The sequence below is a fragment of the Silene latifolia genome, chromosome 1 (genome assembly GCF_048544455.1).
Source record: "Silene latifolia isolate original U9 population chromosome 1, ASM4854445v1, whole genome shotgun sequence".
Classification (NCBI taxonomy): Eukaryota; Viridiplantae; Streptophyta; class Magnoliopsida; order Caryophyllales; family Caryophyllaceae; genus Silene; species Silene latifolia.
Genome location: NC_133526.1, coordinates 2,257,507 through 2,401,685, shown reverse-complemented (window position 1 = coordinate 2,401,685; position 144,179 = coordinate 2,257,507). Strand labels below are relative to the sequence as shown.

The window sequence follows — 144,179 nt, the reverse complement described above, 5'->3', positions numbered from 1 at the left end:
AATCGGCTAGCCGCATAAGTCGTTGACTTCTTTGTGGATATCTTTGACCTTGCTCAATATGTTGACTTGGTCAGCGGTGCAGAATATGCCCCATCAATTTGCCCCCAGCGTAGTCTATGCCGTGGTATGGGCTCCGATGTCTGTTTGAGCGTATATTCTGCACAAGTAATTTGTAAAAAATTTCCTGCATCGGCTTCTTCTGCGGCGGCTTCTTTTACCTCGGCCTGGTCTTTCTTAGGCCGTACCATATCCCCCCTCCACATGGATGCGTAAAGGGCATCCGATGTGGAAAAGAAAGTGACGCTGGCCGAGACCAGGGTTGAGAGTGCCGGTTGTTTTTGATTGCCCCCTGCCGGCGCTTTCTAGCTTGGTTGATTATGTGGCCGGCGGAGAGCAGATGCTTGGGAATTTGTTGAAGAAGGTGAATAGGCAAGGAGATATGAATAGGTGTGTTGAAGACGCTTGGTCACTGTTGCATTGATTGACGTCTAACTGTTGCAACGATTGACATCCCGTGGTTGCATGTCCGACACGTGTCTGCACGCTGATTGGTTGACGCTTCATGGGCCTGTTCTCGATTGGTCCTTCTTCATGGGCTTTTCCCTATAAATAGGGCAGTTATCCCGTGAAATTGGCCACCAATTTCATTCTCTAAAATTTTCCTCTAAACTTTCAAGGGTTTTCTTCGTCTTCGATTTTTCAGAATTGTTATTCCGGCGAGTGTTTTCTTTAAGGTAAACAAATAAACTTCCTTCTCTTTATTTTGTTAAGTAACTATTGCTATCATGTCTTCTGTCGACGCTGGGGCTAGTACTTCTGCACCGGGGGGTGCTAGGTCTCCTTCTCCTGAAGTTGATCCTCGAGTTTTGGAGGAATGGGATGACTCCGATGAGGTTGATGACGATTTTGGTGATGATGCTGAAAAGGCTTGCCCTAATGAGAGAGAGGCGTGTTATGGATCACGGCGACGCTTGTAAGGTCAGTCTTGACTGTGCTTGGACCCATAAGCTTGCCCGTTGTTCCGGCGAGAGATTATTCGAGGACCATTTCTTCTTTGGCGAGGGGTACGAGATCGTTATTCCTAGGGAGGGTCAGGCGGTCTGTTGTCCTCCACCGGGTCATACTGGTGTATACATGCGGCATTTGGAGTACGGGCTCCGGTTTCCGCTAAATGAGTACGTTATGGCTATCATTAGAGCCATGAACGTTGCCGTTGCCCAACTTCCCCCGTTGGCCATGAGGACCATAGTCGGTTTTGTTTGGCTGTGTCTCTTCAAGGGAGAGGCCCCGACAGTGAATTTATTCCGCTGGCTTCATTACCTCCGGCCATCAGTACCTAACCGTGTCGGATGGTACAGTGTGCAAACGGAGCATGGTTATGCTTCTGTTGACAAACTTACCTCCTGCAAGGACTGGAGGGATCGGTGGGTTTACGTTAAGGTGCCGGATGACTATCCGCTACCTCTCTCCTTCCAGCACCCGGTTAATTTGCGGTGCGAGACTAAGGCGGAGCGTGATAAGTGGGTTTCATACAAGAAGCTCAAGATGGATGCCAGCTGTGTATACCTTAACGCGGATGAGAAGCTGCCGATGAGGCTCTTTGAGACGGATGAGAGTGGGGTGTCGAGAAGATGGATTCCCCCGACGCAGATCATTCTTCAGGATGAGCCGCTTTGCTATGTCGGTCTCATACCTGCCCTAGCGCGGGGTGAGTGGGGTCGGTGCGAGGCCCATCATCGCTCTCAATGTTATTGTTCTTCGAACTTTGATTTATTTCTTCCATCTAACTCCTTCTTTGTTTCCTTTGCAGACCACTTTGGGCCGGACCTGTCTGAGAATATCCTCCGGAGAATGGGGCTGCACAAAGATAAGACTGTGTCTCAATTGCATCCCAAGGCTCTAACCCATGACCGCAGGACGTCGCCGAATGAGCTTATGGACCAAAGAACGGAGACGCTTGAATGCGGTGGAAGCCCGTGCGAGGGTCATCAGTCAAGTGCCGCGCCGTACGCGAAGAACAAAGTCTTCGGCGATGGTGGCGCCGACACCAGTTCCACCCCCCATCCCCCCTGTTCAGAAGGAGACGGTGGAGATCGTTTACATCTCTAATGGGGATGATTCTGACGAGGAGGAGGGGTCTCCCCTTGTTCGTAAGAGAAAACAGACGACCTTTACCGCGCGTTGCTTCTGGCTGGCGACGAGGAGGTGGGCCCTTCGGCCAAGAAGGCCAAGCACGGTACTGATCTATCCGGTGGCTCAGATTTAGCCGGTTCATCAGGCGCTGCCGATGACAGGCTCTTCGGCATGTCGATGTATGTTGATACTGATGCTTTCTTTTAATTTTGTAGATCAACCGCTGTCAGTCACCGCTCCTGTTGAGCAGCAAGTGGAAGAGAAACCCGCGCAGGCGGATGATCATGACGTCGTCATTGGGTCTTCATCCCAGAAGGTTTCCCTTTCCCGACCGCAGACTAGTGATCGAAATGTCACTGTTGACCCTTCATCCCAGAAGGTTTCCCCCTCCCGGCTCGTGGCGCGAGGTGCGAGGTTGGTCGAGGAGCTGGCGAGGTGGAACGAGCTGGCCGGTGCTCGCATTATAGAGCAAGAGAAGGCCGTGGCTCAGTCCGCTCTTGAGCTTGATGTCACTAAGAAGGTGGCCGCGAAGGCGAGGCTGGATCTCCTCAATGAGCGAGAGGCTTAGGGGAGGCCGAGAAGGCGCTCTTGGGCCGAGAGAAAGCTCGGGGAGGACGCGAAAAGGAGGTCCTCACGAGAGAGCCAAGGCTGAGGGCTGCGGCCGAAGCCGCAAAGTTGCTGGAGAAGTGTGACCTTGTTCAGAGGCATGCCGACCTTTATCTCCAGCAGAGGAATGAATTTAGGAGCAAATTTCAGATCCAGGGGAAGGTGATCCGGAGCAAGGAGGCCATCATCAGGCAAAAGGAGGACGACATTGAGATGCTCCAAACCAAAATGCTCCCTGACCCGTGTTCGAATTCCGGATCCGGCCAAGCGGTACCGCCAGGGAAGCAATTGAGGAGCTTTTTCCTCTTGAAGGTTCCTTTCCGTGGGACAAATACGACAAGCTGTTCGACGATAAGCTCGAGGCTAAGGAGAAAGCCGTGGAGGAGAGGGTCAAGGAGGCGGCGAGAGTGAAGATAGAGCAAAAAACGGCCGAGGAGGCGGCAGCTATCGCTGAGAAGGCCAAGGCGGCCAAGGCGGAAGCCGATTGGGCAAGGGCAGTTGAGGCTGCCGAGGCTAAGGTCGGGCCGCGAGGCCGAGGTCGCCGAGGGAACACCGGGTTGCCCCTTGAAGAAGGTCTTTGCTACCGCTGGCGATGGCAGCAGCAACGGCAGACATAGGGAGATAATATCCGTAGCCTTTTGTCTTTTGGTTTGTCCTTGTAATTACTTGTAATTCGTTGAACATTTTTTTTTTTTAATAAGAGCTCGTTTCTTCTGCCTCTGGCCTGGCCGAGGTTTTTACCTTACCTCTTTTTCTTGCGCTAGTGTTTGCCTCAACTGTACTTTTAGCACCTCTGTCTTCGTCTGGGTTGTCTCCTTACGTTATTAATTGAGTGTCTCTTTTGTTTCCGCCTCGGCTTGGCCGAGGCAGTCTAGAGCGCGTATCTCAATCGTGTTAACGCTTCTAAGGCATTTTGATTGCTTTGCGAGTATCGACTGCGATGGGCGTGGCTGCCGCTCTTGTCGGTGTGACAGTGTGAGCCGGCATCTGCTTCTTCATGAGACTGCCGTGGCGTCTACCACTTGGAGTGACTGCGACGGCGTCAAACCTCTTGGGGTGATGGCCGTGGCGTCTACTACTTGGGGTGACTGCGACGACGGCGCTGTTTCTTCATGAGATCGCCGTGGCGTCTACCACTTGGAGTGACTGCGACGGCGTCCAACCTCTTGGGGTGACTGCCGTGGCGTCTACTACTTGGGGTGACTGCGACGGCGCTGTTTCTTCGTGAGGCGCCGCTCTTGTCGGTATGACAGTGTGAGCCGACATCAAGCATCGACAAAGGCGCCGCTCTTGTCGACATGACGGTGTGAGTCGGCGTCACGCTTCCTAGTGACTATGGGAAGAGTGAACATTTTGATGGAAGACTTGGATGATTTTTATTTAGGTAAAAACATGCGTCGGGGTGCCCACAGTTGTTTTGGACACCTCCGCCGCTACATAGGTTATTCCGAGATTACCGGCGTCTAATGGCCTGTCGATGGCACGACGTCCTAGTCACCGCTAGTTACATCCATGAGGTCGCCCTCTGTTGTAAGGATAGACCTTTCCCTTTCTCCGATTTCTTTGCCACTTTGAGGGATTGCATGTTGCATCCTCTGGCGGCTATCTGGACGTTGACCACCTCGTCATTCTCGTCTTTGGAGACGAGCTTATGCGCTTCCCTCCGGTCCGAGACATACATCAGTGTTAGGGCCCGGATGGACATCACTGCGTCGGCCTCGCCCAGGGTGACCCGGCCTATGAGAACGTTGTAGGCGGACGAGCCGTCGATGACTACGAACTCAGCTAGGACGTTTTTAGCCGCATTCTTTTCGCCGAACGTCACCGGAGTCGATTGATCCCGGTGGTACCAAGCCGGCCCCCGGAGAAGTCGTATAGTGGGTTGGTGCGGGGCTCAAGTCCTTGACTTTCGGTGCCGAGGCCGAGGAAGCACTCCCCGAACATGATGTTCGTGTACGCGCCGTGTCAATCAGGCACCTCTTGACCAGGTGGTTGGATATGTCCAAATTGACTACAAGTGGGTCATTTGTGAGGAGCGATGACTCCTTCGTAGTCCTTCCTTCCGATGGTTATATCGGGGATGTTGGAAGCGGGGATGTTGTGTTGGGCACAAAGTTGATGGCCTGATATAGCTCGTTCAGGTGCCGTTTGTGCCCATGAGCGGACCCTCCGTTCTCGTTGCCCCCGATGACAACATGGATCACTCCTATCCGTTCGAAGACGGATTTCTTACCTGAGCTGTCGGCGTCAGTCTTTTGGCCTTTGGCAACGTACTTGCCGAGGCTCCCCTTCCGGATCAGCTCTTCAATGGCATTCTTTAGATGCCGGCAGTCGTTGGTTAAATGGCCGGTGTGGCCGTGGTACTCACAGTACTGGCTCGTGTCACCGTCACTTTTTGGCTTGGGGGGTCTTTCCCACTTCGGCCCTCGCTTTTGCTCGGGCAAAGACCTCGGCGGCGATACGACGAGTGGGGTCTTATCACTATACCGCCTCTGGTGGTACGTTCCCGAACTCCACCCGGCGCCCGTCGAGTCCTGTCTCCTGGCAGGTTTGTCCGACCGTGACCTATTATTCTCACGGCGTCTTTCATCGGACCGTGACCCGTTGTTGTCACGGCGTCTCTCATCCGGGTTGTCCTCCCGGTGACTCTTCTTTTCTGAGTGCTCGGCCTCGCTGGGGCCTACCCAGGTCTTGTGATAGTCCTCTACCTTGATGGCCTGGTCGGCCATTTTTCTAGCGGCGTCCAAGTTCAGGCCTCCGCACTTGATGAGCTCATTTTTCAAGTCTCCCCTTGGGAGGCCCTTCATCAGCGCGAAGGCCGCCAATTCGGGATTAATTTCTCGAATCTGCTGGACCTTTCCGTCGAACCTCTTCACGTAGCTTCGTAGAGACTCGCCCCCCTCCTGTTTGATAGTTAGGAGGTCCGATGTCTCCACGGCCCTTCTCTTGTTGCAAGAGTACTGGGCTAGAAAGGCGTCTCTTAGGTCGGCGTAATAGTATACCGAGCCGTCGGGAAGCCCCTTGTACCAACTTTGAGCCATCCCATGCAAAGTTGTCGGGAAGACTCGGCACCAGACCTCATCGGGCTGTTCCCATACCGACATGTAAGACTCGAAAGCCTCAGCGTGGTCGGCTGGGTCACTGTCTCCCTTGTATGATAGAGGTGGCAACTTGAGCTTAGTTGGCACCTGGACGTCTAGGACGAGGCGTTGAGGGGGGCTGTCTCGACCGCGATCGAACGACGCGCGGCGATCGGCTCCTCGCATTCCTAATCCGGCTCCTTTCCTCGTAGCGGGAAGGACTTCTTCTCCGACTCGGACTCCTTCTCCAACTCTGCTGAGTCGGACTCCTCTGGTTCCTCCGGGGTAAGCCTCGTTCGTGTTGCGGGGACGCTGTCCTCCCATGAGTGCGGGAAGGACTTAGGTCTACCACGCCCACTTTGGGCTCCCCCGGCGACTTGGCTGGGTCAGCTTCTCTGTAACACCCCCGTACACCAGAACGCCTTACCAAGGACCATTCCAGTATATGACGGTGTCACCATCTCGGTTTCCCGAGGAGGTAGATCAAATTAGACAATACAAGAACAATATTATATCATTAGAGAATCATTTACAATACCATTCTATTCAAGTTCCCTAGAAACACGGTTCAATTACAACACTTGTGATTCTACATCTCTAGACCAGTGGCGTGATGACTCGATCCCTCCAATCCCCGGCGGTAATCAACAATACCTGCTAAGCCAACCGCTCACCATCCCCGAATGGATCACCGCAGACACCATAAAACAACACGGGGTCGATCGACTAACCAAATAAAAGATAAGACAATAAAGTAAATAGCTGATCATTCACTATCCCAACTCACCACCTCGTACACACACCGACTACACACGAAGTGCGTAGTCCTGCCAGATCACCCATCGCAACAGGTAATCCTCGCCGCCAGTGGGTGACCGCAGCCCATCCCCACCTAGTCCAGCTCCTCAACGAGCGACTAACAGTCCCTGTCCCTTAATGTGCACATCCCCTCCCGTGGCGGGTTCCACGGAGGGCGAACTAGGGTGTGGAGCCACTCCCGCAAGTGACTCCACCACAATCTCAATCACAACACCGCAGCTGTCACATGACAGCGTCATCGTTACCACAACCACTATACTCCGATGATCGGCGGATAGCCATGGACCACAATACAATCATAAATTCAATTCAATTGTGAGGACCGAGTAGGAGACCCTACCTCATAACAAAGCATGAAAGACTTCCATCTATAGCCACGCACAACTCCATTAAGCACCCTAACAATGGTAACCATATCCTATTACACAACTATACTCAAATAATCATACAAAAGGACACAAGGCAGCAACTTACCTAACCTTGCACATCGGTGACGACATAGACAACCACCATTCACGATCTCCTTGCTCCGCGAGTCCCGACGTTCCCATGGTAGGGGTTAGGCTAACTCCTTAGAGGTATGAGGCTATGGAGTGATTGAGTAGGGTGATGGTCTAGGGTTAGAGAAAGAGAAACTGCCGAGGAAATGAGAAAAAATAGAAATGAATCTCGCGAACTCGCATTTATAATAACGCGTCGACAGCAGTCATACTCGGTCGAGTATAAGAACACTCGGCCGAGTAGACTCCACTCGGTCGAGTATTGGTTATACTCGGCCGAGTGGCCTCCGCTAGGTCGAGTAACTAACCTATACATCTCCTATTATTACCAGTCTGATCCTACGCTATTCATCCCTGCGGTCTGCTTGGTCAATAAGTCGGTCAACAACGTTCCTAAAGATCCTGGGTGTTACAATCTTCCCCCCTTAAAAGAACTTCGTCCCCGAAGTTCAGCCCGCACGACACTCCCTGCAATATTACATACCGTGACCTTAACCATCTTCACAAAGGTACACAAATTCACAATGTCCATACATTACCATCAGCTAACTTACTCGACAACAATCATCTATCACAGCTACCTTTCTAAACAGTAATTCATTCTCAAAACAGTATTCACCCTATACCTACACAAGTATGCAATTGCAACACTTTACACAATGTAGGAAAACCATACATACTTGTAACTACCACGTTCCATACGTTTATATTAAATGTTCAAATGCAAAGCAATACACCATTGTAAAATACATAAGTACACAATCACCACATTCCGAACACGTATACCAATTATCATCAATTGCAACGAATCTTCATTTTACTTGACCCCCTTTGCGCCATAAAATTATCATATTGATTGAATACAACATAGATGCGGCTTAAAGCAAACATAATTGTAATCCAATAATCCCGAATGTGAGCACACCTAACATACGTATGATTCCCAATATCTATTATAAAATTAACTACTTACACAGGAATAAGACATCTTTCATAAATAAAATGCTTGTCATAAAAACTGAGTTAAGCCTTCCCTGTATAGTATAATCTTTATGCTTCAAGGAAACATGACATATTCCGAATGTTGACTACATACATGTGAATCCCAAAATCATAGGTATAGCTAACACATACTTTACATAATTAAATACTTAATTCCGCGACATTACTCTTCCCCTCTTAAAGGAACTTCGTCCCCGAAGTTCACCACTAAACACTTCCCCAACCACACGCAAAAATGTACTACATGACGGTGACATTACTCATAAACTCGTGGAGCCCCAACTCGTTTGGCAACATTACCCTCTTGTGACTTACAAGGACCCAATGCTTCAGCAACCAACATGTATACTCTTGTAGCGACAATTAATCATATTAAATAATTGAGAAAGAGCATGTCTATGCACAGAAACAATTATCGTTGCAGTCGAACATATACATACATGCAAACTTTACAGTGACTACGTGATACGAGTCAAGTGTTACCTTCATATACTTTAATGTCTAGGGTATCCCACTCCTAAACACACTAAGATCCCCCTAACCTGGGTAATACAACAAAACATTCATAAATTTATAGCCTATATCAACAATCACGAATCCATGAGACATTCATAACACATATGTGCGGCATATTATCGTATAAAATAGGAAGACAAGGTATTAAAATATCTTTCATCTATTATTACATAACTTATAGTTCTCTGGTTAAGCAATATTCGGCCGAATATAAGTGGGCACTCGGCCGAGTAAAATCCACTCGGTCGAGTATATGTTCACACTCGGCCGAGTGAGCTTTACTCGGTCGAGTGGTGTCTATGCTCGGTCGAATCTTCATATCCAGAGAGCCCTTAAAGGCATTACTTAGAGCATTTACCGTCAACCTGCATCACACTCATTACAGTAATATAAAACACATCTAAATCCCAACATACACATCATTTAACATGTCTCCGCACGATAATTAAGTAGCTAACGGCCTTATGGCCAAATACAGTCATCCAACGAGAAGTACCAAATTTCGAAAGCAACATCCAAAGAAGAGGCAATAAATCCGACACCACAAAACAAATCCATCACCACTAAATAAATCTAACATCCAAGAAATCAACTAAATAAGAGTAACATCCAAGATCAGCAATGAGGACCCTCCTCCATGTCATCACCACCACCAGCGCCAGAAGTACCTGCACCTGAACTCCCTGCACCTGGAAAACCTGCTGCTGCCGAGTAGTCCCCTCCCAGCTGACTGCCGGAGTTGGCTCCCCACGGTCCCGCGAGGTAGCCAAACTCGGTCTCCTCTGGAGGTCTCCAGAAACTCGGGTCCACCCCGTAACTGTGGAACACTCCCGTATCCACTCCTGGTCCTCTCCACCATACAGGCTGTGCCAAATCAGTCCCGATGCCCTGACTAAGGGTCATCTCGTGAAGGTTACGGAGCACCAAAGTAGAAGAGATCCGCTCGGCCCACCATGAGGCCGCATCCTAGGGTCATGCACCGTAGGGTACGCGGCGAATACCGATAAGGATGGTAAGGGTAGGAGTCGGGGGGCGAGTAAGAGGGCTCGGACACAACCGGGTCTACCCTAGGCCGCCTAACGCCACGACGCTCCCTAGGTGGGGGAGGTGCCTGCGCCGTCCCTCGTGCACGGTGACGGGCTCGGGTAAGTCCAGGAGAATCCGAGGGTCAATCAAGATAAGACGGGGCTCGGGTCTAGGGATGCCACAAGGCTCCCACTCGGCCAAATGATCAACAACAGGGAGATGAGCTGGGTCCGGAAGCACCATCCACATAGTCCCTCTCACCCTCCAAGCATACGACCCATCATCCATCTTCCTCAACCATCGGTTCTGACGCCAATACTGGGCGTCCATGGTAGGTACAACCTCAACATACTCATTCCCCTCAGGAGGTGGGGCCTCAAAGTCGGCCGTCGGCCTGAGCTAGGCGGGTCACTATGGCCCCGCAAGCAATAAATCGGGTCTCGATCGTGCCATGCGCTCCATACTAGAGCACACTATACCAGGGGCACCTTTGTAGTAAAACGGTTTCGGCGGTGGAGGTTAAGGTAGGACACAAGAAGCATGACCTCGTGAGAGTTGAGTTTACTCACGTCTGTCTCGAGTAAAGTAGACAGTCAACATCCTTAGAAACATACGAAGGGAAACGTGCTGAATATCATTAATCAACATGGCACTGACGGTAGGGGCGGGTCTGCCAGTCAAATAAGGTAGGTACTGAGGTGCGCCACTGTTCTTGGCCACGTCACTAAGGTAGTCATCCTCCTCAGCCTCTAAACCTAAATGGTCAGCCAACTCATCCAGGGTAAGCTCATGATCCTTATTCATGAGACGAAAAGAGACGGTCTTTCCCTTCTTATCATACACAAAAGAACTCAAAAACTCTAGGGTCAAGTGTGGGTATGATTTCTTTCTCAAGTGATACAACCCCTCCATGCCCAAAATTTTGAAAATGTGAACTATGTCCTCCTTAATTCCCAAAACCTCAAGGATACCAGGGTTGACACAACGGGTGGGGCGAAAAGGACGACGCATAAGAGCCACGAAAGCCTTACGGTGATCAAAGTTAGCGAAAATTACTGATGGATGAGCCGCCACCGGCGGTACAACCGGTCCACTGCTACCTTGCCCAACCTCGAGTTGGACCTCCGCGCGAGGTCTCTTGTTGGGTAAACCTCTAGTTTTCACCATACTGCAAGAAAAACATTTTTAACAAAGGATTGACACTTGAAAGTTCTTAACACAAAAGACGGACTGTTCTACTTGTATATCGATTTTGGAATAAGCTTTGGAAGATAAACTATCAGAAATCACCATGTATTTTACAATTCACCTAGTTTTAAGTTTTCAAATTGCTTCAAATCAGGAAATACTCATCAACAATTAAGAAGAATTTCGTTTTGCTAACCCTAGAATTCAGAAAGTGAATTTTACCTCATGAAATCAATCAACCAAAGATGTACACAAGTTCTATATGTGTTCACATTCGAAAATCAAATAGTTTAGGACAAGATTCAGATTGTTTTTAACAAGAATTCGAAATATAGCATGTTGATACACAAAGTCTTTGAAAACAATAAGGAATTTGAGTTTGGGTCTTACCTTAAACTGATTTTGGCAACTAAGGACAAGTGTGGCACCAAGATTTCACCCAAAAACTTGAGAAAGGATGAGTATGGAGTTTTAGAGAGAAGGAAAGATGAAGATGGGAGGCGGAAATAAGAAAGAAAGGCTCGAGAATAGGGTTTTTATATAACCCGAAATTGGCTTGCTACAGCGACACTCGGTCGAGTGTTGGGAATAATCGGCCGAGTGTTCACTACTCGGTCGAGTATTTAGTATACTCGGCCGAGTGTTCATGACTCGGTCGAGTACCGTTCTTACTCGGTCGAGTTTTAGAGACCAGAATCGATTATTATTCTACCAAAATGGGCACTCGGCTATGTAACTTGACACTCGGCCGAGTTTGGTCTACTCGGTCGAGTACTCGCATCTACTCGATCTAATTTTCAAATAAATAAGGAGTCGTAACTTTTTACTGTTCCTGCAAAATCAAATAACATCGTTCGGAGTTCCGGGATTCCGGCTCGTCACAATTAAAGCTGATTCCTACCACGTAAACACACACACCGCACGTATATCTGTACATTCATCTCCAAACAATCATCACTTCCACTTTATCCCTCACTATACCAAGAAACTATTTTACTGTACCCATAAGGCACATGTCACAATCTAATTACGATAATTACCAAGTTTAGTTCTATATCACATCATTTCTACTTCCGCTAACCACCAGACACACACCTTATTCACATTTGCAATCCAATAATTTCACACCTAACACATTCCAAATAAAACAAATTGATTAAGTGTCACTGATCACACATTGCAACAATTCCATATTCACTTCCACTTTTCTACACATCTAACTAACTTATATCGCTCTATTAATAAATACGCACACAATAGATACACACAGCACACAACACTTAGCAATCCACGACTCACACTAGCTACCCTTTTCCCGTGTCTGGTTTAAGTCCGATGGGGCCATGATTTTGAAATGAGGGCGCCTACTCACCCAAAATCTAGCATCGGCTGGGGCTCCCAACGTACATACACCAGGTTCATTTTAATTGACAGCCTATGTTCTTTAATTTCGTTAGTTTAGGTTCCAAAATCGTCGGCTCTGATACCACTTTGTAACACCCCCGTACACCAGAACGCCTTACCAAGGACCATTCCAGTATATGACGGTGTCACCATCTCGGTTTCCCGAGGAGGTAGATCAAATTAGACAATACAAGAACAATATTATATCATTAGAGAATCTGTTACAATACCATTCTATTCAAGTTCCCTAGAACACAGTTCAATTACAACACTTGTGATTCTACATCTCTAGACCAGTAGCGTGATGACTCGATCCCTCCAATCCCAAAGAGCGGTAATCAACAATACCGTTAAGCCAAATCGCTCACCATCCCCGAATGGATCACCGCATGAGATACCACAAAACAACACGGGTCGATCGACTAACCAAATAAAAGATAAGACAATAAAGTAAATAGCTGATCATTCACTATCCCAACTCACCACCTCGTACACACACCGACTACACACGAAGTGCGTAGTCTGCCATCACCCATCGCAACAGGTAATCCCGCCGGTGGGTGACCGCAGCCCATCCCCACCTAGTCCGGCTCCTCAACGAGCGACTAACGATCCCCGTCCCTTAATGTGCACATCCCCTCCCGTGGCGGGTTCCACGGAGGGCGAACTAGGGTGTGGAGCCACTCCCGCAAGTGACTCCACCACAATCTCAATCACAACACCTTGTTTGTCACATGACAGCGTCATCGTTACCACAACCACTATACTCCGATGATCGGCGGATAGCCATGGACCACAATACAATCATAAATTCAATTCAATTAACAGTAGACTGAGTAGGGAGACCCTACCTCATAACAAAGCATGAAAGACTTCCATCTATAGCCACGCACAACTCCATTAAGCACCCTAACAATGGTAACCATATCCTATTACACAACTATACTCAAATAATCATACAAAAGGACACAAGGCAGCAACTTACCTAACCTTGCACATCGGTGACGACATAGACAACCACCATTCACGATCTCCTTGCTCCGCGAGTCCCGACGTTCCCATGGTAGGGGTTAGGCTAACTCCTTAGAGGTATGAGGCTATGGAGTGATTGAGTAGGGTGATGGTCTAGGGTTAGAGAAAGAGAAACTGCCGAGGAAATGAGAAAAAATAGAAATGAATCTCGCGAACTCGCATTTATAATAACGCGTCGACAGCAGTCATACTCGGTCGAGTATAAGAACACTCGGCCGAGTAGACTCCACTCGGTCGAGTATTGGTGATACTCGGCCGAGTGGCCTCCGCTAGGTCGAGTAACTAACCTATACATCTCCTATTATTACCAGTCTGATCCTACGCTATCCATCCCTGCGGTCTGCTTGGTCAATAAGTCGGTCAACAACGTTCCTAAAGATCCTGGGTGTTACATTCTCCCAGTGCTTCGTTCAAATTTCTCGGAGTTACGTTTCGGGCCCTGGTCTCCTGGGCGTTTTCCGCCGCTCTTGTCGGCGTGACAGTGTGAGCAGGCGTATTACTAATTAGGTCCAGGACCATTTTCGGTTTCGCTATGTCAACCACATGTCCCATGATGGTGACCTGGTTGGTCTGGCGTGGCGTGTCCGGCATTATCGGCATCCCGAACTCCGGTTGGATTACTCCGCCGGTGGAGGGCCGCACGACTCGCATTGTTGAAAGTGTCATCGTGGAAGAACGCGGTTTTCGTCGGTCACGCTGCGTCTTGTTGTTTTGACATCTTCTTAGCTTTTTGGGTGGGTTTTTGTTGTTTTTTTTTTTTGTTTGGGAATGAATGTGACTAGCTTCTAGTGTCTATCCCCACAGACGGCGCCAATTGTTCCGGGTGTAATTCCAGAGCATGTATAATTACCACCCGTGGCTTGTTTGAATGATGTCTTTTGGATTCTCCTTTGGTCTTAATCGTTCCTCTCGGCCTCTCCTGCAACAATGAACGAACTGAGGGCTTGGCTTTGAGCCAAGCGTACCCACTCCGACGCCCAAGTCAGTAAACTTAAATGTATAAGTTGTGTGCTAGTTGGCTAGGAATATATATTGTAGAGAGATAAGGAAGATGTTACTGGATGAATAGTGTAATTAGGTTTAGTTGTGTATTTCGGATCCTTTCCTCAATGAAGGTTGAGGAGTATTTATAGGCTTTCACCTTTTGTCACGTAGTGGCCAAGTGGCCAAGTGGCTGGTGGAAAGATCGATCTACCCCTCGGCCGAGGGACCTATGGCGAGGCCGGCGGGCCCCGTTGACTCACCGCCGAGGGGTCTTGGATGTGAGTACGCGGGTATGTGTCCCTTGGCAGTTGCCATGCCGAGACCAGCCGACACAGCCGATGGGCTGAATCGGCTAGGCTGCATAAGTCGTTGACTTGCTGTGGATATCTTTGACCTTGCTCAATATGTTGACTTGGTCAGCGGTGCAGAATATGCCCCATCACATTTGTTGTCCAAAAATCTGTGCTCTGTATGTGGCTACACCACTAAGTACAATATCGTTATATCGGGGGTGGAGGAATTCCAACCTCCACTATACCTCCTTCTGAACCTCTAAGCTAAGACATATTTCCCAAATCTCGTGTTTTTCAAGTGATAACCAAACTACATAACTTTACGTTGAAACGATCAAAGTTATAAGAGAGTCCAAATAACATGGCCATGCATGAGTCATGACCATGGATATGTAATGTCAGCAAAACGAGTCATTAATTTAATCGGAAGACGACGCACACCGTTGTTCACTGTCGTTGAATGCATGCTTCCTTGGAATAAATTTGATTTTGACTAAAGACTTCATACTTTTTTTAATGCAGAAGATGGGATATGAAATTTTTTAATTTTCAAAATGTTTCTACGTATAAGAAAAGTAATTTGAATTGAATTGAAGGAAAAATTATAATTTGAATGGAGTCATTTTCTAATTTTTTGGTTAATGAGTGTTCATTAGCAAGTTAATTAGGAAATAGGTGTTAGTTTCAAACTATTTTGGTTTATAGTGTCCACGTCATCACTTTTTATTTTTATTTCAATTTTTATGCAAAACACTAAGAAACCTAGCGGCTTTATAAAATGACATCGTCCAAATATTTGTATCTGTTTTATTAAAAAAAAAATTAAAGGCAATGCGGCTGAGAACTTCAGCGGCTTATCCAAACAATTTCCAACAAAGTACACTATAAAATGACAGTACTGGTATGGTAAGCCGTTAAGATTCCTAACGGTTATGCCTTTTATATAAAAAAAACTAAGTGAAGCCGCTAGGTTTCTTAGCGGTTTCATATAAAAATTGGAAAAAAAATAAAAAGTGACGATGTGGACACTATGGACCCAAATAGTTTCAAATGAACGCTACTTACCTAATTATTTTGCTAACTAATGCTAATTAACCAAAAAAATCGTCATTTTCTCTTTTCCATATTTGTCTGATTGAAATTTGTCAGATTAAGTATTATTAGCAAGGGCTCAGTGTGTTAATTGTATAATTTATTATCGTCGTTACAAACAAATTACGAGACGGATAGTATGACTTGATATAATGTAATAAACATGTTTGAAATTTGATTAGGGCATTAATGAAAAGAATTAACCAGTACGGAGTATATTGCTAAATGAGTGGATTACAATTTTTATCCCTAATTTTTTAGCTACCACTTTTACTATTAAAATGATATTGTCCCAATTCTTCTTAATTAAAGAGGTAAAGTACTTTTTTTTTTTTGGGTATAGACAAGTTTAGGTTCAATAGTAGCCTTACGTACTCAGTCATCAGAAGCCATGGTAAACCACCGACCACTTGGAGGACATAAAGTGGTTTTTACAGTTGCCTAACAACATGATTATATTTTAACCCAAGAGTAATTTGTAATCGTACCCCTAATTCCAAGGTCAGTTCGCAAAAGTTGATACAATGACCTAATAATAGCTTCAAGCCTTAAAATCTAAAATATCTACATTTGTAATATTTGATACGAGGATAAAGTTTACTTTTACCAATCGTGAAACAATGTTCTATACTCATACATCATAAATATAACAGATCTTAATGTTGTTTAACAAGGATCGAGTCCGATCAATTCAAGTATATTTGTAAAATTAAATACAGTCATGTTATATAGATGATACCAGTACATACACGAGTAGTACTATATAAAAATACTATCTCGGTCTCACTCATTTACGGAATATTTATTTTAAGGGATTTCGAAAAAAAGGAAAAAAAGTACAGGGACGAAATTACATTGTTTCAAATTTCGATCACTGAGTAATAAAAGAATGTAAGGTTGTACGAAGTAATAAGGTAGCTCATGAATCGACTTATATAATTTCAACGGTCAACCATATCAACTCCTTAGTAACCATAGTACTCTTCAACACCGCAGCCCCAACCTCAACTATTTTACTAGCATACTGCGGCAACACCTCGCCGAGAACCGGGGACAGAATATCCTCGGTAACCTCACCGTACTGGACTATTATCTTCTGACCGGTCCCCTGTGAAAACCGGAGGCGGCCAACGGGTGCATCACATTGTCTTTCCTTACAATGAACCGGTGACGTACTCACAACCGGGGCCCACGCGTACATTGACGCCCCACATACGACTGCATGGTCCATTAATATTCTGAAGGGCAATGCCTTAAGAATGTCTTGACTCAGCTCAGGGTTTTGTTTCGTTGCGATGACAGCCACAACGCTGATGCCGAGTGGCTCCCAGCTTAGACGGACCTTCTGTCCGTCCGTGATATGCACGCGCCGAGAAATGTCGGTCGGAGCGGTCCGGCCTTCGATGTAAGTAAGGTGACTTCCAATGTTCCATGGGAAGTAATGGAATGACCATGCTGTTAGGATGTTTAGATACCTTAGGAATGCCTTGACGGCTTGGACCGCTTCGCCTCGATTGGCTGCGTTGGGCAAGTGTTCGCCCAACGCAGATGCAAAGCCACCCATTTCTGGGAAGCCAGCGTAGCGGAGGAAGTTGCTGGTAGCATAGTCGAAGCGTCCGACTAGGGCACAACATTGGTCTAGGGAGAATTGGTCGTCTTCGAATGTTCGAAAGAGGGCGTGCCATGTCATTGAGAGGTCACGGATCAAACTGTTGGCGAAATCCCATGTGGTGTAGTATTGGTTCATTGTTCCAATTTTTAGGGACCCGGTTCGGAGCTGGCGGATTCCCTCTGGCTCAGTCCCCTGGACCGCGTCAGTCACAGTGATTATGGCCTTGATTAGGTCCATGAGGCTGGTGTATGTGACGGGTGTTTCTGGGGCAGTTAGGGTTTTGACGGCCATTGCTTAATGTTATGGATTATAAGAAAAATGAGATAACGTTACTAGCTGGTTATCTGGTATTATTGTGATTGATTCGAGTAGATATATGAACAAATTAACGAAAATGTGTAATGTGTTGGATTGTTATTGATTATGAGATGTAGTATTGAAGAAAGAAAGAAATGAAGAATTAAGTTAAGAACTCAAGTAATTAATTAAGGAATAAATTGTGTTGTTGGTGATTGATATATTTGTGGAGGATTTTGATGTGTTTATATAGGCAACAAGTACGTTGTAAGTAGTACGTTAGGAACTGTTGAATGTCAATTACATGCAGCCTGAAATGTTAGACTGAAAGAGTACGTGCCTTTAATTCTATAATAATTTGATTGAATTGATTGATTGATTTTTCAATTTTCATGCATCTTAGGGTTTTTTTTTTCTAAATTGGACGCTATATTTTTCCAAAATATTCAAAAGATAAGTATAAGTTGTAAAGTATTGACTTATCATACCATATAAAATAAAATAATTTGCTATATAGGTTGTGCGTCATTTTTAGTGACGTAGAAAAATCATTATTCTTTAAAAAAAAAATAAGAAGATTTTTATAAGTCATGATGAGGGGTGATACTCAGACCTCGGTATGTTAATCATTTACGAGACCAGGTCATTTAAAGCGGTTGGTGATACTGTAGGTCGGCACTCCACCAAAAATCTTACCTATGGTAAAGGAAATTATTGTACATGAAATGTAATCCAAACTTTGTTTCTGAAAATTATGAATTATTGACTCGGCTGCATGTGTCGAGTTTCTTTTGAAAACTTCATTTTAGTTGTACTTGATAGACATACTGACTTATGTATGTTTCAATTGTTGTTTACGGAGTTTTAATTTAAGTACTTCTTTCGAATCTCACCTAAACAAAAGTACTCTATTTGAGGCGTCACCAGCACGGGATTTTGGGGACATCTTGGATGGGATGGAGGGGAGAGTACTTGGGTGGATGAATGCTATACTGGGGTGCGAGTACAGGGAGGAGGAAGTGACGGATGCTCTCAATCAAATTCACCCACTCAAAGCTCCGGGGCCAGACGGGATGAACTGATTGTTTTATCAGACGTATTGGCATATTGTGGGCCCGATGGTGACAAACACGGTTCTGGGGGTACTTCGTGGTGACCCAATGCCGGCAGGTATGAATCACACACATATTGTGCTTATTCCAAAGAAAAAGGCTCCGGACAAAATTTGAGACTTCCGCCCAATTAGCCTATGCAATGTGGTTTACAAACTGGTCTCAAAAGTGCTAGCAAACCGGGTAAAGCCCTTCCTTAATGATATTGTGTCTGAGAACCAAAGTGCCTTTACTTCGGGGCGCCTTATTTCGGATAATGTCTTGATCGCTTTTGAATTATTCCATCATATGAAAAATTTAAGACATGGGGAGGGATTCATGGCAATCAAGTTCGACATGGCCAAAGCTTATGACAGAGTGGAATGGGATTTTTTGGAGGCGGTGCTACGAGGTATGGGGTTCGATAGGGGATGGGTGGATAGAGTGATGAACTGATGATGTGTGTCTCTTCTGTTTCGTCTGCTGTTATGATTAATGGTAACGCAAAAGAAGTGTTTCGGCCGGAAAGAGGGCTAAGACAAGGTGACCCGCTCTCACCTTATCTTTTCATACTTTGTGCCGAGGTACTGTCAAATCAAATGAGGCGAGCAGTAATGAGTAACTCCCTTCACGGTATTCGTATTGCTCCACATGGCTCGACTATTTCTCATCTTTTATTCGCCGACGATAGTATCTTTTTCCTCAAAGCTAGTGAAGAGGAAGCTGGGAGGGTGTGCATGATCCTTCGAAAATATGAGGAAGCATCAGGCCAGTCGGTAAATTTGGAGAAAACGACCGTCTCATTCAGTCGAAATGTGAAGGAGGGGAGCAGAAATAGCATTGCGGACCGTCTAGGAGTGGAGATAGTCGAAGAACAGGAGAAGTACTTGGGCCTTCCTACGGTTGTGGGTCGATCAAAAAAACCAATTTCGAACATTATTAGAGACAAACTCAATAAAAGATTGCAAGGTTGGCGAGGGAAGACATTGTCTAGGGCTGGTAGGGAAGTTCTGATAAAGGCAGTTGTCAATTCTCTTCCTACCTACGTAATGAGTATTTTTAAACTTCCGGCGAACTTTTGTGATGAGCTACGATCGATAGTGTCTCGTTTTTGGTGGGGCCATGAGGAAGGCAAGAGGAGAATTTCGTGGGTGGCCTGGAAACGGCTATGTAGACCGAAGGATATGGGTGGGTTGGGGTTCAGAGATTTCCTTAAGATGAACCAATCTCTTCTAGGGAAACAAACTTGGAGGCTGCTTATTACGTCACAAAATTGCCTTTGGGCAAGGCTGATGCAGAGTAAATACTATCAGGGGAAATCGTTTTTGGACGCGGATTTGGCTGGCAACCCCCGTTATACTTGGCGCGGGATAATAGGGGCGAGGGAGGTGCTTTTGAAGAGGCTGAGGAGACGAATTGATGATGGGCGTGACACTTTTGTCTAGCGTGATGCATGGATCCCAGGCACACAGTCGGGAAAAGTGGTATCACCGTGTGTGGGTGGCAATACGATGATGAGAGTGGCTGATTTGATGACGGCGGATGGACGGGCTTGGAATGAACTGCAGCTTAATATGGTTTTGATGCCTTTTGAACAGGAGCGGGTTCGCAATATCAGGCTAAGCAACACGCCGCAAGCTGATAGTTGGTATTGGTGTTGCGAGCGTGATGGAAACTATAGTGTGAAATCTGCCTACAGGTTGCTGGATGGGATTGATTTGAGTCTAGAGGAAACGTCAAACTGGGCTCGCGAGAAATGGATTTGGAACAAATTGTGGAAGACGCGGGTGTGGCCTCGGATTAAACTCTTCTTTTGGCAAATGTGCAACAATGCGTTAGCAACAAAGGTAAATGTGTCAATCCGAGTCAATAGTGAAGATGTTATGTGTCCGTTGTGTCGTTGTCAAGTCGAGTCATGTATGCATTTGTTTCGGGACTGTGTGGTCGCTGGACAGGTCTGGGAAGGTCTTAATATGGAGCTGGATGAAGATGGGGAGGGCATGGGGCAGCATGGTGAGGTAAGGGAATGGGTGGAAGGGTGGTGGAGGGGGATGGATGAAGCGGACTATGAGAGGATGATGGTGGCTTGTTGGGCATTATGGGAAGCACGTAATAGGGTGGTTTTTGAAGGAGGAGGTGTTGAGGTGGAGAGGGTGATCAAAAGGGTAAGGGATGTTGAGGCGGAGATAAACAGCGGGTATGAGGAGAGCAGAAAGGAGGTTGAGGAGGGAGGAAATAGGCGAAGGCAAGGGGTGGATGAGGGATGGCGTGCTCCAAGCGCAGGATGGGTTAAACTAAATGTTGATGCGGGGGTGAAGGAAGGTATTGGTGTGGGTAGTGGAGCGGTGTGTAGGGACGAGAGGGGGAGGGTGTTATGGGGCTTAGCAAGGCAGCGGAAAGAGGTGTGGGAACCAAGGGTGGCAGAGACGGTGGCTGTGCTTGATGGAATAGAGGAAGCGGTAAAGGCAGGACATGCAAAGTTGGTGGTAGAAAGTGACTGCTCGCAGCTGATTGAAGCTCTTACGGCGCACAAGACGGGACGAAGCCATTTCTTTTTAGCTTTAGATGATATTCGTACTTTATGTTCTTCGTTTTCTTCTATTAGTTGGTCGTATACAAGTAGAAAAAAACAATAAGGTAGCACATGCTCTTGCGCATGTTTTACCAAGTGTAGTAGGCAACTCCGTCTGGCATGGTACGCTGCCTGAGGCAGTGAATCGGTTTCTTGATTAAGATATAACTAGTATTGGTGCCCGGCTTCGCCCGGGCTACCTCTACTTACCATTAATTTTTTTTTTTCCATAAAATAAAATTTTCTATGACATATCCCAAAATTACGATGAAATAAATGTTGAGACAAATTCACTACTCCCGCTATTAATATTTTACTCTTATTAATGAAACAATAGTAATAATATTTCACTACTTACCCGTAATCATTGTTACTTTCACTACCCGTCGTAATTATTGTTACTATCACTACTGTCGCATTAATATTGATAATTTCACTACTCCTGCCGTAATTATTGTTACTTTCACTATTGTCGCATTAATATTGATTATTTCACTACTCCTGTTGTTGTGTCTACCACTTTCGCTAATCTCGCTGATAATATTGTTACTTTTACTATTCAAATGAGTGATTACTATCATATAACTATATTCAATGTTACTACAATTATATTTATATAAATATATTACATATATGCATTAAATCAAATCGAAAGAAATATGCAATATTATATATTATGGAATCTAACTTGAATTATTTATAACCTACTATATTATATTTTTTTATGTTAAATAATTAACATCTCTATACATTTAATAAACTATAAAGTTTAATAAAATTGCATAGATTTTAAATTTAATATATAATTTTATGATGATAATAATTAATACCATAAGTGTGCATGTTTATACTGATTAGTTATTTTATTTTAAGAAAATTGACCATCTTCTAGTATTCTATAAATATTTAGGAAAATTACCAAACATCTTCTTTCTTTTACTCTCCTTGAAATTGACCATCTTAATTAATTATTTTATTTTAAGAAAATTAACCATCTTAATTAATTAGTTTATTTTAAGGAAATTGACTATGTTTGAGTCTCTTACAAATGTTTAAGAAAATTACCAAACTTCTATATAATTTAATTTTAACCCAAACTATATAATATTTGCATTGAGATCCCTTAATCGGGTCTATCACACGGTGCTAGTGATTTAAAACTATATAGTATGATTAATTTGTATAACTTTATTTAATTAAATTGAAGTCCCTTGGTTTCTGGTGCCCGGCTTCGCTCGGGCTACCTCAACTTACCATTAAATTTTTTTTTCATTAAATAAAATTACCTAAGTTGCATAACCCATAAATTTATCATTAATATATTTTTCTATGACATATTCTAAAATCACGATGAAATAAATTTTGAGACAAATTCACTACTCCCGCTATTAATATTTTACTCTTATTAATGAAATAATAGTAATAACATTTCATTACTTGCCCGTAATCATTGTTATTTTCACTACTTCCGCCGTAATTATTGTTACTGTGACTACTGCCGCATTAGTTATGATAATTTCACTACTCCCGCCGTAATTATTGTTACTTTCACTATTGCCGCATTAATATTGATTATTTCACTACTCCTGTTGCTGTTCCTACCACTTTCACTAATCACATCTAATAAACTATAAAGTTTAATCAAATTGGATAGATTTTAAATTTAATATATAATTTTATGATGATAATAATTAATACCATAAGTGTGTATGTTTATACTAATTAATTATTTTATTTTAAGGAAATTTACCGTCTTCTAGTCTTCTATAAATATTTAGGAAATTACCAAGCATCTTCTTTCTTTTAGTCTCTTTGAAATTGACCATCTTAATTAATTATTTATTTTAAGGAAATTGACTATCTTAATTAATTATTTTATTTTAAGGAGATTAACCATGTTTTAGTCTCATACAAATGTTTAGGAAAATTACCAAGCTTCTATATAATTTAATTTTGACCAAAACTATAGAATATTTGCATTGAGATCCCTTAATCGGGTCCATCACACGGTGCTAGTGATTTAAAACTATATAGTATAATTAATTTGTATAACTTTCTTTAATTACATTGAAGTCCCTTGGTTTCTGGATTTAATATATAGTATTGATATTACCCAGTTGGGTTTCAAAAAAAAAAAAAAGTAATTTTAATTTTAAGTGCTGGATGTTTCGTTTATTATGGGGTGGTAATAATGGTACAAAATTTTCAAATCTGGCAAATTTAATACCATAAAACATATGTTGTCCAAAAACCTGTGTTCTTTATGTGGCAATGCCACTGAGTACAATATCAAATGTTGGACTGAACGCCATCTATTACAACTGACCAAGTTTGTTAGGCCTATTTCACTCGATTGTCCGGAATAAAGACCGAATCAAACCGCTTAATTTTGTCGGACCCAGTCCATAATTCCGTCCATGGTCCATCAATTTATTTTAACTAGTTTAGCTCCGTGTAATGTATGCACGATATATATAGAGTTTTACTTTTTTTAGTGTATTATATTTATGATATTTAAATTAACTAATCTTTTTTTTTTTTTTTACATTTCTCATCGTTATATTTTGATTTGAAAAATCAAAGTCAAAATCGTATTAATCATGAAATGAGTATTTCAATGAAAGTTTTCCCTATTACCGAGAGATTAATGGTGTTATTTTATAAAATTTTAAGGCTAATATATTTTTAGCCGCAACTTTTTATCATAGAAAATCAATGAATTTTTTTCATATGATTTTTTAAACAAAAAAAAAAGAATTCTTATTTATATCATAAAAAGATTGGAGATAATTTTGTGTAGAATATAAAATACTAAATGACATAAATATATAAATATGAAATATTATGTGTATTATAGCCCACCATACTTATATATAGAATATGCTAAAAATAACTAAATTTTATTTTAAGAAATATTTTTAGGCGGGAAAATTTGGAGTTTCGCCTATTCATTTAGTAAATAGGGGATTCGTCCTTTGGTGCGATTCTTAACAAAACCAATATTAAAGGACCATGGATCGAATCATGGTCAAATCTTGTTCGAATTATAATAAACTTTATAATAACACCTAAATTATACTCGTATCATGTACTGAGTATTCAACACATTTGCATAATAAGAAACTAAATTTAATCACATTAATATATTCAATTTGCTTCGGATTGAACCAATGCAACTACAGTCTAATTTTCCGTCTTTTTTTTCCATAGTTTAGTTCGGTCCGATCTAGGGCCAATAAACACCCCTAAGATGTTTCAATTGGTCTCTCTTGTGACGGGTTACCATTTGTGACGGATATTTTGTGAGATAAAATGGTAACAAAATGGGTTAGTGGAGAAAGGGGGCCACATGAATAGTGTTGCAGAGAGAGAAAAAGTGGGTACATTGTGAGGTAAAATGGTATCCGTTTTCAGCTTGTGACGGATATATCATGTCTTCAATGAGAATTTGTGAGGATGTTTTTCGTCATTTAGTCAAAGCACTTAAGTCAACTTTTCAACCAAGAAATAAAAGGTATTTGAATAATATTAATGACCCTATAAACATATACTCCGTATGAATAATAATAATTGTAGTATTGCCTTGACTGATTGACTTTTCGCCTCCAAACTGAGATAATTTGGCATACTTGATACGACTTTATGCATTTTTAATAATAATTGAAGAGATCACAAGTATTTTTTTTATTTTTTTATTTTGAGAATAGATAATAAGAATATTACATGCTAGGGTTCAATGTGTTAATTACTTTACCAAGATTTGCCAAGATTGTGGTCAAAATATCAATATATTTTTCCTTTGAATGATACTCCCTCTATTCCGGTCATTTGTTGTTCTATTCCATTTCGGGCTGCTCAGTCAATTGTTGTTCTTTCTATTTTAAGAATGAACTTGATGAATAATTTGATTATTGACACTCAAATTGTTCCACTTGTCATTTAATAATTGGCTTCTTCCTCTTTTGTTGGTCTTTATGCCAAAACCAAAGGATAATAATTTACCGAGACGGACAGAGTAGTATTTTATACTACCTTCGCCCCGGTCAATTTTTGTCCTTTGGTTTTGGCACAAAGACCAAGGAAAGAAGAGTGGGTCAATTCTAAATGACAAGTTGACCAAATTGAGTGTGAATGATGATCAAATTGTTCATCAAGTTAATTCTTAAAATAGGAAGACCAACAATTGAATAAAACACCCAAAAATAGAATAGACAATAAATGAACGGGAATCCAGGACAGAAAAAATATTTTGTAAATTTATTATAATCGTTTCAAACAAATTACGAGACGGATAATAATATGACTTGATATATGTAATAAACATGTTTGAAATTTGATTAGGGCATTAATGAAAAGAATTAACTAGTATTGCCAAACGAGTATATTACAATTATTATCCCTAATTTTTTAGCTACTATTTTCACTATTAAAATGATATTGTCCCAACTCTTCTTAATTAAAGGGGTAAAGTACTTTTTTTTTTAGTATATAAAAATTTAGGTTTAAGGGTGTCCCTTACCCAGTTAAAAACCATGGTTAACCATCGGCCTCTTAAATGACGTAAAGTAGTGTTCGTCTAACAACATGACTATATTTCAACTCAAGAGTAATCGTACCCTTAATTCCAAGGTCAGGTCGCAAAGTTGATACAACGACCTAATAGCTTCAAGCCTTAAAATCTAAAATATCTACATTTGTAATATTTGATATAAAGTTTACTTTAACTAATGTGAACCAATGTTCTATACTCATACATCTTAAATATAACAAGATCTTAATAACGAAAACAAAAAAATTAGGTTTTGATTATGCAAACTTCTTTGTATTGATCAATTACAAAAGTAGTGTTACAAGGATCGAGTCCGATCAATTCAAGTATATTTGTAACATTAAATACAATCATGTTACATAGATGATACCAGTAGTACTATATTAAAATACTATCTCACTCGTTTACGGAGTATTTATTTTAAGGGATTTCAAATAAAGGAAACAAAGTACTAGGACGAAATTACATTGTTTTAAATTTCGATCACTGAGTAATAAAAGAATGTAAGGTTGTAATAATAAGGTAGCTCTGAATCGACTCATATAATTTCGACGGTCAACCATATCAACTCCTTAGTAACCATAGTACTCTTCAACACCGCAGCCCCTACCTCAATTATTTTACTAGCATACTCCGGCAACACCTCGCCGAGCACAGGGGACAGAATATCCTCGGTAACCTCACCGTACTGAACTATTATCTTCTGACCGGTCCCCTGTGAAAACCGGAGGCGGCCAACGGGTGCGTCACATTGTCTTTCCTTACAATGAACCGGTGACGTACTCACAATCGGGGCCCACGCGTACATTGACGCCCCACATACGACAGCATGGTCCATTAATATTCTGAATGGCAATGCCTTGAGTATGTCCTGGCTCAGTTCCGGGTTCTCCTTTGTTGCGATGACTGCGACAACGCTGATGCCGAGGGGCTCCCAGCTTAAGCGGACCTTCTGTCCGTCCGTGATATGCACGCGCCGAGAAATGTCGGTTGGGGCGGTCCGGCCTTCGATGTAAGTAAGGTGACTTCCAATGTTCCATGGGAAGTAATGGAATGACCATGCTGTTAGGATATTTAGATACCTTAGAAATGCCTTGACCGCTTGGACCGCTTCGCCTCGTGAGGCCGCGTTGGGCAATTGTTGACCCAACGCGGACGCAAAGCCACCCATTTCTGGGAAGCCAGAGTAGCGAAGGAAGTTGCTAGTGGCAAAGTCAAAGCGTTCGACTAGGGCACAACATTGGTCGATGGAGAATTGGTCGTCTTCGAATGTTCGAAACAAGGCGTACCATGTCATTGACAGGTCTCGGATTAGACTGTTGGCGAAGTCCCATGTTGTGTAGTATTGGTTCATTGTTCCAATTTTTAGAGACCCGCTTCGGAGTTGGCGAATTCCCTCGGGTTCGGTCCCTTGAACCGCGTCAGTTGCGGCGATTATGGCCTTGATTAGGTCCATGAGGCTGGTATATGTGACAGGGGTTTCAGGTGCAGCTAGGGTTTTGACGGCCATTGCTTAATGTTATGGATTATAAGAAAAATGAGATAACGTTACTGGCTGGTTATCTGGTATTAATGTGATTATTCGATTGATTTTATGAATAAATTAACGAAAATGTATAATGTGTTGGATTGTTGTTTATTATGAATGTAATATTGAAGAAAGAGAGAAATGAAGAATTAAATTAAGAACTCAAGTAATTATTAATTAAGGAATAAGTTGTGTTGTTGTTGTTTGATATTTGAGGAGGATTTTGATGTGTTTATATAGGCAACAAGTACGAGAAAGTAGTACGTTAGACAGTGTTGAATATCAATCACATGCAGCCTGAAATGTTAGACTGAAAGAGTACTTGCCGTTAATTCTATAATAATTTGATTTTGATTGATAGTTTTTTCAATTTTCATGCATCTTAGGGTTTTTTTCTAAATTGGACGCTATTTTTTTCCAAGATGTTTAAATGCATCTTAGGGTTTTTTTCCTAAATTGGACGCTATTTTTTCCAAGATATTTAAATGCATCTTAGGGTTTTTTTTCTAAATTGGACGCTATTTTTTTCCAAGATATTTAAATGCATCTTAGAGTTTTTTTTCTAAATTGGACGCTATTCTTTTCCAAGATATTTAAAGATAAGTATAAGTTGTAAAGTATTGACTTATCGTACCGTATAATATAAAATAATTCGTTATAGGCAAACAATAATAATTTTATTTTTAAGTAGCTGTTTGATTAATCAAGTAACTTGAATTTTCGAGTATACGATTAATTAACGTAAATTTGGTAACAATGTCCAATTGTCTACAAAAATGTTTTCTTTCACTTCGACAGTTCATATATAGAAAGTTGCAACTTTTACATCTTCTTATGGCAATCATCCGAACGTATAAAAAAAAAAATTCTTGGATTCACATTTTTTCTGAAATTCTCCAAATCTCGTGTTTTTTTATCAAATGAGCCACAAAAGTAATAATGGTACAAAATTTTCAAATCCGGCAAATTTAACACCATAAAACATCTATTTTCCAAAAACATGTGCTATTTATGTGGCTACGCCACTGAGTATATAATATCGAGGGTGGGAAAATTCAACTCCTAAGATCTAAAATTCACTCAACTTCCTTCTTAACCACGCACTAGGCTAAGACATTTTTAATCTAAATCTCATATTTTTCAAGTGATAATGATCCAAAAATGGAAGTGTTTAAAAATTCATTATTTCCTAGTTTAGTTATTTCCGTATTTCAGTTTTTAGGAAGTTTACTAGTTTTTAGGAAGTCTACTTATTTCTGCTTTCTGTTATTTCTTTCCTAAACTTAGTTTTCTTATTGTACAAGAATAATATCTCCTAAAGATATTAGGGTTAGATGATTGTAAGCCTATATAAGGCATAGGGTGTGCTGCGTTTTAAACATTGAATATTGAATAAGAAAAGAAACAGAATTGCTGTTGCAATTGTGCTATTCGGATCGACGCGTTTCGTTCCAACCCTGGTTCTTGTTTCACGTGTTTTCAAACATTAACTCGATCAACTAGCAATAGGTCTTGCGAAATTGATCATCATTGAACGATCTATAGGTCTAGATCGGTAAAATATCCTTTTTCATTATTGTTCGTTATTCTTAAAACCGATTCCGCGCAATTTTCGTATCAGATAATCAAACGACTTAACTTTACGTTGAAATGATCAAAGTTATAAGAGAAGTTAAGAGTCCATATAACATGGCCATGACCATGCATGGGTATGTAATGTCAGCAAAATGAGTCATTAATTTCAGCAGAAGACGACGCACGCCATTGTTCACTGTCGTTGAATGCATGCTTCCTTGGAATAAATTTGATTTTGACTAAAGACTCTTATTTTTTTTAATGCACAATAGAGGATACGAAAATTGTTAATTTTCAAAATGTTACTACGTACTGCGTATGTACAAGATATGTGATTTGAATTCAATTGTAGGAAAAATAATAAGTAATTTGAATTGAGTCATTTTCTCTCTTCCTAATTTGTATGGTTGAGATCGTGTTTTTCCCGGACTTAATTTCAATTTAATTTAAAACGTTTAATGTAATTGAATTTAGTTTAGATCAATTAAATTAAGTTAATTAAGTTGAATATAAATTAATAAATTTGGCTAATTTAGTTCAATTAAGTTCAATTTAATTTTGTTATGTATGGGTTCAAAAGAGTGGGATCTAAGTTGTATTTGGGATTTTGGAATTGAGGACTATAGGCCAAAGGCCATAGTTGATCATCATAATATTCAGGTGTTTATGTAAGTATGGTGTATTTAATCGCAAATTCTTATTTCAGACGTGCAATTTTTCCGTCTGAAATAAGACGGATAAAATGTTGCCATTTTTATGAGAATGTAACTATTTAATGACAAAATATTATAACTAGAGGTGTCACTTTTTATCCTGAAAATGATGTGAAAAATAATGTTAACATGTTATCATAAAATAACAAATTTTTATTGTAAAATGGCAACATGTGTCCGTCTTATTTCAGACGGAAAACAGCCGTATGAAGCAACACGCGCTGGTATTTAATACTCCCTCCAAATAACAATATTTGCCCCATTTCTCTAATATATGGGTGGAGTATTTTATTGAAATGCGGCAAACATAGGTATTGGGAGGGAGTATACAAGTACATCGTTCTTCCAATCATATAATTTGTAAGTACATAGTATTAATATACTTCGTACGTTCGAATATTCAATCAATAGTTTTGCATATAAATGGTCGTACCACCCGACGAATTGAACTTTTATTTTTTATTTTCTCTTCAATCAATAACTCTTAAATATAAGCAAATATTATGGAAGTTTAAGTCTTTGGTTAACATATTTCACTAATTGTCTTCTATGGTTTTAGTTCCATATAATCTTCTATTAAACCTAGCCTACTACTATTGAAATTAGCATACAAATGAAAATGAAAAACATTGCCACTTTTAAGATACATTGGCGAGATTTGAACTCAGGCCATCATGAATACAACCTTTTATATCATGACTCATGGTGCTATGGAAGAATCGAGCTGAAACCAAAAAGACAATAAAAGGCCTTGGAAAAAAAAGGTGTTAAAGTAAATAAGTGAGAATAGCTCAAGTTGTGACAAAAAAAAGATTAATTTTGTAAAATAGAGTGTAATTATTTTCTTTTGAAATAAATAAATAAACACATTATATTCTCTATTTATTGTGGCAATAAGCACTTTTTTACTAAATTCACACATTCTCATTTGTAACGGATAAAATTCAATACTTTGAAGAGACGTAAGATAAAAGAATAAGTGAGAGGGCAAATGAGAAAGCGTGATGACTCATAAGAGTCTCTTTAAAAAATCGGCAGAAGCAAAACTCTTTGTACTAAAATTGAAGTTAAATGTTGAATTATTCGTTGATATTTTATCCACACAAACGACAAATCCCATACACACCAAGTGATTTCAAAGCAAGCCAAAAGGGAATTATGTTGGGTCAATTCAAACGATGATGTCGGTTGACTTATGTAATGATACTTTCTATTAATTCATTAAAAATTAACAAGTACTCCGTAATTAGTAGTGTAAATCTGTTGACCCCTGAAATACATATATTTATCAATTAATAGGGTTGTGTATGAATTCATTTTACGGTTTTATACAAGTTTATCGTAAAACTGGTTTTAATAACCGACTTATACAAGAGTAACTCTTAAATATTTAATTTAATCAAAGATAAACAAATAATTGGGACACAGTGAGTAATTTCTAAGATTTTCTTTTAATACTTCATAAAAAAAATATCATCGAAATTGAGTATTTTACGTATATAATTAAAAAAAAAATTCATTTATTTCATTATTTTTTAAAAAAAATACCTTCATTTTCAGGTTATATTCGACATTTTGAGCGGTAAAATTCTTTTTTTTATCCTAGTTCCTTGCTAATATTAAATAAATACTTTCACCATTAAATAACTCTTTCTTATAATAAAATAATAAAGAAAAATAATAAATACATCATTACCGTAAAATAAATAAGGGTTTTTCTAACGTGACCAGTATTTCTGAGACGGATGGAGTATTACGACATTATTTTAATTAAGTAGCCCCGTCATTAATTGTATAAATACGGACCGACCCCAAAACTCCAAAGCACTTCATTCAACATATATCTACCTAACAAACTCTAACAACCTTTAAACAAAAATGGCAGAAATTACCCAAAAACCCACAAAAATTACCTATGAAGATGGAATCCCAACAATTGATTTAACCTCAATTACCTCACTTGATCACTTACCCAACTCCAACTACGAAATAACCGACTCAAATTTAACTAAGCTTATATCTGAAGTTGGTGAAGCCTGTGAGAAATGGGGCTTATTCAGAGTAGTTAACCATGGAGTTCCACTTGAAATTCTCGAAAATGCTCGAGAATTTTTCGCTCTTCCGAAAGACGAGAAAATGAAGGTGAAAAGAAATGAGAGTTATCCTATGGGTTACTCTGATGAAACATGGAAACAAATATTTGAGTATAGTGTTAATGAATCTATTGTTACTAAACAAGGTTCTAATGTTTTTCAAGTTGTTAATCAATGGCCTCAATATCCTGCTGAATTAAGGTATCATCATTTATTTTTTGTAAAAAATTTCTTCGTTTTTCCTGGATTAGTTCCAACACAACTTTTCATTTTTTTTTTTTTTTTTATAAGGTAAGAAAATTAGGTTGATCCTCTAAGTAGGACCAACTTATTGTTGGAATATAAGTTTTCCTTATATTTTAACACGTATCTCATCCTTTCGAATGAGAGAGGCAAGTTGAAACTACCAGCTTTCAAACCACATCGAAAGAGTTGGACATAAATATCTAATAGAAGTCATAAAGTCAGCAATTTTGTTGGTTTCACGAAAACAATGTTTAATTATCACTTTATCGAAGAAATGAAGGTCTAATTTCATATGGGTGTTTGTTAATTCATACTTTTCGAACAATAAGTGATTATAACTTTTTATCAGAAAATGTTTACATTTTACCTATCCTTATTTCAGACCGATGTCACCCGTTTGAAATGAAAATTTAAATTCTCTATAAAATTAGAAAACAATTTTTAATCGAACCAATTTCATACTCCCTCCGGCTTGCTATTTTCTTCCCATTTCATTATAATACTCCTCACATATATTAGAGAAACAAGAAGAAAATTAAAAGGCAGAGGAAGTACAAGTCAATAATTGGACCTTTTTCTAATATAAGCAGCTCGGGAGAAATACATAGGGTCCACACTATGCATGTGAGAGGGTGGTATTGAAACTCACTACCACTCGAATACATTATGTGATTTTTCCATCTCAATAATGAATGTCGTCGGAATGTTTTTAATGACCAGAGATTAAATAAAGGATTAATTATGAACTTAATCACTTAAATACCAGTTGGTTTTAGTTAAGACTGTCCTAACTTAAACATCTCATATGACTTCTTTTATTTTGCTTTATTGGAATCGGTTATGAGTGTCGTCTTAACTTAATACGCGTAATTGAAACAGGGAATCAGCTCAAGAATATGCAAGAGGAGTTGTGAAATTGGGTATTAAGCTACTAGAGGTGATAGCATTAAGCTTAGGCTTATCAGCAAATCGATTGACTGAATTCCACAAAGACACATCTCTTGCCGTACGACTTCATCAATATGCCCCCTGCCCTGACCCGGAACGTGTCCTCGGTCCTGGAACTCACACTGATACCGGTTGTGTGACCGTGCTTGCCCAAGACGATATTGGAGGTCTCGAACTCCAACGAAGATCCGATTCTGAATGGATTGCCCTCAAGCCTGTCCCGGGCGCTTTGACTATTAACCTTGGAGACATTGTTCAGGTCAAATCTTTTTTTTTTTTTCTTTTTTTTTTTTTTGTCCGCGCCATCCGGTTTAGTGCGGGTTCAAGTAGGAAAACATACAGTAAGTGGATTATACAGCTGATGTACTACATCAGATGTATTGTTTTTGAGCATTAAGATAAAGTTTTTGAGTTTTAATTTAAAAAATTTGAGTTTTATTATAAAAAAATTGAGTTCATTTACTTAAACATTAATCTCAACAAGTTACTTTATAACTTAAAAAAATTACATATAAACTCAGAAAAATATGATTTTTGACGTACTAAAACAAAAATGTAATTTATAAACTTTATAGAATTCCAAAAAAATATACAAAAACTCAAAAACTCATTAAATGTGAGATAATACATCTGATGTACAATCTTTTTTCTCGAAAACATATCAGAAAATTGAGTTTTAATATGTTGTATTCCCTAACTCAGCTTGATCAAACATTTACTCGTGATAATTTGTGGGGAACGCGTACATTCAAGTTAAAAACGTGATCTTGCCACAAATGTTAAAATGTCATTATTTCAAAAACAAATCCAATTTATATACCAAATATTCGAATATAATAACCGTTTTTTTTTTTTAAATAATCTAATAGGAGTCCGTGATTTTGTAATAAAATCAAAATAATGGTCAGAGTTGACATCGTTTATTAACTGGTCGTAAAAATATGGTGTTCATGCAGGTTTGGAGCAACGACAAGTATCATAGTGTGGTGCATAGAGTGAGGCCCAATGCTAAAAAGGAGAGGCTATCAATTGCATCACTATTTGGCCCAGCTTATTATGTTAATGTGAAGCCTTTGGAAGAATTGATCAATGAAGAAAATTGTGCAAAATATAGAGAATACAATTGGGGTAAATTTCGTGCTTCAAGAATGAAGAACTATGACAATAAACAAAGCATTGAACGTCAAGACATCTCCCACTTTAGAATTAATGGAAACTAAAAAAGAAAATTATTCCGACAACCCCTAGTTTGCTATTTGCGGAAGCTATTGAGACACTGGGGTAATACTGTTGTTGACTTGTTCTTAGTCTAAATAATTTACATGAAATATTATCGTATTTGTATTGTAATAATAACTAGGGTTGAATACCTTATTATCGTTCCTTGTTGGGTTATTATTGGTTTCGAAGAATTTTGATATCAAGTGTTTAAGATGAAAAGTGTTTCAGATAAATTACAAATTCTAAGGAAATGTGGCATTTTTGTAAACTTTCATACTTAATAATTACAAAGTAACTAGGCCTTGTATAATTGGACTCTCTCTTCCGTATGGGTGCGGCCCAAGCGCGATAACAAAACTTAAATTTGGAAGGGGTGTGAGATTTGTTTTTTTTTTTTTTTTTTGGTCTAAACCATCCGGTAATCCGAACCATATTAGGCCGACTAATCCGGATTTCGGGGCGTGTCCAAGGATTACGGTATTTAAACCCCTCCCAATCGCAGTTGTGGGGGATCGATCCGCAGACCTCCCTACCAAGCGCAGCCCCATGCTACCACTGCGCCAACCAACGATTGGTAGGGGGGTGAGATTTGTGAATCATGCAAGAACATACTATTCTCTTTAGTTCCAAAAAGGACTTTCATGATCTTAAGAATACCACAAAGAACATAGGCATTAAATTTGGCCCAATCGTATTTCGAGACGGTATTAGTCGCATTTACGACATAATAACCGACATTAGTCCATGATGATCGATTTCAAATCGATTTAATACCAATACCATGGACAAAAATCACTACCCCCATACAGAGAAGTTGGTTTTAATGTTGTTGGATATCAATTTTACTTTCTTGACACAGTTCCAAGTTGTTTGAGTTCACTCCATTCTCACCCACAGTTTCCATTTCGACTCGGTAGGTGGAGTGAACACCATAGAGTACATAAAACAAGACTGTCAAGCAAGTCCAAATCCCAAACCTTTGAAATGACATAATTTTCAAGGTGGTCATCAGGAAAACATTCAAGAAAACAGACAAAGCAGCAGGCCACGGCATTAGCGGTACTGACCAGTCCATCTGGGATTGCTGTTGGCTTGAGCTTGAAGGCATCATGTAGTGAAAAACCGCGGTAATGGTAATCCATGATGCACCAAAGACGACTGATAGGCCCCACCATCTTCGTTCGAGCTTCCATGATAATGAGAAGCCGAGGGAAGTTGCTGTAAGGAGGAAAAGGAACAATAGGGTGTGCAGTGGAGGATTATTGCAGGTACTCATGATCACATAGCGTCTGTATATAAGAGCATTCGCTACCAAGTAGAATACTAGGAGTGTACCGATGGATATTATCTCGAGTACTATGTCCAGCTCCGTGAAAAGAGCAATTGATGCCGTGCATAACCCTGCGCCAAAGATTGAATTAGCCAGACTGATTATTATTCTTTGAATTTGAAATATGACAGACGAAAACTGAACAGATTACTAAACTATCCGCACTTCTACATATACACAAGAATTTGCTTTCAACATTAAAAGGTGGAGTTTGAGGCACTAGGGCGAGGTTAATTCAAGAGTTTGTCCCACAGTTCAGTTAACGAGCCAACATAGTCAACTTTTAGCAACCCACAGTAGTACATATGCACTTCAGCCTCCAAATCTTAGAAAGGTAGAAAACAGGGCAATGCTAACATTTGCTTAATGCAAATTACTATCAAACCAAGATAGAGATGAAAGATCCAGCATTATATCATTGGACATTGGTATTGTGCATACTTTTGTCAAAAGACTAGTTGACATGACATATCTGTGTCATATAATCCACATCTTTCTTTTTCATGAAAACAAAGCCAAATTATGGAAAGCGTAGACGAACCAATAGGAATCAATAAACGATAAAGAAGGGATCATTCCGAAAATCCAATAGCTTTAAGATTCTGGTTCTTGCTGTTTCGAACTTTTAATTCCAAAAATAAGGTAAACATATATGCTTTCTAATCTGTTACTGTTTAGAAAACAGAAGTCACTAGTAGCATGAATATCTCATTTTATAGACTATGTAGCCTTGGTCTTATGGTCTAGAGGTAGAGAGTCAAGTCGTATGCTATGGACAGAGCGGAAAAAATTTAAAAGATTTGCCGAGTTTAAGAAGATAAAATAGGGTACAAGTTCACTTACCCAAGAATAGAGTGGCATTCATGGGTGTTCCGGTAGAAGGATGAACCTTGGCTAACCAAGCAGGGACGAGTCTGGCTCTTGCAATCACACATAGGTATCTAGCCTGGCCAAGCATAGCAACCAGAAGAGATGCAACTATTCCCAAACTCGCACCAACTCCAACAAGATGGCTAGCCCACTTCCATCCTATCTTCTGGAAAGCCATTGCAAATGAAGCTTTATCCGATATCTGCATCACGCGATTGCAGCAGAGATGTAAAAATACCCTTTTCAAAAACAAGCTAAATTGCAACTTAATTAGCAGGTGATCTACTTTCAAGCAATGTAATCACTAATTATCGCTCTAATTTAAGTTGTGATACCTCGAAAGATTATATAGGTCACCTTCAAATACGCTATTCTTTTTTTTTTTTTGGGTGCGAAGGGTTCAAAAGGGTCATTTTGATGCTAACAGGTTTCGAATACCCTATACGCTGTAATTATAGCAGATGTCATAAGAGTCTGAGTTCTGACAAGCATTAGAAGTTCTTTACAATTACCTCATTATAAGGAACCATGAAACATAAGGCAACTGCCATCAGACAATACAGAGCTGAAACGACAATGACGGATCCCACAATGCCTACCGGAAGATTCTTCGAAGGGTTTTTTATTTCTTCTGCAAGGGTTGAAACAGAATCATAGCCGATATAGCTGAAATAAACTATTGCTGCTCCATCAACCACACCTTTGACACCAAATGGAGCAAATCCGCCTGGTGCGCTTACCAAGTTCTTCGCATTTCCATTCCAAAACCCGGCAATTATTATAAATCCAAAGAAGATGATATGGAAGATTGTCATAAGAAGGTTTAATATCGAGCTCTCCTTAGTGCTGCAAGGTTGTTAACATCTCATCAGTCTAATAAAAGAGATAATCTGTACACTTCAACTTGTGAATGTAGATGTGAATGTAAAGTTAGCAACGACGACAATTTTACCCCAATGCTTCAAGGGGTCCCACATATGGCGGGTAAGGGATTGTCTATATGTAACGCAGCTAGAGTATTAACATTACAGAGCCATATGCTGTCAAAAAAAAAAAAAAAAAAAAAAAAAATACAGAGCCATAAAGGTTGTTTCCAAATGACCCATAATGAAATTGGTTGTACGCAACCTTAATGAGCATACCTATGACATAGGAATAGAGTCAACAGAAGGATCAGAGCAACAGCTGGGAAATCCAACATATTATAACCTTGAACAAACCCATGAACTTCAACCCTCCATGAATTTGGGTTTTCCACACCAAATGCACCACTAAAATATTCTGTAAAACTTCTGGCAACAGCAGCATTTGACAGCACGTACTCCATCAGTATATTTGCACCAGCGAAGTATCCCAAAAACTCTCCTACACAGAACCAGAACGAAAAGTTGGAACAGAACATGAAACTATTACAAAAAATTTACCTGGAAGGAATAAAGCAAAATATAAGGCCATATTGTGAGACGACTTAAAAGGAAAAGTTGGAACCTTATTCTAGGACAGGTGAAGTCGAAAGCATGAGAGCAAATAGATCAAAAAAGTTACATACCAAAGGTCACTCTCAAATAACTGAAAGCACCTCCAGCAACAGGGACAGCTATAGAGAATTCTGTGTAACACATGGAAGAAAGGAGAGCAGATATTGCAGCAATAATATATGAGATAACTACAGCAGGACCAGATATAGTGCGAGCAACAGGACCAGTTGTGACAAACACTCCAACTCCAAGCATTCCGCCTACACCAAGAGCCACTAAATCGAACCCATAGAGCTTCCTTTTCATGTCTGCACCCGACCTTAGCCTCACTTGGTTCAGCTCCTGATCTGGAGTCCATGTAGCCAGCATTCTCTTTCTAAGTTTGTATGGTGTCTGTGAAAGGGACCGAAGACAGTTGCCGAAGAAATGGCCACTTTCTGAGGAATTTTGTGCGCTGTCCATTTGTACGATCAACCAGGAAATCTATATTTGTTTAGGATACCACCCCAATTGCCGGTACGCGATATTCCTATTCAACACAAATAACAAAAAAAGTTATGCATGTTTATGTAATGACTGTAAGAGTGTGCATGTATATAAAGAGATGGAAAGAGGGGACTTTTATAAAAGTTAAGAAAACAACACAAAAAAGTGACTGTTGGTTTAAATGGAAATCCAAAGTGGTCCTGAGTTCCTAAATAGAACTCACATCTCTCAAACAGCCTTTTTTCCTGATTAATATAATAGAGGCAATTCTCTTAAATAATCCAAACATTGTCAATGAGATTTTGTGAGGAGAATCAAAGTTGGAGAATTGAGATTTTGAGTTTTGACCCAATCTGAAGGAATTTTGGCAAGCACAAAAGCATCCAGCCCTTTTGTTAAAGCAAAAGAAGATGTCTGCTGATTAAAGAAAGAACTTGGAGTCTACTCTTAGTTACATCATAATGCTCACCGGATAATTTGTAATTTTATAAGTAAAAAAGATTCATGCGACCTGAAGCACGATCATCATCATCAAATGTCTTATACAGCAACAGGAAAACATAGTTATAGCTACGATGATCAAAAGAACATAGTAGCAGTTCGCTTCAAGACTCTTCGGGACTAGTATAGGAGTATTACAGTAGTAGTGTTATATATGGCCTCCAAAGTATCCCTTTTCTAGTCTAATACCTATAACTCTTGTACGGGTATATACACTTAAAAGTCTGAAACAGTAATCCGCCCTGTTAACACAAAAAGTTCCAGTTTTTGAATATATATCTGATAAAATACTTACTTTCAGAAAAGGAGGAATTAGTAACAGGAACCCCAACATTTAGAAGATACAACTTGCAGAAAACTAATAGTAGAAAACCATGACAAAGTGAAGATTATCTTCCATTATTCTTGCTCTAATAGTATATGTAAGAAGTCAAAAGGCACCCTCTTTAGAGGAATCATATCAGAATAATATGGCAGCCATAGAAAATGGCCATAACTCAAGGAGAGTACAGAGAATTGTTTACGCGATCTTCATACGCATTGTGCCACCATTCTAGGCTTTTTAGTTTGTCCTTGATCTTGATCATTGAACATAGTCTACTACTTCACTGGTAACACTTCTTCCTCTCTAACCAGCAAAGGATAAAAAAACATAAAAGAGCACCAGGTCAAGGAACTGCACTAGGCACTAGACAAATTCCTGTCCTGACACAAGACTATCTCACAACAGACTCGTATAGTTTTGGCTTGAGTGACAATGTTCCGGGTGAATTAATGTGATGGTAGCCACATATCCAACCTCTTATATGACCCTAGGCGGGAGCATTTGAGGTATTGGGGTAATGTTATATTACTAGAGCAAGTTCACTATTGTACTCTTTAATATATTTAGGTGTATAATAGAATAGTAAATATGCAGATAAGCAACATGTCTTACAATATTTAAGAGATGTTGCAGTGGAAAGCTGATTTTTACAGATGTTCAAAATCATGGCTCCAAGATTGCAATCATGATCAATTCATCCTATGCTATTATCTAGTTTTCCTTAGGTATAGATGTAGGTTAAAAGTAAATTCTGAGCAAACAGAATACTGGAAGGTGCAACTTGAGTAACTTTCTGCACAAAGTAATGAGCCAATGACATGATCACATGAAGCACTGATATGTAGTGCTAGCCTATGAACTCACCCACTCACCCCCTATGAACATGAGGGATAAAATAGAAAAAATCCCTTTTTCTAATAACTTGGTAAAAATAAATATCAAGCTGTAAAAGATTATAAATTAGTCACACACTAATAATCGATTCAAGGCATATTCTAATACCGTGCTTGAAACAAACTCTTATTCCTTGTAATAAGTAAATAACATGAACACAACCTTACCCCAATAAGGATTATCCATTGATCTATACCTATGTTACTTTGACGCTTCACTTAGCTGCCGTGTCACTTGTCCGACACTTATCGTGCCCCACACTTCACTATAGACCAAAAAGATGGGAAAAAAAATACGCACAAAATAGCCTTATCCAACACTTAACACCCGTGTCGGAAAGTCGGAGTAGCACAGAAATATACATGTATGCAGGCTTATCATCCTGAGAATTCAATCCTGAAGCATAATACTTATTTTTTACTCCTGTGTCTCAATCATTAGTTTACTTTTGATTAAAATACCCTCATAGAACAAAAAAAAGGTAAAATAATGACGGAGACAAAGGAACTACTTACAGTGGCGGAGCCAGGATTTGAGGTTAGGAGGGGCGAAATATTCCAACGTGGGTGAAATAGTAATGCCATAAGATCAACTCGGAAAAAAATCGAAAATTTTAACTAAAACTTGCGACATTTTCATTTTCCAGCGGGGGCGACCGCCCCTGCTAGCCACCCCTAAATCCGCCACTGACTACTTAATACTGGAGGACAATATAAATCTATAAAATGTACACATTTCACTGTACTATGTCTAAATTGTCTAATCATGCCTAATACATCCGAGACAACCCAATCAACAAGCATTAAGGAGCACACAATCTTCTGCAAGTTGGTGTTGATAACTATTACTTGCCTACAAAAATCTATGGCCAGCGTGGCCATTTCCACGCACTATTTTCTATAAAGATACAAATGATGTAGGTAGGCTGCACTTACAGACAAAGAACAGCATTCAACAAAATCACCAGTCCCACCTTACTCCTCAACTCAATCTTGTCCTACTCTTACACGTTGGCTCTTTGGAGGCATAGTACATACTAGCTCAAATCTCTGACACTTGGAGTATACGACATGACACAAGACTGCGACACTTTGTTTTAGACAATAATAAACTGAAAATTTTACAGTAACAAATTGTATCCGACACTCCGATACTTGCAGAGTAGCAGCTGAGTCCTTGGGCTCAAATTACTAACATGACTACATCAACAGGGCCGGCCCTGGGCCTGTGCAAGCGGTGCGGCCGCACAGGGGCCCCGAATAGAAGGGGCCCAATATCGCAGGAATCAGCTGTTATACGTTAATAATAATTAAGCGCCCTTATTAACATATTAGCTGCTGTGGCTCAGCGGTAGAAAGGTGTCACATGTAGTCGACAGTCCCGTGTTCGATTCTTCCCCATGTGCTCTATTTGGTTAAATTTTTGCATTTGGAGAAGTTCATTTTGTGGAATTAAATTGCAAGCAAAATGTAACTAGGAAGAATCGAACGTGGGCATTGTGGCAATTTAATAGAATAACCAACCACTCTGCAACTTAGTTGATGTTGTATTATTGAAAAAGAATATGTATTTGGATTTTTTCTAAACATGAGAATCAGTTTACATAAAAACTCACCTCTCCAAAAAAAAATATAAATTCTTCATAATAGTTAAATACATTTTTCTGATTTTTCTTTTAATAAATATGGCAAGGGGCCTCTTTTCAAAATTTCGCACAGGGCCCCCGAAACTTCCGGGACGGCCCTGACTACATGAGTCATGATATCAGGTTTATAAATATGACGTAGAAACAAATACAACATCAAGTCTCAAACCAAGAGGTAATACCAAGGTCCATCGCAATTAGCGATTTAGCGTAGAATACAAGTGAAGGTGGTTGGTGTAAGATGCATTAGTCCATTATGTCACTATGATATAGTAGTATTTGAGCATAAAAATATGGCCTAAGGGATAATAAGCAATTACAATCAGAAGCATAAAGAAAGTGGGATATTTTTTAAGTCCATTGAAGTAGGCCTACATGGTGCACTCAGAAGGACAACGTGACCCTTTTCCCCCAAGTATTTTCGAGCAATGGGCCATACAAGTTTTGTTTGACCTGATTCCCACTTCCCTATTATAGTATGCTTTGTGGAGTATTATTCATTTACATGGCCAAATAAGATGAAGCAATATCATTCAAGATATCAAAAGTACACTGCATACAGTACAAAATATTGAACTATGTTTATCAATAATAATGGTGTAGAAGGGAGAGTAGAGTAGATATCAAATACCTTTGACACGATGCGATACCCCGGCTTATTTTAAGCAAAAAACATGAGAAAGAAAATATTCATCTCCAGCGATCAGACAAGCATTTTATCCTGTATGATGACAGAATTAAGTTCATACATTCATGTTTTCATAAGATCACTACTCAGTATATATCAAATCTCAAATCTGCCCCTACCATTTAACAAAGAAGCAAAAATTGGCATGAAGAAACACTGCGCAACCGCAATTGAAAGAAAATGATGACAACTTCATTGCCTATGCATTCACTATAAAGCAAAAGCAAAACCTTAACCAGTAGGGAATGATGAAAAAGTTGAAGATCTTGTGCAATCATCTTTCTACCAATACATAGCCTTGTATTTTATTTTCCTTGTAACGTTAGACCAATGATTACAATCAGAGGTACTATCATTACCAAATAAATGGCTGAGACTCACTCTGTCACTCACTTCCTACAAGGGTCCTCTATGAATTTTTTAATCCAAGTTTTGTTGACACAGTCTGATCTCAGCAACCTAGTCTTTTTCTCAAGTTTTCTCAAGTTCCATATTTTCTCAAGTTTTCACAGACATTAATTTGTATGAAATGTACCAGAAGACAGTCATGGAAATCTATCGTGCGAAAATTAGATATGGATTTTCATGCAAAAATTCCTGATTCCTAAATCCTAATCAATCATGCTTAGGAATATTTCGGCTGCTTTAAGAGGTCAGAGGAAATTATAAGGTGCAAAAAGTCTCAAATACACAGTAGATAGAGCTTTTAGGTCCTTAAACTCTGGTATAGCTTATAATAATACTAATAATACATTTTTAACAATGTTATGACGGATGCGAGAAAGATTACTAAGACCCCGTGCTAGATTTTCAAAAGGGGACCTAACCGATCCAAAGGCATATTCTAACAAATAACATTCATCTTATTCATGAGTCATGAGTACCAATGTTGTCAGGATCGAGATTCTACTTTGGATCGATGGGGAGGGTAGGATCGAATCGGTAGAATCGGATCGTAGAATCGCAAGATTCTACAAACTCACTAAATATAATTTTTTATTTGGTAAAAACATATAATTGAAAATCAAAACACTTATTTATTAATATTTATTCATAAAATATTGGTAATCAATGAATTTAGTATCATTGTATGAACAACTTACACGAAATTTGGGTTTTACAGTGTCATTATATAAAAATATATATATTTTTTTTATTATTATTATTATTATGGAGTCGGATCGTAGGATCGTAAAATCGTAGGATCGTATTATGATCCCATCTCTAGAAATTTTCAAATTAATAGGATCGTAAGATTCTACAACTATGATAGAATCGTAGGATCCAGGATCGGTCAAGCATTTTTGGATCGTAAAATCGTAGAATCGTCGGATCGAATCGCGATTCTGACAACAAAACATTATAAAGCCTGACTAAGGTATAGTTAGTGAAGCTTAGCATCCTAACATGTCTGCCCCACTTTTGTACCAGAACTAGTTTGGTCTTTCATCATATAGGACCATCTTATGAGACAAAAACAATACTTTTAAAAGGTAGTTACAATGTTTCAGTTGATATTCCAGGGGTTCTAGCATATTTTCTTGGGGATTCTAAAAATTAGAGGGATTCCTATCTAGTTAAAAAAACGTAGAAAATGGCAAATAATATCAAACAACACATACAACTATTCCAAGCATAGAAATTGTGAAGGGCACCATTACCTAGCAAGAACTGTTGCTTTTCCTTTAAATAACACCAATGTGTGCCCGAGTTATAAAGCTCTTGAAGGTTACCATGACCGCATATTTAGAAAGTAGTTAGTGACAACTATTTTGGCTGGCAAACACTATCGCGACTGAGATTCAACACTTCGAGTATAGAATTTCATTTATCAAGTAATAAAGATTGTCCATGAGCCACTCAAAAATTTGGAGAGGGGGTTCCATTAAAGTTACTGCAGTGACCTCTTTTTCAATAACCATACCAGAAATTACAGATGTCAGCTATCTCAGTGACACTCATGAGAGATGATACTGATGACTAGGGTTCAAATCCCGTCAGCATTGAATTTACCCTTGTGGCTCCCTTTACACCCAAAAAAAAAAAAAAAAAACATACCAGAAATTGTGAGGCAAAGATAACGTTTATAGCATAATGATGCCACTAATTATTACTTTACAGAAAGTAGTCTTATTTGACAAGTGGGAATATATGCCAATAAAGAGAGCCAGTAAAAAGGAAGAGAAATGACAAAAACAATTAAAAAACAGCAACAGTGGAAGAGGCAAGAATTGCATTTTTGGGTAAAAAGGATAACGTTTATCTTAACCTTCCTAATATGGAAAGGCTGTGGGAAGACGTATAAGCAAAAGTTATGGAGAAAGGAGGGACGGTGGCATTTTCTTCTGATTACTCCATTGCCAGATGATCCATTATAAGCCAGTGGACAACACACCTCTTCAAAATTTCACAAATATTCAATACCGAGATTGTTTAATGATAATGCTGCTTAATGCTAGATGAGTTGTTCTTTTTGACTTAGTTTCAGTTCACTACCACAGAAATTGTAACAGACCCAAGAGTGATTCTCCGTAGCTATGTAACTCCGACACTTCACTTTGGTTACAAGGCGTGCCTTGACACTTGGAATGTCCGAAACAACGCGACACGACACTGAACTTTACTTCATTTTAGACCAAAAGATTGAAAATTTCGGAAAATAACTGACACTTGGACGCTTACAGCCGAGTCGGAGTACCATAGCTTTCTACTCCACAATATTCACAAGACATTGAGTGACCAAGAGAGGATCATTAAGATTATCCAGTAACTAGAGCACAACCAGGAAAAGTATTAATTCATTAGAGTAGAGTAGTTATGCATTTATACTGAACTATTTGATAAACAGCAAAAAACCAGTGCTCAAGTCTTGACGTCCCGTTACCTGGTTGGCTGGTTGGTCCAAGTAGTGTTTCAGAACAGATTGAATACACATTACGGCAACAAATCTTTCCCCGTCACTACTTCTTTCGGCACATATTTCCACCTAAGAAAAATGAAAGAGATTAGGTTGAAACAAATTTGTGCAATACACTGTGATAGCAATTGGCTTGTTTTGCCAGACCTTATGTTCTTCTGATTAACACAAGCTAACCGAGGGCCGCGAGGCATTCTAGAAGTACATAACATCCTGCAGTCAGCCACAGAAGTTACAAATGTGTTATTGAGTGATGAAAGGTACAAAAGATGAAAGCATGTGTTCAAACAATTGAATTTAACACAGAACATAAAGCCCAAAGCAAGAACTGCTGGAAACACCTATGGCTGGTTGTCATATAACTACAGAAAAGGGCATATATGAAAACTTAATTATGTCCTAGCATCTCTCGTATATGGAGAAGAAAATGAATTGTGCAAACTTGCACCAATACATATGCCCAGTGTCTACCTTATATCTTATGTAACGGATAAAAGTCCTTTCATCCTGCAAATTTAATGAGTTTTTTTGTATTGCAGTGATAGCAATGAGCACCATACATCATCATAACCATGTCCACTATGAGTAACCTCCGTAAGCAACTAGCCAGACATACTGCGAGGAAGCAGCTCATGCGAACTCGCAACTACTCTACTAATTTCAACCACTACCAGAAAAAGAATCCAGTAGACCTGGATAAGCGACGATCAAATCCTGTTGCCTCTTCTCCCATCAAATCTTAGATGTTCAATCCCTGCCATGCTCTTCTCCTACACGAGCAGATCCTAATTTGACAGAAAGATGATTTACATCAAATACATACATGAAACATAATTTTTGGTAAAAAATAATCATAAGAAAGAATCGCAAAGACGGGTTTATTTTGCTGAATTGAGAAATTTACATTGACTTGGACAACACAAAAGGAACTTTCAGGGTTGTATGATTGTATGATACATAATATCCCTTTATGATTATATTCACATGGCAGAAAAGTGTAGCTTCACTACAGAGGACTCCAATATACATCCTTGTGCAGCAAATAGCATGTTCCCGATTTCACAGGGACAGTATATCTGAAAAGGTTTCAAAAACGATTAGCTTCTGCAACACTGAGCAGGAGCACTAACACATTACTGAAAACGCAAGGGTTTACAGCTCACCATCCTGGCACAAAGGTGGCGGCAACCATGTAGCATCACCTGCTTGAAGAGGGTATTACATAATAAACAACATATTGCCTCAAAATTTCCAAGAAAATAAGATGATTCAGAAACATATACGAATTTTAAGAAAGCAAAGTGTACAATGTTTTAGTTTTCATAGCACAATAGATAACAGCATCTCATTAAGTTATTGCAGTCAAAAGATCAGGTATCATATGAAGCTAACCATCCCTCAAGCAAATTCTCCTATATAAGTATCTTAAGAATTGCTATGTTTCATAACCGAAAAATTGGTCAAAAGATGATTGAAAGCATTATGCCCCAAAGATAAACAAAGTGCTTCCCCACAGTTTCCTATAGACTAGCAAATACTACATCGACTGAAGAACTTTATCAAGATAATCATATACTCCGTCCATATGTAGGTTAAGCATCGACAAAAGCCCCCGTCTACATCAACTTGGTGATGTGATAAGAGCACGGTCAACATATCACAATTAAATTTAGCTTTACGGTGCCAGGAGACTCCTAATGCTACACAAGGCATCCTCAAGCAAAGTTCACGACATTGATAAGTCTGACTCGAGAATTTCTACCATGAAAGAGGGCAAACTAACACCTGACATATTGAACTCAACAATGTCAAAAGAAAATGCAAGCATAACCCACAAGCCGATTTCACATTGCATCCTACATCTAATAAAGCAATTTAAACAAGCCAATAATCTATATCAGGGTATTAAATTTGTTACTCAAATTCATTGTTCGACAACAAAATGATCAAATCATCGATTATGATAAAATGATCGGCATTATTAGAATGCTTCCTAAATCATTGACACCCAAATACTCAATAAGACAATATGCTATATTGGCCATACAAGTCCCAGCTATTCAAATTCAAAAACTCTTACATTGTCCTCACGGCCAATGGCGGAGCAAGGGGGCTAGCAAGAAGGTATCGCCCCCCACCCAGAGCAATGTTATATCCGTCTCAATCATTTGTTTAATTTTGAGTAAAATACCCTCAAACTGAATATAAAAGTAAACAAATGACTGATACAAAAAGAGTACAATATAGCGTTACTTCTTCACCCAGATTGCTTCCGCTTATACCACGTTAACACGTAACATTTATTACTAGCTCATGCGTAACTTAAAAACACAACATCAACTAAAAGAACAACACAAAAGGAATCATGGTTTACACGGTTTCACAACTAATAAATTTGATGATCAATTATAGACTATGAACGAGCGAGAGCAAAATCAACAAAACAATTTAAGAACTTCTCACATTTGTAAACATATCACAGAAATAGATTTACCACTACTATCTATCACAATCACAGGATCTTATTGACAAGTCCATACAACCCTTTACTCACTCACTGGTTTAGGTCACGAATTAGGTCGATGAATTTAAGCAATCAACAACATACTCATAATTCATATCTTAAATTATAAAAATTGTTTGCACGATATCAATTCTGAAAACATGTTTCCCAATAAAAGTAACTACATATGATCTATGACAACGACAACATTACTTCCATATCACACCTATGTTTCACATTTTAGCAACCATATCATTCAATTGTGTCCAGCAACTTAGTATAATTCATTTTCAGCAAAACAAGAGATATTGTATAAAGAGTTTAAACATATACATTTGCCATCATATACTTTGTAGAACACTAGCTATGATAAAAGATTAGCAACTTGAACAACTTCTCTGATTTGCATGATTGAATAATTAGGCAACTCGTAGGCTCAATTGAATGTAACTAGAATGATTATCATTTAAACCAATGCATATCATGTGAATCATCAAAGGGTTATCCCATTACAATTGTCATTATAATTATCATAAACAATCTTATTAAAATATAATTGATAGTGACGACTCGAGAATATAGATATGTCAAATGTCGTGTTATATCAAACAATTTCCTTTATGTCACGCCCATATAATTGCAAGAATCACTTTAGCATTTTATGACAATGTAATAACGAACATATTCAATGAGGAATAACGACGATGTTTAGTATCATGTTATAGGCTTAGGTCCAACTGAAATAACTTAATGTGATGAAGGTAATAAATACAACTATAGGCACACAACTCATATGAAAGACATTAGAACTCAGATGCATCCTACATGTGTGAACATTTGAATGTACTCATTATTACCATCCATGTGTAAACATTTAAACATAATTATTATAAAAATTCATGCGATTATATTAGAACAATCAAATTATCATTTAACGCCATCGACTTTACCACGATATGACACTGTAGTTTTATATTTATATATATCCGACCTCTATGCAAATATGACGAACACACTAGAGATATTACAACATGCCATATGTAGATAAAATATTCAAACAACTGGACTCGTATCAAATATTTCACCCTCGATTAAAATCAAATTAAGCTATCCAATTTTACTCATACTATCATGCCAACAATGTTATCAACTAAGTTTTAATTTTATCACTGATTAAGATACATAACTACTGAACATGCGTGCTACTATCATCATATAAAACATTATAAATTCACATTATTAAAGCTCATGAATTAACCAACTATTGTATGAAAACTCAACCTAGAATACACATTTTACAAGTCATGATTCACGTTGTGACTTCCAAGGATCGCGAATAAATAACCGTTCGATTAAAACTTGATTCATAATATTTTATAAGATACGGAGAGTTAAAACATAGGGGAAAAAGGATTAGGTCTAAAGCACAAGAATTCCATTTTAAAAAAAAAAAAAAAAAAAAAAAATTTACAACTCCGTTGGTCCAAACAAACATGTGACAGCTATTGGTCCAAAACTTGGGTCAGTTTGCAACACTTATTATTTAATATTGAAGCATCAAGATTTTTCGTGGCTTATTAATTTGAAAACATATGCGACTCTTTTGATCGATGGAGTTGGAATTATGTAAAAATTATTAATACAATTTAAATGAGGATTTTCACAGAATCGTTGGTCGAACATTACTGCACAGGAACTTCCTAACCACAGCTCACTAAAATATTTATTACTCCTAGTCTGTATATTCTATAAGCATGAAACTAACGCCAAACGAACACTAACTCACGGGGCTATCTCTCATAAAATTTTCATCCATGGGTAATAAATAGAAAAGAAATGGCAGTAAGGTCAATTAAAGAGTGAAATCAAACTAAACGAGTTTCAGCACTATGTCGTTCATTTTCTATGTCCCAATTCTTACAACTATACTATCGATACCAATCCATCCTAACTTAAATCCCACACTGTACAATTCGTAACCTCTATCCCGTAGAATCCCTTCGCATCTCGATCTACTCCGTACATCTAAATCACGATTGCTATGACTAAAACATGCAATTCAACAGTGTTTCTAATTACTATCACAATACTATACTAGCATGGCTTCGGGATCACATAACCGCATATTACTAGGCATAATAGTACAATCAACACATCATTCAACATCCAACTAGGTACTATCATCGACTCGCAATTATTTTCATACTCACGGCTACCACAACACTTCATTGATTATTAACCTGAACTCGAAAATTTTATTTCTCATTTCTACAACATCATATGCTCACGTCATCATTCATACAAAATACTTACCGTAGCGTTGTCCTGCAGAATGGTTAGAATATATGGGTCGCAAGGTATACATTACTCGATTATGCAATAATCAATGTATCAATCAGTTAATACCTCAAGCCACTTTGCTACCCTTTCTCTCATATACACTCAGGGTTTCCGGGTCAAACTGAGAGGGCCGCTGGTTCGGTGTGAGGGGGACCCTAACTCATACCTTACCTTAGTGTGCTCCTAACAAGTCTATCCCGGGGTTCATTTTAATTAGACACATCCTATGTTCATTGGGCTCATTGGTTTAGGCCTGAGGATCGTTCGCTCTGATACCACTTTGTAACACCCCCATTTATTTAAGGGCCTGAACTAGGACTCCTCAGATAAATGACGGTGTTACCATCTCGGAAACCCGAGGCAGTAGATAACAAAGGAAAGAAAACAAGATTACTTTATTAAATGCTTATAGTGAGATTACAACTGGAATTAAAACAAAGCCTCCAAAAAAAAATGACCAAAAGATGAAGTCTGATAAAACTACTAATAAGACTAAGGTGGGCTAGGCACTAAGTCCGTTATCCAAGCTCTCTTCCCGCCAGCTCCTATCGGTCCGAAATACCCGTCAATCTGCTCCCAATAATTGGATCATCAAAGGCGTACACGAATACACAGTCACCGCGAAGGCCGAGTAGGGAAAACAATTAAACAACAAAATATAATATGCATGATCCTCCGTCACCTCCATCTCCATCTCCACTCGTATCTCATATCTCGTTTCTCATATCTCATAACCCGGACAACCCAGCCATACCGATCCCCGGTAGACTATATATATCGACCGTAGCCGATCCGCCATTTCAGCTTGGTGAGGACACCAGGGCAATTCCTGCAGAACCCGCCTGGGCCTTATCACAATTCACATCGTAACTCAACATCGTCACTCCTACACCATCCTCCAACTCCAATGCATATGAAATGCTCAACAGTAATAATGCATCACAATATGTATATTAATGAATGAAATCATGCCAGCTAACGAATGTTGTGATAACAAATTCAACACGATCAATGCAGTCAATCACTTTCCCGTATATGATTCATAACGTAAATCAACAACCACGAATCAAGTCAACACCATACAACAAAGACGATAACAGTCAAGTGTATTTCCCTACCTCAAGGTGCCAGCAATTCCAATTAAGTAGATCAAGCGATCCAGAAATAAAGCAACAAATCGATTATCGATCCTTCACGAATCCGTCACCTAAAACAATTATAATATTTATAATTACTAACTACTAAATATAGCAATCTCCCAAAATAGAAACTTTCCCCTTATAGTAACTTTCCATTTTAACCAAGTCCGACTCAAAGTCCATCTCTAATTATTTAAACGACTGGGATCAAATTAAATAAATTATTTAATGTCTCGGGAATAATTTATTTAAAAGACTCGGGAATTAAATTAAATAACTGATATGATAAATAAAAGATTACACGAATCATATGATTTAAGAAATACCCGAAACAACTTTAAACAATTCAAACATCCCGACTCAAACCCGTCTTTAATTATTTTAATGCACTCGGGAATTAATTAATTAATTTAGAATATGACCCGATACGAAATATAACAATTAAATGATGAAAAACCCGTTTAAAAACCAAAACAGCCCGTACCCCCTTCACCCGCACCCACTCTCCTCACGCACCACCTAAACCACCGCGACAACCACCAGTCGTGGTCCCCACATCAACCCAGCCACCAACAACCACCCCCACTGGGGTCGACTGCCGCCGGCGAGGTGAACCACGGCCGCCATTTGGCCTGGTTCACCACCACGCATCACCAACACCTCTCGTTCTCAACCTGACCACCACCGCAACCCACAACTACCCCCTGCCCAACAACCACCATTCGACTCGCCACCAACCCACGCACACAGACAACCTAGCACCACCTTGTCGACCTCCCCCTAGTCGACGGTGGCACCACCCCAAAGCTACCCATCTAAACCCGTCTGAAAATCAATAACCAACCTGCTTTGCCCCCCTTACTCGATGCCGCCTGTTTCTGCCACCCTAACCACCTACAACCACCCCGACAACCACCAAGTCACTCGCCTCTCACCACACTACTCTTATACCCTGTCAACAACTGCCATAGACGCCAATATAAGACACGAAACAATCAACCAAAACCCGACATCAATACTAAAACGGAGGAATGGGTTGAGTACTTACCTTCCCGCCGCCATAACAGCCACCACGGCCACCCACAGTCGTCGACAAAAGCCCCTACCTCATCCCTGATGTGCCGCTACTGCCCACGCCCTCTCACTCTCTCTCGAATTGCGTGAAGATGGGGATTGGTGTTGCTGAAATGAGGGTGGCGGGTTGAGGGAGTAGGACGTTTTGTGTTAGGGTAGAATTAGGTTAAACTTAGGTTAAAATTAGGTTATATGGTAAATGGGTAAATGGGTTATAACATTTGGTAAATGGGTAAATGGGTTATGACATCTTGACCCAAAAAAATGCCACCTAAAAACTATAAACCCGACTCGTCTTACAATATGAATCAATTAATTACTTTTACGATACTACTAAATAATAATATCTCGCTCAAATAAAATACGGGGTATTACAAAAAGAGTAAATTATTTGCTTATTTATATATGGAGGAAACTAAATTGTTTACCTTGTGTGGTTTATAAATTAGAGTTGATGCTCATCCATGTTGACGGGTATGAAGTTACAGTTAAAAAATGTTAAATTCAAGAAATTTATGCGGAGTAGATGTTTTCGAGCAACTTCAATGTTAACCTACCTAATAACCCGTATCAAAACAAGATTGATTTATCACGACATTTTTTAACTTTACAACCTTTTTTAAGATACAGTTCCCTTTGATGTTGAAATCAATATTATATTAAGTACTTCATTATAATATCCACTTCACTTATCAAGGGCTAATGTGGTGATTGCTTACCTCACCCCTTAATCATGAAATCAATGGTTCAATTTATTTCATGCTTGTGGAATTTCAAGTAGAAAGGTTTTGTCCACTTCATGCCCGTGAAAATGAATTAGACTTATTTGCCAATTCGTCTACCTCATCGTCTACCTCATCGTCATAGACTTATAGCACACAACCAGATCCTAACTTTCGTGAGTTTGTGCCAAAATTGTACTACACGACTATCACACATCTTCTTTATGACCCCGTCAGTCGCCAAAATTCACAAATGATCCATTTTTTCCGTCACAAGTCACAGCTATAGGTGATCAAACTACGTAAGCCCATTGGCCCAACCCGGTTTTTAAAGGGTTTGGGCCTTTTATTTTGTCCCAAAAGTCAATGGGCCATGGGCCGGCCCAAAAGAGCCCGATATACTTTTGAGCCGGTTTTGGGCTAAGCGTTTAGCCTAAATTTTGATCCGACCCGACCCGTATTTGTTAATTAAGTTTTTTTTTTTCTTATAAAGTTTGTTTCAGTAGCGTTAACGTAATAAATAATTTTTTACAAACTCATTTATATATTTATTGAGATTTAAATTGAGGTTTACGTAACATAAATCATACTCGTATCTACTAGACATGATTAAGCATTCTAATGTGTCGATGATTATCTTTATTATATTTGATGGGGCATATTCTGCACCGCTGACCAAGTCAAGATATTGAGCAAGGTCAAAGATGTCCACAGCAAGTCAACGACTTAGACGGCCTAGCCGATGCGCCCATCGGCCCAAGAACCCGGGTCCCGCATGACAACTCGCCACCGGGGGACACATTCCGCGTACTCATATCCAAGACCTCTACGGCGGGTCACCAGCCGCCACGGCCACCATAGGTCCCTCACGAGGGGTAGATCGATCTTTCCACCGCTAGCCACTTGGCCACTTGGCCACCACGTGACAAAAGGTGAAGTCTATAAATACTCCTCAACCTTCATTGAGGAAAGGATCCCATCCAATCCAGAAATACACAACTTGACCTAAATACACTATTCATCTGGTATAATCTTCCTTATCTCTCTACAATATATTCCTAGCCAATTAGCATACAACTTATACATCTAAGTTTATCGACTTCAAGGCGTCGGAGTAAAGACGCTTGGCACAAAGCCAAGCCCTCGATTCTGTTCATTGTTGCGGGAGAGGCCGAGAGGAACGATTAAGACCAAAGGAGAATCCAACTCAAGACATCATTCAACAAGCCACGGGTGGTAACTATACTTGCTCTGGAATTACACCCGGAACAATATTTTTGGAAATTAACTCATGTATTTCATCATACTCTGTACGATTTTTTATAGTAGATGTGTTTTTAAAGTATTAGTTGAAGGTATTATGATACTTATTTCGTTCAATAAGTCGTAAATTTTAGGGTCGAAAAACATATTTAGGCTCGAAAACCCGATTTAGCCCATGAGGGCCACGATTGGGCTCGCTAAATAGGCCCTCTTATTTGGCCCGGCAGGTACAACCCGCACATATGGGTCAATTTTGTTATCTCGGCCCGGCCCGGCCCAAGCTCGTATGGGTCCGGCCATGACCCTAAAGAGAGACCAACTGAATGTATAAAGTCGTTGAACCATTTACCGAACCTTATTCCGAACTACTGCTCCGTACACCCAAAGGCGGGATTTAGCAGAGGTTTATGATACAAACCTAACAGCTCCAGCCACCAAACCAATATACACTATACACTCCATACTACATAGTTGACACAAATTGACCTTCTTCTCCGCCATTTTTGTTCAAATTCAAGCTTCTTTCTCTCTTGATAATGGCGACTTTACGCACATCACTCTCACAGAGCTTCCGGAAAGTTCCTCCTGCGGCTGTTCCGGCGTTGCTAGACTGTATTTTGTCTTCCACCGGCGAATCTCCGTCGTCGCTATTCGATTCTCTTCTTTCGGACTTCTCCGACGTCGCTAGGGTTTGTTTTTCCCTAATTTTGATTTAATTTGATTGATTTTTGTGATTTGGAGTTCATGTTGTTTTGTTTGTTTGTTTGATAGGAAATTTGTGTTGATAACAAGAAGTTGAGTTCTGAGGAATGCGCATATGTTGTGTCGTATGTGAGAGGGATATGCCACCTGCTGAAGAAAATCGGTAATTTTCGAACTTTTTAGTAGTTATTTCGGATTAGTTTCGAGTTTTTGGCCTTGTTAGTACAATGTAGTAGCTATGTCTTGTAGTCGAGGCACTTTTGAAGTCTCGCTTGTATTGGGATTGATTGCTACGTGAGTATGAAAATGATGGAGAGTGAAGGGAAGATAAAGGCCTGGGCTTGTCTTACTGTTAGGACTCACTTGTATTGGGAGTGATAATTAGGGAATAATGAAGCTCAAAGCAAATGAGTGAAGTATGAAAAATGATTGTGGGTGATGGGAAGGGAAAGGCCGAGGACTTGAGTCTTTGAAGTCGCACGGGTAGTGTTCGCTTTTACGGGGTAATTGTTATTGGGTAATGGAACTTAAAACAAAGGAGTAAAGGAGGAAAGTGATGGTGGGTTGGTGGAAGTATGCGAGTAGTGCATTTCCCTAGAAGAGAAGTGTATTAGTGTAGCTATTGTCCCTTAGTGGGGTAGTTATTAGCCTATCTCAATACAAACGAGCTCTAATTGTTAGTTTCCGAAACATGTTTAGAGACATGGTAACAACTACTAACAACTAACAAGACCACAACTTAAAGAGGCTATGTGATGAGTAAGTATGCTTTCAAATTTCTCAATGTTATCAAGAATCGTGTTTATTCTATAATGATATCTGTTCTGGGACCAAATTGCCACAAGCTATGCCCCAACCTTTCCTTTGGTCAATAGACAACACACATTACTGTTCCTTGCTCTCATCTTTTTATGGAAATGTAAAAAAAACTACAACAAAGCCTTAGTCTCAACATATCTTAGGGTCGGCTACTCGGCTAACATGAATCATCATCCGAATCCGTATAGGTTTGAATCCACCAATACGGTCAAAGGTAGATTAACAAAGGAAAAGAAAATAGATAAATGGTTAACAAAACCAGATTGTTTGTGAAAACTAGAATAAAAATAAGAAATGCGTGAAAACCAAGATTAGAGATTAAAGTGGCAAAATGGATTTGTAAAACAAAAAAAAGTATTATAAGTCGTTTATGAATCAAAAAATAAATATTTAATTAGAATGAAGATAAGGAAATATCTAAAATTCAAACTAATCTTCAACATGGATTCTTTCTCTCCACAATACTATCTCCTTCGCCATGCTCTCAGTGACACTGATATCGTTTTTCAATCACCCTTATCCGTGTTTGTTTTGGTCTTCCCCTTCCTCTAACAATGTTATCAATTCCCTAACTCTCAATTCTCCTCACCGGTGCCTCCGGCGCTCTCTGCCGTACATGGCCAAACCACCATAAATGGTTTTCCCTCATCTTATCTTCAATCGATGCAACACCTATCATTGTGTAAAGAAATGTCCCCTGGATTCAGATATGAGCACATTTACTTTCTTTAAGCCGTGTGAAAATTTGTCTAACCACACAATCTCAAGTTTTTATTTTAAGGCTTATCTTGTCTGGTGTGATTCAAATATATTGGAATTGTGTGGTAAAGCTGACTTAGGCACTTAGCAAGCCTCATAGCAGATGAAGAAACCCATTCAAACTAGCTCATGTTATGCTCATATTTATGGTAAGTTCGAGGACTAGGCCTGAGAAGTAGGTTGCCTTTACAGCTTACCCTTAAACTTTTACCTAAAAAACCACTAAGTTTACCAGTTCATCGTTGCTGGCATTTTTTTTTTTGTTATGTATAAGGAACGAATGGATGATTACAAGTACTCTCTCTCTTTTTGTTGCAGGGGGTAATGCTTCTGCGTTTGAGAGATTTATGTGGGAAGCTTTTATTCCGTTGGTGAAAATGACTCATCTCTATGAAAAAAAAATGCTCCACGAGGTAAGCTTGTGAAAGTAGTCATCTACTTTTCTTTATCTATATCATCCAGCATTACTGACTGGGTTCTGGTTGCACCCGTCGATGGTCGCAGATTGTACATTGTCTACTTGAAGTTATTTGTGAGATCAGTAGCTGGGATGTAATGGAGCAATCCTTGGTCCCTTTTCTTTTGAGATCCGTAGTTCTTTCCATGGATGTAAATCAAAGTGAGCATTCATTTATCATTAGACGGAGTGGGGAGTATGTCTTTCTAGGCATAAGGGAACTAAAAACGTCGGATACAGTCTCCGAGAGTCCACATCTGCCACTTACTCTGTCTTGCTACATCTTGAGTAGTCTATTAGAAGCTGCTACTGAAAAATGTCAATCTGTGAAAGGTTACTCCACCTCGACCGACGTCTTCTGTCCTGAAAAGTTTGGTGGACATTTGGTATGGAATCTTTGTAATTTAACTATCCAAATGCTTTCACAGAGCCCTGAGCATAGATCCTGCACTGCTGGTCTTCTTCTTCCTTCCCTTTTCAAAGCATTTACGTTTAAGTGCACTTTTGAAGTTTGCGTTCAAGGAAAAAGATGTAATATATCCAGGTATAGTAAAATAACTGCTCTGTTGTATGTTTACTGGGTAATCAAATACGTTTCCTTGAATTAGAAGTTTAGAACTACTTTCTTTGCTTTTCCAGGCAATATTTCTTCATGAATTTGTGGAAGTCTGCTAGGATGTTGTTTGGTTTAGGATCTGCAGAGAGAAGAGATGCGTATGGTATTATCTCGCTGTATTTGTCATATTTTTCATGTGTTAGTGGCCATCAAGTGGATATGGGTGATAGAGCTGAAGTATTCGATATAAAAGCCGAAAAAGACTTTTGGGATGAAATGAAACGTGGCTTGGTAATTATTTATTTTCTTATTTAATTATTTAATGAAGATTGTGAGAATAGCTAGGTTCATTAAATTAATAGACTTGTTTTGTAATATTGTCAGTATTTAAAATTAACCTCTTATTATCATTTTTATCATTTTTTTAATTATTACTCTTATCCAAACCAATCTTCTTATATTTCAAATTTTGGTTAGGAGGAAGTATAATTATTGATCTTCTTTTGTTTCCTAATATGTTTTGGGGATTCCAGGTTGATAAAGAAAGTTTCATTAGGAAACAATCATTGCACATATTGAAAAAAGTTTTATTCTCAAATGGAGGAGAGCTAAACTCAAATCTGGCAGAGAAAAAGCCACATCATAAAGGTACTATTCCTCATGGTATGACCAAAAGAGACTTGTGGGCTGAAGAGGAGGCTCAGTCGTTAGGTGTTCAGAACATAGGGCTCCCGAGTGATAATGATTTGAGTCAAAAGCAGAAGTGGGAGGCATTTATACTTCTGTATGAAATGCTGGAAGAGTATGGAACTCACTTGGTTGAAGCAGCATGGAATCACCAGGTTTGTATGTTTGTGCTTTTGTAATTATTCTGGGTGGAGTAGCCAAATAAGCATGCTGTTGATAGATGATAACAAAGTTATGGTAAAGTAAATTCAAGTTAACTACAGTAAAGTTCTTGATAGGTTCAAGGCTAGAACAGTTTAAAATATTTTCAAAGGTTGATCCCCACACCAAATGTTATGCCAAAACAATATCCTGATTTGACAACCTCCACCTACGGGCGTCACGTCCAGGGTGTCTTTTTGTTAATGGGCGTCACCTTGTGATGTCTTTTTATATACGGATATCACTCTTGGTATCTCTTTGTACATGGGCATCACCTCGTAGATGTCCCGTAATTAATATCTTATCTTGTAAAATAAGAAAATACCCTTACTCATGATTTAATCTTCTTGCCCATGGCTTTAAATAGTACTGTATATACAATATACTGATTTTTAAATTTATAAAATCCTTACATCAGTTTTGCATTAGTAAATTTGCCTTAATATTAGCTCTATGCTTGATATTAATAATCTATCGGTCTTGCCATGTATTGAAATGTTCATCATGCAATGGTTGCAGATATCGTTGCTACTTCAACCTTCCGATCATCATGAAAGTTCTGTGGCATCTAACCAGCAGTTTGATGTGTTTAGTAGCGACTTCAATTGGCTAGCTATTTTGTGGGAACGGGGGCTTTGTCACGATAATCCTCTTGGTAATTAGCAAACCATGACTTTGATATGCAGCTGAATATCACACACTTCAATCATTGTAACTTTTGCTTGTAGATATTTGTCTTTTTCACGAGTTACTCTTTTCTGTACAATTGAGTGTCATTATTTAACTGCTGCAGTCAGATGCTATATAATGAAGTCATTCTTGGATATTGATTGGAAGAGTCAGGACAATTGCAGGGAAATGTTTCCTGAAGATTTTATACTTGGTGCATTTATGCAAGGGATGAATGATCCAGTTCATCACAAAGATTTTGGTCAGTGCTATGTGATTCCTTTTTCTTTTTCTTTTTTGACTCTTTGGAAAAATAGTAATGGAGCAAGTCAGATCATGTCTTTTTTAAAGGTAAATGTATGAATTTGTGAACACTGATCATGATTTCAAATAACATATAGTGTGCAAACTTCTCTTATTTGTCTCCTCATGTGATGTACTGACACTTTTCTTTGCTGGATTGGGTTTCATAGTGTTTTTGTAGCCTGATAACCCTTCTTAGTAAGTATATCAGAATTGCTCACTTTTTTTTTCCGCGTGTATGTTTCCTAATTTGATTACATATCTTAGGACTAAGAGGGGTTCACAGTTCAAGAACAATTGAGGGAGCCTCTAAATTTCTTCACCAGTACTGTAGTTTCTTGTCTATAAGGTAAGTGGAAATGGTTTATTATAAGCTGTGTGACTTTGGTATCATGTTCCTTGATATGTGGATAATCTTCATAGCTGGTACATTGCTTGGGGTGTTGAAAATGTTATGTACTTCAATACGAGAAGTTATGCTGTGAACGTTAGAATATGTATACGCAATTTCCATGTACTTGTAGAATATAGTTAAACAGATAAGGCGATGAAAAAGCAGTCAACGAGAGGTACACTATGACTGATGTATGCATAGGAGTGATTGTTAAGTTTTTGTATTATATGTTGTCCATTTTTATCCTCTTATGCTGTGTGCTCAAAACAATGGAGAATGATTTTGAGGTGAATACTGAAGAGGAGTATTCTTCTCCTTTTGTGTATGGGCGTCACATGTAGGGTGTCTTTTTTATATATGTGCGTCACTCTTACGGTGTCCTTCTGTATATGGGAGCGACACATGTATGGCATCTTTTTGTACATGGGCGTCACCTCCTTGGTGTCACTTAATTAATATTACTCCGTATATGTTACATTGTTACTTGTCAAAAAAAAAAAAATTAGCAAAGAGGTGTATGCTATGTTTGGGGTTTTAGTAAAATGAAGTGGCTTTAACAAATTGATAGGGTAACTTGATTTTGTCTATGCATTACAATTATTAGCTTACACTTTGCAACAAAGAAAGGATAACTGTTCTAATGTAAATATGAGGCTTTTGTGGGCTGACTCTGTTGCCATGGAGGGTAACCTGTTAGGGGGCAAAAGTAGAGTTCATTTTTGGGAGAACTTACATACTTACATGGCTACTTTACCCGACCGTGGAATTGGAGAGGATTAACAGTTCATTGTTTTGCAGCACATCATACCTAAATACCTAATACAACTTTTATCTGAATGTTTGTGCTGATTGTAGGATTGCAGTTGTGAAAAATATAGGGCAACAAAAGGGGGTAGAAAATAAGGACCTATGTGAAAGAGAGAGAATGTGGCAAAATATGTTGCTCAGACTCTTCATTATTACCTCGCGTACCCGAGTCGGACAGCCGACACTCGGACATTTCATATTAGACCAAAAACATGAAACTTTTTTCTTAAAATAGCCAAAGACGACAAGTGGACATGCACCCGTGTCGGATACTTCTAACCGAGTCCAAGCAACATAGGCAAAATGAGAGAGGAAAAAAAGGGGGCGGGGGGATAGGGCTTTGTTGTATGAACGATTCTTAGAGTTTAGTCGCCAATCACCATTTACATGTACATTGGTCAAGTCTTGACTCTTGGCTGGATTTCAGGATTAGATGCTTCAGATAAAGCTGGAAGTATGGAATTATGTAATTTATACTCTGTATTTTTTTTGGTAGTGCTACTTTAATGTTAATCATGTTAATCTTGTAATTTTCTGAGGAAATGATATGATTGTTTGCAGGGAACAAGTTTCATTTCTGAAAAAGTTAGCATCTGTAGCTAGAGAGCAGTCTCTCAGCCGAGCTGGTTTAATGAGCCTTTCTCAATGTGTAATTTCTGCAAGTAAGTCTACAAGTGCTTCTGCTCAGACGCATATTGAAGGTATCTTTAGTGCCAGAGAACACGCAGATGTATCAGCACACTCAGCAGGAATCAACGGATTTCCCTGTACTGATAAGGCAGGCTTAATTGATAGTTTGAGATTTCTTGTTGAGAATAGCAAACAACACTTCAATCGTAATTTCCGTTTTAGAGGTTTGTAGTTTTTTTTGTGTTATTGAGTTGTGAAGTTACTGTGTGAACCAAACATTTCAGTTGTCAACCTGTCTAATCATTTTTTCCGGTGATGGACCAGTTTGTGAGGATGTTGTGGATGCTGCCATATCAGTTGTTTGTGCTCATGAACTTCCCCTTGAATCAATTTTCCACTTCATAGGAGCCTTGCCGCGTGAATTCACTGATAGAACTGGTATGCAACTTTCTGCAATATAATTCTTGATTGATGGGATACTTGGTAATTTATCTCCTCTTCTTTACCTTCGAGCTATGTTACTGATGTTGTCATGGATCTTTGACCCAATCGTTTCTGAAACTGCTGAAATTCTATGCTGCCTGATTCTGTGTAATTGTGTATGATGATACTACAGTGACACTCCTTTTTTTTTTTTTTTTTTTTTTTTTTAATGAGAATGGTGAAATAGTTGTCCAATGCTGACTATTTTATTCATCATGAGCTCTTTATGCATGGAATATTTTACCTCTGTGGTGATCTACGTACATATGTCGTTTAGATGTTTACACTAGTGCTTATTTCCTTTTGTACGTTCAACAACAATAACAACATCAGAGCCTTAATCCCAAAATGATTTGGGGTCGGCTGACATGAATCATCCTTTTGTACTTTCATTGTATGATATTCTTTTCTTGCTTTGCTATAAGGAAATGCCAAGTTCGTCCTTTGCCGATCTTTATGCTTGCCTTCTCCTAATGGTTCCGAACGTATCATTCAGTTCATCACTCTCAATTGTTGTTCCCTTAGGTTCTTTAAGAAACAAATTACAAAATTGGCTGGCTGGGAGCGACAAACAGGATAATGCAGCGAACAGCTTTGCCAGAATGCATATTCTGCATAGTCTGTGTGACTTTCCGAGAAGATTTACGCTGTGTTCTAGTGGGGAGGAATGGTTTGGTGATGATGACTTGGTTGCTTGGTTTGCTGAGGCAGAAAGATGGACAAGAGTTCTGTTTCTTCTGGTGGAGGAAGAGCAACAGTTGGAATCCCTAATCAAGGTGTTAATTGTTTTTCTTCTTAAGTTTACTGTTCCATTTGATATTCTGCTGGTTCTTTTATTTTTTTGGTTCAGAAGGTTTAATTGATTAGTGTGTTATAAAGTATAAACATCGAGTGTGTAGTCCTCTGGGTTGGTTTGCACATTTTATGGATGTCAACCATGTGGTTACCCTCGGACTAATGTAAAATGTTGTCCTCCCAAGGGGTCACCACATTAATGTCTTCTACTCTACTGTGCTCATGTAGCACTGAAATAAAATATTCTCACACTATTTTCCTTTCCATAGGCCAAGAAAGCATGTTTGCTGACACGGCATCCAACTTGCTAACCATGTCATCCTTCATCAGTTAAATTGTTGTCTTGTGCGGTGTTACTCTTTTTAGTTTATCTGGTGGTTCTCTTCTGGATATGTATTAGTAAACTGTGAGCTATTCATATTTTTTTTTTTCTTTTTTGCATTAAGCTGTTGATGATAACAGATGCTGTAAAGTTTGTCATTGTAGTGTTTATTGTTTAATTAAATGTTCACAGAATTTAATTTGTTACTCCTTTCCTTCCATGTCTTTTATGTAGCCCATCTAATATCATGGAGTTGTTTAAGGTTAAAGTATTTCCCGGAGGATTAGTTATTCACAGTGCTTTTAATGTTCTAGTGTGAGTGTGTGACCCCTTGAATAGATATGCGGACCAATATTTATAGACCACAGATACGTTGGGAAAAAGTTTTTTTTTTTTTCATTTAATGTCATAAATTTAGGTTATGTAATTGCTGTTTTGCTCCTGCTCAATTATTTTTATGAGCTTTATGCTAATATGCAATATCTATTTCACTCTATTGAAATTGAGCTACTTAATCAAGTTCAGATTAAGGGGGTTTGTGTTCTGAGCTTATTGACATGGTGATTATATTCTTTATGCTAGTTTTTGTTTTGAATTCGCTCTTGCGTAATGCAGTTCATCGAAGTAAAGGCTGTTAAAATCCGACAACAAAGCGGCCTGGAGGAGTATATGCCTGTGAAGTTTCTCTTACTTCTCTTGAGTTTAATTCACGAGCTTGAATTGATGCAGCAAAGGGTTGACGATCTTTCTAAAGTGGAGCCAAAATTTGGCTCAAAAGTCGAGTTGTATGAGACAATAGATAAGAGCCATGCTATTCTTGAGAAGTTTATTGATTCTTTTCTGATCATAATGGTAATAACCACCTAACAATTTATCTGAAGATCTCTTCATTATTAGTCCGTGCTGTATAATATAGGGACAACAAGATGATGAGAATGTCTTCTAGGTGCCTATAACCTTATTATAGACCTTGTTATTTGAATAAATTATTTATTTATTTTTTGGGAATTAACTAAGCACATTTATACACTCCATTTATTTTTGTTCATCTTTCTAACTGTTTTTTCCACTAGTACAAGTCATTATAGAATGTCTTAATGACGGCTTCAGTTTGCCATGTCCAATTCCACCATTGCTCTTTCTCCCACAACACTTTTCTTACTCTCATTTGCAAGGCTTTTTAAGTATCAAATTGTCATATTTATGCCATCTTAAATGTCTGCTTCATTCCTAGTGCAAAAAGCTAGACAGATTAAGATATAAAAACAAAATGGCGCCTAGTTTTTTTTTTTTTTTTTTTTTTTTTTTTCCATTAATGTGTATCAAACCCCAGAACTTGATATTTGTGTCTTGTATGCAGGAAGACCTTATCTCATTTGCTGAAGTGTCTTGTTCAATATTCTGGGCTGATGTTGCATTTGATAATGAACTGCCTGGTTCTGTAACTGGAAAGTTAGGAGGCCCTAGCCAACGACGTCTGTCTTCACCTGTGACGACATCTGTGTTGCAAGCTGTATTTTTCTATGCTTTCATCAGTTGTGTTATTTACTCGTTTTCTTTTGTCTTCAATCCTCCCCATATTGTTTGCGTTAGTGAAATCTCAGGTTTTGGCTTAGAAAATTGCAACTTCATGATTGGATTTTGACACGGAGCCTTACAATTTGGTTGTCGGTGTTGATACTTTTAATACCTCCATTTTATTATCTTTATTGTACGACTTACCCCTTCCCTTTCTTCAAAGGGAGACACTCGTATTATGCTGTGAGACAGTGTTCACTTATGCTAATTAAGATAGGAGAATTTATTTATCTATACATTCTTCCGAGCTTTTTAAGGAAAGCTCATAGGTTTTATGTTTAGTAGAGAACTCTGTCCATATATGTTGACATATTTTGGATAAGGAGAATGCCTTTTAAAGAACCAAGTTGCTGTAACTGATGTTGGTGGACATAACTCCCTTTTGAATAGAGTCTTTTAAAGCACAAAAAAATTAGAATTAAATGTGGTCTCATGTCTTTCAGCAGAGTCATGATATGGCCCGTGACTTTGCCTAAAAGAGGAAGTATTTGTTATTTCTCTAGTGGGATATTGATACGCTTTTCAAGTAATGAGGACGAGAGAATAAGTGGTCGGCACTTGTAATTCTGTGTTCTATTGTGATGTTTGAATCAAGTGAGTCAATTACGAAAATTGTTTTCAACAGTTCAAACCATTGTACCATGCCAGTAATGATCTTTGAAGAATCTTGAGGTCTGCTTGTGCAATTCTATGGGTTCAAATTATGTCATATAGTTTCATCGAGTGCTCCAAATACTTTGTTATTTTTCCCTTGGTTTAAGGATGCATCAGATTGTAATTTTTTTTCTGTCCCTAGGGTGTATGTGGTCATTTCTTTCAGCTGTGGCCATTTGCCACCACTCGCCCATTCATAATTTTATCTGGAAACGCTTCCTGATCTAATTCTTTTACTTTGTGTTTGCAGATTGTTTCTGTAAGAACTCTAGCAGCTGTGTCATCTTGGTGTGCTCTTCAAAGAGTCGCTGTGACTCTTGATGTTGCTTTCACTTATCAGTGGAATTTCTTTTACAAAGTTGTTTCCACACCTATTGGTGATACTGAGGTATAATGACAATTTCAATTAACTTTTCTTAATCAGAGTGTTGCTCCGCACTAATTGTTTTCGGAGTCCAAGAGTCTTGTGATTTCTAAAGGTATACTCACGATACATCTATTTTGAGTTTTTGACTGGTGAATGTTCCATAACTTCCATGCCTTTTCTTTTATGGACCCTTTTCTAAAATATATATTTTTATATATTGCACAAAGTTACAATTCAATAGATCTTACAGCTCCGTGGGAGTTCGAGATGGTCGTTGCAAATAAGTTGAAAATAAAGCCATTTGACTGACAGTTTCAGCACTATATGGCATATGCTATAAGCCATGCTTATACCAGCTACTATGTGTTTTGTTTTTAACTTCAAGTGACTAGCTTGGATTAAAAGTAGTTTTCTATTTTTTTATGGTATTGCTTCTACACGTAGGAGTCCAAGTTCCGCTTGTTTAAGTAGTGTAGTTGGTGTGAAATGCTCCACTCCGACTGGAACTTGAATGTTGGAGATAATCAGATAATTACTGATGACTTCTGAGAGCTTACAAGCGCAAGCATCTAGATCTTCTTTTGAGTACGGGTGTCACACTGTTGATGTCTTTTTGTCCATAGGGCTCATCCCCCTTGTGTCACTTAAAACCCGTATCATACTCTGTATTTTTTATAAAAAAACTGACTAGATTGAATGCTTTCGAGCAGACTTATGCAGAGATTCGACTAGCAGCATATGAAGCATTGAGCTTTGTTCTTAAAGCATCTAGTCGTGTAATTTCCTCTTCGTCTCTCAGCTTAATTCGAGAAATGCATAAATGCTCAGATCCCGTGGCGAAAGATGAGCTGATACTTGATTCCTTGGCTCTTACTTTTATCAATCAAATAAATGGTTTTCTTGCTGTTCGCCAATTGGTGCGATCAAGGAAGGCGGTTTTAATGAACTGGAAGGTAATCCTTTTATGATTTGGTACACGTTAACTTTCCTATCCGTTGTTTCTCTATTGTGTTTTATATATTGCTGGATATCTGGCTATGTGAAAATACTGAAACTGCTTCATCAATGATGAAAAACTTGAGTAACCAGATTCTTTGTATGCACTGGACAACCAGAAATAGAAGGTAAATTTTATAGTTGGGCTAATGAAAAGCACAACAAAATTAAAATAAAATATTATGATACATCACTAGCATTACGTAGAAAGGAAAAAAGTGTCCATTTCCAGCGACATAATGAAAATCGTGTTGATAACTGCACTTGCTTCTTCACAATATTAGATGCTCAAGATATTAGTTTGTCATTTTACTGTATTCCATCATATTACTATGCCAATGAATAGTAGTGAGTCTTTGTCTCCATTGGAAATCGAAAAATAAACAAAATATTACTAAAATTTTATCTTTATGAATTCTATGAAATAATAAAAGTGGTATATAACTAGATGAAGTGATTAATAGGGCTTATGCATATGCACCGAAATTCATACTCTTGAAGTCAGTTTGTGATTTATGGGCATTCTTGTATCCAAACAATGCATTAATGTTCCTTCCCTCCACACCCCTTCCATGATTCAGTGGCTTTGCCTGGAGGCTATATTGTCAATCCCACAACAGGCTCTTCAAAATGGAGTCCAGCTTAGCCATGGTGATGTTTTCTTCTCTGATGACGCTGTCAGATTTATCTTTACCGATCTTGTTGAGAGGTAATAAGTTCACCGTATATTTAAAAGTTAGCATGACATGAGAAATTCAGCAATCTTAGATGGTTTTGAATTAGCCTCATCACTGTCAACTATAATGAATTGACAGTCTCGAAAATGCTGGAGAAGTTTCCGTTTTACCAATGCTGAGATCAGTGAGAATGGTGTTGGATCTATTAACTTCTGGCAGTTCTTATGTTTCTAGGTGTCATGGGGTTGATGTGCAGGTATGAATCGCTCTATTAATTTGTTTTTCTTCTGTATGTGTGTGTATGAAGGGAGCCTCAAGGGAAATGTCTGATGGATATGTACCGTAGTGATGGGTTATACACTGTCCCTTAACGACCTTAGCTGCTAAGTTACTTGATTTTAATCAATTTTGTCATGTTTGGTGCTGTCATACAGTTGTTTTCTGTCTGTTTTTTCCCTACTCTTATTTTTCATAGTATTAAATATTGGTCTCAAAACTTGGTCGTGATTCGGTTGCCAAAGTTTTGAAGAATACCATGACTGCTTTTTGAGAGGATTTCGGCCGTATTTGTTGAGAAAGACTGAAAATAGGATTCGGTGACTGATTTTTTCGAGATACAGTTTCAAACCGAGCTTTAACTTCTTGATACTCTCTTCATAGCTTAGTCTGAAGAGGCGCACTGAGGCACTAAGATGCTAAGGCGACGAAGCGGAAAGCGCAAGGCGAAGGCTCGCGCCTTGTGGACACAAGGCCCCCTATTTTTCGTAAAAACTTTGTATTTTTCCAAATAAATTTTGGACAACAATACCTCTTTTTAGGATTTTTCACACTGGCTAGCATTTAAGGGAGTAAAAGGTAAAAATAATGGGGAAAATGGCATAATTAAAGATCTAGATGAAAAAGATATGGAAAGTGCGTACTAGCTAGTCTTGTTAAGTGAGTTTCGTCTAAAAGGCGCACCTAAGATGCAGAGAGGTGTTTTTGCTGGTGCCTCATCCAAGGCGCGCTTTTTTAAACTAAGCTGCATAGAGTTTAATTAATATTTGATTTTACAGAAAAACAATATTGAACTGCTGGGTACCCTTTGATCTAATATGATATAACCACTTTTCCCAAATAGGAATTGTCCCCCGGCTGTTCCCCTCTTGTTTCATCCTCCATTAAAAAAAATGCTAATTTGCAACTGCAATACATATATTGCAATACTTATATTTGTCTAATTCTCTTGAATTCTCATGTCATATGTACTTTCTATCTTGTGTGGCCAGTAGCCCAGTAGTCATCTCTCACCGTTTATCTTTCCAGTGACATATTGAATGGTGTAGTATCTTTTTTTAATTTGTGAATTCGTGTCTACATGAACCTTATTAGATACATGACACCCCCCCCCCCCCCTCCTCCCCCCTTTCTTTTCGCCCTCCCGCCATGAAGGGACATTGATATTTTCATCACTAATCATTACACAAGTGCCTCCAAAGAGTCTCCTTCTGTTCTGCACTTAGCAGGGATGTTATTCAATTATTTCTATTTTATTTTCCTTGAAAAGTATGACATATTTTACTGATTTTTTGTAATCACCAGATGATATGGCAGCTGGTCAGGTCTTCGTGGATCCTGCACACTAGTTGCAATAAGCGTAGAGTTGCTCCAATTGCAGCACTTCTCTCTTCTGTCTTGCATGTGTCTATTTTTAGAGATGAAGACATGCATGTGGTTCACAATGCACCTGGCCCTCTCAAATGGGTACGTCTTACATTTTTACTTGGCACTGAATATTGTATCTCCTCTCTACGTTATTTCAAGGGTTTTTATGCATGATTTATATGCTGTAGTTCTGTGAAAAGATTCTTGAAGAAGGCGCAAAAAGTCCACGTACTATCCGTCTTACAGCTCTACATTTGACAGGGCTTTGGCTATCTAATCCTGGGGTCATAAAGTACTATATGAAGGAGCTAAAGCTATTGACTCTTTATGGTTCTGGTGAGTCGGCTATTGTTGAGATTTTCTGCATTATTTGCTCTCAGATTATGGATGTGGAACAACTGTACAGTTTTTTGGGATTTCTCTCTGTCCAGTTGCCTTCGACGAAGATTTTGAAGCTGAACTATTGGAAAATGGTGAAGCAAAATCTGAAGTGTCTTTGTTGGGAATGCTTTCAGACAATGAAATGACTGCAGTATGTGACCTTTTTATTTATCTCTGGAAATCAATTCTTATAAATCACTTGTACCAGACTACCACCTATGAGTATAAGGATGTAACTGATAAGTCTAATGTTGTAAATTCTATTATTCCTACTCGTCGAGAGTTGAGATTGCTCTTCTGAAGCTCCTAGCCTCCTATTTAGTTAGCTTCAAGTGCTCCGTATGGACTGGCACTTGACTTTTCTGTATTTTTTCAGTTAAGATTACTCAAAAAGAATCTTATTGCACACTTAACAAGAATTAGAGGCTCATGTCATTTTTTAAGTAGTTCTACGAAACCATTAACCCTGATTTGGCTGGACTGGACACATTAACTTAGGTACATAGTAGTTTTTAAAATATAGTTGGATCTGGTGTAAATTGATACAGATAACGTTTCTTTACTAAATGGTGTCTGCACCAAAAGATACCATATGGTCAGTCTGATCAATTATTGAGATTGTAAGAGGATTAATTATTGGTTTAGACTCTCACATATTCCTGCTCTCATATGGTATTATACTATTATGTATCTTGGGTCTCAATGATTGACTATCATTCAGGCCTTTATCAATACGGAGCTGTATGCACGAGTCTCTATTGCGGTACTGTTTAACAAGTTAGCAGATTTAGCTGATTTAGTTGGATCAGGGAAACAAAATGCTGATTGCTGCGCGGCGCTTGAATCTGGAAAAGCATTTTTATTGGAGCTTCTTGACTCTACGGTACAGCTTCTATTTTGATATGAAGTACTTTTGTTGGGTTTGTTTGACATTGTAGAACTATCAGAATTCATTTTTTGTCTAGGTTCCATGCTGGAAAAGGTTGCATTTGTATGCCGTGAGGCCATTTTTTATAACTTTTTTTTTAGGCTTATTAACTTCATTTGCTGTTATCCATTGATGCAGGTCAATGACAAGGATCTTTCAAAAGAACTGTATAAAAAGCATAGTGCGGTGAGTTGTAGGGGTCTGTTTGAACTAGGCTACACTACTTGTTGCTATATATATATATGGACGGGATCAGAAGTGAACATTAAATACTTCTTTTAGCTCTGCTGTTTGGATTGAGGATCTCACTTATATAACTGAGACATCTGTTTTTGGATACAATTTCTGTTTGTGTTTGTCTCTTCTCTTGATGTAAAGCTCTATTATGTGAAACAGATTCATCGTCGGAAAGTTCGTGCTTGGCAGATGATATGCGTTCTATCTAGATTTGTTCGTCAAGACATTATTCAAAGAGTGATAGACTGCTTATCGACATGCCTTTATGTGAGTGATAATTTTGGCACACTAGGTTTTCTAGACACATACTTAAGAAAGCAGCGAATCTGTTTTTTGTTTTTGAAAAGCGAGTGTTTTGGCGACTTTTTTTGGTCAAATACCATGGATTCATGGGTTCTGTCACTCTGTAACATTGAAAGTGGATTCACTTATAATGGGGAAACTGTTTGATTTTTATTTGTCAGCGTCAGGACTTTAAGCGTTTTTGGCTTCATCAGAAAATTTCGAGAAAATTATGAAAAACTGCACAATTCCAGCAAATCTTGGAAAAACAAAAATAAAAGTCTGATCTTTTGAAAGTTCATTTTTTTTTTTTTTTAAATTATTACTTTGGGTGCGTAGAAGGTTACTGTTACTTCTGTATAAGTTGATCCATCCACTATATTCTCTCTTTTGGATGATGAAGCTGTTTCGTGACTGAAAGCCCCGAAAAGAAGAGAAAGTCAGAAAACACAGTTGACTATTTGATTTTCTTAGAGGTCTTTATAAGTGGCATCTTCGCAACCATGAAGTAATTTATAGAAACTTGTGTTCGTACAGTGATGGTACATATATTTATCTCCTCGCCCTGTATAAAAGAACACAATAATTTTATCTTGTGTAGTAGTCACTTTCTACTCTAAGCTTCAATCAATTAATATTATTTATGCTACACTGGTTGCAGAGGAACAACTTTCCCGCAGTTCGACAATACTTGGAAACTTTTGCGATACGTGTTTACCTTGACTTTCCATTCTTGGTATGTAAATATTCTGGTGTGATATGTTTTCTAGTTTTCTGGTTCTCCTAGAGCTTGTCCACATTTAGGTAATTCCTCTTTTTGAAACTGTAATCAAGTTCTGCATTTCAAAAGAGACTTGTTTTTTTTCTCTTTTTTCCTGTATTCTCGATAATTTTTTTTTTTTGAGGAAATACTCGATAAAATTTTAATGCATCTTGAAAGCACGACTTTCAATTTTCTCCTCTTTATGTGCATAGAAGACACCTATCTTTCCAAACTAATCTTACAAATACTTCCTTCACTTCCAGATTTACTTTTTCCCATAATAATTGGCATAAAGATTAAGAATACTGGTAAAATAAACCTCAATGTGCAAGTGGGCTTATTAATAGAGGAGATACTGTACTCAGAAAGCCACTTTATGATGACAAAGTTGTCATTTCGTACCGTTAATACTGAATATTTATTACAAATGCTAGGAAAATAAAAGAAGTTGTGTTTTGGGCCGCATTGCTATAAATTTTACAATAGGGTCTATGTAGGACTTGGGAGTGGATTTTAGAAGCTGTGTATGAGGAAGAGCTGTCATTTTGCGTGGCGAGTAGGTGGTATAGCATAAGAGATTTGGGGGGCCCGCTTGTTATAAAAAAAAAGTCCAGTATAAAGACTCAAGAAAAAGTATGACATTAAAGTTTTTGTGGTAGACACGTGTTACTCCGACACTTCACTTTGGTCACCTGTCCAACACTTTGATACTTCCATTTTAGACCAAAAAGTTTAAAATTTTGCGGGAAATAACCGTATCCGACATTCCGGTACATGCAGCCTAGTGTAAGTGGTGTTAGGCTATAAAAGCTAGTGCAATTCCCTATTTTTCTGTTCCTAGTAAGAGCAATTTTGTTGTAACTTGGACATGTTGAAATAGTTACCTAGAAAAAAAACAAGAAGATCAAATGAAACTTCACAATAAGGAACAAGGAAGAACATATAGAATTGGAATATGTACTATTGTTGTAGTCACGTAAAATAAATATTAAACTATGAACAATGAACTATGGAGTGGTTTATGATACAGATACATATAATGGATCATACTGTTCCTATAGGGATGCCCATGACTTATTCAGGATATAACTGCTTTCCTTGCATATGATTAGGATTCAGGAAGAAATACAGTGGCTGAATATGCTTTCAATTTCATTACAGGTACAAAAGCATCTAGTTCCTATTTTATGTGATTATGATATGAAGACGCAGGTATGCATATAATTTCTTTCTCACCAGCCACTGTACTGTGATGCATGGTCATTCTCCTGAATTTTTCACGGTTGCAGAGTTTCATGCTATATATTATCCCCCCCCCCCTCCCCCTCCTTGCCCCGCAATTGGTGGGAGGTGTTGAGGGGTCGGGATGATGTTGTTGCTGTTGGAGATTCATACTTTTGCACACTGAAAGGGGCTAAACTTATCATCATTATTAGTGTGCTGAAATCTTTTTGTTATAGAGATAGAAGTCAGAATTTTTCTATAGTCAAGTGTTAGGACGCATCTGTCGTTGTGACATATTTTTTTGTTTATTTCTTCCCATGACAGAAAGTTGTCTGTAATGGTTGACATTTTTTTGATGATTATCAATCTAGCATCCATATTTGTTCCTAAGTTGGTTTGCCTGAGTACTTTTTTTCGAATATTTATGTGTTATTGTGCTCCCTATCCTGATTCCTGCATGGGCGCATGGCATTAGCATATCATAAATGCATTTGCACTCTTTTCTTCTCTGCATCTTTTCCCGGTATGTGTCCATTCTTTTCGATTGTTTTTAAATATGTGACGCGTATCAAGTTTTAGAGTTGTCTTAGTCTAATACCATACATTGGACATGGATAGATATACGATTAAAATAACTGAACTTTTGAATTGGATGCAGGCATTATCCTCTTATGTGTTTATTGCGGCTAACATCATGCTCCATGCAAAAGCTGAAGTTCAGTCAAGGCATTTGGATGAATTACTTCCTCCAATAATTCCCTTGTTGACATCTCATCATCATACCTTGCGTGGTTTTACTCAGGTATACATGCTCTACTTTTTTTATTTACGTTGAACATGTGAACTGAGCCTGCATGCTTACACCATTTTCCCAATCTTCAGTTGCTAGTATATCAGGTCCTCTGTAAGCTGCTGCCTACTAGCTCTGGTTCCATCAATCTGGAAAAGAAGTGCTTATGCAATTTGAGGACATATTTGTCTCAAAATCCTGATTGTGTGAGGTAGTTTTCTGCTTCTTTGTCTTGGGGAAAAAAAAAAAACAAAGGCTAATTCTCACCAAAAGTAAACAGTTTGAACTTGGTTACCCTTAGTTAGGTGACAGTGAAGAGCTCTGTTTCATCCATGTTTTCCTGTGCTACTTTCACTCAAAAAAATTAGTTTTGATGTCACTTATCTTCTCCTTGATCCATGTCTTTCCCAGTTGCTCTTTGGACTGGATGAAATTTTTGTTTGTTACAATCAAATTTTTGTGTCTTTTGTTTGATAGTTTTGCTTAAGCATAACTGAGTACCTGACCATTAGCTGTTTACTGCTCACAGATTGCGAGCCTCAATGGAGGGATATCTTGATGATTTTTGTCCAGATAAATCAGTTACACCTGCAGGAATCTTCTCTAACCGTGTTGAGGTAGATTCTTCTTCATAAGGATGGACATGACCTATTGAACATTTCTATTTTTCAAGCTGCGACCAATTTCACTCATATCATGTCCTCTTTACATATTTTCTGATAAATTTTTAGTGAGATGCCTCAGTTTAGATCCTGGTTACTTTGGTAAATCATATACGGAGTATGCTCTAGAGGTTCGGGATACACTTTTGTGCTTGCTTGTGTTTCCCCCGAATTACAGTCTCTTGTCATTTTGGGATTGTTTGGCAGTTATCAGAGTATGAACTAACTGGGCAGTCACAAAGTCTGGCTACATACCAGGACATGAGTGTAAGAAAGCTAAAGAACCTTGTGGAATAGCTGAATAACATGCAGTGCTATTCTCTGATTGCTGGTTACTCTAGAAGCATGTCTATAAATATCTTTCTTGAAAACATTAAAGCTTGCCTTATCTTGTTCCATGTGTAAACCTGCAAACTTCGAACTTGAAATCTCAAGTGGAATAGACTATTTTGCTGAGCTGTAAGATCTCTTCTTTATAAACTCTGATTTCCATTTTGGTATCTTGTAGGATATTGAGTTTGAGTGTGTTCCGATGTCCCTTATGGAGCAACTGGTGACTTTTCTGAATGTAAGTTTTTCCACTTACCATTCCTTGCTTTGTGCTTTCTGGACAGTCTCATTTTGAAGTTTTGTGTAGGATGTCAGAGAAGAGCTTAGAAGTTCAATGGCTAAGGACGAAGTTACTCTGAAGAACGAGAGTTTAATGACCATTGAGGATCTTAAAAGTTTTCCGACTGATTCAGGGCATGATATGCTGCTTCCTTTTCCATCTAGTGAACTTTCGTTGGATTTTCAGAAGAAGTTCACATTGTCAAAACATGACATGCTGCACGATGGTAAGGATTCTGATGATTGATTGCTAATGATTGTCTTTGTTTAGATGAAGCTCAATAAGCTTTTTAGATGATGATGATAGTCCAGTACAGAAGCGTTATGTCATATCAGGATATTGTGCTGATTGAGCTGTTTGGGTTTTAAAAGTGGAGAGGATTTCGGACATGAGTGATGAAGTTTCATTCTAGTAAGTTATTTTCGACAGGTTTAGACTTTAGGTAAGTCTCAGATGGTTAGTGCCTTTGGTGGGAGAGGAATGTTCTTACAAACTGTCTTGTCTATTTTGGGTTACTTGTTCACGTGATTCAAGCTCTAGTCATTATGAAGGGGGAATATGGTTACAAACTGCGTTGATTTGTATTGTCTGCCTTTTGGGGCGCTGGCAAACTAGTGATACATGTAGGATTGTAGGGCCTTCTGCCTCCGAGTTTTCAGGTCAATATTTTTTGGGCCTGTTATGAAAAAGTTACAAGAAAGTTGATCATTGTCAAGCTAATTTCAGGTGAATTGTAGTTCAATCAAGTTAAACCAGGCCTGATTAACACCTTTCTGTATTGCGTTAGATTTTGGAAATGGGATGTCTTAGTCAAGTTGGTTCTGCTGCACTAGGTCTTGTTTTACACAATATGTATATAAATATACAACTTGTACACGTGTTCTGAAGAGTTGGTGTGTTCTCTCTCTAAACTTAGTCTTCTACTGGCAGAGATTGAAAAGGAGGACCGACTCCTTGAGCAAATACTGCATTCGAGAAACACGTCTATTGAGAAGATGAAGGCCAATAGACAGCAGATCATACTTGTAGCTTCACTTATTGATCGTATACCTAATCTTGCTGGTTTGGCAAGGACTTGTGAGGTGTGTTTTTAAGCCATGCAATAAGCTTCTGTATTACCGGCCTAAATGTCGTACATTTTCATTTTCTATCCTTTGATTGATATTTCTTTGGTACAACACTATGGGCCTTTTGTTTCTGTCATGCTCTTTGATGTTCGGTCCTTGTAAAGAGAAGCGCTCTATGTTTTTGGCAGGTTTTCAAAGCAAGTGGTCTGGCAGTGGCTGATGCTAGTGTGCTACAGGATAAACAGTTCCAGCTGATAAGGTTTTTGTCTTTCTGCTCTCTTTCCCTTCTTTATTTTTCCTTTTATGAGCATCTCCCTTGTGACTCATTATTCTTTGTTTTTCAATTATATTATGGAATAAAGCAAAGATGTCTCACTAAATTTTCACGATGCGATTCTAGACGCAATTTTCATTTTCGGTCATGTAGAACAACCTCTCTATGTCAGCGGGTTAAGGCCGTACATCCAAACTCCCCTTTCCCGCAATTTGTGGGAGCCCTTACACTAGGGTTACGTTGTTCTTGTAGTTGTAATTAAGCATCTTCTTGTTGATTTGGGCATTTTTCATCTGTGCCTATCAGCCCTAGGTGTGGTTCCTAGACCATAATACAATGATGTTATCATACCCCTTTTGATTTTGGCCCTTACCAGTTACCACTATAATTAGATAGATCAATCCTGCTCATAGTAGTATAATACATTATTCCACTGTAACATTTATTGGCAAAGTTTCGTTTTTTAAGTGACTTTAACATGTGCCCTTAGATCCCCACGTTAGAAAAACCGGTACACTAAATCATTTAGGCTAATATTAAGGAACCAAGTCAGCAAAAGTGGTTCCATACACATTTTTTTTATTTCGATTTTTCTGGCCTCTCACTATTGCTACTAAAATTTACTTATCTTCAACAGTGTGACGGCGGAGAAGTGGGTACCCATCATAGAGGTTCCTATGGACAGCGTCAAAAACTTTTTGGAGAAAAAGAAGCGAGAGGGTTTCTCGATATTGGGATTGGAGCAAACTGCAAATAGCGTCCTCCTCGACAAGTATACCTACCCCCAGAAAACGGTAAAATGTCTTCAATTGTTTTATTCAATTAAGCGATTTATGGTTTGTCAATACAATGAAACTTCATCTCTTATCCCATCCTTTCTCAAGGTTTTGATAACTTTTGAGTTGCGTAAAAGTATTCCAGTTTGAGCTGTGTAAGATTTGTCTAGATTTGAGTAAGAGTGCTGTTATTATTTTCCAGGTTCTTGTTCTTGGTCGTGAAAAAGAGGGCATACCTGCCGACATAATTCATGTTCTGGATGCTTGCATTGAGATCCCACAGTTGGGAGTTGTGCGGTCGCTTAACGTTCATGTCAGTGGAGCCATAGCAGTCTGGGAATATACTCGTCAACAGAGATCAAAATGACTTGTGCCTACAATCAAAATAGTGAGGGTTTTATGTTTGTTCCCTATTTCTTTTTTTTTTTTTTTTTTTTTTTTTTTTTTTTTTTTTTTTTTGACAGCTGTAAAAGAAGGCGTACCTAACTAAGGGGTCATAGCCTTACAAGCAAGGCTATGAGCAACATTATTTAAAACTCTAGGAATGTAACTAATAGCTAAACAATGAAAGAAAGGAAAGAAAGACTGGATGTCGGCCAGAACCGCCTCTATTTGATGGTGCGGCCGGTGTAGTCCTGCCAGTTGGCAAACAAGCCCTAAGCAATCAGACGAGATCATCAAGTGCCTAAAACCATGGTCATGCGCCCATCGAATAACCATACGCACTCCCAACCCTTCCGCTTGCAAAGGAGACTCAGCAGTAATTCTTACCTCAGCTGTCATTAGTTGTTCCCCAGTCGGCGACAAAGTGACCCACCCCACACCCGCAGTATCTTTCCCTCTCCAACCCGCATCAACCATCACCCGAACAACATCACACTGTCTTATCTCACCCACAAGGCAGCAAGGATTACTATCACGAATCCATAGGACGCTCTCTTGTTGTGACGAGTTTATATTGCTATCTTCCGTGGTAGTATCTTTTTGAGCCCTGATACTAACCTGATCCACCGTTCCCACAATTTGTGCCCATAAATTAAAAAAACCAATGGGATGAAAATCCATATCATGAAACAGGACCCGGTTCCGGATGCTCCATAGGCACCAGAGCATAGCCAAAAACCGAATTAGCCTCATTTCCGCATCCTCCAACTTCTTCAAAAAAGAGATCCAGCCAATAATCCAATGATCAATACGCATAAACGAATCCATACTAGTTCGAATCCCACACTCAGAACTAGCCCACAATCTACGAGACACAGGACAGTCTCGAAACAGGTGTTCCATTGTTTCCATTACAAATAAATCTGACTTACATAACTTACACGAAGAATCCACCTCAATACCCCTTTTCGAAAAATTATACCCAACAGACAAGGAGTCCGTCAGAATTCGCCATAGAAGGATTTTCCATGATTGTGGTCCCGGTAGACCCCATAAAGTTCTTTTACAAAAGATACGTACCATCTCAGAGATCCTCTCTTTATCCTTAGTTGTTCCTTTTCTGACCATATACTCCTCAAGAAGTATATGTATCTAGCGGGTTTAAGTTAGTATCAAGATGAGATTTTTTTTCTTTTTTTTTTTTTTTTTGACAGTGTATTGAGTCACAAGAATCAGAATCGATTTATCTCATTAAATACTACACCAATCATAATTCTTAAGAGAGACGATCCCTCTATTATTTCTGACGGGAAAGAAATAAGAGAGGTGCGATCATATCGAGAAAATATATTTGACTGTCTGAGCCAGCAGCTTTGAAATTGACTGATAATCAAGATCTCATCTAATACAACGCATCCAATACATAACATACGGTAATAGTGTCACAAATTTTAAGAAAGTGCGGTTATTGCATACTCTGCAGCCAAATTGCGATTAAGGAATGTTTGAATGATTTTCGTGTATAGAGAATCGACAGTAGAAAGGGGTACGCCTACGTCGCTGTTGAAATCAGCATGAATAAACACCACTGTCGTTTCACTTTTGTGATCGAATTCGATTATATTTGATTAACTAATAACATTTTGCTAACACGCTTGTGAAACATTGAACTTATTCATACTAGAACTAATGTAACAGATCATATTAGAATTTCGGAGTTAAAACTATGAGTTGTCGAGAGTTATTCTATGATCGAAAATTGGTGATGGGAAAAATGTCGCCATCATTTAATGACATAATGTTGAAGCTAAATTTACCGCTAAAATTGTTCTGGTAATTTTTTATCAAAAAATAATCACATTTTATTATAAATGTGTCAATTTTAGATTGAAAAGGCATGTCTTAAGGAGACTTGCTAGATAATTCTTGTGTACATGTCACTATTCAACGAATTAAAATCACCTTTAAAAAAAATAATGCATGGAAAATAAAACAATTTGATAACACGTTTTTTTTTTAAATAAAAAAAAAAAAAAAAAAAAAAGATCGAAATAGAACCATGTAAGCTCGAAAATTTGGGTGTTAGGAGAACACACCTTTTTTTGTTATGTATTGTACTCCCTCCGTCTCGGTCAATTGTTGTCCTTTGGTTTTGGCACAAAAACCAAGGAAAGATGAGAAGGCCAATTATAAGATGACAAGTGGATCAAATTGTGTGAAAAAAAAAATCGCTCATCAAATGCAATCCTAAAATAGAAAGGGCAACAAATGACTAAGACACCCAAAAATAAAATAGGATAACAAAGGACCGGGACAGAGGGAGTATTTCTTTTACAACATTAAGAAGTTGGGCTCAGTACCCAGTAGCAAAGCAGTACTAGTATTTATTTGTCCCCCTCACATCCCATGTTCGACTCGCACTTAGCATCCTTATTAATTATTACAACTAAAAGCCAAGAAACACTTCATGCTTCTTATGTGCTACAAAGATTATACTCTGTATAAAACAAAACAAAAACTTGGTATTATACATTTATACTATTTGAGACGGAAAAAAGAAAAGATTATAACGGCCATTTTTCAAGTTAAAACCCTGCATTTTTTCACAGGGGGAGCTTAAAAACAGAAGAAAGGCTTCTAGCCTTCTAGTGGCACCAGTCACTTGAAAGGCGACATCAAATTGCTCCATTTCCCAAAATGACACCATAGGTCTGTGAGCTTTCAACCTTGTCGATCAATTTTGGTTAGACCAACCAAAATAACCTCTCTTCGGAAAATATTCTCAAACACGGCCGAAATGCTCCATGAGTTACACCAACCAAGAAAAATGCTTTTCGAGAAAAATTAAGCAGCGATGACAACATGGGTTTCATGCTTAGCAAAAAATATCGCTCACCTTAGTGTACTCTAATTGACGAATGTTGAAGGTCCTTCATCCCGAAAACATAGGTCGCTTTTGAATATGTACGATTAAGAGGAAAAAAGATACCTCTTTATGCTTCACATATATGTTGTCCTCCATTTGATCCCTTTTATAGCCGTGTATAGAATAAGATCAATTACCCTGGGACAAAGAAAAATGAAAATGCAATCACTATCTTTAAGAATAGACGAGTATACGTGTTTAATATAGAGAATGTACATCGGAACATATTACAACTTGTGATATCTTAAAACCCGTAAGCAAAAGTACACAGAAAGCAATGAAAGAGACAGAAAAGTATCGTCAAAAGAACTAATTATATCGATGAGAGTATGAGACTTACAAGTGAAATAGCAGGCAAGTCCAATTTCATTAGTACATACGACCATTGCACTCGGATGCGCCACAATAGCACTCCTTTTTCTTGATCTTTCCTTCTAAATCAAAAACTTGATCAATAGTGTAATTATAATGATAAGTAAGCTCCTGCAGAGGAGGTATATTCTCAGCAGCAAACATCATGATGTGTGGAATTCTTTTGTCCTCGTAATCGTAAAGGACGTTCTGTGCATAAAGGTTAGGAGAACAACTATGGTTGATAAACCGACCGATATTTCCAAACCTAGCAGCATCAATGGTGAAACCGACATTTTCAACTACATCACTAGCGACTGAAGGTGTCTCAGGCATGAGAGCCGAAACTCCATCAGAGAGACTGGAATCATTGTAGTTCTGACCAATATCAAATAAGTATTCATCACTGCCAGCTCTTTCTTCAGCTTCTTTATCATCTAGAAGTTCTCCGATATATTCACATATAAAGCTACCAGATGGAATAGCAGAAATGCTCCGGACGCCCCACCCCCTTTTCCCGGTCTTGAAGATCTCGAGAGGAAGTTTGATACCATGTTGGCTAACTCTATTGGGGCAAGATAGAGGACATTTGCATGAAGGACCACATTCATAGACCAGGGGTTTTGCTTCGACTATTGCCCCACTTAAATTGTATGGAATTTCTCCTCCATTATTCGCTGCACAAGAGCAACAGTCCGTATCCAAACATCCATCCTTGCAAGAACAGCCCCTAGGAGGTATAGGCCGGCACCAGTCAGGGTACATCACGCTAGTAATATACGTAAATGGTGGAGGTTTCTCATCGTCTATGGTATTGATGGCACAAATTGGAGATTTTTCTTTCCCTTTCGAAATGTCATCTACACAACAACCTTCCCGCTTTTTACCTTTCTTGGACTGCTTCACTTCCTTCCAAGCGAGCTGGTGCTGACCTGGAATTCTTCTCAACTCAAACTTGTAAACCAATTTTCCATGAGACGGCGCAACCTCAGTCCAGTATTTTTCAACGGTATAGAGTCCGTCATAAGTATATGTAGCAACCATTTTAGACCTTCCATCCCCTTTATCCGGGGATTTTGATTTTGTCTCTTTGAAGCCTCGAACTACCCTCACTGGACTCTTTTCATCAATGCAATTCTTCAACGCTAGATTTGCTCGTTCAAGCTTCTGATCTTCGTGCTGCTTATTAGGACCCGTAGGATTTCCACCTTGACCAGTATATATCAATACATCAGAGTTCTCCACATCATTGTCATAGCCTCCAGAAGCCACAACACTTATTGCAACAGAACTTTTGCCTTGCTTGATAATGTCTATACCACTCTGCAGCGGAGTGTGAAGCCCAATAACTGCAAGTTCTAAGCGGTAGCTAAATATATCACCAATTTCTACTCCAGGAACAGCCCCTACTCTTTTTTGCGTGTTAATATATTTCCCTTTTGCCTTCATCATACTTGACGCAAGTATATCTACTCTTTTACCAGCTTTTCCCTTTTCTTTTTCTTTTGTTTCTTCTCCGTGAAGTATTTTTCTGACAAGTACCTGAAATAACCTTAGGGTCTCTCGTACCTTACTACGCGGACTTCTGTCACTTGAGGACCCAGCCATGAAAGGAGGGGGGGTAACCTCGCAATCACGTGATCTTGGAAGGAATTGGAAGTCATTATGTTCCTCGTTCTCAGAAGAGTCATCATCATAGCTAATAGCCTGCAGTGGTTGAGCATCTTCATTTACTTCGATGTCATTGACATAAGGTACAATCGTTGTACATTTTTCTTCAACCTTTTCTGCACTGTCTTCAAATTTACTACGAGGACGCTTTTTTCTATTGCTTTCTTTTGTACGAACTCCAAATGTTGCGGAACCCTTCCCCTGTCTCCATGGACATGAAGCTTCAGACATTATACCTTGCACGATGATGGGTCTCTCAATTTTATTATCAAAGCTACTTTCTTCCTTGGACTCGATGTCGTTAACAGAAACACTACCTGGCTTTTTCTTCTTATCTTTATCCTTTACATAAACCACAATGTCGTGCTTCAACCTGTCAGGTAAACTCCCGATATCCATCTCATCTTTCCCTTCATACCCTGATTGTTCAATATCCCGATGTTCAACCTTATTGTCTTCAAGATTTTCCTCTCGTCCCTTAATTTCACAAGGCTGCCCTAACATAGGTGCTTGAGTAACCATCTCTACAGCAACCTCTTCATTAGGCTCTGAAATCTGTTCATGCGTATATCCACTTTTTTCAGGAACCATATCCTGTATCTTATCCTCGGAGCTCTTGTTCTTTTCAGGGTTTCCTCCTTTTTTATTCAGTACACCTGTTTCTTGCATCTTGGTATCTGATTTGTCCTCAACCACTCGATTGTCACCACGGGTCGTCAAATTACGGCCACAGCCAGCAGGGAAAGTACGAACCGCAGAAACTCTTCTTGGACGTGGATATTTCCGTTCCTTCCAGACAAGATTTGATGGAAGTGGATGATGTGGCAATAAACATTGTTCTACAATAGTTCCCTCATCTTCCACTTCGTCACTAGACGCATCAGTAAGCTCCTTAGATTCGATTATACCAGAATCCCTGCGTGTAGTTGGAGACTCCGATTTGGCTTCTACCAAATCATTCGGTGGATCATGTTTATCATCTCGTAAAATAGGGTTTTCTTCAACATTTTGAATCTCTACAGATGTATCGGTGTTCTCAGCTGAAAGGTTTTTTGATGCCTCATTTACGCATTTCATCGTGCCACAAGTCGCCGAATCAGACGCCTTCAACTCAACTCCATTTTCAACACCAGGCTGAATCATTTGTTCCTGAGGTTCTTTCCTCTCCGCTTCACGAATATCTCCACCCTTTTCACCACCATTCTCGATATCTTGCAAAACCTTGTTCACAACATCGTCCACATTTATCGCTTTATCTCCTTGGGCCACCTCAGTTTGGGTTTGCTCACATAGTGGTGCGGCATTTGGGCCACAACCAGGAGGAAAAGTACGTTTAGCATACACTTTCCGCCTCTTATATTTTGGAGTAGGTATCAACAAAGAAGAATCGCCATTTTCTATATTCTTCAGCTCACCGACAATAGACCCCATTTTCTCCCCTTAAAGAAGCCTACCAAAACATGATAGAGTTCTAATAATTAGCATTTCACCTCCACAACATCATTGCTAAACTACAAGCTCAGACTACATTACAAATGCAAACATCTACATTTGATACTTCACTTACGGTGAAAACTATGAAAGAATAAAATTAACAAGTCCTATAAAGGATATTGCGATGGCCGATGAGTAGTTTGAGCCAAGCTCAAGAAGCATAACATACAAGAGCCTAATAAATTTGCAGCCGACATTTTTTCTCTAAGAATCATACCAACATTACACAAACCAAAGCGTTTTCCCATCAAATCGTACAATGTACATGGTATGACTCCAACATGGATATTTTCCACAAACTAGCCGAGTCTGACATAAGGCACATACCTGGGTTGGATACTTTTATGGAGTCGAAGTGACATAACATACAAAATTACACATGATGCAATATAGATAAAAGAATAATAAATAACTGTAATTAAAAATGTTTTCCCAAATCCGAACACCATCTAGTCTCTAGGTAATCATTCTTAACCTAGATTCACTTTAACCCGCCTGGACTCGAGAAATAGTTAACCAAAATATTGATATGAACATTATAGGAGTAATTCATTATCATTCTTCACCTAGGTATACCTTAATCCGAACATACGACTCCACAATCAAATTGTATTGATACGGACTGAAAAACCACTCAATTGAAATACTCCATCCGCCCCTATCATTTGTCTACCTTCGATTAAAATACCCCTCACATAAAATAAATAAAAATTAACCCGTCTCAATCATTTGTTTACCTTTGAATATACCTCCCACTTTGGCCACGTAAAATTAAGAAATAAACAAATGATTGGGACAAAGCGATTAATCAAAATCAAAACTTTTACAAAACCCTCATCCAATTTTCAAAAACTTCATAAATTAATCCATACCCATCACATAAAAATTGAAATAATTATCGATTTAATCACAATAAAATAGAAATGGGTGGTTCATATTCATGAAGCAATTAATCATCATAATCAATTTAAAATCACAAAAAGCGTAACAACTAAAAACAATATCAAATTAACCCAAATCAATCAAACAAAATTAATGAAGAATTAAGATTAAAAATACAATAATTAAGGGAAAATCGAACCTGGGTAATTGGGTATTCAAAGAGAAAGGTAGGATTGATGAGAGTAATTAACCTACGAATGAAGATTGCATTGCATCATCAGTACAGGTGTGGAAACAGAAACGACGAAGCACCTCGTCCTAATAACTAACATGTTTCTCAATGTAATAAATTAGATCTTCTCGGAAAGCCGATAAAGTTGCCGACTTTATAGCTTTTATTGGATATTCATGTATTCTCTTGAGGTGGTTTGAAAGCCGGTGACTTCAATTTACCTCTATCATCAAAAGGATGAGATAGGTTAGGTCTTTGCTTAAAAGGATCAATCTAGTTTTATAAACTTACACGACATGAGTTGTTGTAAACTTGTAAAGCTCTCTTTACTTTTTAAAATAAAACTTTTTAAACTGAACTCGTAAAATCTAAGTCCAATTAAACGAAAGTGATTATTAAGTCTAAAAAGTTGGGCCTAGTGTATTGCTTATGCCTGGCTCAATTTGAATAACTTGATCTGATATTTGAACTTAATCCGAATTTGAATTGACCCGACCTGAGTTGATAAGAGCTTAGTTGAATGTGACCGAACTTGAAATGACCTCACCCGATCCAAGGTCTACATACATGAGATGACCTAGCCTGAAATTGACACGACCTTAACCGAACTCGACCCGATTGATCCGTTTACCACGTCTATGTGTTATGGACCTAAACATGTACTAACAAATAATGGAGTCGGGTCTAAGGTAGATTCCATAAGGGTCATGCATGAACTTATTTCTTACTCGATGGACCCATACCTGACCTAGTTGGGTGCAAATTTTTCAAACCCAAATTTAAAGTTGATGAGTTTGGGTAGGGTTGCGTCCCATAACTCTAATTATTTCTCGAGTTGTTTTATTATATTCTACGTTGATGTATAATTTTTTACGATTAAAGTAGGAGAAAAATACAATAAAAGCTTGACAAATAATATCAAAAAAAATAGCTAGTTCTTTATTTTCCCATGCCCGTGCTAGCTCGTGGCTTTTAACACCCCTGTGGCTTTTTATTACACAAGTTTTAGAAAAAGTGACTCAGAAAAAATTAATAGGACTTTTTACACCTTTTTGCGCAGCTACACTTTCGGCTTCTGACGTTGAAGAGCCAAGTAGAAGCATTTTTGTTTGGAACTCCAAATGGTAGTCAGGTCAGAACAACAATAGCATTAGCCCGGTGGCTAAAATAAGGCTCTACCTATAACAAGGAGCGAGTAGTCAACCATCTCTTGAAACACCTACATAGCCTCTATATTGCTCCTCCAAACAAAATATGGGTAATGCCCAAGAGTAGTTTTAATAACATCATCGTGAGTAAAATACCAAGCAAAGAGAATGCGTACATCTGAGCATCTGAGCTTTAATATATATGCCAGAGTATTTGTTAAGCTATCATAACAAGGTTATATGACCCAAAGTGACAATACCTCAACTCCTCCCCTCTTTTGATTTACAAATCTTGGTCGATACGATTTTTATCATCACAATTATCCACCAAAATCTAATTACAAAAAATAACAGTAGCGATAGCTTGTGCGCATTTTTACACACATAATTATTAAAAAAAAAAGTCTATTTAGATTAAAAAAAAGCCACGAGACCGACTGAAAAACAATGTATCCTAAAAAGCAGAAATACAACAAAAAAAGAATCAAAAAAATAAATAATAAGATAGAGGTTTATCATTTTCATAAGTTGTTTAGTGGACCTTTCACTATGAAATATGATCATTCCGCCAAGGTCGAGAAAAGCGTGTAAGTGGTGTTGGCCAGCACCTGAGCATCACAGGGTAATCATAGGTTGTCTTCAAATATTATTTACACCTCTCTACAACAACAACATAACTACGATAAGCTAGCCTTAATGTCCTTGTTGAGAGGTTGCATAAGAATATATAGTCAGGCGTAAGCAAATAATAACGTCACAACTACTAGGATGGAAACCCAACACATCAATTAATCGACCCAATGAAAACTTTTTCGAGTTTCTTAGTCATCCAATAACTTGGTGACAAGCAGTCCCATGTTTCAGATTTATGCTGCTGATGGGGCATATTCTGCACCCGCTGACCAAGTCAACATATTGACCAAGGTCAAAGCTAAAAGACAACAAGTCAAAAGAAAAACGGCCTAACCGACAAAGCCTGTCGGCCTGTCACTTGGGTCTCGGCTCGGCAACTAGTCGGCCGAGAGGCATATCCGTATACTCGCATCCAGTCCCCTCGGCATGGAGTCAACCAGGCCGGGGGTCCCTCGGCCGGGGGTCCCTCGGCCGAGGGTAAGACAGTCTTTCCACCTGCTACGCCACTTGGCCACTACGTGACAAAAGGTGAAAGTCTATAAATACTCCACATCTCTCATTGAGAAAAAAAACTGGAAAATCTGGTATAAAAATCCCTTATCTCTCTACAATATACTTTGCCAAGTTAAACATACAACTTATCTCTCTAAGTTTACTGACTTGAGCGTCGGAGTGAGTACGCTCGGCCCCAAGCCGAGCCCTCAGTTTGTTCATCTTTACAGGAAAGAGTGAAAGGAAGAGACGAGCAACGACATCGTTCTACAAGCTCAAGTGGTCACAATCCTGCTCCGGAATTACACCCGGAACAGCTGCAACATCCAATGATTCGTTTTGTAGTCCCCAAGGACCCATACATGCAATGCAGCACCAGGCGTAAGACAAGAAATCTTCAAATACTCTTGGGAAACACCCACACAGTGTAGGAAGAGTGACATGCCAGCAAGCCACTTGACTAAATGAGATTGAATCTCGTCATCAAATTTAATACTATTTTGATTAAATTCGAATGTACCGTCACGACATGTAAAATAAAGCTTTCTATCAAAGCAAAAGGCATAGTAAGTGGGCGTTAATGTACAAGTTTTTGGTAATGACTTGCACCAATGATTATCACCATGATTTGTAGAAGACAATACGTGTGCGATGAACTTTGATGAAGGTTTTGTTGTGCAGGGAATAACAACAACGCTATAACGATATGCAGCATTTACAACGATTTTCCTATCATTAAGAGTAAAATGGATCACATATTAAGCCAACATTAACTAGCCTGTCATAGTAGTATAGAGGTGGCGGAAGACCACGCCCTGGTTTGTACATTAATGATGTAGTAATTATACTTCTTCGCTTTCTCATGTCGACAGTACAGTAACAAATCACTGACAGTCGTAACCAGCACCACTGAAGGATTATCATCTGTGAGACAATGAGTGAACGGGGGAGAATGAGGTATCCTGAGAATTGAAAATGGAAGGCCTAATTAAAATCTCAGATCCTGTGAGAACCCTGGAAAAATATCAATTTTTTAAAATAAATAATAGTACAAGAGTTGTCAGTAGGTTTTAAAAAAAACATAAAAAAAAATTAACGGCAAATACCCTTTTTGATCCGTCAAATGGGGACTGATTCGTTACTCGTGCCTAAACCAAAGATTGCGGAATCAAGGGTAAAGGTACGGTAACGTCGGTAAGGGAAGGTGTTAGGTATCCGCACCGCCCATTAAGGGAAGGTTTATTTTTATTGAGATGATACGACTTTACCCTTGTTAGTGTCCAAGTGTCATACCCATGTCCGAGTGTCGAATGTCGGACACGGGTACTCAAAAAATTAGAAGAGTCGGAGTAAAATAGATTGCCACAGTTGGAAGGAGTTGGCAAATAGGATCCATGAGGTATATCTTGATGTCACTCACAATCCTAGGGAAGATAATGTGAATCCTAATACTTGTTGGCAAAGAATGTTAGTGCAATATTGCACTGCTACTGGATTCCCGAACTTCCATTGGAAAAACGAGGAGGAACATGAGACCTTTGGCTTATCAGAAGATGGAATGAATTTCATAAAGATCAGGCCACTGGATTAGTACTTCTACTCTACTTGTAAATAAAGAGTACATGCATTAGTAAAAATGAAAACGGAAAATCAAACATGAAAAGTAAGGTGGAGTTCTATTAGTTGATTTGAGGTCGGGTTTGTTTTAAAAAGTTAAGAGCGTGGGAGGTACTCTAACCTCTAGTTGCAGCTCCTGGTTCTTGACCTACTGCCAGTCAGTTAAAGGATGAAAATTAAATACAAGTAGAGTAGAAGTTTGTAATTTATTCGCCTTTCTTGCCTTAAGTTCTAGATAAAAGACAATAATTTCCATTTGACCTGCCAAGGAATAAGTATCAGGAGCCCTATATAATTTCCTTAATTTTCCGATATTTTTCTCTTGTTCTCGTATGTCCTTTTCTTTCCCGTAGTAATTCAATATCTAAGAAGATAATATACTTTGTAGACTATTATGTAGCTTGTTATTATCTGGTCTTGATTGTGGCTTTTCAGGGGCGTCTTAAAATAAATGGAGGCCCAGTGCCACAAAGAAAAACGAGCCTTAATTATGAATGCACAAGTATATTATACTTCGAGATTTGTATGAATTTCATTAATAAATGCTTGTAATACTGTGACCAAAAGCGGATGCTCGGTTCCCACGCCCGTGGTTGCTCGTGGCTTTTAACACCCCTGTGGCTTTTTATTACACAGGTTTAGAAAAAGTGCCTCAGAAAAAATTAATAGGACTTTTTACACCTTTTTGCGCAGCTATTTAATATTGTGACACTTTCGGCTTCTGACGTTGAAGAGTCAAGTAGAAGCATTATTTGTTTAGAACTCCAAATGGTCCTCAGGTCAGAACAATAATAGCATTATCCCAGTGGCTAAAATAAGGCTCAACATATGGCAGGGAACGAGGAGTCGAACATCAAAAACTAGTTAATAATGGTAATCGAGCTGTGAATGTAGGAAAGGCTTGATGAATAGCGCAAGCGAATTATGATCCAAGGGATCTCTGGCTGTTGTTTCCTCTTCACCTCAATTTATAAAATATCAGATTGATTTAAAATGTTGCAACAATGTCGGCCTTTTGGGTAAAAATGTTGTCATGGTTGATTGAAAATCAATGTTAGACTTCAAAATTTTGCTTTTTTTTTTTTTTTTTTTTTTCCAATTACATATTCTGTAAGGTGGTCATGACCCATAAGCATGGGAGGAGTATTATCCTTAAATGAATGAGGCGTATTGTGCATGCAGACTGTTGTGGATGTAGACGCACAAAGCATACCTAGGCGTGCCTCAACTCAACTGTCTCCACTGTACACAACTTGTTTATATTTATCAGAAAAAAAATGATCGTTTACATGAATTCTGATAACATCTTTTTCATAGAGTACCAGTTGGCAATAACATGTAAACATTGTTTAGTGAGCCATTTTGCAATCAAAACAAACAGAAAAGAAAAGGCTAGGAATATTATAATTACCGTAATCCAAACCAACAACCTATTACCCGTTTGTGCCGCTCAGATAAGGATTTATTTTGCATATACCTCATTTGTTTCAAACCCCATTAGGTCCTCCTGGATTTACTCTTCATCCTCCATAAGGATCCACTCAGTCAGCTTGCTATCCCTATCACCTCATACTAGTGAAATATTACAAAAAGAAGGAACCTTGAGTGTCCATGGGTCCTTCCAGAAACAAATTTCCGACCAGTCACCAATCAACCATCGCAACCTCTCTTGAAACACCCACATAGCCTCTATAATGCTCCTCCAAACAAAATATGAGTAATGCCCAAGAGTAGCTTTAATAACATCATCGTAGCGATAGCTTGTGAGCATTTTTACCCACATAATTATTAAAAAAAGTCTATTTAGATAAAAGAAAAAGGCCACGAGACCGGCTGTAAAACAATGTATCCTAAAAAGTAGAAATACAACAAAAAAAGAATGAAAAAAAAAAACAAATAATAATATAGAGCTTTATCATTTTCATAAGTTGTTCAATGGACCTTTTACTACGAAATACGATCATTCCGCCAAGGCCAAGAAAAGCGTGTAAATGGTGTTGGCGAGCAACTGAGCATCACAGGGTAATCATAAGGTGTCATCAAATATCATTTACACCTCTCTGCAACAGCAACATGACTATGATAGGCTAGCCTTAAGGTCCTTGTTGAGAGGTTGCATAAGAATATATAGCCAGGCGTAAGCAAATAAATAACGTCACAACTACTAGGATGGAAATCCAACACATCAATTAATCGACCCAATGAAAACTTTTTCGAGTTTCTTAGTCATCCAAGAACTTGGTGACAAGCCGTCCATGCTTGAAATTTATGCTGCAACATCCAATGATTCGTTTTGTAGTCCCTAAGGACCCATATATGTAATGCAACACCAGGCGTAAGATAAGAAACCATCAAATTCTCTTGGAAAACACCCACACGGTGTAGGAAGAGTTACATGCCAGCAAGCCACTTGACTAAATGAGATTGAATATCGCCATCAAATTTAATACTATTTTGATTAAATCCAAATGTATCGTCATGACATGTAAAATAAAGCTTTCCATCAAAGCAAAAGGCATAGTAAGTGGGCGTTAATGTACAAGTTTTTGGTAATGACTTGCACCAATTATTATTATTATTTTTGATGAGGGAATCTGCAATCACTGTTTTCGGCGCGCACTGAACTCATGTCATACATACTCCACAAAATTGTTCTTGGGGAGGTTTGAACCTGGGTCTACTGAGAAATGGGAAGAACATTAGTTTTTGGAGGGAGTAGTATATAAGATTATTTTTTAGCATAAGACTAGTCCAGTAGCAATAGGCCGATAAAATTGTTTCGGCTTATGTAACCTATATATTTTAATAATCTATTATTTTAAATTAATAACTTAGGTATTTTACCGTGATACTATTCAATATAAAATATCGGTTTATTAAGGAGATTCAAAAGTCTAATAAATTATTGTCTTTATTCTTGACTTTTCTTCTTTTAGGCTCGTTCTATATTATAAATTGATTCGGTACAAAAGATAATTAAAGAAAATACGAGTCTATACCTCTTTAAGGTTGATTAAGGCCTACTTGATGTGAATGGGTCGAGCCTTTGGGCCATGACCGAGCCATGGTCACCCCAAATCCATCTTGTGAATTTGAGTGAAGTGCATTTGTATTACTCCGTTTGTGACATAAAGTATGATTTGAAATGATCACAGTATCACACAAATAAACATTTATTTATTTTATTTTGCTAATTTTCTTAATATTGATCTTTAGATATAGTCCCTTACATCCAAACTAAATCTAACTTTTCTCCAATATATATGAGAAGTATTATATTAAAGTGTTTCAACCGGAAAAAACAAGCCTAAATATTAATTATGATTTTGGGCATTGTGGCAATTTTTTTATTATATTCAATATACTTTATCGTTAAAAAAAAAAACCTCTTAAATAAATAAATAATATATATAAAAAAAAATTACTTCTAAGGGGTGGAGTCTAGTGGTTAAAAGTAAAGTTTTAGTGAAATTCTTAGGGATTCAGTTTCAAGCCTCTTCAAGAACACAAATTCTCATTTTGTGACGGGTACCTTTATTTTTGTCTTTTCTAACAGTGTGAGTGATACTTGACCCGTCACAAGTTTGTGACGGATATATCCGTCACAAGAGAGACCTATTGCTTCAAGAAATGTTTATGGCTATGCGCGTTCTAAACTTCGAGTCTGTTACTTTAGAATGACTTACCTGATATATGTGGTTTGCAGGTTATAAATGTACACACGAGGGTTTACTTCCTGCACATCAAAACAGCAGCTACAAGTTCAAAATCAATAGGATTTTGCATCATGAATGAAGGATAACATGGATATAGATTTATTTCATTTTTTATTTATTATTATTATTGTTTTAAGAAATTTTCTTTCATATTTTTGGCAATATGAGTATAGATTTAACAAATACACTCATAAATCATAATCCCCCACATCCCCATCTTTCATGTCACCATCTACCCTCTTACATTAAAAACTCCTTAATTTAATAATCCAATCTCTTACTAATTTACCAACTGCACATTTCCTCCATGACTCAAGCCCACAAGCAAACAAACATAAAACAATTATACAAACAATTACTTTCACTAATTACTTATGGTCTTAGGGAGTAAAAATAAAAAAGAGTTACACTCTAATTAGTAATTACTACGGAGTAATTAAAAAAGTTGTAAGTAAAACTTTTATATAAATCAATCCAAAAATAAAGTTAATCAATAAAAAGCTAAATATATCACTCGATAAAAGAAACAATTATACAAATAATTACATAATTTCTATCAATAAGCAACATTATTAGGTAAAACTATTATAATTACTAATAAAAGTTAAAAATCATCAAAATTTTTTTAACAAATTGACCCAAAAATGATACTCCCTCCTATCCACTCTTTTCTTCCATATTTCCTAAAACGGATTATTCAGGTTTTCTTCCCCTTTCCTTTTTGAGAAAGTTTTTATTAATATTATACTCTTACCTCTTTCCACTCATCAAACCCCACTATATACTTTATTAATATTTAATTATAATTATTCCTACCTCTCTCCAATAACCAAACCCCACACATCTCCTTTATTAATATTTATAATCATAATTATTCATACCTCTCTCCAATTACCAACCCCACTCATATATTTATCAATATTATACTCCCCACCCTTAATCTCCGTGCCCACTTCAAAGGGGAAAAAAAGGGTGGATAGGAGGGAGTAGTTAGAAAATAAAAACAGTTTTTTTTTCCTTGTGTAAATAGATCATTTCATTATAAAAAGTCATACAACATTTACAGAATATGTTAAATTTGACCGAATACAAATCTATGAAATAAAATAAAATATACAAATAATTAGTGAAATTATATAAGAAAATAAAAAAGGTCCATTTTTTATTCATAATACAATTACAATACAAATACATGCCCTCCATTTTCAACCTGCCTTTCCTCTTCTTCCTCTTCTAACCTTCTCTTTCTTTTCCTTCATTTGTTCCAGATTCCTTTCTAATTGTATTTTTTACCTTTTAATTGTCTCATATACAGAAACTTCATAATAAAAATCCAATCTTTTTGTTAAAAGACTAAATTTTTAGTACATGATTTGTATTTTTTTGCTGTTAATTCACTATTTAAAGCCAATTTTTAGTCATGGGGTTTTGTAAATTTTGATTTTTTGTTGAAATTTTTATCTGGGTTTAGTGTATATGCTAATAAAGGGTTTTTAATTTATTTTAACTGGGAACAAAGTTGGATTTAAAAAAAAAAATTCAGAAAATAAGGTTTTATTTGTGTTTTTATAATTTATTGAAGTAATTAAGGAGGAGGATATGGGAAAGCAAGGACCTTGCTATCACTGTGGTGTTGCAAGTGAGTTTTTTTGTTATTGAATTGTTTTGTTGAATTTGATTGTTCAAGAAAAGAATGATTAAGGAATTTGTTTTTGTGTTCTTAATTTGGTTCAGGATATTTGCAAATTGTGTAGTTTATAAATTTGACTTTTTTAGATTTGCAAGTTGAGGGAATTGGACTGAACTAGTGAACTTATAAGTGAATGATGAATGTGTGTGTGATTAATGTATGTTTTGAAATGTTTGTGGAATTTGACCCGTTTTAATCTTAAGATGGGCAGACGGGTATGCCCGTCTTAAGAGAGACAAACTGTTTGAAGTGGGATTGGATTTGAATGTAACAAGAACTACGAGTTTCTTCAGTGTGTAAATTGTGTGTATGACAACTGAATGTGGAAGTGTTAGACTGTTAGGTTGTTTTGATTTGTGTCTGAGATTATGTGTTGAAAATCGAGTTTGGTTTTACAAATTGATTAGAACCCTTAACCAATTCAAATCGCATTAGGGTGCTTGATTGTTGATCATAAGCATTTTGATGTCCTGAAGTTATAATGCTTCTTCAATCAGAAATGATGGACCATGGTTCAATGATCAACCTAAGTTGTAACCGAGTCTTGATGGCTTGTTGCCTTGTTGCTATTCCTCTTCAAAATCGTTTCGTTTAGAGTTATTACCTATCTTTTCTGCATTGAGCAAATGCCAATGTTGTTGCTCACATAAGGGTCATTCTAAATTGTAATGACAGTAGATGTCACTCATTCTTTTCTGTCAGTTCTTACATTGACCTCCTTATATCGCCTATTCAGCGACTCCATGATGCCACTGTCTAGTAGTCCTTGTTTGTGGTGATGCCATGGCTGGCATAATCTAGCTTGTAAGCTTGCATGTAGTTAAAGAGTCTCTAAATGCCACTGTCTAGTAGTCCTCGTGCATTGTCCCCAAACTTGCGTACACATGTCCAATACTCTACACTTGGATATGCACTGTCTGATACTTAACCTAGTCTAAGTTACCAATCTGGTATTCTGGTGCCTCCAGATTTTTTGTCGGATGGGTTCGTTTTGAATTTAAACCTCCTGCCATTACAGCTGTTTTTGAACCATAGGTTGTTGATGCCCTTGTCTAAGTTTGAAGCCTCAAATTCTACTTGTAGTCTGTTGCTAAATGATTGCTTGCTTCCTGTTCAACTTTGCTTATAGTAACTACGACTGGTATCTCTATCCGTAACATTGATACATTTCCTCTGTCGTCTTTCAATTTAGATGGCTAGGTGTTTTTGAGCTAGAAAAATACAAGTGTTTCTAATCTAATTAAGTGGTTTTTCAAGGTTTTATCCCCCTGACAATTAATCACTGAATCCTACCATAATTTTTCTGTTGTATTTGGTAGTTTTCCGAAGATGTGCAATTTTTATGGCATTTTTTCGTTCCTCGTGGATTGCATATGTTTCCATTATTATGTTTAATAAATGTACACGGAGTTTAGACGGTTAGACCGTTACATGTATGCGCTGACGTGATGATTTGCTGACGGATATAGTTGCTTGCATAAACAGTTAAACTTTACTCAAGGAAAACTGTAACTCCATAACTATCTATAGCTTTAAAATATCTTAGGACAGCTGTTAAAATGAAAATCTTGGTCAGTCCGATAAGCTATGCATATCTGTTCTTGAGTTATAGCATTGATGTTGGCATTAGTTAAAATTGAGGTTTAATATATATATTTCGCTTATATTGTTATATATGCTCATTAAGTTTATTGGGACAGATGATTTACGTCATAGTTTCTGACAACAATGTTACAACAGGCACTCCTCTTTGGCGCAATGGTCCCCCAGAGAAACCCGTTCTGTGCAATGCATGTGGGTCGCGATGGAGAACAAAGGGTACTCTTGTGAATTACACCCCTCTCCATTCTAGACTTGATCCTGAAGATTATGAGGATCATAGAATTGGTAGAATGAAGAGCATTTCTCTGAAGAAAAAGGAAGAAAAGCTGAACAAAAGAAAGCTGAATTATGAAAATACAATGACCATGGACCGAGAGTTTACCCCGGACTATAGCCAGGGTCACCAGAAGAACATAGATGAGGATATGAGTAATCGATCAAGTTTTGGCTCAGCCGTATCAAATTCAGAAAGTTGTGCTCAGTTTGGCAGTGCAGATGCTAGTGAGTTGACAGGTCAGAAGCTTATATGCCTGTACTATTTTCGCTATTTTGGAAGACGATGCTAATGTTATGAGGCTTGATTACACTCTATAACTCTTGGTCATACGAGTGGATGATACTTAACTGATAAACATATCTATGTCTATGGAAAGAAAAGAGATGATGGCACATTCGAGTCAATGGAAGGAAATAGAAGAAAATATTGGATCTTTTGCTGTTATGAGCTATGGGGAACATTCAATGGGTGGCGTTCTAGCGTACTAGTTACTTAGTTGCTCTTATGAGCTATGGGGAACGTTCGAGTCAATAGAAGGAAATATTGGATCTTTTGCTGTTATACCCCACGGCTGTATCATAATTCAGGTTTCAGCGTGTAGATTCTGAAATATAGAGCTCCTTTTGTCCATGAATGAACTTCTCAATCTCTTACGCGAGAATTAAGGTGCACACTAAGATGTTGATTTAAGTGCACTTGAGCAAAGATGTGGGGTCAAAAATTACAATGAACTCTAAATAACAAAAAATGAAAAAGATTCCAAGGTGAGAAGTTCACTCCTTTTAATTAACACCTCAAAATTTAAATTTAGGAAGTGTATCTATGGAGAGGCGACTACGCCATATAATGTTCATCGCTTTTTTACATGTAATATTGTTTTAGCTTAAAAGTGTTCTTCCACCCGTGGCATATATAGACGTGAATCATGCAATTTGTATGAGAATAAAGCTTAATTACTCCGTAGTTTACATGTTCAATTTGCAATTAATGAAAATGAATTATATGATGGGACTTGCTCCGTATTTATAATTATTATGCTTAGATTTACTTTCTGGAAGTCTTAAATGTAAAAAAGGTAAACAAATGATTGGGACGAAGGGAGTACATTATAATTATGCTTAGATTTACTTTATAGAAGTCTTAAATGTGGTATTTTTCAGGTCCATCACAATCCGTTGTCTGGGATTCAATGATCCCGTCTAGGAAAAGAACATGTGTGACTCGTCCCAAGCAATCTTCAGTGGAAAAGCTGACAAAAGATTTGTATACCATATATCATGAGCAAGCTTCTCAGTTCTCTGGGTCTTCCGAGGAAGACTTGCTTTATGAGAGTGATGCCCCTATGGTATCAGTTGAAATAGGGCATGGAAGTGTTCTCATTCGACACCCAAGTACCATGGTAAAAGAAGAGGAATCTGAAGCAAGTTCCCTTTCGGTTGATAATAAGCTTTGTAGAGCATATGAGAGGTACTCAAATGCTGCATCGTTGATGTCACACAACGACAGCAAGAGTGTGAATAATTCTTTTTCTCCAGTGGAAGAAGTAAAAAGGCTAAATGGTCAAGTTACGCAGCTGGGGCAACTTAAAAGGTAACTATTGATCACAAAAAATTATGCAAGGCGATCTTACATGTGAGATGAAACAGTAGCCATATAATTTAATTGAGGAATGTTTTGAAGTGCATGGATATTTTTGTTGCAGGGACAAATACAACAATGAGAAGATTCAGATTTTATGCAATCATAAGTCCCCACTTAGCTACATTGACTTAACGGTGGACCCCCTTTTCCGTCTCATATCATTATATTATCCGATAAAGAATGCTAGCGCTGAAGGATGTATTCATGCATTGTACTCCGTATCTAACAAGTGTATAATATCTGTTTGCTGCAGGAAATTGTTAACTTCGAAGTATTTCAAGGCTACTTGACAGATGAAGAACAGCAATGTTTGCTCAAGTATCTACCTTCTGTAGATACATCTGCAGGTTTTGATAGGTGAATGGCAAATATTATCCTACAGTCTTGATTCTTCTCGTCTTCAATTTCACGAATTTCATTCAGTAAAGAAAACAAAGTCTGATCTTCCCTTTTCTTGTTCATGCAGCTTTGAAAATATTTTTGCTAGCACTCACATCAAAGAGAACCTATCTTGTTTTCAGCAACTTCTTGCGGATGGAGTGCTTGATTCTTCTTTTTCAGGAGTTAAAACAGAAGACTGTAAAGTCCTGAAGAGACTTGCTTTATGCAATTCGTCGAAATTCAAATGGGTTGAACAGTATAATATGCTCAAGGTTTAGATTAAATTATTGCTTTTTAAATTTGCGTCATGCCAACTCATGAGCACTTAGATCAGTTGGCAAGGGGTTAATAGTTTGATATAGCTTAACTAGAGTTTTCGTGTTCAAGCCATGGAAACTGATGATGCCCTAAACCTCAGAAGAAGGAAGAGCATTGCTGCCTTTTAATTCTACCAGACTTGAATTTAGATTAAACCAGATGGTGCAGGAAAAGGGTCGTGTGTATCATCAGTTCATCACCATCTCGAATTTGACCTATTTTTCCCTTTGTTGCAGCAGAAGCAAACTGAAGATGGTAGAGAGGAACAGATCAGTAAATCAGGAGCTAAAACCTGTTCCGCTGGTACACTGTGGAGTGGAAACAGATTCCGTGGGAAACATAATCATATTGGTGCAGGTTAGTCAATTTTTTCTACGGGTTTTTCTCTCTACCAAATTAAATTGATTCTGATTATCAAAATGCTTATACTCCCTTCGTCCCGGTCAATTGTTGTCCTTTGGTTTTGTCACAAAGACCAAGGAAAGAGGAAGGGGCCAATTAGTAAATGACAAGTGGAACAACTTGAGTGTGAATGATCAAATTGCTCATCAGGTTCGTTCTTAAAATAGAAAGGACAACAATTGACAGAGACACCCAATATAGAAAAGGACAACAAATGACCGGGACATAGGGAGTACTTTCTTTTTGGTAAGCGGTGATGCTACATTTTGGACTTGTCTCGCATTTTTGCTTCTTAATTTAGTCTGAAGGCTGATATGTAGGTGTTTTTGCCCAAGATAGTGTGTGAAGGCCGTGATAGTGATATATTTCCTGTACACTAAAATCGAACATGGGTTCAGGAGGCTAACTACCACAAAAACTTATATGAGATGATATTACATTTACGACTGATTCATTAATCCTATAATTGAATTAGGGTTACAACGGATTTGAGCGAGCCTCACATGTGAGATTGTCTTGTAAAGCCTGATTTCTGGACATACTCGCATCAAAATTTTACTGATATACTCCCCTAAACCCACGAAACTTCATTCGTTTCTTTGCAGAGGCAAAATGCACAATGAAGAGCCCGGAAAGAACAATTCTGAAAGTAGACTACAAAAAGAAGGCGCCTTTGCAAGATGAAATGCCGTACTTCATTCCAACTCCAAAGAACGTTTTTGCATTCCCTGGTGGCGGTGGTGGTGGGCACCTCATGCTTGATTCCATGCACTGTGAAGATGAAGCCTCGGACCAAGACCTACTTCTCGAGGTTCCATCCAATGGTTCATTCCCTCAGGCGGAACTCCTTTGCCCCGCCTCCAGTTATGTGTCTCAACAAGCAAGTGCGAGTAGTAGCTCTACCTACCCATTTAACATTCGCGCTTGACCAATACACAAGGACTTCCTTTCAACCTCCACAACTTTCTTCGGACGATGTTTGATCGTTTCGTTATGGTTTTTACAACTTTACCCTTCGCCCCACCCCCAAGTCCCGATTTTGAACTTGGATTGAGAAGGGTAATGTGTTCTTTTTTGTATAGGTTGATGGAAGCCTTGTAGCATATATAGTTTACAATGCGAAAGAAATGGTGAGCTCTCGGTGTCTAGCTCATGTATATTAGTCTATAATACCATCCTTTTCAGGGTGAGTTATATTACCGGGGAGCGCCTAGTTTGCCGCTTCGCCATGAAAATGGAAATGAGCATCTAGTGATGCCTGTAAACGAAGCTTGTCAATAGATATATATGGAGATCACTCTGGTTACAAACAATGAACAACCATTTGAGCAACTTCAAGTTATTTTAGTTAGTAGATTCGAACTATAAAAAACATCTGAGCCAAAATCGCCAGGTGATCCGACTACTTTGTCGGAAAAAAAAAAATCAATATTTTGGTTCACATTTTCTTGATCTAAAGTCGCGGGTTGAAACATGACTTTATTACGGAAAAAAAAAATTTGTCCGATATTTTTAATGGAAAAACGTGTTTGCCAAACAAACGATTTTGCTTTGAACATGGAAAATAAAAAATGAAAAATCGAATCCTAATTAAATACATTTTTAAATGTTTTATTTTTGAATAATTAATTTTACTTTTATGAATCTAATTGGAATTTATTGGATTCATTTCCGTTAGCCACTTTGAGCTTTGTCTGGGGAATAAAGTGGTGACTACATTTGTAGACTTTGGGAGAAGCTATGTGCTAGCTTGACTTTTACTTGGGAAAAGTTAAGAGATAATTGAGAAATCTTTATCATGGAAAGGACCATTTGAAAAGCCTTTGAAAGCAACTTTGCCTAAAATGGCAAAGAGTATGCTAAATTTCAATTAGTTATTTTGGATGTAAGGTTAGGCTATGTACTAATATTGAAAATTAATTGGTACTTCAATGTAAAAAGATTAAACAAGGTATTCGAATACTCAAAATTCAATTAACTTTGGCTCGGAAATTTTGAATATTTAAATCAAAATTAAGAGTTGACTAGGTTTTCTATTATGTCTTTTAAATATGTGTATCAGAATAAGAAAATTTATACATATGTTTTACTCTGTTAAATTTAGTTATTGATCATTTTATGTAGGTTATTGATAACTTACTAGTTGAGATCCCGTGCTAAAGCACGACATTTGTGAGGTTTAAATTTATTGAGCTTGTAAAAATTAAAAATTTTTACATAAATGAGTTATAGTTATAATAGTATGTTGTAATGTACTGATTATAATATTAATAAAATTCTAAAAAAAAAGGTTTAATATTCAAAGGACTTTTAGATTAAATTATTTTTGTGTGAATTTATTTTTATTATTAAAAATAATGATAGCTGGCTATTATGGAATAACATAATCTAATATAGGGTCAGTACCCTGTTATTATAAACCACATATTGACCTTATAACGAAAACATATATAAACAGTATACGACACATTTAGAAGGACGATTTACAAACAACAACAAATATTGTTTACCCCTATATTATTTTTTCTTTTATTTTTAATAGGAAAATTATAATTATTGATTCTTACTCCTTATCCTTTATTAAGAACAACCCATATTAATAAAGATTAGTTAACTTTTTTTTTAAAAAAGGACAATTTATTTTAGAAAAAAAAACAAATAAAATTGAAACTTTATCAACTCCAACCACCAACTTAAAAAAGAACAAATTAGTATACTACAGGTATATTAAGCGTGAATAATAGCAGTGTTAATCCTATTTTTATTTGGCATTTGATTTGATTGAAATATTTTATTCCGTCGATGAAATTTTTAGTCAATAAATTAAAAAGTCATAATTTTAATGTGGGCCTATCATATTTATCAATCAATTGAGCGGGAAAAATTGTGAGCAACTCTTATTCTTTTAGTTTAGTGGGAATTGTCATGTTTATTTTGAACCCGTGCAAAATACAACGAGTCATAATTTTAAGATCCAGAGTAAGTATTAGGGTTCCTAAAATCTCATATTTGTTTCGCATTGTTGGATCTTCATTTCCGACTTCATTAAACCATATCAATAATTCACAAGTTTCACATTTCATAGTCTCTTTGTAAATTGAATCATAAATTTCTTAACGTTTCGAAGTAGAAAATGGACATACTTTTGCAGTTTTGCAGAATAGAGCATCGTAAAAGTAATTTGGTAGCTTGACGGGGAATATGAAATCTTTGCAACTTACAATTTTATCCTCCCATCTGTTAGCGCAAAATGAAAATGTTTCCTACTTTTTAGTAGATACTAGATTTTGTGCCCGTGCGTTGCACGGGTTATAATATTGGTTCATCTCTCAATATTAACTAAAAAGGTAAGATATTGTGGATGTCATGAACATAAATGTGAAATTATTGTTGGAGTCAAATTTAATTTATCAACCTCTTTATTTTAAAAAAATATTTAAATTAAAATTTTTATTTTATAATTTTTAATTTAAATAATTATCTAATCATCAAAACTAATTTAATCCAGATAATTAATAATTGAATTAACAATAATTATCCTCTTTATATATAGATAGAGTCCACATTGTACCTAAAATACATATTAAATCCAATTTTATTTAGCCTTGAATTTCATGCGTTTTTTTTTCCTATATTGTCTTGATTTAGCAATTGGACAATAGTGTTATTATTGTATATTTTGGTTTAATTATAATTATTAACATGCCATAAAAAATGAATCATACTTTAATTTAAAGATACGAACTATATTATTATCAACAAACTGGGAGAGAATTCCATGAAATTTTTTTTTAGAAAAAATATATAATATAAAGAGTATAGAGGAGAATGCCGCTGCTGATAAATGAAAAGAGTTCTCTTTCCAAAGAAAGACATAGGTTATAGCTGATTAGATCCAAAACTTAAAAACCTCGTCGCATAACCAACTACGAGTGCCACATAACATATGATCATAGTAGGCATCCTTGAGAAAGACGTGCTGAAGAGCGTCATCCTCATCCCCAATCCTTTTCGCCAAGTTTAGGCCGAACAAGGTCAGGCATGGCCCATTCGGGGGGTAATTGCTTACCGGCTCCCCCAAGCAACTAAGGGGGCATTTGGTTCAAACATTAGGTATGGAATGGAATGGATTCTAACTCCAAGGGGGTATGGAGTTAGAACCCCATACATGTTTAAAGTTGTTTGGTTCAATCCGGGTATGGGAATAATAATGTGTTGGGTGGAAATTTGGAATGGAGTTGGAAACTTGGGGAGATAGATGGGTATGAGATTCCAAGGGGTTGAAATGGAGTTAGAATCCATCAGATATCTAACTCCATTCCAAAATGCTTCAACCAAACATTGGAATGGCTTGAATCCATTCCAATCCATTCCAAAAGCTCCAACCAAACACCCCCTTAGTGTATTCATCACAAAGTTTTAAAAATAATGGGCCAAAGTCCGGTGGCGCACTTTGCGTGTCGGACCCTTTTGAAGAAAGAGAAAGAGTCGAAGAGTTACTTTTTGAAGAAGGGAACGAAAAAGGATTACTATGCAGAAATCGTAAATCACCCTTGTATCAAGTAATCACTTTATAGACATCAAAAATATTTAATTTTAAAAAGAGGAAATAAAATAACCAGCAGGTCTTAAAAATAAAAGTATTCATAATAAAATACAGTATTATTCAACGTCTCTTCCGCATCCCTTTTTCTCAACTAATTCCTCATCCTGGTGTAAACCTTATATCAGAAAAGTGTAGTCGGAGTTTCTTGGATTATTTTTCATTGTTATTTCCGCAGAGCATTGCAACTTGCCAGAGCATTGAAGAAGAGGTGGCTGCAGCTGCTGCAAATGATGTTTCAGAAGAAGAAAAAGGTGACTGTCTCACAAGGCTATCATGGGTCCTCGTTCATTCTAAGCGTAGCCAGGATGTGCAGCGCGGGATAGCTATACAATAACTTTGTATATATATGAAAGTAAATGGTGAATGTATTACCTGAAAGATATATTAGATGTTTTACAAAGAACTTTGAAAATAAATTAATGTGGAACGAAGCATGTGATTATAGTAACAAACTAATAAAGAAGGAAATTAATGCCAAAGTTGTTGCTAATAGTATAGGTGTCCCGTCTCGAATGATCCAAAACTATACCTGCCAATATGATCAATGTTCATAAGAAGAAATCGAATACAAATTATATAGCAAAATTAGGTCTAAGAATTAGCAAAGCAAAGAAAATAATACTCGTATAGTTTAGCACACTTGACAACTCTTTCGGTTACATCATATCGTGCATAGTAACAATGGTATATAAATGTTGATGTAACCAAAACATATCGCTCAAAATATAGAATATACTTACGATCTATAAAATCTTACTTGTGAATTGAAGAATGTATTGATCTGCAAAAACAACAAATTATATTAAATGTTGTGCACGGACTTACACAATAAGTTGTGCTTACGATTTTGACGTACGAGATGAATTTCCTCAAATTTACAGGAAAATATAACAACAAAAACACAAGATGTCAGCAACAATTGTAAGTGAACCAATGATGGTATCAACCCAACAAGAATCATCATCGTCATCGTCACTTGTGAATACTACAAGTAGCTCTGTGCGAAGAAGAGAGAAGATTTATCTGCTTGCTGTGGGATATAATTTTAGGAGCGGTGATTACGCAAGGAGTAGGCTACTTGTGGAACAATGTCTGGAGGTAGATTCCTGACTTCTGTGATCAATGTATGATACAAAAGTGTTGTTTCACCATATCCCTATTATATTATATTTCGTGATCTGTGGTTCTCAATTTCTCATGCAGTAAATCGTTTGATTTCTACTCCGAGGGCTTTCATAAATCGAATATCATTGGTTTAACAACGGTGCAACACTATAATTAACCTGCAAAATCATGTAATCTTACAAAACTTTTGTCTGGGTTGCTTTTCTTAGATCGCATTGCAAAAGGTAAGAAATATACAAACGTCGTCAACTATGTCGTTTCAAAACTCCAAAAACAGTCTTATCATACTAACTGCTAAGAGGTTGCTGTCTAAAATTCAAATTCCTGAATGCAGATGGCGTCATCGGAATCGGTATTACAGCTACTGCATTGGGACTTTTAGTTGGAGGAATCGCTGCAGCGCAGCTGTGGCTCGTAATAACTGAATGAAGCATCATTTTTGAACCTCACAATTTGAATACCAAGGTAATCCTCTCCAACAGCGTCTTCTTTTCTAGAATTAAACTTTGTACCCTTTGACATGTAATTACCGCAAGTATTATAGTGAATACTCATAGACAACATTGTCCGAACCGTCACTGCTTGTTTTTCGGCTGCTTTCTTTTCGGTATCTTCGACGGATCGAAATCTGGCTGTTTTAGGCGAGGGTGTTAATAATCATGAATATTGAAAGAATTTTCAGAGAGAGAAACGAAACTGTAGTTTAGGCGTCTTCTTTTCTAGAATTTTCATTTGATATATAACATGCATGGTTTATATACAGAGTAATTTAATAATTACACCCTTTTATATACCACTTTTCTAAAATTACTCCATTTTATAAACTTTTTAATAATTTACTCCCCTCAAATTTTCTCAGGTCAAAAATTGCACCCATTTTGACGTTCCGGTGACATATTCCGTCAAAATTCAAATTTTCTGTTTTAAAGCCTAAATTTATGATGAAATTGCCCCTCATTACAATATAATGTTAAAATAGATAAGGACCATATAATTACAATATAAATTAACTGAAATAACTTATATTCATTTTGTAAAAATACGTTTGCATGATCTCTTTGTTAAAATACTAATCGAAATACTAATCGAACGTGCAACTTTCGATCTTGTTAAACAAAGCAAACTAATTATATACAAAGATAAGTAACATCAATGACAATAAGATGATATTCATAGCCACTAATATAGAGAGCAAGATAGTTTACCAATTAAAGTCATGGTACATGGCCGAGATATTTGGCTATATAGATGTAAGAGTGCTCTAGTAAAGAGAATTGTGTATATCAAAATCAAATGAATAATACTCGGTACAATAGTAACCATACCTTTAAGAATACGGCACATATTTTTTGCAATATGTCTCGAATTCAACAATTACATTATATGCTTAATTATGTTTGTACCTGAAATTTGAACCCAAACATTATTAGTACAGATGATATAGTAGCTAAAACACAACTTGTTGGAGCACAACAATCACGCACAATGTAGTTGTTATCAATGTAATGCTACACAATTTCTATAAAAGAACAAATCGGAAAAGTAATACCAAATTAAAATTAAAAACAAATAAGAAAAGTAAAACATAAGACATATAAGAAGGGAAAAACATTGATTTGTTTTGTACGTGTATTGTGTATATGGCTGTATATATATGATTTCATATGCACAAAACAAAGTTATTAGAACTTAGAAGTATATTTGAACTCTCTTTCTTCTGTTTTACCTGATCATGTTTCCTACTATTGGTTAGATGTTGATGTACGTGGAGATAGTAATTCTTAATTCTTAATATTTTATTATGAGGTGATTCGTAAAACTTGGACTCTCTGTAATCGCTCGAAAAAAGCTTCCTTTATTAATATAGATAGATAGATAGATAGATACTAGATTTAAAGCCCGTGCGATGCACGGGCCTAATTGTAGTATTCTGTCTCGTGAACCACCGTTGAACGTCAAGTTATAAAATAACTGATTAAAATTGCGTCTCGTCTACAAAGAGGCCAAATGCAAACTCCAGCTCCAAATTAGTTATGGTATTTTGTCTCGTGAACCACCGTCGAACGCCAAGATAGAAATCTCGTCTCGTCTACAAAGAGGCTTGATGCAAATTCCATTCCAAATTGACTAAATTAGTATTTCTAATTCAATAAAAGCACTTGAATAGTTAAAACTAAATTTACACAATAATTATCAGTACAACTCTAAATTGATCAAATTACGCAACCAATTAAGACTAATTCTATACTAAAAATCCAAATCCATTGTTAGTGTGAAAAGCTAATTGAAACCTAAAAAAGTAGCTGATAAAGTAGCTGGAAATTAGGAACTGATAAGCTGACTGATTATATAAAAAAAATGTTTGGCAAACTAACTGAAACTGTAGCTTATTTTGATGAAATACGTAAAAAAAATATAATAATTATTTATTATATATTACTCCCTCCTATTCACTATATTCTTCCCTATTTCCTTATTCGGATTATTCGGGTTTTCTTCCCTATTTCCTTTTTTGGGTTGATTTGTGTGGTCCAAATTAAATTGCATGTGGGGTAGTGTGTTTTGTGTGGTCCAAATTCACTTTCTTAATTCTTGTGCAAAAAGGAAAGGGGAAGAATATAGTGAATAGGAGGGAGTATATATTATATTATAGATTGAAAGGATAAAAGGGTAATATAACCTAGAATAAGGTACCTAAAATCTAAAATGCTACCCTAGGTAACATTTCATTTCGGGTTATTTATTTGGGCAAATAAGATGCTTGTCAAACACTGCCAAAAGAATAAGCTACCTGAAATTTTTGACAAAAAAAAAGTAATTTAGTCAAAACAGGTATCTGAAAAGACATGCCAAACAAAGCGTAAATCCAAACCCTTTAAATTCGTGCTGAATTCTTATCCTATTTTCGTGTAGTGTCATTATCACGATATCATCCTCACTTTTATCGTCTTAAGGAAGTTACTTCAACTCATCGCACAAGGTCAGATATTTTTTTCATAATTCAATCGGACTTTTTTTTTGAGGGAAAATTCAATTGGACTTAGCTAACCCATTAGCCTATAAAGTCTTTCATAATGTTTCAAGACTAAGCGGTGACTACAACGATTATTGTGAGTGAGGATAACTATTTAAAAACATGTGGAAGTATTTATCTTATTTTGATCTATTACTAAAAACACATTAGCCCGGAAAAATGTGTATCTACTTTTGATTTGATCCACCAAAAAACCCTGTAAAGTTTAAATATTATTGTTTCGTATTTCTTTAGCTCGAAATATACATGACCTGTATTTTACTCGAATCAAAATTCCCCATTTCTACGCATTTGACATAGAAAATTTACATGAATGTTTAAAGCATGATTTATGTGAGAGATCGTCCCTATTCTGACATTTGTAATCACTTTTTGACTTTGGTACATAACTTTGTGATCTTAGTATTGTTATATCGTTGTGGTGTCTTAATAAGACGATATTTAAATTATATCGTTAATAACCAATAAATGTAATTTAACCATTTAAGTTAACTCTAATTTTTAGATGCATACTATTATGCCATAATTGTAGGACCATAATTAGTTTTGATTCTACCAAGCAAAGGTGATCAATAAATCGTCTATGTAGTATTCCGTTGAGAAAAAGGATTACGCATCTGAGATAGTACCTCAGACTTGTAATTTTTGAGCATATATACATTTTTTCTGAGCATATTACCATTTATAAATATAGTTTTTGAGCAATATTATATTTTTTTAGTGTAATGTTTTAGTAAATGTGCTCAAAAACTTTATACTAAAACAAAACTCAAAAACTTTAAAATAAAACTCAGAAAATAAATAATAAGAGGTACTACCTCAGATGTATAGTCTATGAACTGGTATTCCGTTGCATATACCCTAATTTTAAAATGAAAAAGTAGATCTTGATTGGGCGTTAACAATTAATTGCACACAAAATCTCATTGAAGACGGCACGTATACGTCACTTTGGAGTGACGGATACCATTTCCTCTCACAAATGATCCACATAGAGGAGAGAGGGAAGCACATGAGGGTGCCCCCACCTTGTCCCCCCTATCCGTTTTGTGAGTGACATTACCCGTCACTTGCTCCGACCCGTCTTCAACAAGACTAACTGTTAATTGCAATAGCTACGGAGTATTTACTCCGGAATAGATAAGTACACTGCATAAATGTTACTCTACCACTATAGACCGAAACAAAATAAAACAAATCATGCATATACGTTAGAGACAGCTAAAACCTTAAAGCACTACTTAATACGGCCTAACTAAACGTTCATATATTTCTCAAAACTTTATATGATATTGAATATAATAAATAAAACTTTAAAAAACCCAGTGGTAATTTAGTTATTGATATATGATAAATACAACCCAGTGGGTTGTATTTAAAAAACCAAAAGAGAAAATAAATTCTTGATATATGCATTAATTGTATTGGTTAATGTGTAATTTAGTTATTAATTCCTAAATTAATACCCAAATTAGAAGGTATTTAATGCTTAAATACAACCCCTGGGTTGTATTTAGCATTACCCTTAAAATAAAGTGTTTGATTAACGGTGAAATCTCTAGACTCTCTATGATGCAAGGAAGTTCAACTTTCAATGAAATTAAATTTTCTGAATATTTAATTTTTAGTTAGAGCCCTTGAAAATAATTTATATTGTTGAGCTCGTTGAAATCGCTCAAAATACTGATGGCAATACCTTCATCAATCAATCAATCAATCAATCAATACATATATATAAAGCAGAAACTTTTCGAGCGATATTAGAGAGTCCAACTTTTTTAGAATTCCTATATATAAAATAATTTTATATAAAATTATTATCCTTATCCTAATAAGTGTAGATCTAGCTTTTTCCTCTTAATAATTTATGAGAAAATTATCCTAATCGAAGTAGATCTAATAATTTATGAGAAAATAATCCTACTAGAAGTAGATCAATTATTTATGAGAAAAATAATACTAATAGAAGTGGATCTAATAATTTATCTATTATTCTTTACTAAAATAATAATAGGAAAATAGCTTTATAAAGAATATTTATTTTAGAAATATTTATAACGCAAAAAAGATCATATAATAAACGTATAAAAGTGTTAAAATTGCATATTTTATAAACATACAATTACTCATTGAGAGAAAAAAAAAAACAAAAGATAATTTTATTTTATTACATTTTTGAATATTTAAAAGATTTACAAAATATCCGAGTTGTTAATTATAACCAAACCCCTAATTATCTTCCAAAAACCATAAGAAAAAGCTGATTTTTATTTTAAAAAAATACTCTAGAAAAAAGTCACATGTCATAATAGGAAAAAGAAGTAAGGAATGACATTTGCTTAGCTTTTGGCTTTTACAATGGCGGCGGGAGGAGAATTTTTTTTATAATGACAATATTAGAAATAAACAACTTCAACGGTGGCATGAAATAGTTTTAATTCTGAATATGATTAGATTACCAATAATATTCACATAAGATTAAAAAAAATTGAGCTATCATTTAAAAATATTAAATAAGTCTCATATCGATTTTGTCAAGCCAAAAATTTAAATAGAAATGAACAAAGTCAAGAATTACAATTTTATACGGGACTAATAATCCAAAAACCAGTTAACTATGATTTTATGAATGAATCAGTGTACGATAAATATATAGAAAAATTGTGCGGACTATATATAATCTGCTATTATATCACCGAATTTTTTCTTCAAACTGGTTTCAAATTCATATCAAATCCATAATAGACGTTAAAAATGTATTGAACTGCCAAATATACAAAATTATTCGGTTACGTCAATTTTTACTTTATAAATTCCAATTCATCTATGTGTTTCTATTCCTTTAATTATTTACCACGGTTTGCGTATGGCTGGTTATTACTATGTCATGCACTAATTGTATATTTAAAAGTGCAATAATTTTTGCAGTAGCTTTTCATAATTTATTTTTTTTGGAAAATTTCCATTTTGGTGCCCCAAGGTTTGGGTTAATTCCACTTTAGTGCCCTGAGGTTTGCATAATTCCACTTTGGTGTCCTGAGGTTTCGACTAATAATTCCCACGCACTTTGGTAGCCCGAGTTTTGAAAAAAAAAATCCTTTTTTTTTTGTTAATGGTTAACTATGAGGTATCGCATATGACTTTAGTTGAATATAAGGTACTGCTTAGTGTAATAAATTAGGTTAAAATAAACACAACTAATTGCATATATATTGGTTATGAAGTGAAACGATTGTACATATATAATTAGTAATTTGAAGCCATTTTCTTAAAATTGAAACTCTTTTTTGAAAATTTGTTCATTTTGCTATTATAAATAAAGAGTAGAATAATAATGTAAAATAATGATACTTGATTTTGTTGATAGACAAAATTTCAAATAAACAAAAATGAGTTATAATTTTAATAAAATTAATCTAAAACTAATCAAGTTTAACAGTAGTATCCTAATATCCTACTCTCTTCAATCCACACAAAACTCTTCATTTGCTTTTTGGAGTTCAGACTTTGAAAAGTTGATCATTAATTCACTCAAAAATATATCCCACATCTACAAAATTAGATGCCGTATTATATATTTCGCATGAAGTTCATAGGGAACAACCAGTCTTAATGGTAGATAGTCAAAAACAAATTTATTGTTTAGAGATCTAACAAAAACCCTTCAAACAGTTTACATATATAATTGAGATATCTGTTGTTTTGCGTACCACCATTCAACATTTACACTGTCGTATGCTTACAAAATGGAATATATTAGTAGATGTTGTAAGTTAATCTAATTTGTGAATCCTATAAAAGTCAGTCTCAGTTATCACGTATTCATTTTAAGGAATTAAACCACATTTTTGGGAATGACGTTTTAAATTGACTAAAATCGGTGGTGCGTACAACAATAAAAATAGGTAACTACATAATATAATTAACGTAAACCAAAAAGAGTAGCTTTTATGTTAAATGGACCGATGATCCATCAATAATCAATTAAATCAACCCAATAGTTTTGTGTGTTCCGATTTTCAACATACTTAGGCCTTTTTTTATTAACTTAATAGAATTCTACTACCAAACCATGACAATGTAAATTAAACCAACATTTGCAATCTATTGTTCAACAATTTCTTAGAACATTCAACATGCATATTGTAAAAGATGATCCTAATGGAAGCCTCATGTATTCTATGTAATAGAATCACATATATTTTTGTACTGTTGTTTAGAGACTACTAATTTTATTGGAATTCAGTATGATTTGATTTTACGATAAGTATATAGACCAAAACACTCTTAATTGTAGATAGTCAAGGTAAACGTATGCTATAAGAGATCTAACATTTTCTCTAAACACACTAAATATAGATAATTATGATCAACTACACCAATCATGAACTTTTATTTATCGATGATTTAAACATAATTGAACTTTTTTTTTATCAACTATAGAATAAATTTATACAGATGCTCCAATTTTTAAAATATTTGGACTTTTTTTTATATTTAGTTTAGTTGACTTCTACTACCAAACATGGCAATGTAAACCAACGTTTACAATATGTTGTTCAACAAATTCTTGGAACATTCAACATACACATTGTTAAAGATAATCCTAATTGGAGCCCCGTGCATCGCACGGGCTTTTCAACTAGTTTACATTGTTTTTGAATAAATTAGGGTTTTTGAGCAAATATAAAAAATACAGTAAAAAAGAACGTAGATAATACTTAGCTGAGATAACTCTAATCGATAATACTCTGTATAGTATTAAAACTTACCCAATAAGATGCCAATTGCGTTGCTCATTGATTCGCAAATCAAACTAATATTAAATAGATTAGTCAACCATATTTTATTGATAACAAAGAATCAAGCTAATTACAAAATAAATGACCATAGCTTACCATAGAACACGATCGAGATTGTTAAGGAATTGATTGCATGAACCTGTTAGTACATACAAAGTGAAAGAGTATAGATATTATTAGGAGTAATTAAGTTGACGATAAAAATAAAACAATATACTCATACATGCATAAATCACACTAAGAAATCATTGAGAAAGAATGAAGGATAGACACTAAGAAACCATTATCATAAATTATACGTGTATAGTTCATACTCTAAAGAATTAAGAAGGAAGGATAGGAAAAGAACGCCTAATTTTATTTCCTTTTATATATGTAAAAAGATTTTGTTTCATGATGATTCCAACACAAACTCCTCATTCAATTAAATGAGCCTTTTTCATTATCTTTAAATAATATTTTATTGGAATTGGAAATTAGATTGTTTATAAGATGGATATTTGACTCTAATAAGACTTCTTTAACTACTCAGTAATTGCTGAGAAACTCTATCTTCTAGTCGTATTGGTTATTGGTTATTTAGCATTTATTTATTAATCTGAGGTGTTTTGTCAATGTTATCGCTCGAAAAAAGCTTCCTTAATTAATATAGATAGATATTGATTTACTGTATTTAATTACGGTGACGCTGAATTTCGGTATCACCCGGTGACGCTCTATCACCATCCATAAATAAACGATGCTCTATCCAACATGAAATCCGAATTGTCAATCTCTAATTGGTCCAACCACGTTCTTCACAAATAGAGTTTACTTCCCTCCAAAGTCTTCAACAAACAAAACACACTAATAAATTAATAATCCTTACCCAATTAAACTCCATTGACCCTATAACCTTCTACCACATTCCCGAACACACGCACAATAGTCAAGACACAACCCCAATTTCCCTTCAATTTCCAAAATACCCTTCTAAATCAATCGGTCTCTCTTAAAACCGACATATCCGTCACAACAATTAAACGACCACTTAAACAAATAAATAAATATAATAGGCGCCTTTATTTTATTTTTGAGGAAAGCAAGCCTCTTTATTAGAATTTAAATAAACTCTTTGTCTTTATTCCGTCTATAATTTAACTCGTTTTAAGCTATCCGTCTTTAAACAAAAAAAAAAAAAAAAAAAAAAAAAACATACCTTCAAAGGGTAATTCCGTCAAAACACACCCCGGAAATTTCCAGGAAACCAAATCAACCTCAAATTAAGTCCCTATATAATAAAGACTCGATCTTTAAACAAATTTCATACAATTCAACCCAGAATTTGCGAAATCATTCATCTCTAAATCAATTTCTTGATAAAAATTCAGAAGAATTACAATAAGAATTAAATAAAATGGAAGGATATTCATCGTATTTTCAATCATCAACAGCAGCAGGAAATGGGAATCAATGGGGTTATGATACTTTCAAGAATTTCCGTCACTTTTCACCAATTGTTCAATCACATCTTCAAAAGGTTCGTTTAATTTACTCTAATTTCAATTGGGATTGATCAATTGATTATAAAGTTGAGCTCTTGTTTTATAAATTTTAATTTATTATTAGGTTTGATGAATTGTTGTTGTTTATTTGGTTTAATTTTGATGGTTTTTAGGGTTTGTGTGAATCTTTCTGGGTTCTTTGTAATTTGTTGATTTAGTTCTAATTCTGATGGTTTTTCTAGGGTTTGAGAGATGTTATTTTGGGCTAATTTCAATTGGGATTGATCAATTGATTATAAAGTTGAGCTCTTGTTTTATAAATTTTACTTTATTATTAGGTTTGATGAATTGTTGTTGTTTATTTGGTTTAATTTTGATGGTTTTTTTAGGGTTTGTGTGAATCTTTCTGGGTTCTTTGTAATTTGTTGATTTATTTCTAATTCTGCTGGTTTTTCTAGGGTTTGAGAGATGTTATTTTGGGGATTTTTCTGGTTCTTTGTAATTTTATTGGGTTTGTTATTGTTCATTTGTCTGATTATTGATGGGGGTTTTTTAGGGTTTGTGTGATGTTTATTTTTTTGGGGTTTATTGTGTGCTTTGTAATTTTATTGGGGGTAGATGTTTGATTTTTGGTGGGGTTCTTTAGGGTTTAGTTTGATGTTTTTTTGGGATTTTAATGTAGCTATTTCTAGGGCACAAATTCTCATTTGTGACGGCAAATATCCGTCACAAGCTTGTGATGGGGTTAGAACTGTTTTTTTCTACTATGTGTTTGAATGAAACGAAATTACTTAATTGTTTGTGAATTGTGATCTATAATATGATGCAAAGTAGTGTCATCTCGCTGCAACTCTCGATATATTTCATCACGGGTCATTCGGAAATCGGAGGGGGTCTTTGAGGCGCTAGAAGTCTAGAACATTGTGGTTTGGTGTTTGGAGAATGTAGTTATACTGTTACAAAATCTCTTACAGCAAAGAATGTAGTTTCTTGGTGTGTAGTCGAATCTTGAGTGTTGGCAGTTTAGTGTTAAGGACTATCTGTCGAGGTCGTTTAATCTCTTTTTGGGGTATGTGTGTTCAACAAGCTCGGAATTTGGTTAGTGTGTTCAACAAGCTCGGAATTTGGTCTGAAACTGTTGAAGAGTTGCATTGCTGTTTTGATTGTCGTTTGAGATACCAATTACGCTCAAAACTGAACTGAATTCTGTGAGATTGTTGGCTGCAGGTGTATCTGACATTATGCTTTGCTCTTGTTGCTTCGGCTGCTGGGTCGTACCTACATATTCTGTTGAATATCGGTGGTCTCCTAACTACCCTCGCTTGCTTGGGTTGCATGACATGGTTACTCTCTATCTCTCCACATGAGGAGGTAGTCATCTTTGGTTAATGTTGCTAGTTAATTCATTTTTTGCTTGTTAGTGCGCTTGTAGATTGACTTTTTATGCTTCGCTTTGTAGAGGAAGAGAACTGGTCTTCTGATGGCCGCCGCTGTCTTTGAAGGGGCTTCAATTGGTCCTCTTGTTCAACTGGCTGTTGCGGTTGACCCAAGGTTTGTAACCTTTCATGTCTTAAGTTTTATGTTTCAAGTCTAGTCTATTTAGCATCTCTGCCGGATTTTTTTACTGTTTTTTTGGATTAAAATTCGTTATATCTTGAATGTCGATTTCCAAGATAAGATCAATGAAGATTGGGACGGAAACTCCGTTTATCTACACTTCTCCCAACTACCTTATGTCTTTCCAACATTTATCACATCGGCTTATGTTTGTGTTAACTTTAATTGCAGCATTCTGGTGAGTGCGTTTGTGGGATGTGCGATAGCATTTGGTTGCTTCTCTGCGGCAGCCATGCTTGCAAGGCGCCAGGAGTACCTATGGTTGGGTGCCCTTTGTTCATCTGGTCTCTCTATGCTCTTCTGGTTGCAGATTGCATCTTCCCTTTTCGGAGGCTTGACATCTACGTTCAAGTTTGAGGTACGTGACCGCCTGTGGCTGTGGATCAATATCATTAACTTTCATCTCTTTTCTAGTTTTCTCCTGTTTACACTTCTGGGTTTTGACAAACAACTAGTTTGGGATTGTCCCTTCGTCATGGTCAAGCCTAAATTAGTATTGTCGTGTTGAATTCACTTCCGGCTTATTCTTTGAAAATGGGGAAAATTAGGAGGGATATCGCTTATGTTCATTTCAGAAAGTGCTTGTCCTGATGAAATTTTGTGTTGACATTCTGCAGTTGTACTTCGGACTTCTGGTTTTCGTTGGATACATTGTGTTTGATACTCAGATGATCATCGAGAAGGCTCATCAAGGCGACCTTGATCATGTGAAGCATGCCCTCACTCTCTTCACCGACTTTATTGCTGTTTTTGTGAGGATCTTGATTATTTTGGTAAGTTATTCAATGTCTACTGATTGTTATATACTTCTATCAGGATGATACATCGTCTCCATTTAATTATCTGAATCATGCTTTTGAGAATCACTTAATTTTTTTCGAAATATATTTCTTCTATCTCTTTCGCAGTAGAGCTTTTCTCGTTACTGATAATCGATGTTCCTTATGCAGCTCAAGAATTCGACAGAGAAGGAGGAAGAGAGGAAAAAGAAGAGAAGAAACTAAGTATCAGCTTTCCTGTGACGAATTTGACGACTACCTGACTGTCTCATGTACTTGATACTTTGATTTCCGGTTATGTTGTCGTCCCTTTTAACTCTTATGCTTGAAGTACCAACCTAAGTGCAAAGTTCGGTTGCGGCTTTTAGCCTGCAAATACTATGGAACTTACGTTAGTTTGCAAATATTGTGAAACGTATATTAGTTTGCAAATATTGTGATTCAATGTCGGGCACTTCATTTGCTTGTGTTTTCATTGTCGTGTTTCTATTTTTTTTTTTTTTTTTTTTTTGCCCTTTTAGTTCCGAGTAACCTTGTTAAGGTCCGACTAGAACGTGCCTGAAAACGAGCTGTTTGCCGGCATATAGAGTAATTGGTGACCGATTTGTTGTATTATTACATGTATGAAACCTATCTGTTGTCATTTGGATATTCCGGGACCGATCTGAAAATTTCAGATATCGATATCAAACTTGAGATGTTCGGATATTCAAGCTGATCCAATATAATTTTGAATTGGGCCTTGTAGTTTTAGAGCCCAAACTAGATTATCCTCCTCTGAAGCCATTTGTATATGGACTTGGTGTTTTCGAACTGAATGACATGGTTAAGTTAGTATTATTTCGAACCTAATTAGATAGGTAGCTAAAGATATTTGGGATATTCTACATGGTACCCCTCAATTTTTCGACTTTCTACATGGTACCCCTAAACTTTTAAAACATACATGGTACCCCTAATTGTTGTCATTATCACTAAGTATACCCCTAAACTTTATTTTCCATCAATTAAACTCAGTTTTAGGCGTTAGGTAATGATTTGGACGCGTAACCAAACTTGTCATTTACTATCCCATGACATAAGGACTCTATTAGGCTCAATATTATCTCGATCCTAATATTTATTGATATATATGGCTAAAAAAATTTGACGGAAAATTTATTGATTCCGTGCCAAATTATCACGTCCAAAGATGGATATTGATCCTAATAGAGTCCTTATGTCATGGGATGATAAATGACAAGCTTGGTTACGCGTCCAAGTAATCATTTAATGCTTAAAACTGAGTTTAATTGACGAAAAATAAAGTTTAGGGGTACACTTAGTGATAATGACAACAATTAGGGGTATCATATATGTTTTAAAAAGTGTAGGGGTACCATGTAGAAAGTCGAAAAATTGAGGGGTACCATGTAGAATATCCCAAGATATTTTATCCAATCCGGATTTTTGGATATCCGACCTGGAAATTTATAGATATCAAAAATTGGATATCTGACGTTTGGATCGGATATCTAAAATTTTGGGCTTCAGATTGGTCTAAATGACGAAATTTTCTGTCCACCGCGAGCATCTTTGAGGATTGAGATATCACAACTTTGTACGAAAACAAGATTAGCACATTCTCTGCAATTATTCTTTGATAAAACAATTTTCAATTAGTCTTGCTTAAGATGGTCTGAAATATTATCATTTTTTTTAGGATGGCGATAGGGCGCCACCGGGTGGTACCGAATCTCGGCGCCACCGTAATTAAAGAAAAAGAAAAAAAATAAAATAAAATTTTGGGTTTCGATTTTGCGCCAAAATTTTAAGGGTATTAATGTCATTCATATGTATTCTTCTTTATTCAATTAAATTTAAACTCTTAACTAAACTAAATTTCATCAATAATTTTACATCTAAACAATTTATTTAATATTAACCCAATTTACGATAAATTATCTCCATCTGTGAATAAGTTTATTCATCATTGTATTATGTTCTGATCTTCATCTACTCTGATTTACATCTCCCGAAGAGACGAATCAAATTAAAATGGACACAAGCTTGACCTAACAAATAAATTTACGCAAAATTTAGGCCATTGTGCTCCGTTGTTTGCCTTCTCACCAATTCACTACATTACCATGGCTATTGTGCTACTGCTAAAAGCCTAAAACCACAATTATCAACTTGTCACCTGCATAATATAATCCATTGTTACTCTGTCTAGAAACATAGCACCATCAAATATTCAAATAAGAGCTCGGAAGTGAAACCCAAGCCCGAGTCAAGCAAAAATTGAGTCGCCGTGGCTCAATCTTTTCGGGTCCGCCGCATCTCTTGCCACAAATCCACATATCCAACACCAAGAACCATTGCTTGTCCACCAATCGACTCATCTAAGTACGACGTCGGTGTATTCGTCCAACCATGGATGTTGCCTACACTAAGCTCTTTATCAATATATCATGTAAACAAATAAAGAACAAGCTTGTGGGATTGGAACAAACCGTGTAAACAACAAAGAACAATCTTATAACGCATCCCTCCTCAATAAGTGGCAAAATGTCAGGGAGATCCTACTGATATATATTTTTTATATTAATTTTGACTATAATTAATTATGCATTAAGTTCCTAAACTACCCTTTTCGACTAATTTGTTAAAAATTCAAATTTCAAGGGAGATAAGGAAAAATATCTACGCAATTTACTATAATATCCTCGGTGGCGTCCAATTTGGGTACCACCCGGTGGCGCCATCTCATTTTCCTTTTTTTTAATAGAATGTAACTATTTAATGACATACCTGAAGTAGTTACTTTTTACTATAAAAAATGATGGTAACATTTTATGAGAAAATAGTAATATCTTGTCGTAAAATGGCTACATTGTGTCCCTCTTATCTGAGACGGGGACTATCCGCACGGGCGAACCTAGAAATAAAAATTTGGGGTAGCGAATTTTTCTGATGTTGTTTTATACTTTTTAAAAAAATTTGGGGTAGCAAAAGTCGATAATCTCCGGGTATTTGAGGTAGCGAGTGTTACCCTTTGCTACTATGTACGTTCCCCCCTGACTATCCGTCACAAGCAAGAGGCTTTGATTTTATTTTGTACAAGCTTGTGACGGATAGTGTCCATCACAAGCAAGACGCTTTGATTTTATTTTGTACAAAGTTATAGGGTAGAACTCTTTCATCAAAGATGAAGTTGAGAGAATATGGTGTAAAATTGTTCGAATAGCCCATCTGAAATAAAATTGACACTATATTCTTTGAATTTTATCTTCGTCTTTTGTTCTGTCTTCCAGTTCCGAGTAAATTGTGACTGAAAAGCAAGCACATATAGTGATTGGAGGAACGAAAACGAAATAACACCGAGAATATATACTGTGCTTTAGCATCCGAATAATTCCATTCCTTCGTACATATATTCCTGGGACGACATTATGCGCATAGCATCTAATTCACCTTCTCCCTTTATTATGTGACGATGACAAGTTCTGATTGGTTGCTAGAGAAGGTGTTCAAGTAGGGCTTGAAGTGGATAACAAGAATAAGTATACCAAGCCCAATGCATACGGCATACCGGACTCTTCATAAAGTACGATGGGAGTAAAGCCAACCCTATCGAGTTCAGGATCAATGGCATATGACGAGGAGTCTACTAACATTGCTCCGGTTTGCATCACAAATATCCGTTATTATTCTAGCTTAAAGGTCTAGGCAATATCGTTAATTAGAGGGCAATCTGAACACTGGAGACATTATAACTGAAAACACCGAAACAGCTAAAAATACCGAAACATAAGGAGATGTTGGGTTTGGTTTAATTTGGCGACTACCTGGCTGTCCGTGTATTTCTACTTTGATCTCGTTTATGCTTCAAGTATACCGCACCTAAGTGCCAACGAGTAGGGGTGTATACTGGGCTGGGCTGGGCTGGGCCGTCACTTTATGGCCCAGACCCGGCACTAAAAAGGGTCGGGCTGGGCTCCATAATGTCTGGCCAGGGCCCAGTCCATATAGTGTTTTTAGTGTTTTTTTGCAGGCCAAGCCGGGCCGGAAATTGGTCTGACCCGGTAGAGGGTGGTCTGGGCTGGGCTAGAAAAAATGGCCCACTGATGCGGGCTGGGCCGATCTAGCCCGCACCGTTGAACAGCTCTACCAACGTGTGGTTGCGTTTTTTAGGCTGCAAATGCTATGAAACTTGTATAGTTTTTGACTTTTTGCAAATACTGTGATTTAATTTCTGGCACTTCGGATGCTAATCTTTCTTTCGTATTTCTTGTCTTTGTTTTTTCTTTTAATTCCGAGTAATTTTATAATGGTCTGACCGGAATATGACAGAAAAAGAGTTGTTTGGAGGCATACAGAGTAATCGAACCGGAATGTGAATGAAAACATACGTCGTACGAGTATTACATTACATGTATGATTAATGATTGTATGAAAGCTTGGTCGAAAAATCGTAAAATAACTCAGTAAGCAGTATTTTAGAATAAAATAGCACAAATCGGTTAAAGTTGTTAGTTGAAATGAACTGAAATTAAGATTTTATCACATGGAATCAATGTAACCCGATTCGAAGTCAAACCGGCTTCATGATTTCTTACGTGACCATATGCATATATATCTAAGTAGATAATAACGAGGGGTGAACCAAAATATCCAATACAGTTTGATTATACGTATATGATCAGGTATATGATTTTAATTATACGAATTTTCATCTATTCGATAAATATTGGTAAAATATGATATAGAGTAATTGGAGCAATACAAGCGAAATAACACCGAGAGTAACATAGTTTAGCATATAATAACAACCGGAAAATGACTCAACTCATAGCGCCACTGATACGAAAACCGAACTTGAATTGTCCCCTTTACTTGATTCTATTGAGTAAAGAGCTATCCAAACTCGCACCTGAAATGTCCCTAACCAGTAAGGGACAGACCGAAAACTACTGACCCATTTACAAGGTCTATTACCATTTTCTTATCCGATTTTGGAGCGACTGATGGTCCTCAATAAACCACATAAAGATTATTGAACACCTAAAATTTAATGTACAAAGACAAATTGACAAAACTCATATAGGTAAAGGTAGATTCTAGTGCCAACAACTTCAAACTCCAAAAAAAAAAAAAAAAAAAAAAAAATCAACGAAAACGACGTTAATGAAGAAACCCATATTATTCCACATGTGAGTGTCTTAATAAAAAAGGAGAGAATACGCTTCACTAGGGCTGTAAATGAACTGAGCCTGCTCGACAAGCTACACTAGGGCTGTAAATGAACTGAGCCTGCTCGACAAGCCCTCGGGATCGGCTCGGTCAAAGCTCGGCTCGAGATCGGTCAAACTGAGCTCGAGCTCGGGCTCGAACTAAGCTGAGCCCAAACCGAGCCGAGCTCGAGCACACTAAGGCTCGGCTCGGGAGCTTGTTATTTTTAAAATTACATCATGTTTTTCAATATATTTACTTAAATTGTATCAATTTTAAAATAAATAAATTAAAATATTAGTTTATAAGATAAAATTACATAATAATTGCTATTATAAGCTAACAAAAAGATAATATTCTCGTTTGAATTTGAATTTTAAATCAAAAATTACATTATAATTAAAATAATGTTCGAAAAAATGGTACGCAATCAAAGTTCGGGTCGGGCTCGTAAAATATTATATGAGCCGATCCCGACCCTTGATTTCAAGAGCTCGGGTTCGGGCTCGAACTCGATTTTTACAATATGTGTAATACCCTAAATATTTTTATTAATTTTATTAGTATTTCTCATTATTAATATTTTTACAAAAAGAAAATTCATATTTTTATGTCTTGAAACTTATTTTATGTTCAAGAGTCTTTCCGACACGAACCTCTAAACGTGTTTTGATGTATTCGATTTTATCTCCGACCTTCTATTATTTTATCGTATGTATAGCTTAATAAGTTTTCCTAATTCCAATGTAAATTTATAACCTAGGTGCCTAATTACTATTTAATCGCTTTTGTCGTTCTCTTTGCCAAAAACTTCCGTCTTACCACTTTTGGTTTCTCAACTTTTACAAATCTGAAGGTCTCTAATCAAGACTACTATATTAAATATCAGTTTGGTCATTTTAACTATTTTGGTTACCATCATCATCATCTTAATAACGTCCCACTATAATATCCACGTTTTTGATCAGTTTGCTTTCACTATCAAATTTATACGAATCAGCCTTATTTTCTATATTTGTGACTGTGAGCTATGTTGTGCGTCCATCCTCGATCGTCTTTTCTCCTTTATTTATTCATGATTAGCGTTGGTTTTTTAACGAAAGACGAGTTCAGGATTGGTTATGCGATATAAGGTAACACAATTTTACCGATCCTATTATAATTATTATTGTTTGGGGTTGTATGTATATGTGCAATTATTTGTCAATAGATGATAATAGTGATTAATTGATGTGGTGCAATATTATGCGTACTAGTAATTCTATGTTTTCTACTCTTAATTTTATTATTGTGAGATGGGGCTGGGACAGATTATTTATGGGTTTACATGAGTATGGTTCTATGGCATGCGATTAATCTATGGTTGATTAGGTAATGTGGTGGGTTAGGCATGTTGTGCAGACATTTGAAACATAGGGGTTTGTAATGTAAAGAAGCTGATTTGATAATGGATTTCACAAAGGATTTTGGTTTGGTTGCTGTTAGATAAGGCGGTGGTGTAGAGCTAATTTGAGAATAAGATTGAGTTTATATTATACTTGGAAATAACGTTTGGACGTTGGCGATCTGAGTCTTCATTTTCTTGAGATATTGGTTTGACGGGTAGTGTATTTTAATTGTCGAATTCTTTGACCTTTGACTCGTGGGTGAGTAGCTTAGAGTCTTACTCAGACTCTAAGTGTTGAGCACGGTTCTTTGAACCTTTGACGATATTGATATTGAGATTGAGATTGGTTACTGGTATTGAGTTATGGGGCTTTGAGCCAAGTTATGTTTAGGGTCCGGAGTGACCATGGTTATTGAGTTATATTATGAGATTGGAATTGACATTGAGATGGATATATTGTTTCGCGGTTTTATCCGCCAGTTCACTCACCCCTTGTCCTTTGGCTTAGGATCGACGATGAAAATACGATATCTGGTTACTTTGGAGTATTATATTATGAGACGGAGTAATGAGTTAGACGGAGTAGTGAGTTGAGTTGAGCATATGTTAATTATTGGGTCGGGCGGGAACGGGCCTGGTGGTTGTCGTGGTGGTTCAGGCGGCGCGTGAGGGGTTTGGGCGAGTGTGAAGGCACGGGTTGTGGGAGTCGGGTTGTTAGGTTGTTCAATGTTTGATTCGTTTTTCTTAATCGTATAATTCGTTTAATCTTTTATTTATCGTATTAGCTATTTAATTTAGTTCGAGTTTTTAAATAATTAGAGACGGGTTTTGAGTCGGGTTGATTAAAATGGAAAAGCGCTATATCGGGAAGTTTCCATTTAAGGAAACTTTCCATTTTAAAGAAGTTTCTATTTTTAGTAATTTTCTATTTTGGGAACGGGAATAGTTTAAGTAATTGTTTATCATTTATTTATCCTTCAGAGGGCGAATTTGTTGTGAAATATTATTGAGCATCATCCATTTGATCATGATCTTGAGGTAGGGAAATACATTTGACTTATTATCGTTGATGTTGAATTGTGTTGACTTGTTTGTGTTTCATATGACCAAACTGTGAATGCTGACTTGTTTCGTGGTTGTTGATTTACGTTATGATTCATATCTTTGGAAGGTGATTGATTTGAATTGATCATATTGAGTATGTTATCACAACATTTGGTAACCAGCATGATTTTATGATTGATCAGTTCAATAATATATATATTGTGTTGCATTAATTTCTTTTGAGCATTCATATGCATTGGAGATGAAGGATGTTGTGGTGATGTGGTGTGGTGAAGATGATGTTGTGATAAGGCCCAGGCGGGTTCTGCGGGACTTGCCTGGTGTCCTCATTGCGAGTGGCAGAGCGGATCGGCTACGGTCGATATATAGTCTCAGGGGATCGGTATGGTGGGCGTTCCGGGTTATGAGATATGAGTTGAGATGGAGGTGGAGGTGACGGAGGAGCATGCATATCATATTTTGTTGTTTCATTGTATTCCCTACTCAACCTCGTGGTTAACCCTGTGTATTCGTGAACACCTGTGACGATCCAAATATTGGGGAGCAGACTTGACAGGTTTAAGAGATAGGATGGGAGCTTGATGGGCGTGAGACACTGGATCAGAAGACTTAGTAGCTAGATCATCATTTAGAAGACTTTCACTTTTATTTATGTTAGTTCTTTGTTATTTTGATGTAAAAGAGGTTTTGTAATAATTAAGTTAAAGTAATTATATAATTTGCCTTGGGGTTTAATTTGTTATTCACTACTCAGGAAACCGAGATGGTAACAGTCCGGTTTATTAGGGAATGTCTTGCTAAAGGCTCCTTCATAAATCGGGGTGTTACAATATGAGCCGAGCTCATCGATCATAGGTAAGCTCGAGCTCGGCTCGGCTCGGTTACACCCCTACGCTTCACTAATCTTTCTCTTAAGAGCATGCACTTAATCAATTTCAATAACTGACACTATATTCTCTACTTTGTTCTTTCTCGATAGGTCAAGGGTCTCGTTGGTTGGTTAAGATGAGTAAGGATTGGTTCGATCTTTTGGCCACCTCTGTTCGTCGTTTCAAGTTTGCTCTGGATGTTGAAGTTGCTTCCCGAATTCAGCCATCCGTTCGCTATCAACACATTATGTTACCCGATGTAGTTTCCTTGTTGTTTCAGTTTATAGTATTATTAAAATAAGTACATTTATAAGAACTTGTTTTTTACACCTGCCAAAAAAAAAAAAAAAAAAAAAAATTGAGTGCAATTGTGGTGGAGACGGTGAGACGAAATTAAAGGAACAAGATTCGATAACTAAACATGAATCGATGCTTAAATTGAAGTTTTACACCACAACTTTATACTTTTTAATTTTACACCATAACTTTAAGCATCTAATTCATCTATAAATCTCAGCTCAAAACATTCGTCTATATTCACCTCAATTTTCGAGAAAACAATTCGAAATAAGGTCACATGTGACGTTAATTCAATTTAGTTCTACAATAGCCCGGTTCAGAGTCTCGTAAGTTAGAACCCTCGCTCGCTCGCTCGCTCTCTGGCCCGAACCACCACCTTATTAAATCGTAACTTAAGGTAACCCAAAGTCGTATTAGCGATGACCCGTGCTAGATATCTCCTCCAATAATTCAAGTGTGATAATTAAAAGCAAGGATTCTACTTGGCGAAGCCGACTGCATTGAGTTCGTGTTCGATGGAAGACGTACGTTTGGTATGGATTGTTTTTAATTGTCACAGTTGAATTATTGGGTGGGGATATCCAGCATGGATTCTCGACTTGTCGCTAATAAGGGTTTGGGTTACCTCACCATGTTTATCGGTAGCTCTAGTTCCTGTATTTAAATATTAATAAAATAAACATGGTCCTAGTTACAATTTAATATGGTGGTGGTTAGGACCGGGGAGGGTTCCGAGGCGAGGCTCGCTCTGAACCGAGTTGTCATCTTAAGAAGTTTCGTAGATTGATATGTTTCATTGCTGTTGACCAATTTACGTCAACAGATCGGACATCAAGAAGTAAAAATGAAAATATTTCGGGGTCATCCTCGATAAGAGACGATGTTATATAGTTGATTTACAGAAGACCAGTTAAGATTTACGAACAAATTTACACAAGGCTGAGGGTACCACCAAAAAATAGAAAAAGATAGCCGAAACAAAATGAATGATACAGTCTGCCTAGTCCGGCTGACCCGTCTGGCAAGTAAGCAAACAAAGCTATTCTGATGTCGGGGAAGACAACGAAAGTTTCAACAGGATGCCAAGCACAATACCAACCACCGCCACAAAAAGAGCAAACTTAAGCGAGAATCCTGCATTATTTTTGCGCGATTTGCGTTTCTTCATCAAGTCCTGTAAATATCAGAGGGACACAATTCAGCAACTCTTGCAGCAAAAAAAAAAATAAAAAATTCCTCGTCGACTCAGTTTTTCCGTTTCTCCCAATTCATTTCTGTCATATTTTCTCCTCTTTTTTTTTTTTCCTTTTCTACCTGCAATGACCTTACCGCTGCTCATGTCAGCTAATCCTAAATTATTTTTTACCATAATGGCGGTTCCTTTTGACTGACTAGGGTTTGTTGATATTTAATTATGCCATGTCGTAGTTAAAGAAAATCTGACATAAGGCGAGTTAGGATGTTTACCAATTCCAGTTGGAGCTGTTGCGTTTGTCGAACAGCTGCATCTCTCTCTTCTTTCAAGCGTTGCACAGCCTTATTCTGTCAAATGTGCCAAGTCAGTAGGATATACGAATATACGATAGAGAGAAGAAAAAAACATTCAAATTTATCTCGTAAGAAAAACGATGATGCAGAGATGCATAATCATGTACATGTCTACTACATCACATCGTTTCTGGACGACGTTTGATGGCCGCTGATATTATACTGAAATAAACTAGTTTATCGAAGCCAGTATTAGACCACCACGAACTAATGCATCATAGATTCATAGCTGTCGTGTATTAACTGAATAAAATTAATACAAAAATGGACACATTGGCGAACAGAGAGGCCGAGAAGGTGTACGTTATAAATACCACCCTCCTAGAGCTACATATTTCAGGCACTAGCCTTCTAACACAAAGGCCATCAATTTGATCATACGTGTTAAGATATAAACTCATAAATTTCTCTATCCCAACAACCAGAAAAGAATAACACGAAATAATCTGGGTATAGAAACTCACGTCTTCAGTGCTTAAACTGCCATGCACCTGAAATGCAGAAAAGTCGAAGGAATACATCAGGCGAAAAATGAAATAATATGTCTCAGGTATACGGAATGAAACACGATTAGCATGTATCTTTCACACACAGCTGCTACAGTTGGAGAAACTAAGGAAGGAGAGTAACAGTACTTACACTTGAGCCTCCTGTGGAGTTATTCACAGAGTCATCATCTGTATTATCTCCAGAAGTGTATGGAGACGCATAAACAACCTTAAGTTTGCGCTCCTCAATTGCCCTTCCACTGTCTTTGTTGAACTAGACATAATAGTAATATTTAGACAGGTTAGCCATGAAAAGCGAATGATGTATAACATGAAAACCTAGAACATCAAGAAGAATCTTACAGTATCTTGTGGAAGATCGTCAACTTCACTATTAGGAGACACAATTGTGCTCTGAAGAAGAAATTTATCCTTACATTGCATATCTGGAGGATATTCTCGCTGAGCCTGGAGAGTGACTGCAAATCCATCATTAACAGTTATGTGAAATATAAACTATTTGTCAAAAAGAAAAGTCCATCTAATAAGAGCCATAGAAAGGTATGTTGTACTTATATCAATGGCAGGGAAGGGAAACGGAGGAAGGCGATTTCCTTTTGTTTGGTTAGCGAAATGGAGATAGAGGAATCAATTTCTCTCCTCGTGAAAGAAGTAAGATTACCATAGTTCGTGATACATGTTTCAAGGGTGACTATGAATCTATGATATCCGAAATTAAATTCACTACTTATAATTACTCCCTCTGTCCCGGTTAATTGATGTCCTTTGGTTTTGGCACAAAGACCAAAGAAAGAGGAGAGTGCCAATAACTAAATGACAAGTGGAACAAATTGAATGAGAATGATCAAATTACTCATCAAGTTCATTCTTAAAATAGAAATGACAACAACTGACTGAGACACCTCAAAATGGAAAAGGACAACAAATGATCGGCACAGAGGGAGTACATGAGACCAAGTCATGTTTACATCAAAGAGTAAATGTCTTTACCAAGTCTAGCTGTTCTGCCTATCGTTTGCAAGGGGGGATTTAGAGTAAGAGCGACGGGGACAATTTCCCTTATTTGTGATGTTGTTGTTGTTGGTAGCAAATTGGATTAGACTTTAGAGTGGTTGGGAGAGATCCGTACCCTCGTACAAATCAACTTACAAATACTTCCAACATGGAAAAGATTTTGAAGGAAAAGGGTCCCCTTCCCTCCCCTCCTCACCCTTGTCTCTCTAGAACAAACTGTTATCAGTGTTTGACTTACACTGTTACACACAAACCTAATGTAGTATTGACCTCAAACCTTGAATAACATCGTCACAATATATCATTCAAGTAAACATAATTATTACCTCTTATTACACATGAGTCCCAAGGGTGTAATACACCAGTGTTGGGCCGTACAAAATATTTCTTGGGTGAAGTGGTTTTGACCTAGCAAAATAATCAGCAACAGTAAGCGTACACGTTACAAATGCTAAATAAAAGAAGAAAACAATTTTGCATGCACAAGGTTACCTTAAAAGCAACATTATGTTCTGTGTTGTTGATGACTTTCAGGTCACAAAAACTTTGCTTTTCAAGCTCAACTGATAAACACAAGTCAAAATATCAAGATCAGGCAAACGAAGAGAATACAGTGTACTATTTATTTAGTGTCCATGCAAAATATAAACATGTATGCGTAGGTTATGCTCATATTGCATAAGAGTTCGTTTTCGACTTCCACACTCTAGGTAGGCTAGAACCATTTCCTTTAACAGATTAAGCTAATGCACATGGACTATGAATAGTGCATAGCTAAGTAATACGGGATTAAGCATACTCTCTCGTCTACATATGAATGTCTGCGAACAGTCCCACAGCAAGCGCAAGGTCAGTTGACTATGAGTTGGAGGTGGTCTCAACCAATATTTGAAAATTGCCTCATAGTCGTACTAAATAGAGTAAGAGAAGCTAATGAACCTATAAGTGCAGTCTATCAAATACACACACACACACACACACACACACTGACAACCCGAAGCCACACCTATCTCCTAAGAACTCCATCTGCTGTATCCATATAGACATTGTATCTAAAGAACAATATCGTCAAACGACAAGCTAGGGTAAACTTTTCAAAACAGCAGAGCCCTTAATAACAACACACTAAAATTTCTACCAAGAAATGCACATAACCGCGAATCTTATACATAACTCCAACAAAAAAGCTTAATCTAAAACTAAAGCAAATGTTTCATCAGAAAACAAATCACTAATAGGTAGACCAGAGAGTATGGCATCATCAGTTTCGACATTAAGCATGGATATTTTTTACATAAAACTATTTAGGGTTTGACCTGACAACATCAAATAGAGAATGTCAATCTCATAAGCTCAAAGCAGGTTCCATCCCAAACCCAATTGACGACCCAAGGAGTAACTCTCTTGGATGATCAATCCCCACTCCTGATTTATCTATGGATGCTAACATGCAACCTCAAATGAGTTTAGCTCTTCAATGATTTGGGCCAAAACATTGTCAATTCCGACATTTCGAATGGATTACACATCACCACCACCACCATCATCATCATTTATTCAAAACTTAATTAACTATTGAACATATAATCCTAACATATTTACATTTGTTATCAAATTTTCTCAAAATTACATTTTCAACATAGAAAACAATACATAAGCAATAAAATATCGTCAAGGTGTCGTCTTGGAGACCGTGTAATACAAATTAAAGTTATAAGGTAATAATATATACAGCAAAATTACAACACCTCAAAAACGCAATACAAAATTCAAAAAAGGGATTAGAAAATGCTTACAAACAAATTTGAGATCTTCAGGATTAACAGAAATCAACTGCTTAGTTGAAGAAGTTGTCATTGAACCATTCATCATCTTCAACTGTTCTTTAATTTATTTATTATTTAATTAATTAATTAAATTAATTTTGCTGCAATTAGCTGAAATAACTGCACAAACCCTAATCAACAAACATCATAAACGCAAAATTACAATCAATTAAAACAATTATTATCAATCAAAACAAACCCAATTCAAAAAAATTCAAAAAAGATCATAACTTTGTTGAAAAAGGAGAAAACTCACATGAAAAGATGTAATTTTGAGGTACGAAAATGGCGGATCTTTGAATGGTGGAACTGGATTGTAGCTTAGATTATTGGGTATTTTTTTCAAAAAATTAATTGAACATCAAATAATCAAATAATAATTGATTAATTTGCGGGAAATTTATATTGAATTATTAACAGAAATATAGGGTGCCCCAAAAAATTGCAACCCATATATATGGGAAGAGAGGGAAAAAGGTAAGTGTAATGATGGATTGACACGTTGGCGTTTTTATTGAGAAAAATGGTGTCGGTTTTTTTTCGAACGGGTCTCTTGTAAGACGGTTTTAACTAACTTTTGGAATCGGAAAATGACCCCATTGCTTGAGGGAAATAGTTTTCAAAGAGTTTGTTTTACAACATTTGTATTAGTTGCCTCTCATAAAACAGCAATATCTGTCTTAACATGAAAATGGATCAATATGTTTGAACTTGTATTATACTAACTCTTTATAAGCAAACTTTTTGTTAATTCACAAATTCTCATTATAGACGGACACTATTCGTCTATACGTATAAATGGATACCATTTTCCTTCACAAAATACCCATTTACCATAAAGTGGGAAGCACATTTCCTAAAACGGAAAATTCACAAAGATCTTCCACTTTCCTTATTTGTCTATCATAAGTGGTTAATATAACATGTAACCACACATTCTCTCTCCTACTTTTATTTTCCTCCCCATATTAGTATGCAAAATAGGAGGGAGTAATATTTTTCGTATTAAAAAAAGGAGGGATAAAAGAAGAAAAAATTGAAGTTGGTGGTTTGGTTTTTGGTTAGGTGTACTGCTAGCCTGGACCTTAGAGACTAGGGGCCCTTCTAATTTGTTTCTTCTTCTTTAAAATATGGTTAAGACGGGGATATCGTTTGCTCAAATGAAGTACTTCGTATATTTTTGTTTAGGTTGTACTTCACTTGTGCCTGCTCCGCCAAGAAAAATAATTTACAGGACTTTTTCAATGATGGGTGTTTAATTTTTTTTGTTCACTTATCTTATTGCAAAAGTCGGGTAGTGTAATTAAATTTTCATGCTTACGTTGTTACACATGTGAATGGATTAGTGAATGCAAAAATCTTGAAGTTTTTGTTAGAATCGAACCAAATAAAACAGTATACGTATATGGTATTGGGCTATTGGCGAAAAGATCTCTTGCGATTAATCGACAATTCATTATGCAAAACTCCAAGGAAAATGATGTGAATGGGAGAGAATATCAGACCAATAAAAAATGGGTATTGCTCTTTCACATACGGATTTTACTCTGTCACATACGTCATTTACAATTTTAACCTTGTCATTTTTTCATCTCACATTCAATTGATTTTTTTTCTCCCTTCATCCATCTCCCACTCTTGTTATTTTTTACATCCCTTATTTTTTGAAAAAAAAAATACAAATAAAATTAATTAATCTAGTTAATTAATAAAAAAAATAAAACTAATCAATAAATACAAAACAAAAATATAAAAAAAAAATGATTTTTGGAAAAAACGCAAAGCCAGTAAGTACAGTTCATCAACACCACCCGTCCCACCACCATCTAACCACGAGCCGACAACCTAACAACTACACACACCACCGTCCCCAGCCGACCACCGCACCCAGTCGACCACTCCCTTCTCCCTGTACTCGCTCCTTGTCCCGCACTGCCCCTCCTTCGCAGTCCCCCTCCTTCGCACTCCCCCTCCTCCGCTCCGGCCACCACCGACCACAATACCCTCCCCCTCCTCCGACAATTATCGTCCACCATACAGTCCCTGCTCCGACAGACAGCACCGTTCAACAACTAAGCCACCATGCCTTCCGCCGACAATCAACCTAATTGAAAAACTTAAGAATTATAAACCCTAATTTTTGGGCAAAATAGTTGATAAACAACTTATTAATAATTGCTAAACAAAATAATTACATCACTACTTGAAGAATTATAATCCATTATTCATAGTTTTAAGAACAATTAGATTCAATTCTAGGGTAAAATGTATGTATGTATAAAACCTATTGAGTCTTGATTTAGGAAAAGGGTATAATATGAAAATTTAATGAAAAAATGTATGTGAAAAAGTAAAGTCCGTATGTGAAAAAGCAACACCGTAAAAAAAACTCCACTCGTCCCGATCATTTATTTTCCTATTCTGTTTTAAGATGTCTCATTCATATGTTTACCTTTCTAAGTTTCTGTATTAGGAAGGTTTTTATGGTAATTTGATCATACCCATTCATATAGTTCACCTATCATCCACAAATAACCACCATAAATAGTCTCGTTTCCCTTCCTTAATCTGTACCAAAATTAAAGGTAACAAATCACCGAAACGAATGGAGTATTGAGAGCAAGTGTAACTAATGCATCATTTAGCTAAATAAACAAAAAATAATCAAGATAGTTTTAAATGAGTCAAGCTCTCTTTATCCTTTTACGTTTAATTCAAACATGATGTAAACTACTCAATGATTAGCTTATCATCAAATTTAATTTTAGTTGTATAGTACAATCCATTTTTTTAGTAGATAGATTTATTGCACATTCAGAAACCACTACCGTTTATTACGTCATTTATTTAAATTACTCTTTTTTTTTTTTCAATTTAAAATTTCATCGGTCAAAAGAATCACTTATAAATAGAGAATTTTAAACCTAAAAAGTTGAAATTAAGCAAATAATGAAATGTAATTAAACAAACTACCGAGCATCGATTAGCTCATCTCGAATCATTTATATATTTCTATACAAACATGAACTATGCACACAATTTTTATAATGCGAGTTATTACACTATTTTTTAACACCAAATAATTACATGAGTGCAATCATTGATTAAAAAAAATTGCATGTACCATGGTTGGATCATCACCCAATTATTGAGACTAGTTAAGCAACCTATTGATTGCAGATGAGACAATTCTTAAAGGCTTTGACATGCCTTTGTAGAATCACAAATTCTCATTATAGACGGATAGTATCCGTCTATACGTATAGACGGATACCATTTTACCTCACAAAATACCCATTTGCCATAAAGTGGGAAGCACATGGGGGGTGTCCCACCTTGTCCCCCCTATCCATTTTATTAGAGGTTTTTACCCGTCTGTTTGCCCCACCCGTCTATACCAAGACCTATTTTCTGTAGGCATTCAAATGACAATGCAAACTAGGAGTAGGAGTCTAGGTCTCTAGGACCCCATATAATGAAATAAATTATAGAATAAGATCGAACACAACTCAAAATCGATTTCCAAGGTAACACTAGGTCCTCCTTCAAACGGATATATCCATCTTAAAAATAAAACGGATCAAATAACTCTGTCCTCTAACAGAAGCGGCATAAAATCAGTCGATTTATAACTAAGAAAGATCAACTAATATTCAGCTAAACAGTGCTTATTGGTACCTCCTCTGAAACTTTTAACACTACTCTATATTTATAATGAAATTAGGAGGAAACGACGACAATGACAACAACATATCCTATCATTGACGGTTTTACATCCGTCACCATGCAAAACCGTCAATGATAGGTAAAACAGGAAAACAAGATTAATTATAAAGTATCAAAAACAATTACTTTAAATTTTCAGATGTTTCATTGTCAATTCCGACACTTCCACCAAGAACAAACACGACAACGCGAAATGGTTATAAAAAAGAAAAGGGAAATAAAAGCCATCTTTAATAATTCACCTTTTATATTGTAGGTGATTAACAGGTTAGATTAGCATTATTAAAAGCTAATAATGATCTTACTGTACTAACATAATCATACCTACTTACCTTTAAGCAAACTTGCAAGCTAAAAATTACTCTTCTTACCGGTGTGTGATACTCGACACTCAAACATAGGTGTGAAACCTGAACACCACATTTAAAGCCAATAGGCTCTTTTTCATTAAAAAAAAAGCTTAGATTAGTTTCGAGTACACTTCTAAATGAGTATGAGTAACATCACTGAAAAAAATGGAGGCTTAATGAAGCTATGGCTAAAGAAACTTGAAATCTAAACACAGCAAGAAAAAAACCAAAACTAAAGCAACCACAATCAAGGGATCAATAACCAGAGGTCACCTACATTTACAAGTTTCTTGTACGCCAATTATTATGCAGTAAAAAAGCTTACGAAAACGAAGGGGAGTAACAGAGTACACAGACGGTTTATGTCGTCAATTAATCGCTTGAAAGATAGTTTCATGTATACATAATGCGAGATTGTGAGACCAATTACATACCTGTAAACTCGTTAACACAGAATAACAGCATCACATCAGGAAATATGGGTAGACTCGTAACATTTTAACAGCGGCCAACAATTTTCATAAAGGAGTTTCAGCTTCATGAAAAATACAGTTCATAGTCATTTCTAGTGATGATTACCACTTATAATCTTAGCCGCTACAGCATAACTTTTACTGGTGCTGCGTCAAACAGTGTCAACATATCTTACAAAACCTTTGAGAAAAGGGTCAGAATGCAATGCTGCAGTCCTGATACATTACCATGCCTCTAAATGGTATTTTTATTTGTTCATCAAGAGGGGTGAAAAGTGGGGCAGGGGGAATGCATGGCGGAAAGCCGGAAATACAAGATGTTTTTACTCCCTCCCATTCACTCCAAAGGTAACATTAAGTTTAAAACGGCCAAGGTATAGCAAAAGACTCTAGAGCCACACCTGGCGTACAAAAGCGGGACAGAAAAACAGAAGGCAAAAAATAAACAAAAACAAAATCATCCAAAGTAACCAGCTTTACAAGTCACAATAGACGATATATATTCCTACTCGAATGCCAACACAAAATCACTTGATACATTCTCATAAGTTCATAAACAGTGCGTATTCTCGTCTACTCTATAACGGGATCAGCTATCAACAAGAGCATACAGGTAGATGTTTTCAAACAAGGAAAGAAAAACTCATTTAAAACTAAACGAAAAGGAGTTCTTACAATATGCAAATGATACAAACTGGCAAAAGCCACAATTGACTTTCCAGGCTGAGAGATCTTCAGGTGACTTAAGAATAGTTTCACTTGAAAGTTGACAACCTGGGAAGTTTGTCTCTCAGGTAGTACAACCTTGCCTTCCTGACCTTCCTGTGTGCAACTACTTTAATCTCCTTGATGTTTGGTGAATACCTACAGACCAAAAGGCGGTTTAGTATCTTAAATACAACAACAACAACATCAGAGCCTTAATCCCAAAATGATTTGGGGTCGACTGACATGAATCATCCTTTAGAACCGTCCATGGGTGAACGCATACCTCAAAAATGCGAAAAAAAAAATAGAAAAGAAAAAGTGAAAAACAAAAGGGGAGTGAAACATAATACGAAAGTCAAGTAAACTAATAGGTTTAGTATCTTAAATAAAAAAAAAAATTATATATTGATAAATGATAAAGGTGGTAAAGTTGCAGAGCACAACACACATCTGCACCTAACTTCAACAATTTTTTTTGGCAGTCGCATATCTGACGTCCTAATATCTCAACGTAACACGACATTTGCAGCCGAGCCGGAATAACATAGATATAGCCATATAGGCATAGACGATAATAATTGAGAAACTGTTCTCATTGAAAAAAACAGACATTACCTATGTTTGGTGAATAAATTAGTTTTGACGATATACTTTCATCCTAAACTATGCAACTTGAAATTTTCTGAGTTTCGTTTCCAGTTTTCGTTTTTATTTGCCTAAATGGAGACAGAATTTTGGCAATCGTACGTACACGCAAGGTTGCGACAAAAATATGACTTTCTCCTTCACCCCCATACATAAATGTTTATTACACACACAGCCATATTGATATGACGTCGTCTGAGAACTTGTATGGGATGAGAAATACTGCTAAACCACATCATGTAAGCATCAAAGGTGAACTTTATCCCTGCGCTAAAGGGATCAAACTCTATAGACACTCAAACGAGACTGAAGCTAGAGAATGGTAAAAGAGTTAACCAACGTTTATTTACACCTTATCCAAAAAGACAAATGTGGCTCATCTGTAACAATATAAAATACTCCAAATTAGTTGTCATCATTGGCAATTTCTATTAGAAACTCTGCAACTTCTTTTTCATGAGTGCTATCGAAAAGTTGTGCTTTAAATTGTCCATGCATCAGAATTTAATTAGTAATAAAATCTCACTGTGATGCACCAGCTACAAAATTCTCAACATCCCTAACCACAAGAACCATCTAATTTTGTGGCTCAGAAATGCACCCTTCATCAAGTTGGGAGATGAAGCTCACACAATCAAGATACATAAAATAATTGCATTACAATGCCATAAAATGACAGCTGATGAGCATAATGACGAACAGGGCTCGAAGGGTAAAAGTGTGTATCCACAGAAGAATATACGGAAACTACAACAGAGGATTTCAAAGAGACATTGTAAAGCAATACATTATACTCCCTCCATTCAACTCCACTTTACATGTTTCTTTTTTAGGCCAAGAAAATGACCATTCTATCCTTATTCACACTCCATATTTACAAAAAAATGCCATCCATACTCCACACTAATCCACCATAAAACCCCACCTTTATATTTTTTTAACATTTTTAACCCCACCATTCTCTTTCCCTATGTGCTTTTTATAGTTTATTTAATCAGCTCCTTAATACCCATGCAAAAAGCAAACATGCGAAGTGGAGTTGAACGGAGGGAGCACATGTTAACGGAGCAAACATGAATATCCCATGATATGCGCCGTGTAAATGAAAGAATCTGATGAAAATGGATTGAGATTGGTTTCGCACAGAAATAAGATTTTGGTGCTTTTTTAAAATTTTATTATTATTGATAATCCTCTGTAGTCTGTAATAACAGTCTGAAGCTCGGATGAATTTTTATTGGCAATAGTGTGATCAATTGGCAGAACTTTTTTGATAAATTAATACCCTTGGGATAAACAATTGACAATTGAAAAAATCCAGTCGTACGCAAAATAAAAATAAAATAAAATAACAATAATAAAAAGACCTGCCAACAAAATCACGTCAAATCAGTTTACAGTATGATCTCTGAGACTATGATAATCGAAATTGTAACAAAAGAAAATGGAATCGCTGACCTATTACAACTGTGGCAGTTATGATTCAACAAATTTACTCTTCAATACAGCCCATATGAAACATTCATATCAATTATCAAGTAGGATCCACAGCTCAAATAAATGCTGACTGTTAGATAAACCTAGGAAACTGTGAACGAATCAGAAGGGAATGAGAGAGAGGTACTTACAGTGGAAACACAATCTCAACCCCAACACCAGCAATGATCCTACGAACCCGAATAGTAGTATGAATGCCTGCATTCTGCCTTGATATTACAATCCCTTTGTAAACTGATAACCTTCGTTTATTTTCTGGAACTTCCTGTGAAGAACAACCCAGTAAAAGGTTCATCAATGTGCAATTTACCATCTACCTATGCTAACGCAAAGTTACTGAAAAGACAAAAATCAAAATCACCACTTGCCAGTTTGATTTGAATAATGTCTCCAGTCCTTATATCTGGTATAACCCGCTGCTCTTCTGCTGAATCAACTGCTTTCTTGTTCAGTATCTACTTACATTAAAAGAAATAAATCAATAATATTATTCACACTTCAAATTTTGAAATCGAGTTTAGACTAGTACTAACTTATATAACACACTTATTTAGGATTTTAGGTAATCAATATACCTCAATTCACAACCTAACTCTAAGCTCCCAAATGACTGAGAGTTACCTTCTGTTTTGAGACTCTTTAGTTACTTTACTCTGTGCAGAAAAAATTGACGAAATGATTTGGTTGGATGAATAAGCGCGGGTTTTCTCCATTGGGTTGTTTGTAACCTCCTAGAAAAACCCGTTTTGTCCCTCAATAGATTGCATTTGCTTTTGAAAACTATAGCATAGTTGGGGCATTGCCATCAAGTGGTACTCTCACTGAAACTTAAATTTCCTTTTTCGGATAAGATAACTCACAAGAGCATAAGAGCTTAAGCATTTAGCTCTTCTCATGATTACACGAGTCATCACCCCCTTATAATCTTTTTGTACAATATCATCACCATGTCTAATTTTTTTATCACAAAATCCGAACATCTGACGCTAATTACCTCAAATACACTACTCCCTCCTAGTCTGATTGTTGGTTCCCTTTCTTTTAGACACCAAAATTAAAGAAATGAATTTGGACCACACAAAACACCCTACCCCACATGGAATTGAATTTGGACCACACAAAACATACCAAAAAAAAGAAAGAGGAACCAACACCCGACTAGCATGGAAATGGAAAGGGGAACCAACAATCAGACTAGGAGGGAGTATAATATAAACAAATTTGCTCAGAGCCTTGCAAACTCATGTATGTTAGTAAATCCATAACCACACCATCTTAGTCTGACTCTTCTATGTTAGTCCCACACTTGGTGAAGCTAGGGAGATAGCAAGGACAATCATCAGTCCTCTATATATTCTAGTTACAATATTATTTATCTAACTACATAATTAGTTAATGCCCTAACTTCAAATCCTAGCTCCGCCAGTGCACTTCTCACTTCGCCTCAAGCAAAAAACGCAGCAAACAAACAATTACTCCCCCATCTCAATCACTTGTTTATATGTTATTCTTCTTAAGACGTATTTAAATCAAAACTAAACAAACGATTGAGACAGACGAGAATGAAATAGACAATCGAAATTCAACACTCCAACACACTACTTCTAGCAACTAAAATTGAAATAGCAATCGAAATTATACCCCCATAACATCGCCAAGCTTAACCCTAGGCTTCCACGCCACGGCTTCGACTGCTTCAGAAGTCGAATCCTCCGGCACTTCCTCAACCACCTCAGCACCACCATCACTACCACCACCCTCACACCGCACAACACCGGAACTCCTCGACGCAACCGAGAAAATCGAGGAAACCTTATGATTAGAAAGCGATAATCGTCGAAACGAGTTCAATTCAAACCCTAACTGCTTCTTAATTGGGGGAAATTGTGGTGCCACATTATTACCACAAGTTACCAACACAAATCCCTGCATATAATAATAAACATATAATAATTAAATACAGTCGTCGTTCGGCACAATTCACTAAATTTGACTGGTCAAATAAAACTCCGTCTTATTCATTTGTTTACCTTTATTTAATATCGTCACAGAGAATAAAAAAAAAGGTAAACAAATGAATGGAACGGAACGAGTATATATGACAATGTTAGGCGTTCCTTTATTTGAATTAGCGAGTAATAAAATTACGATAAATAAGGGATTTTATGTATTCATATTTTCGACAATAAGATAATGGAGAAAAGGAGTACCTGAGGGAGAAGTTTGGAAGCCATTGATAAAAAATGGTGAGAGTGAGGAGGGTGAAGCTTATCTAGTTTGTATATCCTTTGGGATTTTTACTTGGTTTGAAATTTGTTGGGAGTTTTTTGGGCTTTGATTTTATGGGCCGGATTGTTGGGTTTATCTCATTTGATATGTCAAGAAAACCCGAAGCTTAATTAGGGTGATAGGCTCGAAATTTAAAAGACATAGTTTTGTGTTATACTCCCTACAATTTCCTAATATTTTCCCCTTTTTTTTGGCACAAAAAATAAAAAAGGGGGAGAAAGAGGAATAAAGTATTGATAATATTGTAAATTGTAAAGATTATAAGAGAGAGAAAATAATAAAGAATGAATAATGAATAAAAGAATGGATAAAGAGTAGTGGGAGTTGTTGATTTTTATGAGAGAGAAAATAATAAAATAATGAATGAACTTGCCAAAAAAAGAAAGGGGAAGATAATCAAACTTGTGTGAAAAAAGAAAGAGAAAAGATAATAGGAAATTGGAGGGAATAATTAATAAAGGGTCGTGCTTTTTCACATACAAGTTTTAGGATGTTGATCTTCGAGGGGATCCAACTAAACCTTGACAATAGGTCGGACTGAACGGGCTTTGCCGGATGAGATTGGGAGGGGGAGCCCGAGCCCACACCGCGGGCCCACACTGCAGGTTAGTGTGTTGCGGGATGGGTCGAGGTAGTGATGGCCCTTGACCGTCCCGGTTAGGCAAAGAGGCCGGTGAGTTGGGCAGTGTGGACTGGGAAGGAGTGAACCCAAGCCTGGGCCAAATAGGCTGTATGGGGAATGCGGGCCAGGGACGGGTTAGCGGGCTAGGCTAGTGTGAGTCGGGCCAGCCCCAACTGATGTCCAAATCTAGATCCAACCCATGACCTTATAATTTTAACCCGAGTTTTATTTAACCAGTACCTTTATCCTTAGAGAATTACAACCAAATATCATACTCCCTCCATTTTTCTGTTTTCTTCTCATTTTTCAATTATATGTGAGGAGTATATTTTAATGAAATGGAAAAAAAAACAAAAAAAATGGAGGAAGTAACAAAATAAAAGTGTATTGAATATGTCTCGAATATGTATCGTGTGGCCCGCAAAATAAGAGAAATAACAAGTCTGTTTAGAAATTTACAAATATCTTATTCGTTAAACACTTAACTCATCTCAGGGTAAGATTATTGGTAGTCTTAAAACAAGACTTTGGTAAGTCTTGAAACCAGGCTCACTCAAGACTACCAATAATCTACCTAGTCTTGACATAGTTTTAAGTTGAGTCTTAGAAATCCAAGACTCAACCTAAGATTTTGGGTGAGTCTTGACCCCACCTCAAAGAAAAGTTATCCAATGGGTGGGCAACATGTGTCCTTTCTTTTTGTTAAAAAAATAAAGTGGAGTGGAAAAGTAGAGTATGAGATGAGTCTGACGGATAATGTATAAAGTCTGAGGTGAGTCTAAGATGAGTCTGAACAATAAAGAAATAATAAAAGTTAGTGAAAATCTGATATGACAAGAGTCTTAAGACTTGGAAGAGTCTGACTGATAATCTCACCCTCAAATCCGTTAACCCGCTTATCAATAAGCCAAAAATTTAACATAAACCCGATCCAAAAAGCGGCTAAAAGTCTTAAAATCATGTTTCTTCTTCCAAAAAGATAATCTCTCTTTAAAGTCTTCCAAATTAAAGTGCAAGTTAGGCTTATGAATGTTATGATGCCGTCATTACACTCGTATCATCACATGCATACGTACGTACTTTAATCAAATTCCCAAGGATATTGGTCATTTCAATATAACAATTTCTTAAGAATAAAGTTGCCTTCCTTGAACTCCAAGTAATTATAAAGTGTGCTTATATCGTTTACGGAGTACATAAGACATGACTAGAATTAATTTTATGTTGTGAAAACCTCTGACTTTATAAGGAATTGACCATCAAATGTTCAAGATATGACCAAGTCTCCTTCAAATAAAATTCAATAATTAAGATAAGATTATAATTTAATGAAGAATTTCATATATCAATTTAAATTGACCAAACTATCTACTATCTACCCTATTAAAAAAGGGAGTACATAGTCATGCTTACAATTTTGATCGACGATGATGACACAAAACATAGTCATGCTTACACTATCGCTTCCATGACTTGCATTTTTCCGACAAGTAGAGATACTCTTTTCGTCTCAGCTATCTATTTATTTTTTATATTTATTGTGAATTTGTGATGGCTAAATTAATAAAATATAAACAAATAATTAAGACGGAGTGACTACATTTTTAGCCTATTAGTAGCGGAAATATAATCTTTCATTTTAGGATTGTTATGAAAATACTTCAAAGTAAGACTACTTTTATTTGCATGAAAAATACACCAATTTTTATAGTGGAAGCCATTAATTCACTTCAAACTAGACTACTTTTGCATGAAAAATATACCAATTTTTATTTTTATTTTTCTTACTTTAAATTTGGACAAAATGCACTAAAGAATAATTTAGCTTTATTTATGTGCCCAACAATCCAACATCAATAGATCAGTCAATTAATGGCCTAAAATTGAAGCCAAGGAGAAATGTCATCAACTCTTTATCTAAATAGTTTGTAAAATAAACGAATAATGAAATGATTGTTTAAAATAAACATAATATCGGAGAGAATAATTAAATAAATGACGTATTTTAGAGAAAACTTGAACTTTACACAATAAGTTACTGCATATTATCAGTCGTCAAGATCATTTGTTTAACTATGACCGGGACGAAGGGCATATACAAGTTAATTACTTGTTCGTCAAGATTCACAAATTATATGGGCCTTTTAGTTGACATGCATGACTACGACGTTCGTACCCTTGTACGTCTAATTATTTGATTTGTTCCTTGAGTACACACCTGTAGTGCTATATAGCAAGGAAAAAGGCCAGGTTACGATTTTAGTTAGTAAATTGCAAAGAATCAACGATAACAAACGACCTTAAGCTCAGGGTATTAAGGTTTTGAACTTTCAAAAGTAAGACTTGGTAAATAATTAAGGGGTCCATACGATTTATTGTCAATTTTAAAAAATAATGACAATTTTAGTTAAAGGGTTTTTTTTGTCAAAAACTACCTTATATTTAGAAGTATTTGTAAAAAGACTACCTTATACTACGTATTATTTTTCTTGTTTTAGACTACCTTTGTTTTCATTTTTTTGGGTCAGAAACTACCTATGTTGAAAATATGGTGAAATCTGGTCGATTTAACGGCATTAACCTATCTCACATTACTCTCTTAACACCAAATGACAATGATCAAGTGCGTTCAAACCACAATTTAACTTCAAATAAGCATAATTTATGGTTTCACATTTCAATAATACCTACGAACATCTCTTAATGTTAAGCGTAAGTACATCATGACTTCCCAAAATAGAATATAAGCAAGTTTGAAACATAAAAGACTCATGGGAGATAGGTTAAAGCCATAAAATTGACTAATTCCGTCTAGACTCTTAACATAGGTACTTATTGACCAAAAATAAAGAAACCAAAGGTAGTCGAAAACAAAAAAAATAATATAAGGTAGTATTTTTACAAATACTCCTAAATATAAGGTAGTTTCTAACAAAAAACCTTAAAATATTTTATATCATTCGCGTTGTTATATTTCATGGAGTATAATCTTAATCGATCTCTATATTATTAGAACCGTAGAACAACAATAATATTACTTCAATGCATGTCTACTAAATACCAATTCATGCAAATTAAGGGGTTGGATGTACACAAACTTATCCGTAAATTTACAATATATGGAGACAGTTATCAAATGACCTAAATTTAAACTTGGTTAATAAATTATAAATGAAACGATATTTCATAGATTAATACGGACGACGAGTAGTCTTAGTAGAGTAGTAGTTAGTACCTACCACCCGTTTCGTTCTCATTCATACTAGTATAAACTAGTCACCACACGTTTTACCCTTTTAGGTAGTGTGAAGGCATAAACCAATAACTTTATGTCTTTGGTTTGCGTCATGTTAGGAATTTGTTTGTGGAAATGTTTATTACCCATTTGTTATAGTTTATTAATGCTAAATTATTCCATTATTATATTAGCCCGTCAACATTTGATTGATACATACTCCGTATATATTCGCAACTAAAGTCTTGTTCTTTTGAAATGAAACGATCTGAACTAATTAAATTTATAGGATATGATCTCAACAAAACTAAATTAAAGAGCTTTTACGGAATAATTCAAAAGTGTACCACTTTATATGTTTGAGTGAACAAAGCGGAACTGAACTAATTATAAAGTTTAATTGATAAATGTCCAAGAACTTTCGAACTTTATCGTTTTGAAATCGGTTAATAGTCGTTTCTTACGTTAATTAGAGTAATGATTTAATTTCCTTGTCAAAATAAGCCATAATTACGCCACTTTGTATATAGCCAAGTGCTCTAAAATCTGCGTTGCAACAGAAATTCTCCACTCTTTTAACTTTTAAGTGGTACCATACCACTACACTTTGTTACTAATGTGGCTCGTTTCATTTCCATCGCTCAAATTGGATCTTTTGCAGTGTGCCACACACTAAAAATAATTGATCAATAATAATCACGTCATTATACAATCTTACAGCAATATGGTTGAATAAAGAGAATAATGCGCTAAAGATATACTTGTAGTACGTTCTCTTAGTTAAAATTTTCGATTTTTTTCGAGGTTTA

General features: G+C 37.0%; 9 protein-coding genes across 13 annotated transcripts; 4 read left to right on the top strand and 5 right to left on the bottom strand.

The window, feature by feature from the left end:
- The first annotated feature begins 31,432 nt into the window (after positions 1 to 31,432).
- On the top strand, positions 31,433 to 34,314 carry LOC141643330 (protein LATERAL BRANCHING OXIDOREDUCTASE 1-like). Its single transcript, XM_074452487.1, has 3 exons — positions 31,433 to 31,906; positions 32,831 to 33,158; positions 33,856 to 34,314. Exons 1-3 carry the CDS (start codon positions 31,491 to 31,493, stop codon positions 34,117 to 34,119), a joined length of 1,008 nt encoding a protein of 335 aa, XP_074308588.1. The 5' UTR covers positions 31,433 to 31,490; the 3' UTR covers positions 34,120 to 34,314.
- Positions 34,315 to 34,934: 620 nt separating this feature from the next.
- On the bottom strand, positions 34,935 to 47,549 carry LOC141592471 (cationic amino acid transporter 6, chloroplastic-like). 2 transcript variants are annotated; one of them, XM_074413159.1, is made up of 11 exons: positions 46,418 to 47,549; positions 46,159 to 46,330; positions 45,947 to 46,039; positions 45,402 to 45,467; positions 45,222 to 45,323; positions 42,281 to 42,370; positions 37,870 to 38,327; positions 37,463 to 37,685; positions 36,833 to 37,166; positions 36,294 to 36,522; positions 34,935 to 35,521 (listed from the first exon to the last, which is right to left on the bottom strand). In XM_074413159.1, the coding sequence occupies exons 7-11, from the start codon at positions 38,258 to 38,260 to the stop codon at positions 34,941 to 34,943; spliced, it is 1,758 nt and encodes a 585-aa protein (XP_074269260.1). In that variant the 5' UTR covers positions 38,261 to 38,327; positions 42,281 to 42,370; positions 45,222 to 45,323; positions 45,402 to 45,467; positions 45,947 to 46,039; positions 46,159 to 46,330; positions 46,418 to 47,549; the 3' UTR covers positions 34,935 to 34,940. The 2 variants fall into 2 exon arrangements, with proteins under 2 accessions (XP_074269260.1, XP_074269268.1); XM_074413167.1 differs by lacking the exons at positions 42,281 to 42,370; positions 45,222 to 45,323; positions 45,402 to 45,467; ... (1 more) ...; positions 46,159 to 46,330; positions 46,418 to 47,549 and adding an exon at positions 40,520 to 40,726.
- A 7,153-nt stretch (positions 47,550 to 54,702) lies between these two features.
- LOC141592672 (uncharacterized) lies at positions 54,703 to 78,440 on the top strand. Of its 2 annotated transcripts, XM_074413440.1 has the most exons (36): positions 54,703 to 54,984; positions 55,067 to 55,160; positions 56,894 to 56,988; positions 57,080 to 57,576; positions 57,672 to 57,879; positions 58,122 to 58,430; positions 58,996 to 59,131; positions 59,270 to 59,407; positions 59,716 to 59,797; positions 61,211 to 61,503; positions 61,604 to 61,717; positions 62,288 to 62,538; positions 63,495 to 63,731; positions 64,240 to 64,392; positions 65,362 to 65,499; positions 66,189 to 66,431; positions 67,056 to 67,183; positions 67,290 to 67,407; positions 68,733 to 68,894; positions 68,984 to 69,131; positions 69,227 to 69,327; positions 69,898 to 70,059; positions 70,243 to 70,290; positions 70,501 to 70,608; positions 71,285 to 71,359; positions 72,548 to 72,598; positions 73,269 to 73,412; positions 73,493 to 73,611; positions 73,930 to 74,017; positions 74,571 to 74,630; positions 74,700 to 74,898; positions 75,603 to 75,754; positions 75,928 to 75,998; positions 76,651 to 76,807; positions 76,992 to 77,194; positions 78,283 to 78,440. In XM_074413440.1, the coding sequence occupies exons 1-35, from the start codon at positions 54,832 to 54,834 to the stop codon at positions 77,154 to 77,156; spliced, it is 5,397 nt and encodes a 1,798-aa protein (XP_074269541.1). In that variant the 5' UTR covers positions 54,703 to 54,831; the 3' UTR covers positions 77,157 to 77,194; positions 78,283 to 78,440. The 2 variants fall into 2 exon arrangements, with proteins under 2 accessions (XP_074269541.1, XP_074269533.1); XM_074413432.1 differs by lacking the exon at positions 78,283 to 78,440 and having other exon boundaries at positions 54,705 to 54,984; positions 76,992 to 77,208.
- LOC141620693 (uncharacterized) lies at positions 77,276 to 78,301 on the bottom strand. The gene has a single exon (XM_074437665.1). The coding sequence runs from the start codon at positions 78,299 to 78,301 to the stop codon at positions 77,276 to 77,278; it is 1,026 nt and encodes a 341-aa protein (XP_074293766.1).
- A 1,006-nt stretch (positions 78,441 to 79,446) lies between the features above and the next one.
- On the bottom strand, positions 79,447 to 84,978 carry LOC141592462 (histone-lysine N-methyltransferase, H3 lysine-9 specific SUVH6-like). The gene is made up of 3 exons (XM_074413147.1): positions 84,697 to 84,978; positions 80,440 to 83,571; positions 79,447 to 80,237 (listed from the first exon to the last, which is right to left on the bottom strand). The coding sequence occupies exon 2, from the start codon at positions 83,550 to 83,552 to the stop codon at positions 80,469 to 80,471; it is 3,084 nt and encodes a 1,027-aa protein (XP_074269248.1). The 5' UTR covers positions 83,553 to 83,571; positions 84,697 to 84,978; the 3' UTR covers positions 79,447 to 80,237; positions 80,440 to 80,468.
- Positions 84,979 to 93,499: 8,521 nt separating this feature from the next.
- Positions 93,500 to 99,975, top strand: LOC141592448 (GATA transcription factor 26). 2 transcript variants are annotated; one of them, XM_074413136.1, is made up of 8 exons: positions 93,500 to 93,974; positions 95,766 to 96,140; positions 97,065 to 97,494; positions 97,607 to 97,679; positions 97,799 to 97,902; positions 98,012 to 98,198; positions 98,484 to 98,601; positions 99,252 to 99,975. In XM_074413136.1, the coding sequence occupies exons 1-8, from the start codon at positions 93,935 to 93,937 to the stop codon at positions 99,572 to 99,574; spliced, it is 1,650 nt and encodes a 549-aa protein (XP_074269237.1). In that variant the 5' UTR covers positions 93,500 to 93,934; the 3' UTR covers positions 99,575 to 99,975. The 2 variants fall into 2 exon arrangements, with proteins under 2 accessions (XP_074269237.1, XP_074269229.1); XM_074413128.1 differs by having other exon boundaries at positions 93,520 to 93,974; positions 98,481 to 98,601.
- A 13,262-nt stretch (positions 99,976 to 113,237) lies between these two features.
- Positions 113,238 to 116,552, top strand: LOC141592439 (bax inhibitor 1-like). Its single transcript, XM_074413116.1, has 6 exons — positions 113,238 to 113,732; positions 114,925 to 115,068; positions 115,157 to 115,248; positions 115,486 to 115,672; positions 115,932 to 116,087; positions 116,265 to 116,552. Exons 1-6 carry the CDS (start codon positions 113,610 to 113,612, stop codon positions 116,316 to 116,318), a joined length of 756 nt encoding a protein of 251 aa, XP_074269217.1. The 5' UTR covers positions 113,238 to 113,609; the 3' UTR covers positions 116,319 to 116,552.
- A 9,215-nt stretch (positions 116,553 to 125,767) lies between these two features.
- LOC141592656 (vesicle-associated protein 2-1-like) lies at positions 125,768 to 130,251 on the bottom strand. Of its 2 annotated transcripts, none has more exons than XM_074413413.1 (9): positions 130,082 to 130,251; positions 129,796 to 129,956; positions 128,492 to 128,562; positions 128,326 to 128,407; positions 127,328 to 127,443; positions 127,116 to 127,238; positions 126,941 to 126,967; positions 126,396 to 126,470; positions 125,768 to 126,102 (listed from the first exon to the last, which is right to left on the bottom strand). In XM_074413413.1, the coding sequence occupies exons 2-9, from the start codon at positions 129,869 to 129,871 to the stop codon at positions 125,968 to 125,970; spliced, it is 705 nt and encodes a 234-aa protein (XP_074269514.1). In that variant the 5' UTR covers positions 129,872 to 129,956; positions 130,082 to 130,251; the 3' UTR covers positions 125,768 to 125,967. The 2 variants fall into 2 exon arrangements, with proteins under 2 accessions (XP_074269514.1, XP_074269522.1); XM_074413421.1 differs by having other exon boundaries at positions 129,796 to 129,945; positions 130,082 to 130,192.
- A 4,598-nt stretch (positions 130,252 to 134,849) lies between these two features.
- On the bottom strand, positions 134,850 to 139,560 carry LOC141592651 (large ribosomal subunit protein bL19c). The gene is made up of 5 exons (XM_074413398.1): positions 139,435 to 139,560; positions 138,866 to 139,150; positions 137,589 to 137,679; positions 137,356 to 137,485; positions 134,850 to 135,238 (listed from the first exon to the last, which is right to left on the bottom strand). The coding sequence occupies exons 1-5, from the start codon at positions 139,456 to 139,458 to the stop codon at positions 135,130 to 135,132; spliced, it is 639 nt and encodes a 212-aa protein (XP_074269499.1). The 5' UTR covers positions 139,459 to 139,560; the 3' UTR covers positions 134,850 to 135,129.
- Between the last annotated feature and the right edge of the window lie 4,619 nt (positions 139,561 to 144,179).

Bases quoted from the DNA above. Each gene is read 5' to 3' on its own strand.
- LOC141643330 (XM_074452487.1), top strand. From the start codon at position 31,491: ATGGCAGAAATTACCCAAAAACCCACAAAAATTACCTATGAAGATGGA. The intron at 31,907-32,830 runs GTATCATCATTT...TAATTGAAACAG, and splicing joins CAATATCCTGCTGAATTAAG to GGAATCAGCTCAAGAATATG. The intron at 33,159-33,855 runs GTCAAATCTTTT...GTGTTCATGCAG, and splicing joins ACCTTGGAGACATTGTTCAG to GTTTGGAGCAACGACAAGTA.
- LOC141592439 (XM_074413116.1), top strand. From the start codon at position 113,610: ATGGAAGGATATTCATCGTATTTTCAATCATCAACAGCAGCAGGAAAT. The intron at 115,673-115,931 runs GTACGTGACCGC...GACATTCTGCAG, and splicing joins CATCTACGTTCAAGTTTGAG to TTGTACTTCGGACTTCTGGT. The intron at 116,088-116,264 runs GTAAGTTATTCA...TTCCTTATGCAG, and splicing joins TGAGGATCTTGATTATTTTG to CTCAAGAATTCGACAGAGAA.
- LOC141592656 (XM_074413413.1), bottom strand. From the start codon at position 129,871: ATGATGAATGGTTCAATGACAACTTCTTCAACTAAGCAGTTGATTTCT. The intron at 128,408-128,491 runs GTAACCTTGTGC...TTATTTTGCTAG, and splicing joins AACATAATGTTGCTTTTAAG to GTCAAAACCACTTCACCCAA. The intron at 127,239-127,327 runs GTAAGATTCTTC...TATTATGTCTAG, and splicing joins ACGATCTTCCACAAGATACT to TTCAACAAAGACAGTGGAAG.
- LOC141620693 (XM_074437665.1), bottom strand. From the start codon at position 78,301: ATGGTCAGAAAAGGAACAACTAAGGATAAAGAGAGGATCTCTGAGATG.
- LOC141592672 (XM_074413440.1), top strand. From the start codon at position 54,832: ATGGCGACTTTACGCACATCACTCTCACAGAGCTTCCGGAAAGTTCCT. The intron at 67,408-68,732 runs GTATGAATCGCT...TGTAATCACCAG, and splicing joins GTCATGGGGTTGATGTGCAG to ATGATATGGCAGCTGGTCAG. The intron at 68,895-68,983 runs GTACGTCTTACA...TATATGCTGTAG, and splicing joins CACCTGGCCCTCTCAAATGG to TTCTGTGAAAAGATTCTTGA.
- LOC141592448 (XM_074413128.1), top strand. From the start codon at position 93,935: ATGGGAAAGCAAGGACCTTGCTATCACTGTGGTGTTGCAA. The intron at 93,975-95,765 runs GTGAGTTTTTTT...ATGTTACAACAG, and splicing joins CTATCACTGTGGTGTTGCAA to GCACTCCTCTTTGGCGCAAT. The intron at 98,602-99,251 runs GTTAGTCAATTT...GTTTCTTTGCAG, and splicing joins ACATAATCATATTGGTGCAG to AGGCAAAATGCACAATGAAG.
- LOC141592471 (XM_074413159.1), bottom strand. From the start codon at position 38,260: ATGGACAGCGCACAAAATTCCTCAGAAAGTGGCCATTTCTTCGGCAAC. The intron at 37,167-37,462 runs GTATGCTCATTA...ACAACCTTGCAG, and splicing joins ACTCTATTCCTATGTCATAG to CACTAAGGAGAGCTCGATAT. The intron at 35,522-36,293 runs GTAAGTGAACTT...TCTTTGGCGCAG, and splicing joins GAATGCCACTCTATTCTTGG to GGTTATGCACGGCATCAATT.
- LOC141592462 (XM_074413147.1), bottom strand. From the start codon at position 83,552: ATGGGGTCTATTGTCGGTGAGCTGAAGAATATAGAAAATGGCGATTCT.
- LOC141592651 (XM_074413398.1), bottom strand. From the start codon at position 139,458: ATGGCTTCCAAACTTCTCCCTCAG. The intron at 139,151-139,434 runs GTACTCCTTTTC...TATTATATGCAG, and splicing joins CTTCCAAACTTCTCCCTCAG to GGATTTGTGTTGGTAACTTG. The intron at 137,680-138,865 runs GTATAATTTCGA...TAATGTAAGTAG, and splicing joins AGCTTGGCGATGTTATGGGG to ATACTGAACAAGAAAGCAGT.